The sequence below is a fragment of the Cimex lectularius genome, unplaced genomic scaffold (assembly GCF_000648675.2).
Source record: "Cimex lectularius strain Harlan isolate CLEC.00 unplaced genomic scaffold, Clec_2.1 scaffold229, whole genome shotgun sequence".
In the NCBI taxonomy this organism is placed as follows: Eukaryota; Metazoa; Arthropoda; class Insecta; order Hemiptera; family Cimicidae; genus Cimex; species Cimex lectularius.
The window spans coordinates 142309-265844 of NW_019392783.1; the positions used below are offsets into that span (position 1 = coordinate 142309).

Consider the following 123536-nt stretch of genomic DNA (forward strand, 5'->3'; position numbering starts at 1 on the left):
ATATTTTATACCGCTATAAATCTAATATAAATTTGTAAATTAATTCTTTGCATCATATTATATTAGAAATTTTGTGGAATATAACTTGACATGACGACGAGGCACGATAAAGGGTGAAAGGATTTTTGGGGATCTTTAATCTAGTAAGGGGCGTGCCACGTCGTACAGCATTCATGAAAATCCTTTGAGTTGTAAATTTTTGATATCTTAGGCATTAATCTCTACCAGTTATTCCATTAAAACATAAAATTTATGACTTTTTTTCGATTAACCAAGAAATAAGCGTGAGAGTTATAAACTGTTTGCTCCCTGATGCCCATACTTTTATAAAATTTGCATATCTACTATGTGCACGTTTAAACATCCTATCCCATTTAGAAATCGCTAACTCAACAGAATTACGAGTAAAATAGTTACAGTTAGCGGACACGGCCATGCTCCATGATATGATTTGGAGGGATTCGTGGAATCCTTTCATTAAGGACGACCTTTGTAATGCAAATTTGAAAACGTTGATCAAAATGAGCAATCAGAGCTACTGTCGGATAAAGAATTTAGCGTTTGAATGGTGGATGTTTTGTGTAAAAACAAAATTATGATATAATTTTTATTACGATTGAATATTAAATCAAAATTAATTAATTAATTGAAAGAAGTAATTTGGTCAATCAGACCACTAAATATAATGGACTTAATAAGTAAAACGACGTATAATTTCATTAACAGTTCCCCGCGGTCACTTCAGAATTCGCTAAGAATCAAATCCTGATTACACGACATTTGAAAAATGGCAAAATGGAGGGAAAATTCGAAAGGTTATAGAATGAGATGGGGAGTTGGTGTCCGAGTGGATCGAAGTCAAGTGGTTAGAGCTGCTGTGTATTGAACCGAAGGTCGTGGGTTCGAATCCCGCTCGTGACACTGACTTTTTCATTCCAACCAAGACCTTACATAAAAAGATAAATTAATTGAAGGAAGTAATTTGATCAATCAGACCACTAAATATAATGGATTAAATCAAAATTTTGCTTATTTTAACTTTCATTTTTATAGTTATTTAATTGCAAATCTTATAATCTGATTAACATTTTACATCTGCGGTAGGAGGCCGTTAACACAGAGTGGCGGATATTTTGTTTTAATTACAAATTTGAAATTGATTTATTTATTTTTTTGAGCCAACAAAAATAATAACAAAAATATCACCCACTCACAAGAAAAGTGACATAAGTCGAAAAATTCTAAAAATTGTATTATTTAGTGTTTTTTTAAAGTATTCGGGTGAGTGATTCTACACATGACACAACTCTAAATGGATTCTTAGCTGCTTGGCAGCACTATGTGTCACTTTTGAATTGGCGGTAACGTATTGTCACCATTCTCGAAAACTGGCATATCTTAGTTCGGTGTCGAGCTATAAAGCATCGGTGTGATATTTATCAGGAAAAGTGGCACATTTCGAGTTACGTCAGTTTTTTATTTTTTTATCTCAACCAATACCTTACTTAAAGATAAATTAATTGAATTATTTTTTTTTTCATTTTTTTAAGTTGTGTCACTTTTCTTGTGGGTGTGCGATATCTATACTAGCTTTTACACGCGGCTTCGCCCACGCGGGACTCTGTTATAATGTACCTTTGCAATACGATCCAGAGTGCTATATGTTATTACATTACAAAGATAATGTGTCCTTTATCAAATTTTTTCCTTTCACAGTTCACTTCGGTTTATACATGGTAAAAACTTGTCCATATGATCTCCATAGAGAATTTCAAAAAATCATTTCTTATCTACTATCCATGTCATTATAGGAATGCACTGTGGAAATTTCAGCCCATTAAATCCAGCGGTTTGGTCTGCGCGGTGTCTGTCAGTCAGTCAAGGTGTTATATATACACAGACTATATATCCTAGTAACAAACTTGAATAACATAAGCTTTTTGTAATCAAGGTTACAAAATAGATGCATGTATGTTATGTCCGGCCAGGATTTTACAGCTTTTTTTAAAGAGTGTGGGAGGGCATAATGGGGCATTATTATATACTATTTTTTGTAGTAATAAACTTGAATAAAAATATTCGCGGCTTTCCTTCCTACCCCAGGGTCATGAATAAATTCAATATGCAACACATATACTACGGTTCTAGTTGTAATATGATGTATAGTTATGTAAGCCTGAAATAAATCCAGTAATTAAAATAACAACCAGGTAAAATGAAAACAGGAGGTATACTATTTTTGTTGTATTTGTTTGTCAGGTGTTAGTACTTTAAAAATTATAGGATCATTTTTCATTCAGTTGCTGTTTTATTATGATTTCATTAACAGATTAATTTTGAATGACAAATGGCTTGTTAGTAATTTAATCTTAATGGGATATTTGAAATTACAAAATAATTTTATTATTTGCTTACAGTTTTTGTTATTTGAATTATAAGCATTCGTGTGGCACGGAACGCCAAATGTTTCTGGCAAAACACATTCCTCTATATGCGGCAAATTGATAACTCCATTTTCAAATGTAAACGTAGCATGGAACACAAAATGGTTAAATCGAGGCCAATCTTGCCCTCGCATCCGCCCCTTTCGTGAATTACCGAAAAACTCTTTTTGTTAAGGTAAAATAAGAAAGATTAATTGTAATAACTAGACACCGGGGGAAAAAAAGGGGGTTGAATAATGCCCTCGGCTCACGCTATGTCATGCCTGACCAGCGTATAAACCCAATGCCCCCGAATATTTTCACTCGGTGCCCCCTTACATTGTCACATTTATCAAAACCTACAACAGGTTTTTTTAAAATTTGATCTTCAGTCATCGGTAATTCATCTGTAACTCATTTCCGATGACATTTGATCATTAAAACCTTGATTTTCGACAGAAATGAAAAGTGTGCAAGCGGCGACACCCTCGATTTAGTGAGATGAAATTATTTTTTCGCCTAGGGCAATGGCACCAATCAAATCAGGGGAGTCACATGCGGCACTTTAATCAAATCGGAACCACTTTTTTGGACTTTTGACATTTAACAGCTTGCACTTGTTGAAAAGTATTTTGGTAACAAGCTATCTTTAGAAAATCAATTATTGGAAAATAATATTGAAGTAAAGTGATCAGGGATGAAGCCATGTAAGTGAAAAAAACCAACTTGTTTTTCTGCTGTCGAGCTTTCGGCTGTATTTGACGCCTTCCTCAGAACTCTTTTTTTTAGCCAACAAAATATGTAGATGTAGTTTATTTATTTTTTTTTTTTTGCAGAGGTTATATCAACCCTCGGCGTGCTTTGAAAAAAAAAGCCCATTTGTAAGTATGTCGGGTTCAAATGCAGGACCGCTGGATTCGAACCCGGGGCCTTTACCTTACTGTGATGAGCGCCGTGTCAACGCGACCACCGACGCCCCTAAAGTAAATTATGGTTAAATTGTGAAATGTCTAGTCCTCTGTGGTTACATTCTGGCTAGATTTACTCAATTATTGGCTCAATCAAATATTTTTACGTTTTTACAAACTAATAGCAAAGTAAACTGTTGTTAAACCGTGAGATTTCTTGGTAGATGGAAAGGTACAGACTGTGGTCCGCACGTTCACGCTTTTCTATAAAAAATAAGCTTGAGGATTTGGCTAATATAAAATTCAATCAAAGAGAGCAATTGTAGGCTAGGTAAAACAATTCTACAAAACACCATCAAACTAATTTTTGTTAAACTGTGAAATTTCTGGTCCTCTTTGGTTATGATGTGGCTACGTTTACTAAATCATCGACTAAATAAAAAATTTCTACGATTTTACGAGCTTACATCAAAGTAATTTTTTTTACGACGGTTCGCAAGAGCAGATGTATATCACCCCTTTTTTTCTTTTTTTTAAAGTCCATTTTGTAAGTATGTCGGGTTCGAATGCAGGTCCGCTGGATTAGAATCCGGGACCTTTACCTTACAGTGATGAGCGTCGTGTCAACGCCTAAACCGTTGCGGCCACCGACGCCCCTCCTCAGGACGTTGAAAAACTACTTAAAAACTTTACAATTAGTTCGGACATTTGATCCTAATAAAAGGTGCCGGCCCATAACTGATCACTGTACTTCACTATTATCATGAAGGCCAATACGATATTTGAAAATAATGACAATTAGAATTTATTTTTTTAATCTAAACTATATAAACCATTTGAAAGAGTGAAAAATGCTATACGACTTTTCCTGTGATGTGAGGTTGATTAAAATTATTATTACTCAAATTGTTTATTTAATATTCCATGTAAAAAAACTTAAATTTGTATTTATAGAAATGACTTATATGCAAATAATGTTCTTATACCAGAATACAAAATTGTTAAAGTATGATAGTATATTGGAAACTGTATTATAATTTCAGTTGAGATTGTGGTCCACAAGATCACTATTGTTGACAGTATTTGTTTGGCATACCTTCTTGAAGGTCTGAATTAATGTTTTCAATAATAACTTATACATAAATATGTTTCTAAACAAATCATTAAATTGGTAAAATAGGATAATTTATTATATATTAAGCCAACTCAGCAGATGTGGTACAGCTATTTGTGTATTAAGTTATTTTGTATTTAGCATTTAACTTTTTTTCTAAGATCTTTTGTTATATAATAATAATAAACACTTTTCTCATCTTATAAAATGATTGAACAACATACTCCACTGTTTATCATTTCTAACACTTTTCTGTTCTATTCTAGTTGAATGTGCTTACATTTTCAATTTTCCCCCATTTATTTCAACAGTTTTTAACCTTTTATGTTCTGTTATCAAGCTTTGAAGCTAGCATTAACATATAATTCATGTGCCATTTTGAAGAATATTGTTAATTTCTTTACAGTTACAATTCAAAATAATTTTTAAAAAAATTTCTCTGACATTCCATCTTTTGATATCGATGAGGGGTCTTACCTCGCCCATTTTATATCCAATTCGTCGACCTTCATTAATAACAAGGAGTTTTGTTCTATGCAGCAATTGGCACTAGTTATTTTTTAAAGTTATTTTTCTTAATTTTATTTTTATTATTATTATATTTTTACTTCAAAGATTAAAAGATAGTGTTTAATTAACGTATTTTTATAAATCGTTTAGTACTGTAGCAATAAATAAATAAATCATATACTTGAAATTGGAACAGAATGCTGAAACGGGATCACTTAAATATTTATTTGAAACCCCTACACAAAAAGGAAGACAATTAACGAAAATTAAGAAATCCCTAAAATAAAAAACAAAAAAAGAAGAATATGCAGCTTTTTAGAGAGTAATACTATGTTTTGGAAAATATTAAAAAATTATATTGAAAAAAATTCTCATAAGATTAGTAGATTAGATTAGCAAGTAGGTAGCATGGAAAAAAACACATAAAAATTAACGAGAGAATGTATCCACTATCTCCAAAATCTGAGGAGCTACAACCTGATGATATGTTGGGTACCGGGATACAAGGCAATTTTGTGTAAATAAGGCAGGCACACTGGTCAGGGAAGGATCTGCAAAGCCCTGAACCTAATAAGGTTATGCTAATACAACCCTCATCAAGCCTGGTATACTGCTATAGTTAAAGAGGGCTAAGCTCAGAGGCATGATAGGTTCCCCTGTCATTGGCATCTGAGAAAACATCTACAAAACATGAGAATCAACCGTTCAATGGGGACAAAACCTGGAACACAGGGAAAACTCAGCAAAAGTAATTGTAGCAACAGTCAATGAACTAGTTTTCCTTATGAGAAAAATTGATACTTTTTTAACTAAGGAACTAGGAATGTACAATAGCCAGAAGGTTGCTGTTTGGGAACAAAACCCCACTTCCTAGTATCCATTACCATCTAGTTAATGAAATTTAAATAAGTTTTATGTTTTTATTTAAAATACTTTTCTGAAAAATTGTTACTACTGATAGATTGGGCTACAGTAAACCTTCTTACTTTTTACTTTTTAAAACCGAATAAAAATGCTGTCTGTACGTAAGAGATAAAAATGGATAAATATATTTCAGAACATTTTAGGGATTATTTATAGCGGTAAAAGAACCTAAGTTTTGCAGTCTTAAATCGTCGTTTATCGTGTCATTTTGACTGGCGTGTCTTGACGAATAAATCTGTTATATCCATCCGAAAGATAGGTTTTAAAAGGCCGTTAGTTTTTCTTACTTTCTTTCTTTTTCAGAAATCTTCTCTAATGACAATTTTCAATATTCATAAGTCGCTCCAATCCTGATTACACGACATTTGAAAATGGCAAAAAGAGAGAAAGTTCTAACGGTTGTAGGTTGAGATGGAGAGTTGGTGTCCGAGAGGATCGAAGTCACGACTGCTCATGTGGTAGAGCAGCGGCGCATTTAGCCGAAGGTCGTGGTTCGCCCGTGACACTGACTTTTTTATCTCAACCAAAACCTTACATATAAAGAATAATTAATTTAATAAATTATGGGAAGATACAAAAAAAATTTAGCCCAATATTTACACGCAAAGAACGTACAGATCTAGATGAAAGGGAGCAACGAATCTTACGATCTTATAATTTATACATCCTAACGCCCACAGATCAAGTTGACATACAACGTAATTTTAAATTTGTCTAAGGTTGGTAAATGTGATATTTTCCACGTGAAATATACAGGGTGCTTCGAGAACTTCAATACGAAAGAAGTTTATCGGACAAGTCAATTGGACTAAAACGTCTCTATTTTAAGTTTTTTAATGATGATTAGGAGATCGTGAGATGCGGTCTGGTGTGATGTAGGTTTCAGAAAAACCTTTTCTTTATCGTTCCAACGTTTCGATCTTTATTGAGATCATCTTCAGGGCGCGGGATTTATAAGTATGAATTTTACATGCAGGATGTGGGGGAAAATTATGAATTTATAAAATGCTAGAAAATTTTAGATTAAAAATTTGATTTTTAATTTTCTTCGAGATATTTCACACTTCAGGTTGCTTCAACCATAAAGTCCGGCATATCTCATAAAATCCTAACCCTACTGACAATTTGATTAAAGCAATGAAAAAAAAAAAAAACGATATGAGGTTCATTTGATTATTATTGTAACCTTAAGCTAACAAAACACAAAATTAATATAAATTTTCACAAGTTTTCAAAATTCTTGTCAAAAGTGTAAGATTTTCTTGGTTCTGTACATACAGACAGATATGGCAGCAACAAACATATAGCCGCTACGAATGAGAATTAACGACATTCACTTAATTTCTCATGGCCTATTATCACAAAAAATTAACGTCTAAATTCTAAGCATTTGATTTCTCGGTTAAAACCCTTATAAAAAGTTCTAACAAATTAGTCAATAAAATGTTGAAACTTCTATTAAAAATAATGAAATTGGTACAAAGGGAACAAAAAATATGCTCTCTCGTACAAAATTGAACGTAAAGGGAAAAGCCTGAAAGCAGTAAAAACTCTGAGGAAACATGTCAGGATTTTTTCAAGACGGTGGATATTGACCATTTAATTTAATTTTTTTTATGTTCCATTTTGTGCCAAAAAGTTTTTATCGCTTTGTATTACCTTCATTAATTTTTATTAAAAGTTATAAAACATTAAGTACTAATATATTTGAACCGTTTGCTAATCAATTTGTTTAACAAATTAAACGCTAATTTTGCATTGGTGTCTGGTCCTTTCAGAAATTAAGTTCGTGTGTTTAAAGCTTATCAGTAGGGACAACTTTCTGTAAGTGACATATTTATTTCTCAATATTTTCACAACCAAGAAAATCTTATTTAAACTTTAAACAAGAACTGTGAAACCTTGTAAAAGTTTAATTTCCAAGAGATTTTGTGTTTTATTTGCTCAAGGTTACAACAAAACAACAAATGAACCTCATATGGTTTTTAATGCAGTTTTCACTAGTTTAATCAAATGTTCAGTGGGGTTAAGATTTCGTGAGACACGGTGAACTTTACAGAATAAAGTTGTCAAAGTTGATACTACCTGAAAAGTTAAATATCTTGAATACAGCTGAGAATCAGAATAAGGACTTTTTACTACTTACTATACTTCAAATTGACATGTAGGATAACTTTCGTTTTCCGCACTAATGAGCTTTAATCACATATGCTTAATTTTTCAAAGGTCAGTTATCATCAATGTAAACGAACGTTTTATTGCCAACAGATTTGATTTTTAAGTGTCAAATTGATTAAAAACAATAAGATTTTGCGACTTTTATTTAAAAAATAATGGAAGTCATGTACAAACAAAAACAAAAAATCATTTGTACAAAATTGAAGATAAAAAACGAACAGACTTCTAAAAATGAGTTTAGATGTTAAAAATATCTACCTTCTTCAAAATTGCAAGCTTAACGACTTTCCTGGTTTATTTTGAACATTTAAATTAATTTTTGAAATTTTGTAGCCACGATTCTTTTTGTTTGATTAATATTACCTTCATTACTTTTAACAGATCTTTCAACATCTAAATGACTTTTTTTTAAACAATTTGAAACCAAACAATCACATTTTTAGGAAATAAACGTTAATTTTGCTCTGGTGATGACCGACCATTGAGAAATTAACTACTTGATTTAAAGCAATTTTTCTGCAAGCGCCATATCTATCAATATTTACATAATCAAGAAAATGGTATTTAAACTTTAAGGAAAAGCCTGTACAGTTTTATCTTCTAAGTGATTTTTCATTTTGTTTGTTTAACGTTACAATAATCAAACAAATGAACATCGTAAGATTTTCAATGGACATTGTTGCCAATTTACAGTAGGATTGCTTAATTAACGAATAAGGTAGAGAAAGGTCGATAAAACAAAAAGTTTAATATCTCGAATGCAATTGAGAATCAGCCTTTGGACAATAAGGACTTCTTAGTTCAAATTTACATGGATTATAATGTACTGAAGTATTGATGTCTGTTCACGGAACAGCCTGCTTAATACCTGGTATGACAGTGATTATACTTGGAAAGTGTAACACAAGTATAAAAAGCTTTATATAAACGTAATGACAACTCGGTTATGTTTTAGTCATTTTGTACATTTCAGAATTATTTGACCGATAAAAGCTCTGACTGCTCTTATTGACCATTTAAAAATTTCCATTACAAAGAACTGGGCTAGATGAAAGGACGCTTCGAATCACTCTAATGGTCCACTAAATTATATTTTGCTTATTTTGTAATAGAAAATAACATTTAAAACCAAGGTTTTAAACACGTAAATATTCAATTATTTATGAAGGAGGGGGCAGCTGGGGTTTTTATGAAATGGCTGAAAGAGATAAATCTCTAAGATATCAAAAATTTACAACGCAGACTGTCAGGTCTGCTGAAAGATTTAGCACGCCCTGCGCACCAGATGTAAGATAGCCGCGAAACCTTTCACATTTTATGTAGGCGCGTAGTCTTGTCCACTATTTGTCAGGATATTTGGAGTAAAACACGATCTAAATAATTGAGTTAAAAAGCTTCTTTTTTATACTTAATAATATGGCATGAAATATATAAAAAGGAGGACAGTTTTAATATATTGAGAAATCTGATAATCACCCTTTCCAAGAAATATTTTTAAATTTGTTATAAGGACTTTGTTCAATTGTAACAAGAGAAGTCGACAATGCAATTCCAAATAATAATATATTTTTACATGTTACTCTGTTCATGTTAATGCAACCGCTGCCTTCAAATTAAAAAATAGTTATCTTTCTCTTCGACGCATCATTAAAATTGAGCATTAATACAAACAATAACATTGAAGCTACGTTAGCTCAAGTGGTTAGAGAAGATCGTGGGTTCGAATCCCGCTCGTGACACTAACTTTGTCATCTCGACCAAGTCCTTACATAAAAGGATTAATTAATTGAAAGAAGTAATTTGGTCAATCAGACCACTAAATGTAATGAATTTAAACAATGTTTATATATCCCAGGCCCTGAAGATGATCTCATTAAAGTTCGAAACGTGTCATGATAAAGAAAATGTTTTTCTAAAACCTACGTCACATCAGACCGCATCTCGCGATCTCCGAATAATCATGAAAAAATAACGTTGATTATTTGGTCCCCCTCAATGTAAATATGTATGGAAATTGCCATACTATTGACATTGACAGTTAAATTGGTGTGACTAAAGGTTTTCTTTATTACTCGAGTTTCGTACCAATAAAAAAAGGAACATTTTTATTTTTAATTCGACGTAATACATAATTAGAAAAATCACATATTTTAATACAAGGTATTGTAAGTATCATCAAATTACATGTTGTATCGGAGATTGCAGATTGTAATAAAATATTAAGGAAAGAACGATGACTCTACTCTTTTTTCAGAAATTTTTCCAAACTTTATATTGAGTGGTTATTATTGGTTATTATATTCGATTACGTGAACTCAATACAATGATAGGAAAAATTTCTTAAAAAAGAGTGGAGTCACCGTTGTATACCGTTATATATATATATATTTGATTAGGCATAATATGTCACTTTTAATGTAATCTCTGCATGTTATGGTTTTCTTGAAATAAATTAAATTATAGTGAAATTTCTGTTACAATTTTTGTTTATATATTAAAACTGGGAAGAGTGTTTATACTGCCCTTTCTAATTTTCTGTCTCTGTCCAATTAAATTATTTCTCTAGAAATGAGCCTCTGAGCCCGCTGGCATCAGTGGAAGCATTAACAAGCACAATAGAAAACACTTTTCCCAACGGCAACTTGTGCCCTTTTTATAAAAGAAGCAGGAAGGGGGAGGTGTGAGCTTTTAGAGAGCCCGGCCAAAAAAGGAGCGACCCGGGCAAATTACAGATAATTGAAAAGCCGTCCAATGGCCAATTGAGGTAAACCCTTAAATCTTTGCCTCTGTTCGTTGGACTGATGATTTTTCATTTTAACCGAACCGCGTTTATATCAACGTGCACATTGGCATTTCCGACATTATGTAAGAAAAAATGAAATTTTAAACTAGATGTAAGATGTAGCAAGTAATGTTCGGGGTGTGTAATATACCGCCCCCTTTGAGAGCTATTATACCCTCCGTTGTGTACCTACAGCACACCGGTGCGAATTAGTTCATCATGGAACTAGATTAGTTGCCCAAGTTTCAGTGGTTGAATTCGTTCTACGGTTACGTTGTACATCTGAACACACTTCCTCCGGCGGGCAAATGTCCCACGGTTTGTTAATGTGCGATGATGTGTCCTCTGTTTCTTCGCAGAGTTATGCCAATCTTTTTCAGATGCCTATTCAGTCTGCATGTCCTGTTAAAAATCTTTTCCTGCTTTCATTAATACATTCTGCGCGATTTTACTATCCCAATGTTTGTTTTAAGGTGTTTCACCAATTATTTACTGACTTAGCTCAAAATATGTCTACATTAGTAGATATTAAGTAAGCAGGAGGTTTATGGGCGGACAATTAGATGAGGTTATCACCGGCTTACTTGGCGTTTTCTTCTTTTTCTGGTCTTTCACAAGTGTTTAGTTTTAAACTGCTGTCATTTGAGCGTCTCGACCTCGTTACTGGCTCTCTGTTTTAATAAGAATAGTTAGGGATAGCTAGCCTATCGTCTATATGCACTGAAAGGCAAAAAAGTCCTTTTGATAATTGAGTCTGTGTCCAAATAAGTAAAAAATGTAAAGTGCTAAGAAAAATATAAAAAAATTAAAAAAAGACGCTCAGATAAAATTTGTTTTAGATTTTTGATTAACATTTCAATTTCGTGTATTTCCTCCTCTTCCGTGAATTATATCTCGAAGAAGACTCAGCATACTTTTTACCAGCCTGGGAAATGTCTGTTTGCTGGAGGTTAGCCCATTCTTCACTATGTTGGAGTGTATCAGGAAGTGCCCAAAGTAGTTTTTTGATGTTATCCCATAAATATTCGATGGGGTTCAAGCTTGGAGAACGGGCTGGCCAAGCTAAGACCATGATGTTCTGCTGTTGAAGGTACGTTTGTACTATGCGATCGGCTGACGGGCATTATCGTGCATTAGAATAGGATTGTCGCGGATTTCATCGAGGATAGGCAACGCATGATGATCCAAAATTTCATCCACATGGCGAGTGGCAGTCAAAGACCCTCCACGAACAATAACAACTCTGTGCGACTCTACATTGAAATTCCCGCCCACACCACCACTGAGCTACGTTGAAAACGTTGGCTCTGGGAAAAATTAAAGGCTTCAGTGTTATCATTTCTCCTTCTCCACACTCTTCCACGCTCATCTGGCGATCGTAGAGCACATCTGTAAAACGTACAACAGACCAATCGTCCAACGACAAATAGTTGTGTTCTTGCGCAAATGCAACCAGTGCAACTCCGTGTATTCTGGTCAATTCTGGTCCTCTTACGGGGTGAAAAGCCATCAGTCTATACTGATTTAATCTTCTTCGAGCAGTGCATTCAGAAATTTAGACACCTCGAACTTCCTGAAGCTGATGAATCGACTGAACAACAGTTCTCGAAAACATCTAAAGGCGTCTCGCGATGTTTCGGAGGGAATTCCAATGTCTATGGACGCATACCTGATGGAAAGTCCATCATCAATAAGTGCTTCACCACACGCAACATCTTCAGCACTAAGTGGCATTTTTAAGTTCAAAGATTGAAATTAAGAAAACGACGACGAAAAGTAAACAGTTTATTGCTTCAAAATTTAAATGAGACTGAATAAGCATTTTAAATTCCGTAAAAATTAAACATTGAAAAATGATTTATCCTTGTTTTCGATTAAGGATTAAGTGTGTTTACGTCTAATTAATATTCCCAATTTAAAACATAGGATAAACAAATATTTATTAATAAAAACAATAGACGATAGGCCATACTCACTCCCCCAGAGAACTCGATATTCCTCGGTACGGGATTGAACAAACTCCATTCTCGCTAATAAGTTACTTTTACTCTCCAGGCGCCACCCAATGATTCTAGAATACTCGGTCTCCCTCGGGGCGAAATTAAACAATCCATTCCTTTCACGCTAGTGATTACATTCATTCCATTAGATTACATAAACACAATGAATAGAAAAAATGATAATATTTCATTGGACGAACTAGAGCGAGAATCTTGTGTAATCAGGCAAGAAGAATGCTGCTATAAATTGAAATTCATGAGTTAGACAATACAATAAAAGAAAGCAAAACGTAGTTAGGAAAGTGGAAAACTAATTACCAAGGTTGGACGGGAAATAAAAAAGAAATATATATAAAAATGTGAAAAACAAAAGCCCCCATTAAGTAATTATTATTTCATTTTATATATTGCTAAATAGAACGACTTCATCATCTAACTCATCTTTCGAAAGTATTTTGATGAAAATATTAAGTTTTAATGAAATAAACTTGTATAAAACTTATATAAAAAAGCCTTATATAAAAAACAGAAAACAATGATTCAAAGATTTTATGAATACTCAAAAATTATACATCACTACTCATTGTGTATAATAAAATGTTTAAATTCAATTCAAAAATAGGCAAAAAAGCAACGGCAGTTTAGAGTTTGAGAATATCCGTTCGAAGCACAGGTTTGAGATAATCGTCCAACCGGCAGCCATCTACCACCCTATAAATAAGTTATTCCGGCTCAAGTGCGGATACGAGGAAAGGACATTCATCATTTATGTTGAATCACAAACATGTTTGTTGAGCTCTCGCGGCCCGAGGATCACCCCCGCGGGAAACACATGCCCCACGTTTTTCCTATCATTTGTCCTCAACCCCGGGCCGCAGATAGCACCGTTATCTTCCAGAGCGCACATCCATCTAAAGGATCCTACTTACAGGGTCCCTCTCACAACCCCTCACGTATTTCTCAAGTCCGTTTGTGCTTGTGGGGTCGGTTGTCTGTCGTCATATTAACTCTTTCTGTCTTATTTTATAAGATGAATTTTTTACTTGAAAGCCTTTTTCTTTATATACATCGTTCAGTACAGTCATTCACTATAACATCCTGCCACCTACTCACACACGAAATTCATCTCACCTACATTCATTCTTTCATTTACCGATACAACGTTGACATTCGCTTAATGAATGATCTAGTCAATAAAAAATTCTTTACTTAGCTACTACTCTTGGCTTTGCTGACTTATTCATTAAGTAATCAGTATCTCCTTCATTCGCTCACTCATTTGATCACTGACTCATTAAAAAACCATGAAATTAAAAAAAGATAATTTATTCAATTCGTCAATCGTTCAGACACTCTCGCCAAAGTAATTATTTCATTCACATCTCCAATGTTTTCATTCAATTTTAAAATCATCACACTAAGGTAAACGTTCAGTCGTTCACTAGTCAAGTCAATAGCGTTCACACCCAGTGGTTTTTTTTTAAATCTTAATAGCTCATTCACTTAATCACTCATTTTCTACTCTCCAATTTAAAAAAAACTCATTTAACCAAGCAAAACCTTCAATAACCCCGCTGATTAAATAAGCTCTACTTGTACGTTAGTTCAGCAACAAATTCACGTTTTACTCATTCATTCATAAAATCAATAATGAAAGAAAAACATTTAGTCATTCAGGCAGTCGATAGTGTAAACCCTCAATCGTTAGTTTTCTCACTAACTCATTCATTCTCAACTTCAATTGTTTTATTCATTCATCCCAAATATTATTAAAGAAAACAAAAATTCTCGTTCATTCAGTCAATTCTTTACTACACACTCACTCGTTAATTATCTCAATAACTCATTCACCCTAATTGCTAATGTTTTTACTCATTCATTCCAAGTATTATTTTTAAAAAAACGAACTTACTCATTCATTCAGTCAATTCTTTGCTAAACACTCACTCGTTACTTATCTAAATAACTCATTCACCCTACTTGTTAATTTTTTTTACTCACTCATTCAAAAGATGATTACAAGAAATAAAAGTCTTGTCGTTCACTCAGACAATTGTTTTTACACTCACTCTTTAATTACATCAGTAGCTCGTCATTCAATAATTCATTTTATATTCTCGTATTCAAAAAATCATTTTTCATGAGAATCATTTTTAGAGCATTCAGTTATTCATTCAGTCAATATTTTACACAGTAACTTGTCAGTTAATGCAGTAACTCATTTACTTAACTTATCTATTTTTAAGAAGAAAAAAACATCCAGTCGCCCACTCATTAAAAAGTTAAACTACTCACTTTCTTGATACACATTCATTATTTTTTCTCAATATTTCAAAAAATCATTAACACAAAGAAAACATTCTATTGATCTCTCAGACAAAAGTTTACATACTCAATAGTTAGTTAACAATCATTCATACAAGTAAGTAATTGTATTTTTATTTGAGTTAATAGTTTACACCCACACTCATTGATTATCTTTTTAATTCATTCATTGAAAACTTCAAGTCCCTCATTTATTCAAAAAATCATTAAAACATTACATACTCACTTGTTAGATATATCAATCTCATTTATTAACTAATGTATTTTTACACTCACTCATTAAAAAATTTATTAAACTTAGTAAAATTTTCAGTCGTTCACTTAGGCAATAGTTTACATACACTCTCGTTAGTACATTCGTTAATTTGTCTATTTTAGCATTCACTCTTTCAAAAAATATCAAATTGATGGAAAACATTCAGTCATTCAGTCGGTCAATATATTACACACTCACTCGTTATTTGCCTCATTAGCTCAATCATTCACTTATATATTTTTGCTGCTACTCATTCAAAAAATCATTAAACCAAGAAACACATGCATCTGATTTTTCAGTAACTTAGTGCTGCTTACTAAAGTAACCCTGACCCAATAAAATATTTCATACTGTAAAAAAAAACAGCACACAGATGGAAGTGCCAGGGTATATTTAATGAAATTCGTTCATTTGAGGAATTTTTATTTTTCCACCAGAATATATTTACCATCAAAGATTCACTATTCGCTTGTTTTCCCCTTAGGTATGCCTGTTAAGCTTTTGCATCGGGCTCAGCCGGTTGTGCTCATTAATAAATCGCATGTCGGCCACAGTAGGGATTTTTCTTCCTCTTCCACCCCCCCCCGTTCTCTGAGGGGTTGTTTTGTGTTCCAACTTTAGAAATGGGACATATGTCCTTCAACGGCAGAACACGTTTTATTCGTGGGTCACCCTGTCATAAACTCATTTATTTCCCATTTCGCATGTTTCTGTTAATCAATTTTAATACATAGTATAATTTTCTAAGACGTACATTTAAAAAAATAATTTTGTTGATTGATCGTTTCTCATGACTTTGGTTTGACTTGAGTTGGTAGGACGGATTTCGTTATTTTGCTATTTGATATCTATACCCGAAAGATCAAACTCGACCAAATTAGGTTCTTTTTACAGAACCGAAGAGAAAATTCCTCTATATAAAAAAATATCGTTGAATATATTGAGATTGACATAATTTTTAAGTTAATTATTTTTATCATGTACTCTTGGGTTGTTGTCTACCGTTAAAACCTATGACTTAAAGGTTTCCCCTTTATCAAAAATTGTTGAATAAAACGAAATTAAGATTAAAAGGAAAATTGTCGTTCCTGAGGTCCGGAAGACGGATACATTACAAAGTAGAAACAGGTGTTCCCTTGAGAAAGCCTTGTGAAAAGTTCGGTCGGAAGGTGAAAGGTCGTAATAAGAGATAGAAGCTCCCTTTTCTCGCGTGGCTCTTGGTTCTTACAAATGATAAAATATTGGCAAAGTGATCAAAGCTATCGTGTGCCGGAGGTGAGTTACAACTGGACGGCGCGCACCGCCTCCACTTCTTCCAGGCATGCTTATTCAAACCCCGGCCAGACACGATAAAACTTATTTACATCCTTATCCTTTCTCATTGCGATTTACCGTTTCCGCCTTTTTCCACCTTTACAGAATTTCGGTGTAAACCGCTAACACGCCGCCTTAACTTTATTGAACACTTAACAAAGAAAACAAAAACGCAAATCTATCCTTATTCATACTGTCATTTATGTAGTAAAACAGCATCGCTATATTGAGGATTTTTTAAAGAAAATAAACATTAGATTCCAAAAGATGATTTGCTAGGCTATAAATCGGTCAACCTCCCTGAGATTTAAAAAAACACCCGTTCATGTTTAGCATGTAAAAATCTCAGTGTCAGTCATCATCTTCCATGTAGGCCTCACCTATCATCATTTATTCACGACCGTTTTTAATATGTAGCACGTAATAAATTTTTTTACGTTTTGTCGAATTAAATTATTTAACAATAGTCAATTAATTTTGTATATGCTTCTACTTGCTGGCAAATATACATTTAACCCACTAACAACATTTATATCCTTTACACACGAATATTCATTTGCCCAACATTCACTAACTTATGTTCTCGTTGAATCATTCATTCAATTTTCTCAATAGTTCTTCACATGTTAGTCATTAAAAAATCCGGTGGATCATTTTCTGCTATTCTGACTATTAATTAGTGTTAAATATTTATGGTTCAGGAGTCAATATCTCGTTCACCAACGTTCCCCTAAAATCAAGAACTTATCACTCATTAATTCATTACTGATCAATTATTCAAACTTATTTTATACTTACTCAATTATACTCAGTCAACTTTATACTCTCTCTCTCTCTCTCTCTCTCTCTCTATCTCTNAGTATCTATAATCTATGTATCTATCTATCTATCTCTGTCTCTAGCTATCTATCTATCTATCTCTCTCTCTCTATCTATCTATCTATCTATCTATCTATCTCTATATATCTCTACCTAACTCTATCTCCATCTCTCTATCTATCTCTCACTCACTCTCTCTCTCTCTCTCTCTCTCTCACTCATTCCCTTTCTCTCTTTTCATCTCTCCTCTCTCTCTCCCTGCTGTCCTTTCACCAATCATTACACAGTTTTTTTAATTTCTTCCTTCCCGTATTCAACTATTAATTCACACACTTGTTTGATATTTCACTCAATCATTCGGTTGTCTGTTTATTTACACATTCTCTCACATTCTTGTTCTTTCAAGCATTCGTTTATCCTTTTACTAACTCGTTTGATTTTTCAAGCACTAATTTACTCCTTTATTCACTTCTTAGTTTTTTCATGCATTCCTTTACTTATTCACTCACATTGATTTTTCACGCACTAATTTATTCATTCATTCATTCACTTGTTTGTTTCTAAATGCAATCATTAATTAATTAATTTTCATATTTGTTCTTTCAAGTATTCATTTATTCATTCTCTCACTTGTTTGATTTTTCAAGCACTAATTTAGTCCTTTATTCAATTGTTAATTTTTTCATGCATTCCTTTACTTATTTACTCACATTGATTTTTCACGCACTAATTTATTCATCCATTCACTTGTTTGTTTCTATATGCAATCATTAATTCATTCATTTTCATATTTGTTCTTTCAAGTATTCATTTATTCATTCTCTCACTTGTTTGATTTTTCAAGCACTAATTTACTCATTCATTCACTTGTTTATTATTTTCGACATACGTTTACTCTTTATCTAATTGTTTATTCATTTACGCATTCGTTTTGATTTACTAATTCACTCACTTGTTTGTTTCTTCATGAATTCATTTGCTCATTCACAAACTCGTGTAGTTCGTAACGTGTTCATTGGCTCATTCATTCATTTGCTTGTTTCATAGTCACATTTCTTCACCTTATACTTTCACGCTTTCATTTATTCATTCACAAAATAATTTGTTTCTTCAAGCATTAATTTGCCCATTCGGTAATTTGTTTTTAATTTCACCCATTCATTATAGTTACTCGTTTGCGTATTCAATAGTTCTTTTCTTTATTAAACGGTAAGCGTTAACTTTCATTCATTCAACCGATTCTGCGAATTCTGTTTTTTATTTTTATTTCACAAATCATTCTCACCGGCTCTCGTATATTTTCGCATTTGTTTTCTTAACTTACCAACCTCACATTTTTTCCTCAAATTGTCAAATTACCAATAAAATAACAAGCATAATGCAATAACAACATAATAAAATAACTTTTCATTTTAACCTCAATTTTCATAAAAATAATTAATCAATTCTCTGAAAATAAGGATACTTTGGTTGAGATAACTTACAAAAATATATATAAATATATGCATATTACTAATTCAAATATTTTCTTTCTTAAAAACTCAAATTTCATTAAATTATTATTTATTCTTTGAGAAATTGTTCGGTTTCTTGAATTAATTTTAATTTATATAAAAGAGGGAGAATTGAAAATAAAAAAATTAATGATATAAAGCAATATATCACATTTGCTTCAAGGTAATAAAAGTTGTTTATGTTTGGATTTGAATGAAGATATGTCAGGGAAATAAAATTTTCTTTGGCCGTTTAATTTTTTGTTAATGTGTAAGTTATATAACTTTTAGAATAATTTAAAACCAAACCATATAAATTTTAGAATCCCCATACGGGTCAATTAGTGAACTTTCGCCCTAACGGCTTTAAAAAGGTCACTTTGTAAATTGAGACGCGTCCTGGATGGAACTTTTATTATAAATTTGAAAATTGTTTCTGAACCAGGTAATTTAATTTAAAAAATAAATTTAAACCAAAGGTTATTTCGTAAAAGCGTGTAATTTATTTTATATTTTCCACCGAAATGAGGCGAGATGTAAATATAATCAAAGCCATTCCCTCTCTGGTTATTTATTTATTATTTTTAAAATATTAAATTCTTCCATCTCTGACCTAATCTGAATGCAAACGAATTTTGTTTGGAAATATGCTTGATTTAAAAAGAAAAAATCATACAGTCTGGTCAACCCTGGTTGACCAATTTCCGTCTGATTTCCCTGATTTATTTTTTGTTTTCTGTTTTATCTACTTGGGTCGTAACAACAGAATCACTACCAACTTGTAAGAAAAAACAATGATACAGGCATTTAAAAAATATATAAAACTTTAGTGAGTATAAAATGAGATAAGAGTAATAGATGGATAAAATGTACATAAATTATTTATTATTATTTGTAAATGAAACTAGTAAAACGCACCCACGTGCGCGCACATACACACACATACACACACACACACACACACACACACACGCACGCACGTAGGTTCGTTTTCACCCGCATCCTTTCCCAGTCGGTAAACGTTCAACTTTGATTTTGACCCGCATTATACCGGTTTTTCTTTTTCCCCCTTTTTTCTTTTTTATTTATCGGATGGGAAAAACAAATTCCAGGGCTCCCGATGCAAATAGAGAAGGGACGTCCGTAAGAGGTGGCGGACCGGGTAAATTTTCTTTTCTGAGACAAATACTCCCTCGTTTTATCTTCCTGATATCTCTCCGTTTCGCACGTCCTCACGCTTTTCGCACAAACCGCAAATGACAAATCTTTCCTACGTGACTATATAAACAACTGCCCTTCGAAGCCGAAACACTTTTCAAAACAAAGAGACATCGAGACGGCTAGAGGAAAATTTTCTTTTTTGCAAAATAATAATAAATAAATAAACACTTGTGTAATTTGGCTAAGTCAATTTTTTATCATTAGAGTCCGCTTGTTCTCTCTGTATGTTTAAGCCCCAGACACCCTCTTTCACCTTCACGGATAATGACCGCAGATTTCTCGCAAAGTAACACGCGAGGCTATGGGCTATTGAGATCAACATGTGTAATAAAAACATTACCGGGTGTTACAAAGAAAATACCATGTTTTAACATGCCTATTAGCCCGATGAGCCAGGAAAATGAATTGTAATTTACATAATTTTTAAAATCGAAGGTTTTCTACCTTTGTTGAATGTTTGTTTCAAACTTCAATATAAAATCTGTGTATATTATCTGGGTAGTTTTAAAATCACACTAAATATATAAAGAGCTACAAAAACCGTAAGACACTACCGCTGTATTAGACAAAAAATCTGGTTCATTTTAAGTTCTCTTTAAAGTTTTTAAAACAAATTTTTATAGCAATTAAAAGTATAGAGATTTGGGTCGGATTTACCAGGAGATTTTATCAACAATAAATCTTATTACAGCTGTTGGAAACCTGAATTCTTTTTCATTTAAAGTGTATAATTTGCGACTATGTAAGTGAAAAAAAACAAAAAAACACTTCAGTTCTAATTTATGTACAGAAGCAAGGTAAACGTGTAATTTGAAGTGTTCGAAAAAGAGAGAGAAAGAGAGAGAGAGAGAGAGAGAAAGAGAGAGAGAGAGAGTTGTAGGCATACCGACAAAGACATAATGTGATAGTGAGATTGAGTGTCAGAGATTGGGATAAAGATAAGGCGCGCGAGAGAGAGAAAGAGAGAGACAGATCAAGATAGATAGATTGAGAGATAGAGAAAAAAGAACAAGAGAGAGAGAGATGGAGAAGAAGAGAGAGAGAGAGAGAGAGAGAGAATGAGAAAGGGAAAGATAGTGAGAGGGAAATAAATTCATATATACCGACACAGATTGTGATAGTGAGATTGGGTGTCCCGGAGTGGGAGGAAGATAAGGCAAAGAGCGAGAAGCAAGAGCGAAAAAGAGAAAGAGATGGACAGAGAGAACGAGAAGCAAGAGAGAATGAAAGAGGTAGAAAGGGAAGTGAGAGTGAGAGAGGGGGAAGAGAAATGAATTCATACAAATTGGCACACACATAATGAAATAGTGAGAAAAAGAGAACGATATAAATTCTGACATACTGAAAAAAAAATGTGATAGTGAGATCGAGTGTCAAAAAGTAAGACAATGATAAGATCAATCGGGGATAATAATAGATAAATAGAGAGAGGGAGTGGGAGGGAGGGAGGGAGGGAGGGAGAGAGAGAGAGCGAGCAAGNGAGAGAGAGAGAGAGAGAGAGAGAGAGAGAGAGAGAGAGAGAGGTAGAAGGGTGATGAGGACAATGAGTAGAAAGAAGAATGAGAAAGAAAAAGAGAGTGAGAGAAGAAGAGTGACAGATAGAGCTACATTGTTCTCATTACAAATTTGTGTTTCTTAGTGACATGTTGTTGCATAATTTGTTGAAGTCGTGAAGAGTGACCAAGAAAGAGGTATTTTATAAAAACTCCTTTTCATTTTTTTGCCGACGTTTCGTCCTTTAATCGGGTCATCTTCAGAGCATAAAGTGTAGTGTTATTCTTACGGTGTCATATTGGTTTTGTGTGGACAACGATTTCACATAAACCCAATATGACGACTTCAACAAATTACAAATCCCAATGCTGTACATATTATTCTATGATTTTAACATGAATCTTTGGAAAAAAAATGCCAATACTATTTGAAGACAATTTGGTTTCTTTAGTTGTTGGATAATTTTTTTTACGTTCTCAAAATCCTTGTGTGAGAGATTCTTAGTCAGGAAATTGTTGTTATTTAAAACTTTTTTGTCGTTCGAATGCCTTGCTTCAAGTTAGAATTAATCTGGAAAATGAATAAACTAAGCAGTTGGTGTTGAAGTAACAGTACAATTTATTGTAAGATGTAAATTTTTAAAATCAATGAAACTTAAAAAGGGGCTTTGCCGTTTTGTTCTTAACATTTCAGTCTGTTTATAAAAGCGACAGCCACTCGTTAAACGTTATTACGAGGGAAACTAAGTTGAAAGACGGTGAAAAAGAAAATCTACAAGGGGCCAGCAACAATATTCAGGGGCAGTGGGACGTCTGATATAAGTTCCCTAATGAACTCCCGGCCTTTTTCCCCCCAAAACAAGTTGTCGAAAAAACGAAACTTACGTTAGTTCTTGTTCGAGAAAAGACTGTAACAAGGTCTAACTCTGTGAAAAGGCTTCTTTCCTTTCATCTTGACACTTTTCCTTAATTAATTCTCAAACGGATTTAATGAAACGGGCGACCGGTGTGCGTGTTTCAGACGAGCTCAAGTTGAACACAGAACATCCCTCAGTCTCAGATGAAGTTCAACCCGTGAGGATAATCGATCAAGTAAAATATTCGTTTCATCGGACTGAAAAGTCCCGAAGGAACAAAGTCGAACCTAAGGGTGGGGCTTGGAGGTTTAACCCAGTTTGGTGTTCTCCCTCCAAGGTTTGATAGCGTACATGTTTACACTGAACAAACCTGATACAAGATACAAGTCTTTAACAAGAGGGAAAATTTTAATCTTAATAATTCTTTTTGTTTAAATATTGATATAAAAAGTTATCCTAGAACAGGGTTAACATCCTGTGCCACAGCTCTTGAGTATTCGACAGTCGAGTCGGCATATCTTCTTTGCTGAATAACATATTTTTTTATCTTCACCAATCTTAAATTTGCTCAAAACCGTATTCTTCTTATAAAATGAAAGGAAATTTCTAACTAAATTAACAAAATGTTAAAAATAAATATAATTTAAAAAATAATTCAAACTTGGTTTGATTAAAATTAATCATTTTAAGAATAAATCCCAAATGCAAAAATCGTACAGTAACAACACACACTTAATCAAAAATTAAAGCATAGCATATATAAATACAGAATTTTTCAATATAACTACTGCCACAAGTTTTGACAAAAGAAAAATACCAACTGGGACTAGCGAGGTTTTTACTTGTTTTTACATAAAGTTTGAACGAAAAAACAAGTTTTATGAACTTTTGGCAGTCGGTAATTTAATTAACTTGCTAAAAATATATCCATAGCGAAATTCTAATAAATTCTTGATTTAACTGCGAAAGATGGAACGTATCAAAACAGACAAAACTTTAACAAAATAGATTTAATAGCACCTACAATAAAAGTAGATTTTAAGATAAATATCTGTAGATTTGTATGGCATAATTTAGAAATAGATAAAAGAAAAATACCAACAAGGATGGTCAGTTTTTTACTTCTTTTACATAAAGTTTGAAAGAAAAAAACAACAGGTTTTTATGAACTTTTAGCTGACGGTAATTTAATTAACTTGCGAAAAATACATCCATAGCGGAATTCTAGTAAATTTTTGATTTAACTGCGAAAAAATGGAACGGATGAAAACAAACAAAACTTTAATAAAATAGATTTAATAGCACCTACAATAAAAGTAAATTTTAAGATAAATATCAGTAGATTTCTATTCCTTAATTTAGGAATAGAAGAAAAATACGAACTGGAATGTCGAGTTTTTTACTTGTTTTACAAAAGGGTTTGAAAAAAAAAGTGTTTATGAACTTTTGGCTGACGGTAATTTAATTAACTTGCTAAAAATATATCTATAGAGGAATTCTAATAAATTCATGATTTAACTGCGAAAGATGGAACGTATCAAAACAGACAAAACGTTAACAAAATAGATTTAATAGCACCTACAATAAAAGTAGATTTTAAGATAAATATAAGTAGATTTATATTGCATAATTTAGTAATAGTCAATAAAATGAAACATCTTTTTGTAGATTGAGCGCTTAACTTACTTTTCGGTTGGCAGAGGTTTTTTTGTACTAATAATCAATTGAATTAAAGGTATGTCTATGCTGGTGGTTAGATGATTGTATTTTTTTTAATATAAGTTATGTCTTTGTTGGTGGTTAAATGATTGTAAAAAAACAGACATTCAAGTAGTACTAGTAAAAGTTTTTTTAAGTTAGTTGAGGTGTTTTTATAGTAATAATACATTAAATTAATGTGATGCCTGTGTTGGTAGTTAGATGATGGTAAAAGACACGTAATTAAGTAGTAGTTAATTTTCTTGTTGATAGATATGTTTTTTAGTCACAGACAATTATAAAAAAGACTATGTTGGCGGTTAGATATTTGTAAAAATCAGTTAATTAAGTAGTAGAGTTTAAGTAAATGAAGTATTAGTTATTTTTTTAGTTGGTGGGTAATTAATAAAGTTAATTATTCTTTGTTGGCGTTATATGGTGGTGAAAAAGAATCAATTAAGTAGTAGTTTATCTATTTGTTCCTAAAGGTGTTTTGTACTAATGTTCAGTTAAATGAAAGTTATGTCTAAATTGCAGATTTATCCATTTTTCTTAAAGTTGTTGTTCGTGCAGTCAGTCGTCAGATTTGTTAAAAACATGGAACAATAACAAGGAAGGATGTTCCAGGCTGGCGAAAGTTATCGCTGAAGAGGGGACCTGTGAGTCACCAAATTCGATATGCAAGAAGGTTGTTATTGTTCCATGTTTTTAACAAACCGACCATTGAAAGTTATGAATTTGTTCGTGTGCTTGTGTGTGTGTGTGTGTGTGTGTGTGTTGATTTTTCTTTTTTTGATATTGTGTTTATGTAAATTTCGGTGCCTCGGTTTCTTCCGTATGTATAAAATATGTTTTTGTAGTAATAGTTACGGAAAAGAAAGTCTATTGATTAATATTTCAATAACAAACCCCTATGAAAATGTAATGGCTTTATAGAAATAGTCAATTATATGAATTAGTTTCCATTAATTAATCTTTAATTGAGGTTTTTGGTTGAGATATAAAAGTCAGTGTCACAAGCAGGATTCGAACCCACGACCTTCGGCTAAATACGCCGCCGCTCAACCACTTGAGCTATCGTGACTTCCATCTCAACCGCATCTTTTGAATTTTCACTCCTTTTGGTCATTTGTCAATGTGGTCGTGGGTTCGAATCCCGCTTGTGACACTGACGTTTTTATCTCAACCAAAAACGTTAATTAAATATTAATTAATTGAAAAGAATTGATTTGGTAAAGCGGACCACGAAACCTAATAAATGTATGAATTAGGTTAAATAGGCTTCCGATATTCGCCCCGTGATTGGCACAGACCATGATATTTTGGTTAAATATAAAAAATAAGGTAAAATTTGTTAGTTAATGTTACAAAACATTTGTATGTGGGGTTTAAACAAAAAAGGAAATACATTACTTATTTACATGGATATTACATGTATGTTTATGTAAATAATGTATTATCTCTTTTATATGAAAACACCATATGGAAACGTTTCTCACATTAACCAACAAATTTAAATAAAACGGATTATTCTTAAAAATTCTAAGCTTTAAATAAAATAACTTTAAACGAAAAACATTCCTAAAAAAATAAAATTGTCGTAAAACGAGCAGAAATGCACATGCATTTTTTACATGTAGAGTACGAAAAATAATTAACTGGTTTTCATATGGCACGGAAAAAATTGGACAGAATGTAATAAACGAAGTAAACCGTTGAGTTTTTAAGCAGTTGTTAAAAACGAACTTATCATCGAGATCAGTGACTATTTAATTAGGATTATTGCTAAGAAGTTACAGCGAATGAATTCTAATAAATCCTCGTTTTCAAGTTAACAACTTAATTAAACTTAGACTAACGAGCTTCAACCTTCCATCTGCTTTTGAATCTTTCCAATTTCATGCTTGGAATCTACCTCTGCCCGGAGCGATAATCGAGTCCAATAAATTAAGAAATTCTCGTGGTCGATCTGTGATTTTTTTTTAAATTTTATTTCAAATAAACTAAAATATTTCTTCTATTAGGAGGCATATTATTATGAACACCTTGTTCTACTTTTCTTTTTTTTTTCTAGTTTTATAAAGTAAATGTACTAAGTATAAAACTTAGTCAAAAAAAAGAAACGGGCAAACAAAACCGGAATGAAAAAGAACAAACTTCAAGTCACAAAGTTCATAGGAAAGAAAAATTGTGAAAAAAATTCAAATACTTAATCTCCTCACATTTCATTTTTGCATAATTAAATTATTTAAAAAAATGAAAGACAAATTCAAAATTTGATCGTCGACCAAACATTTGTTTTTAAATATGTTTGTATTTTTTATAATTTTAATAATTGTATTCATTTATATTTTTATAGTATTAATTTATTAAATAGTCCAAATCTTTTAATTTATATTAATAAAAAAATAAATGAAAATTTTGTCAACTCATAAAATTTACAAACAATAAAAATAACATATTTTCTAATTGAAAATTATTTTGTTTGAAACTGGTTCGATTAGTTTCGCAAGCTTACCACTTTAATTCGACAATTCACTTGAAAAAGCTAACTGCACCGAACAATTTCATAAACATTTTAAGAAAAAAAATGAATGGAGCTTGGAAAATATGAACCGGAAAAAAACGTATTCAGCCAAAATTCAAATGTATTTGACAGCTATCTCGTATAAAAATAAAATTTAGATTTAATTGACTGTTCCACGTTAAAGTTTAATGATACGACGTATAAACGTTTGAGGCAGGGTTAAAAAAAATGAATTTATAACTTGAATTAAAATGATGCTGAATAATGTATTGCAATTTCGTTTGTACGTTCAATTAAACACTGTTTAATATACAGATCTACTTTGAAGCTGAGCTCTATAAAATTTAACGGAATTCACTGTCGTGGCATTAAAAACAGAAGCCTTTAAATAATTCATTTAACAAGTTATTTATATATACATTTAATTTAAATTTGTTAAAACTTATCTTTCACAACCCCAGAATAAACCAAATTCTCGGAATAATAAATATTTTATATCATCCAAATATAGATTGAACTTTCACTATATTTATTTGTTTTTTAAACAATCATTCCAAACGAAATGAGAATAAATTATATACAAATTCGGGCTTTTTTTCATGTCATTATTTCAAAGCAATATTGAGCAGACCCCTATACAAAGACACAACCCACAAAAACCCACAACTGCTACTTCTGAATTGACTATTACAGCAGAGTCACCGCAAAGGCTGGTTTCTCCTGAATGGGCTATCGCTGAAAAATCATAAGTTCAAAAAAACTGCTTCCCCCTTAGTTGACTACGACAGCAAAGAAAAGGCAAAAAAAGAAAAACTATCTACTCCTTATTGAAAACTACTGTCAAGAAACAACCCAAAGAACCACCTGCTCCTAAATTTGCTTTACTTATGCCATATACTTTCAAGACATAACTTACATAAACCGATCACTGTTGAATTTACCACTAATACATAGACAAGCAAGCAAGCAAAAAAACAACTACAAAATACCTACTCCTCAATTTATCATTAATGCAAAGACAACCTACATGATAACTGCCCATACCTAAATTTATCAGTACGGCAAAGGCCACAAAAAAAGTCCCACTAGTGGAAAACAAACCACAAAAAATTGCTCACTTTTGAAATGGCATTACTGTCAAGGCTCAAACTAGAATAAACTACCTATCCTTGACATCATTGGCTTTCTTTGCAAATTGTGCTTTTAAATTGATTACTACTGCAAGGGCACATTTTACACACACCAAAAAATCTTGATTTAAATAACACTGCAAAAACACAACCTACAAAACATTTTCATTAAATACTACTGAATACTACTTACAACTGCCTAATGTTGAATTGAGTATTACTGCAAGTCCACTACCACTAAAAAAAACGTCAGCTCTATTAATTTACTATATCAATATTTGTTTTATTAGTAATTATTTTAAAACATTTGTCGCCGAGAATCAAATAGATTAGCAGCGGCGTAATTAGCCGAAGGTCATTGGTTCGAATCCCGGTTGTGACACTGACTTTTTTATCTTAATCAATACCTTAGATAAAAATTATTTAATTGAAAGATGTTATTGGTACATCGGACCACGAAATCTAATGGATTTACTAAGTTAAATTAAGTATATCTTCAATAATGCTCTCCGTGACCATTGCTTTTGTCGCCGAGAATCAAATGGATTACACGACATTTGACAAATGGCAAAAAGGAGGGAAAATTGGAAACGTTGGGTTGAGATGGGAGGTTGGTGTCCGAGTGGATCGAAGTTACGATAGCTCAAGTGGTAGACTAGCGGCGTATTTAGCCGAAGGTCGTGGGTTCGAATCCCGCTGATTGACTTACTGACTTGTTTATTTCAAGCAATACCTTAGATAAAGATTATTTAATTGAAAGATGTTATTTGGTCCATCGAACCATGAAATCTAATTAATTTAATTTCTTTTAAAGTTGAATAATTTTTCAAAGGTTTTCATACATTGAACTTCATTCATTCGCAATTACAATAAAATGTATTTTTGTTTAAACATTTCTTTCCCTGATGTAAAAATGACGATTAATGAAATAATGGTTGCGGAGGTGTTAATTATAATATCTCCACCTTCGAATGGCAATCTACCTGGTGAGGGAGAACAATGTTTCTATTGTCCCTACTTTCCTACTAACTTAGTATCTTTCCTGGAGATAGCTCGGCCTTACGTCGCCGGCCTCTTTATACACGTAGATCATTGTGACAGTCTGAAAGTCCCAGAGATATAAATCGTCACCTGGGGGGCTGCAAACTGGAGAAACATTTTCAAAAATCGATTGTTGCACTAGTGATTTTTCTTTGACATTTTTATATTTTCAAGATAAAGGCTCATCAGGTTTGACGGTGGATATTTATTGAAAAAACTTATGAAATTATAAGAGAAATCAATTCCATATAAACAACATTTTAATCATAATTTTCATTTTTGTTTTCAAATTGTCCCTCTAGCAAACGTTACAAACTTAATTTTCGCTTTTAATAAATTTTTCTATTAAACTAATTGAAATAGTCAGCGAGTGAGGTCGGAATTGTTCCTCATTATTAATTGCGCTCCAGGAAGCTCTGAAATTCCACGTCCTTTCACCAGCGCCCCTAATGGAAGCCAGGATACGCTTCTGCATCCTTTAGTTATTCCCACTTTAAAATATCTCCTGGTTGAAGTCGCTGTTTGGAAATTTAATATAATATCCGACTCAATTCAGTAACAACGCTTGAAAACCCATTATAAAATTAAGGCAAGCGAATTATTTAAAATTAAATTTATATAAAGTGGAAGGTTTATGGGCCGACAAACAGCTGAGGTCATCGCCGGCCCTCCGCATGTATTCCTTCTCTTTCCTGTCTTTCTCGCGTATTTTGTATTGAACTGCAGCCATTTGAGCATCTCGATCTGGTTACTGACTCTCTGCTTTTACTTGTATATTACGTCGTTATTTTAAAAAGCTAGCCTCTTGTTAGTACCTCAGGTTGTCAATTTAAGAATTGATACACAACATACAATACATAACATATATATCGCCACAAACATAGAAGTCTGGTCACATTCACTCCCCCAGAGTACTNGTGTTTAGTCTCCATGACCATTTTGGCCTGCAGAGAGTCAGTAACCTCTATACTCAGGATTCCTGATGACAATTTCTTTAGATTTTTAACTTTTCCCATTTGTTGGTTGACTACACGGCAGATCTGGATGGGGGAGTCATCTTTAAAATCCCCCTCTTTTTTTTCCATGATCCAGTATCTTGTGAAATTCTTTGTCATCTGGTCTTCACTATCACTTCCGCTCTTTTCTTTTCTAATTCTTTTCCTTTTTTTGGACTCCGGCTCAAATGGCTGCAGTGTCCTCACTAATTCGGTGTTACCTTTTCCGTTCCTAGCAGTATCCATACGTTGGGTGGCGCTGCTCTCTCCACCAACTCCAACGGGGCCCGAGTGAATAACGCCGAGGGTGGCCTGTGCCCCCGACGTCACCGGCATTTCGCCTTCCGGATATACGGCGTTTTTTTTTGTATTTTTCGGAGCTTGTTTGTTTTAGGCCAGGGGGAAGCTACCCACCCTGGCCCTAGCCGATTAGTGGGGCTGCCACTATAGGTGAACCGGCACACCTCCCCCTCCTTAAAGCCTGGGACGCCGGGAGAAGGAACAGGGAGGAGGTTAGTGTTGGGGAAGGGGTTATTATAGGAGTGGAAGGTTAGGTAATGAGGTTAGTAAGGGGATAAAGTGTTACGGAAGGCCACCAGGTACAGGAGGGGTATTGGACGCAGTTTAACCTCTTGCCCGGGAGGAAATTAAATTTATAATTTAAATGACAGCAGCTCCACAGGCAATATAAATGAAAACATTCAATTGAAAAATATAAACAATTCTTACAGTAAAGGAAAATTGTAAACATAACTAGAAATCTGTCTCTTAATACACACTGCATCCAACCGTGGTAGTAATTAGTAAGTTAGTATTATGTAGTATTAATACATTTTTCTTCAACTTATCATGTATTTTTCTAAACAACGTACCAATAATAAAAGAGGCTTTAAATTTTAGTCGTATAATTGACACATTATACTATATTCCGACCAGGTAATCGTTTTTATTTTTTAAAAATTCCAGTTTACCTTCTTTTAATTTGAAATTAACCATTTCTTTAAAAAAATTAAAGAACATGAGAGACGATATGAAAGTAAAGCATGGGAAGTAATACTCCTTGCTGTTTAAAATTTTTGTTTATATTTAAAATAATTTTAAAATACCATATGAACTAGAATAAAATTTATAGAAATGAATTTAAAATTACATAGCTTTCATCAGGCGATTTAACCCTTTTTACTTTAAACTAACTTTTTAATTTGAAATTAACTTTTCTGAATTTAAAATTAACCTTTTGGACCTTCTATAACGCTTTAAATTTTAAATTAACCCATTCTTAACTTCAAATTAATTTTATTTAATTTTGCCAATAACTATTTGGAAATCGTGATATGCGATGTAGGTTTAGAAAAATATTTTCTTTATCGTACCAACGTTTCGATCTTTATTGAGATCATCTTCAGGGCCAGCAATTTATGGGATTTATAAAGATGGTTTAAATTATACGAATACATGTAAGATGTAAACAAATGTATTTATATAATGATAGAAATTTTTGACTCGATCAAACTATTTGTGCTCCTCAAAGTGTTAGTTTTCTGTATAGATGTGTCATTACTGTGTGTCGTGTTGAGAGTGAGAGTAAAATAGATATTCATGTTTTTCGGTTATATATGTTTGATTTTGAAGGAGTTGGGAAGGAAGTAGAGATATTCATTTTTCAATGAGAAGCCGGCTTTTTTGTGAGAAAAGGAACCGCAATTGGAAAAATGGGCAATGGTTTGTCGCTCGGGCTTAATTATCTTTTCAGGAAAATTATAGACGGGATTATTAGGGGAAAGGAAGGATAAATTGTGGGGGATTTAGACTATAGAAATTGTTTGATGTGTGGAGTGCAATGATTGTTTTGTAAGTTGTACTATATATTCTGTGTGTTATTGATATCAAATTTGATTTATGATATTAGCGTAGAGTATGTTAAATTTTAATCTTTATAGGCTTATTCATATTTTTCATACCAAAAATAGGTTTGGTTATAAAAATAAGTCATTTTAAAAGAAAATTTTTCTTGCCTAATTAAAAAAAAGCATTACCGAGTAAAAAAACAACAACAGTAAATTCAAAAACAAAAAAAAAATGTAAAAAAAAACTTTTTTGTTCCTATTAAACCTAGGATTTTTACCGCTGGCGCGATAATTCAATTCTTCTCGTATCAGAGAAAATTGAATTGAGAAAACTGAAATTACGTGCAATGACATGAGGGAAAGAAGAAGGGAAATGGATCTGTTACCAAATAATAAATGTTTTTATTAAAAATATGACATGTACGAAGTTCTTGGGTTGCTTCTTTCCTTGGGTTCGATATCACATTTTTCAACCATGCAAAGAAAATATCACTAAGAAAATTTCTAAAAATCGATAAAAATGAGTACGCTCTTGGAATTCTTATAACATAAGGCGATTTTGACGAAATACCAAACAATTTTGACGGAAAAGTCATCGCATGAGCCACAATTGAATATTTAAAACAAAAATGGGTTTTGCTATTTATTATCATTAAGCGGGTGATATGTATTCGGAAGAGCGAATTTTTCAGCGGAAATGTTATGTTATGAAAACATTAATGTAGTTTGCGAAATACAGGTCAGATTTGTATTGGAAAGCCGCTAAAGTTAAGAAAATATGATTTTATCTGAAAAAATCTGATTTTTAGACTAAAATCACAAAAATATTAATATCTCAAGAAAGATTCAAGAGAAAAAGCTCGTTCTGGTGCCACTGAACTACATTTTATTTAGTGACTCCACCATGGCAGTATTGACATTTATCCCTGTAATACCCTGTATAAACATAAACAATCAATCACTATTGTACGTTATTTGTTCATAAATAAAAATCGTCTAGCCAAATCGAAATAGTTGTAAATGTTATAACCAAAATTTTATTACAACAACCAAGAGACTAACAAAAATCATATTACTTAATCTTTATGTAAGGTATTGGTTTAAATAAAAAAGCCAGTGTCACAAGCGGGATTCGAACCTACGACCTTCGGCTAAATACGCCGCTTCTCTACCACTTGAGCTATCGTCACTTCAATCCACTCTGACAAACTTCCCATCTCAACCCACCTCGAATTCTCCCTCCTTTTTGCCAGTTTTCTTATCATTGTGTAATCTATTCGATTCTCGGCGACAAATGGAATAGACACGAAATATAATGGATTTAATAAGTAAAACGAAGATTATTCGGAGATCGTGAGATGCGGTCTGGAGTGACGTAGGTTTTAGAAAAACATTTTCTTTATCGTGCCAACGTTTCGATGTTTATTGAGATCATCTTCAGTAAAGATCGAAACGTTGGCACGATAAAGAAAATGTTTTTGTAAACCTACGTCACACCAGACCGCATCTCACGACCTCCGAATAATCATTGGCTAAAGGTTAAAAAACATCACGCAGTAAAACGAAGTGTATCTTCAATAAAGCTCTCCGTGGCCACTTCATAAGTCGCCGAGAATCGAACCCTGATTACACGATATTTGAAAAAGAGTGAAAATTCGAAAGATTGAAGGTTGAGATGGGGAGTTGGTGTCCAAGTAAATCGAAGTTACGATAGCTCAAGTGGTAGACTAGCGGCGTATTTAGCCGTTAAGGTTCGAATCCCGCTCGTGACCCTGGCTTTTTTATTTCAACCAATACCTTCCATAAAGATTATTTAATCGAAAGACGTTTCTGGTCAATGGGACCACGAAATATAATGGAATTAAAAATCATATTATTGCCACCAACAAAAGGCAAAAAATTCTTGTGTTATAATTTCTATATTTGCTGTTTTAACTTGTTTTTATTACAGCCATACAGTGTAAGCCGTTGATTCTTAATAGGGCCAAACGTAATTGTTATTACTTGCAATATAAACAAAAACTGACAAAGAGTGATGAATATACGTCACATGACAACAAAAAATACAGCACACTTCACATAATGTACCGTGTATAAAACAAGCATGAAACATCTCGGCGGGGGTCATACATGCCTGTGGAAACGCGACCCCACTGAATTAACTGTCACCAAAACCGCTACTAAACATGCGTTTCAACTGGCTTGTCAACTTCTTTACCATTCTTGCCATTCTGCTCTGACAATGACTCGGTGTTGTTGCACTTTTACATTCCCGGTGGTAGAAAATACGAAACTGTGTTATTTTTGTACGTCGAGATCAACAAATAAGCTTTGTATTGTTTGTATTGACGTTTTAGATCAAAAAACATCCTGAAGCATAAACACCATAATGCATTCTTATAACAATAAAATAATATCATTCATTTTGAAAAAAACCTACACAGCAACAAATCTACCAATTATTATAAAATTGTAGTGTTATTATACTTTCAACAAAATCGAATATATTCCGTTCGAGAAGCAAGTTTCTCGTTTGCCTCAGAGTGAAACTTCACACGTTTTCCCCTCGCTATTCCTAATTAGAATCCATGTCGTCGCACCTTATTCCCATTATTAATCTTAGTCAATGAACTTCGTTAACGTGCCGGATGACTATGGATGGGGATTGTTGCAAAATTTTACGATAAAATTACAAAAAGTTGAAATTTTTTTAAATTTAAAATTATGGGCTAGGTAACAAATCACGCATAGATAATAATGAATCGCTCTATATATCTCGCATTGGGTTAGAAACTCACAAAAGAAAATCACAAACAGAAAACTAAGTGTAATCCAATGTTCTAAATCTAATATATATATCCCTGATTCTTTTCACGATACTACATTATCATAGTTTCATACTAACAGCAAGAATTACTACCATTGATCCACGAACATACAAACTAAGTTTTTCTACTTCGAAAAATATTATGACATATTTTTTATAATTACATTTCAATTAAATCACGATAGTTTATACACTGCATTGACCAAAAATGATTTAATTTGCAATATAAAAAAAGGAGGCAGTAGGGCACTACTTATCAGTTGAGTTCGAGATGAAGCCAGTTAGTGTTGCTTTATTTTTAGTGTTAGTGTTGAAGGCTTCGGCGGAGGAGCATAACAGCTGCCATGAAATCAAGCAGCATATGTGACCAAGGAGAAAAACGTTCCGTACCCGGTTAAGGTCGAAAAGGAAGAGAAGTATCCAGTTCACATTCATGTAGATCGTGCTCTACAAGGTCGTACAACCTATTCCGTACACCGTGGAGAAGAAGGTACCCGTGGTAGTCAAGTACGTCCCACGCCCGTATCCGGTAGAGAGCCCGTATCGTCCATGTGCCCGTCAACCCTTGTTACCCTATCATGTGTCTTACAAAGTTGAGAAACTAGAGCCGTACGAAGTAATCAAGGAGGTTAAAGTCCTAGAGTACAAAACAAATCAAGCAGCATAGGACGTTAGTCTGAACCAAGGAGGAAAAAGTTTCGCACCGGGTTAAGGTCAAGGGTTAAGCCTACACCGTTAAGAGGAATGTCCCAGTCGAAGTCAAACTGTACGTCCCAGAACCTTACCCTGTCGGTTAAAGTCGAAGTACCTCACCCAGTGCCTTCCAAAGTCGAGAAACCACTTCCCTATGAAGTAGTCAAAGAGATCAAAGTCCCCGAGTACAAAGAAGTCCCCTTCCCAGTGAAAGTCTACTACGACATCCCCAAACCTTATGACATGTCGGTCACCGTCGAGAAAAAAGGCCATATTTCGTAGAGAAGAAGGTACCCGTGGAAGTCAAAGTCCCAGTCGAGCCATACATCGAAGTGTCCAAACCTTACGAAGTGATCGTCCAAAAACCTTATCCAGTCACCGTAGAGAAAAAAGTCCAAGTTTACGTCAAAGCTCAAGATACTACGAAGTCTACAAGCCCTCCCAAGTGGGACTTCGTAAAGAAGAAAAAGACGGCTACGTAAAATTAAAGTACAATGAAAAATCCCACCAATTTGACTGAAATGTACATAATTTTGCCGATATAAAAAAAAAATATATATATATATATAATTACANAGTATAATTTTCTTATTTTATTGCCACCCAACAATATTACTACTTACATAATAAGTTACTTAATAATACAACCGATTTATATCAAAAAATATTATTTAGGAATTTTTATTTTTTCGACACAACTGGAATAGTTAGTTTTCTTTACTTTTCCGTTCAAAATTGGTCTATATAAGAATCGTATCTTAAAGTATTTAATTTTTTATATCCTATTCGTTCAAGGACCGTACTTTGCGGAGAAAATCATCCGAGTATCCGTCAAAGTCGAAGTGCATCACCCAGTGCCTTACAAAGTCGAGAAACCAGTGCCGTTTGAAGTAATCAAGTTGGTCAAAGTCCTCAAGTATAAAGAAGTCCCCGTCCCAGTGAAAGTCTACTACGACGTCCCCAAACCTTATGACGTGCGGTCACAGTCGAGAAAAAAAGTGCCGTATTACGTCGAGAAGACAGTACGAATTTGCTGTACTACTCAAATAATCGTTTAAATATGAATGTATAATACTAAAATACATGTTTTATCCAAATTACCATTGTTTAATAGATTGCAGATAAGCCGTAAATAAAAAGTCCATAATTACGATATCTAAGGTAATTTGTATTTATTGTAATATTAGATGTTAGATGTGGTCTTGTGCTTTAGTATAGTCCTGATACGATCATAGTTACACCGAATGAACCTTCATTATCCGCTTTTAATGATCGACTTCGTCCAATTAATGTGTTTAACATGGCTAAAATTAGGAAAACCGTTCCTGTGGAATCTCTTTTGATGAATTATCCTATTTATTACGTACTGAACCAAAAATTAGCAAGGTATAACTTTCGTGAATCTGCAAATTGAAGTTAAAAACACGTCTGAACTACAGATTGTTATCATTTAAAATCTCATCTGACGTTGAAATAAAAGTAAAATTATGACTTAGAAAGGTTTTTTAATTAGTGGAAAGCTTGCTGAGAGTATTGAATTTCTCTGAAAAAGATTTTAAGGAAAAGTAAAAATACCATTTTAATAAAATTTTACCTCGTTTATACTCGTTCAATTTGATACTGTTCGATTTGATTGAGAAGTTTTTTTACGTATTAAACGAAATAGGCTGGTTTTGTATTTTTATGCCAAATATCTAACATGCTTAAAAAATGTAACTATCGTAATATGTATAGTACAATTTTTGTCAAGAAATAACATAAAAATGTTGTTGTTTGCTTTAAACTTGTAGGTGCTATTTTCTTAGTGATTTGTAAGGTGGATCATCCTGAGGCGGTACGGGTCTACCTACCCTTCGAGAGTATAAAGTTGGGCTTGGATGTAGGCTCAGGTTGTATATTGTTTCCCTGGAGAGATTTATAAGGGCGGTTTCGAACAGCACCGACCTGTTTCCCTTTTCGAGGTTCAGACTACATCCCATCACTACTTCATCAACGGGGGCCAGCAACAACCTCTCATATAAATAGCATTTATTTTTTCGTACGAAAGTAAAAGAATCAAACTGTGAAGAAGAACAAGAATGAAACACCCAGAAATCAGAAAAGGAAGCGGGTAATTGTCATATACTTCAGTAAAGTACCTAACTAAATCAGACAAAAATGATTACGACCATTGGAATAATAATCATTTACTTGTATAGAAGATGAACTATCTATTTCAAAATACATCAATTAATTATTTTGTCGAAAGCTCTGGCCAATATTTAGGTTGAATAGCACGTCTCATCCTACGTTCAAAACTTTTGCAGTTCCACCTATAAAATATATTTAAAAAAACTTAATCCGTTCGGTTTGGTATGTGTTTCATTGAATTTTCTCTTTCTCGAAAGTTTTTTCCTTAATAAGACATTAAAATGGAACATTTTAATTCAAACAAACTTTAGCACCTAATTCATTAAGTCTGCCTTTAGGTGGCAGTGGTTAATGACGGTTTGGTTTTCAAGAAGAAATGGATCATCTTCTCGGTTATTTTAAAGCATCTCTAAAGAAACTTTTAGATTAATTTCTAAAGGAAAAATATGTCGCAATTTTTATTCGACTGTTTTTCTTTTATTACCAGCGAAAACTAATAAGTTATCAGGGATGATTTAATGAAATTGTATACTTATAATTGTATAATTGTGTTCTTATGCAAGTCGAGTAAAAGGATACGAAAATATTTATTGTAACATTTTGTATCATGATTATTCGGAGATCGTGAGATGCGGTCTGGTGAGACGTAGCTTTTAGAAAAACATTTTCTTTATCGTGCCAAAGTTTCGATCTTTATTGAGATCATCTTTAGAGCCTGGGATTTATAAACATTGTTTACATTTTCCAAATACATGTAGGATGTGAAAAAATAAATTTATACAATGCTAGAAATTTTAGATTAAAAAATAAATAAATAAAATGAATACAATGCAAGAAATGTTTAGATTTTAAAAAATTTCACAATGCTAGAAAATTTTAGATTAAAAAAAGATATACACTGCTAGAAAATTTTAGATTAAAAACAGAATTAATTTATACAATGTTAGAAAATTAATTAATCTAAAATTTTCTAGCATTGTACAAATTTGTTTTAATGTAAAATTTTCTAGGATTGGACAATTTTTTTAATCTAATATGTTCTAGCATTGTATTCATTTTATTTATTTATTTATTTTTTTATGCTAGAAAATTTTAGATTAAAAACAAAATTAAATTATGCAATGCTAGAAAATTAATTAATCTAAAATTTTATTGTATAATTTTTTTAAATCAAAAATTTTCTACCATTGTACAATTTTTTTTAATGTTAAATTTTCTAGCATTGTATTTATTTATTTTTTTATCTAAAATTTCTAGCATTGTACAAATTCATTTTTTTTACATCCTACATGTATTTGTAAAATATAAACAATGTTTATAAATCCCAGGACCTGAAGATAACCTCAACAAAATTCGAAACTTTGGCATGGTAAAGAAAATTAATGTTTTTCTAAAACCTACGTCCCACAAGACCGCATTTCACGCTCTCCAAATAATCATTGACTAACTCACTAAACACAACACATTTTGGATTATTTGGTGTTTTTTGTTCGTTTGAAGCTTAACTTTCAAAGTTCAATTCTTCCCCTTTGAGTTAGCGTGGGCGAATGTGATGAAGGAAAACTAGTGAATGCCGAAATGTTCATCTGTGATTATAAGTTGACGCTCTTTGGGCACTCCTTGGCATGTTGCAACCCAGTTTGTAAAGTAATTAGCCGCAAAGTTTCAATAACGAAATCACCTCTCCCTTGTTCCTTGATTCACTTTCCGAAACCGTGCATCCTCGGGGCCCTACAAGTTTTACCACCGAAACTCTGCCGAGGCTAATTTCTGTTTACTGCCGTAATGTCACGTAGGAGGAATTAGCCAATTTGTATGGGGGGAAAAAAGGGGGGAAATACCCGAAAGGAAAAAATTAAAAAAATGTTGCCAAACAACAGTGAAAATGTTTCACTAAGTTCACACGCATTGTAAATTCCATTTGCACAAGAGTTTGCAGTTTTTAGGATTTCAATACCTGTTCATTATAATTAAATTATTTTTTTCTTTGCTAACTTTCTAAATTTATCAGCATGTTAAGCTAAAAAATTTAATTTCACGTATATTATCTATGCTTGTGTCGTAAAAAAGCTAATATTAATGAATGAACAGCAATTAAGCTCCGTATTTAGCCAGGAGTTTTAAGGACTAAGTCTAACCTAAGCATCAGCAAAAAGCAGAAAGACAAAAAGTTCCCTCCTCCTTAAAAATAATAATATATCAAAAATATTAAATCATTGATTATTTTGATACTTTTAAAACGCAAAAAATTGTAAAGAATTTTTGTTTGTTAGCAACATGCCCTATGTTGTGTAAATAAGAATATGTACTATCATTTTCCTTATTACCATTTGTCTTCGAAGTGATATTAAATTCGGAAGTAGTTATGTAATCATTATTGCAGAAAATATGTCTATTAGTCTAGCCTATTCTGAGGTAGTTAAATATTGTCTTTGTAGCAAAAGACAATTCGATGCTAGTTGGTCCTTACTTATCGGTCTTGTCTTTGTATAATAGAAATTGTAGTGGTTATAATAATAATAGTAATAATGTAGAGGCGGAGGATATTTAGGGGCGGTTTCTGGTCTTTCACGCACATTTATTATCGTCAATTTGTTACTGACTCGCGGCTTTTCTGTGAAAACTTAAAGAAAACAAAAAATACAGCACCGCATAAACATCACCACAAACATGGAAGTTTGGTCACATTCACTTCCCCAAAGTACTCGATATTCCTTGGGGTGGGATTCAACCACTCGATTGTTGCTAATACCTTATACTCTCTAGACTCCACACACTCCCCAGAACACTCAACATTCCTTGAGGCGGGATTAAACAGCCCCTTCCATTCACGCTAATAAATTCATTCGAATAAATTAACATAAACACAACACAGATACAGAACACAAACGCAACATAATCACTACATCCATTTAACAATCCCGATGGCCTAAGATACCGGAACGCGATCTGTGCCCATTGCTGAGCCCCAAGACCACAACAGGTAGGTGGTTTTTTGGGTTACTGGAGCACAGCCCTAGTGGAGTGTCTCGTTTTTCTTTAGTTTGGCCATATCCCAAGGTTTGAACGATGGGAGAAACCAGGAGTGCGTTTCCAGTAACTTTTCTGCCTCCATCTGGTTCAGTTCTACTCCCTGTGCTGGAAAATCTAGGTAGTTATTACGTTATAACTCTATTATTTTTGTAGTAAAAGTCAATTTTAAGTATGTATATATTTTATTACGCAGAATCTAAAATAATAAATACGTTTTATTTTCTAGCCGATTGGACAAAATATAAGAGCAATACGGCTAAAAGTCAATGTACATTTTTTTCGTGTTATAAAATAATGTTATACATGATATTTTAAAGGATTTAAACCATGAAATCACATATATTATATTTTCCCATTATCCATTTTCAACTATTCCATCACTGAAAAAAAATTAAGTGGTCATTTTACAATGTCTAAGTAAGATCAATCTCTTATGAAACACTAAAATGAACATGTGTGGTGTTTGGTGACCTTTAGCCAATGATGAATCTTCGTAGGTTTTAGGTAAAGATTTTCTTTATCGTGCCAACGTTTCGATCTTTATTGAGATCATCTTCAAAGCCTGGGTTATATAAACATTTAAATTTTACAAATACATGTAGGAAAAAAATATGAATTTATACAACGCAATAAATTTTAGATTAAAAGAAAAAATTGGCTTTATACAATGCTAGAAAATTTTAGATTAAAAGAAAAAAATTGAGTTAATACAATGCTAGAAAATTTTAGATTAAAGAAAAAAATTGAGTTCATACAATGCTAGAAAATTTTAGATAAAAAAATGAATTTATAAAATGCTAGAATATTTTAGCATTTTAATCATTTTTTTAAATCTAAAATTTTCTTGCATTGTATAAATTTATTTTTTAAATCTAAAATTTTTTAGCATTGTATAAATTCATTTTTTTTAATCTGAAATTTTATGGCATTGTATAAACTCTTTTTTTTTCTTTTAATCTAAAATTTTCTATTCTAGCATTGTATAAGTTCATTTTTTTTCTCACCTCCTAAATGTATTTGTAAAATTTGCACAATGTTTATGTATCCCAGGCCCTGAAGATGATCTCAATAAAGATCGAACCGTTGGCATGATAAAGAAAATGTTTTTCTAAAACCTACGTCACACCAGACTGCATCTCACGATCTCCGAATAATCTAAAATGAACGAACGATTCAAAAACCAATTTTTTTTCAATCCTAATATTTCTAAAGCAATAAAATTTTATTTAAGAACGAAATATCTCACGAAACAATAAGGAAAGAGCAAGAAAGTTTAACAGAAAGTAACTCACCAATAAATGAAAAGTTGAATATCACAAGCAAAAATATAAGTCCGAGAACTTTACAATGTTTACGACAATGCAGAAAAGGACCGCACAAAAAGTATATTTCGTAAATGTATATTGAAGAGATTTTGCCGTGCAATGAACCAGACTAAGAGGAAAAATTGTATAATGGATTTTCCTTGTTCATTTACTTATTTTTTACGAAACGACTTTCAATTTACAATAAATACTACATAACGAATTCTCTTGATTGGTTTTATTGTTAAGAGGAGATGTTTTCTATATTAACATTTTTCATGTTCAACTTTTATGAATTGTCTTGTCGTACAACTTAATTTTTAAAGTGTGATTCTTTTAATAAATCATTGTTCCAAGATGCTTATCAAAAAAACTAATAAATATGAACAATATAACAAATCAGAAAATAAGACAGAAGACTAATATAACATTGTTCATAAACATTTTATTTCAATTTTCTGCTACGTTGCCATTCGATTTGATAGTTATCTATGTCTATAGATTCAATACCTTCTAGGCTTAAAATTTTAGACTAATCATATTTAGGTATAATTTTAGATTTCTGAAGACTTTCCTTTTTATTTATAGTCATTGTTACATATATATATATATATAAAGATTTTTCCGTCCAATCAACACAGACTATGAGGAAAAATTGTATAATGGATTTTCCTTGTCGATTTACCTATTTTTTACGAAAGGACTTTCAATTTACGATACATATTACATAACGAATTCTCTTGTTTGGTTTTATTTTTAACAAGAGATATTTTCTATATTAACATTTTTCATGTTCAACTTTTATGAAGTGTTTTGTTTCTAGTTTGCTTTAGTTGCGGTAGTGCAACCTCATTACATGGTAAAGTTATGTAAAAATTGTTAAAAGTGTTAAGCTTACTGATACTAGATAGTAAGGAAAATTAGATTATGGTAAAACAAGCTCTGAAATCCCGTTTATTGGCCTTTAACCTACCTCATTCTTTGAACTTCGCTAAGGATATAATTAAAGGCCGGAAGTAAAAAGGCTCAGGATAGGAATTTACCGTCTTCCCGGCAATTCGAAGGCAGTATTAAATGCGAAAAAGAAACATGTGAAAAATCGGTTCTGGGCGACGGCCGTTTTGTTCTGGGCGTTAGACAAAAGAAGATAATACACTGAGCTTTTCACCAGATTGCGAGTAACGTCGTTGACGTGGGCACGGTGAAAGTCGTAAAATGTCAATTCTGAAAGAACTGTCATGAACTATTTCAACGAGATTTGTTGGACATTAGTACAAATTTTCGTCGGCGAAGTTGGTATTAAATAAAATCAATGTAAAGTAATCAGCATGTTATCATTTTTGATAGCCAATGTCATGTTTATGTATTGGGTTCTTTTAGATAACTGAAGAAAAAAAATCGTAATTTGTTTGGTTTGACAGTATTTACTAAATTAAGCTTTGTTAGCAAGTGTGTCTTTGTAGTAATATTCAATTATGTATTGGTTTGATTGCATCAGATTGTTTGACTGTATTTGATTATCATCAGTATTGTACCATAATCAGTATGTAATCATTTTTGATGGCCATGGTCATGTTTATGTATTGGGTTCTTTTAGATAACTGAAACAATTATTCCCTGATATTAAATATGTGTACATAAACAAAGCAAAAACAAAAAACGATTTTTTTAGTTTGACGGTATTTACTAAATTAAGCTTTGTTAGCAAGTGTGTCTTTGTAGTAATAGTCAATTATGTATTGGTTAGATTGCATCAGATTGTTTGATTGTATTTGATTATCATCCGTATTGTATCATAATCAGCATGTAATCATTTTTGATCGCCAAGGTCATGTTTATGTATTGGGTTCTTTTAGATAACTGAAACAATTATTCACTGATGTGTACATAAACAAAGCAAAAAAAAACGATTTTTTTAGTTTGACGGTATTTACTAAATTAAGCTTTGTTAGCAAGTGTGTCTTTGTAGTAATAGTCAATTATGTATTGGTTAGATTGCATCAGATTGTTTGATTGTATTTGATTATCATCCGTATTATATCATAATCAGCATGTAATCATTTTTGATCGCCAAGGTCATGTTTATGTATTGGGTTCTTTTAGATAACTGAAATAATTATTCACTGATATTAAATATTTGTACGTAAACAAAGCAAACAAATCGTAATTTTTTGGTTTAACAGTATTTACTAAATTAAGCTTTGTTAGCAAGCGTATCTTTGTAGTAATAGTCAAATATGTATTCTGAGGCGTCGGTGGCCGCAACGGTTTAGGCGATGACACTGTAACGTAAAGGTCCCGGGTTCGAATCCAGCGGTCCTGCATTCGAAACCAACATACTTACAAATGGGTTATTTTTCAAAAACGCCGGCACCCTGACGGTTTATACGACATAAAAAAATGTAATGGTTTGATTGTATCACAAATATAATAATACTTTGTAGTCCATGATGTAGTTAAAACCTGTTAATGGAGGGTACTTCGATCAGATTTATTATTAGCTTTTTTTCTGTTGAAGAAGTTATGACGAATGATGAGACAAATTTTGTACTAAAAACATTCATCTAGAATGTGGATTTTTGTAGAATTTGATCTTTGTTAAATAGTCTGTTTTATGGCAGGTTAATTTTTTTCCGCCGAGTCTTTTGATTAATCTCATTCTTGTTTAGATATAAATTTCTTAAACTTTTTAAATATTTTGTTTTGTAATAATAGTCGGCTCAGAAGTAGTTAAAACTTTGTTTATGCATTGTCTTTGTAGTTATAGTCAATTGGGGGCGTAAGGTAAAGGTCCCGGGTTCGAATCTAGCATTCCAGTATTCGAACCCGACATATTTACAAATGGGCTTTTTCTCAAAAACACCGGCACCCTAAAGGTTTATACGACCTCTGCTGTAGCGAACCATCGTTAAAAAAAATTCAATTCTCGTGAAGTTACAGCTTTACTGAACATGCGACTTAGAAGTAGAAGCCAATTTTATAGCAATTAATGAGAGAGTATGGCATATAAAATGCATTAGAGAGTGGGTTTCGTTTCTGAACCTGGTTTTTTTTTTGGTTCCTTGTAAAACTTAAATAATTAATCGACAAATGACACTACTAGTACTATGTTAAATTTTATGTTTTAACTGATCACCAAGTCATTTGAGTATTTTTATGTTTGAATATTTCATGGAACGGTTGCCCGAAATCATTTAATATTAGTACAACAGAAGAACAAAATCATGTAGAGTAGGGGCATATAATGAAACGACCAAATCGTCGTGAGAAACGGAAAACCTACGAATTGATAAATTTCCAGAAAAGATTCGGCATATTGCGGATTAATCAGGATCCCGACTGTGGATACTGATTCTATTGGAAACTGTTGCACATGTAGACTTCTAGCCTTCGGCCTAAGGAAAAGTGGTAGCGTTCTGGGAAAGTTAGGCCCTCTGTTATTGATTATACAATCTGTTGCTGTCTACGGGCGGGGAGCTCTCCGGCTTCAGTCTGGCACCTGTTGGCCAATTTTCCTCGTATTTCTCCCTCAAGACATTTGTCAAAAAGATTCCCACCGGATGGGACCGACTCCTCGTAAAGAAATTTAACCCCGTTCCAAATTTATTGGGTAAATAGTAAATTAGACTTTCAATCGACTCGTCGCCTCAGGGGGTTGGAAAAATTTCTAATTTCTGAAGGGGCAGAATAACCGAGAAACAATTTATAAACTTTCCTCCGTTATCAACACTGCAGATAGAAGTTGATATTTTGTGATTTAAAAAAAATCCACTCATTTCGTTCATTCATAAAAAATCATCTGTTGATAGTCGATTTTATCATAAATTCTATATTATTGTAAAATATTTCATACTAGTCTTGAAGTATGACAATATAATAGATTTCCAATCAGAAAGTAACTGCAATACATGAGATACCAAAAATTATAACATAACTTTACAGTCTCAGATAATTTCACTCCATTATCGTTACTGATATCAATACTGTCCAGCCCTACAATCAAATAATATCCAGGATTAGATATTGGAGATGAAAATAGTTTGGAACTTTAAAAATGTTGTCATTTAACACCAAATTACATTAAAATGTGCAATTTCTGACAAAATAAAAATTATTCTGATTGGAATTCATTGAAATATTTTTGCCATTTTCAGATTAAATTTCATGCATTTTGATCATGCATCGTGATTAAATTGGCTATAAACTGTCGAATCGTTTTTATTCATTTACAAATAGACTTCACTCATCAAAAATTACAATAGAATAATTTATTTTTGGCGGAGTAAGACAATTTGTCCTGATTTGGCCGATATTGCTTTAGTTGATTATCTTCAACTGATGCCCAATGTTAATGGGGGTCGATGGTCAATTAAGTCAATAAGAAAAAATAAGAATCGAAATGTACATTCTACATATTAGAGGTGACTTTTTGATTCAATAATACAGTAATTATCAATTAAGAAATCAACACAACCCAAAAATGGAAGAATATAAAACCATATACCACGGATTAAGTTTCTAGTAAAATCTCTCTGTGTCTCTCTTTTTTCTCTCTCACTCTTTCTCGCTCTTTCCTCTCTCGCTCATTTACGCTCTCAGAGAAAAAGTCGCGATTTAATCAAGCAGGGACTCTAAAAAGCGGAAATAACCAGTCCCAGAGGTGATAGATCCGCTCTTGGTGATTTACAATTTTTTCCCCTTGAGACGCTTAATGATCCCTGGGTTCTCGACATGGGGTCAATTTTCCACCCAGGGTTAAATGAGAGGTTTACTTGATGGCCTATCATTTTTCAATTTGCATAATATTGTGAAATTCTGTTGTGTTATACTATTTCTTAGACGTATAGTATTTTTCTCGGTCGTCATTCATTTGTATTCTATAAACAATTTACTGCGTCTACTTATTTAAATAGCATTTTATAATTATTTTAATTGATATAAAATAATATTATTTTTCATCTCTATTGGCCTGTTCACAGTCTTTATGATACAATTTTTAAATTTTACATGATAATTCTCAGGAATTCGTTTGTGATCACCAACTTCCCATCTCAGCCCCAGCTTTTGAATTTTCCCTCCTTTTTTTGGTGGGGGGAAGTTGGTGTCCCAGTGGATCGAAGTCACGATAGCTCAAGTGGTAGAATAGCGCCGCGTTTAGCCGAAGGTCGTGGGTTCGAATCCCGCTCGTGACACTGTCTTTTTTATCTCAATCAAAACCTTAATTAAAGATTAATTAATTGAAAAGAATTTATTTGGTCAATCGGACCATGAAACCTAATACCTGACATCAATGTTAAAATAATTACATTGGAAATTGTATTTTCTTTTAATTTTGATTTATGAAGGAAAATTATTAAACAGTAAAGAGCCGATTAGTTGGACAATAAGAAAAGGGACTTTTCAAGCCCCCATCAAGATGGCAATTAACCCGACTAAAAGGGCGTGGGCGTTCAACAAAACCAAGTCGGAAGACAACAAAAGAAGAAAAATTTGGTGTTTTTCGAGTGGTGTTGAAGCTGTTGTGAAGTGGCTGTGAAAAGCCGTGGGCGGAGGTGGTCGAGGAGGAACGAACCTCTTTTCATCAAAGGAGGCCACTAATCCCGGTGGAGAGGAGCACCAAAGATAACACTGTCCTGCGCCGGGCTGATAGAGCAGACTGCACATTCGACGGTCATCTCTTTTCATGGCGAATTATCCCAAGGTGATATCCACCGGCCACATTTATTCCACAAAGGAAAATTAACTTCTACGAACTGTTATTAATATAAATAATATCCTATCTTTTTATTGCTGCCACCTAATTTACAAAAAATATTTTGTTGAAAAACAACAAACAACACAAATTTCTAATGATAACAATTCCAAACAACATATACATATGTACTTTGACAATTGCTATTTTGTAAAATTGCATTTCTTACTGACCATTTTAATGGACAGGTTTCAGATTCTAATTGAAAATTAAATATTCAACTATTCACTCCGTTAATTGTTAAGAGATCTGATAACACTGTTTCTTTTATGCATTGATGGCCTCCTAGATGTATTACGAACGGGCGAAAATACATTTCCTAATTTTGTGTGAAAAGCGTCCAATTGTTTATACCAAAAAATGGATAAGCGATTGATTAGATATTCGTACATCGAATAATCAATCGATTTTTTTTTAACCTCACATTATAGTAACATTTTTAGACATTTTAGCCCAAGACTAATTACTGAGTGGACTATTGAAACTTGATAAGTTAGCCTAATTTTTCCTCTGTGAACTATCCCTGCTGCTAAATTGGACAGAAAGGTCAAGGAAGTCCATTCCCCCAAAAATAAGGGAAATTTTAAGGCGGTAAAAATCTCTACAATTAAATAAACCTTTTAAGTATTTCCTTTTATTTAAAACAATAAACTGACCTGGGATTATAAGAAATAACTACATAGAAACTGTATGTGTATATAAATAATTAATAGCTTAAACAAAACAACATAAACTTCTTTCATTTAATAAATAATAAACAGGATAAATATAACCACGTAGCAAATAAAAAAATCTTTCTTCAAAATAAAACGTTTTTTATTATTTTCAAAAATGAATATATGAAACGCCTTCCAATACCGTTAAATAAAAATTCTCCCTTGATACAAAAAATCTAAACACGTTTGATAATCAATAATACTTAAGCTAATTAATTCTGCCTGACCGGTAAATGACCTCAATTGACAGAAAGGTCACGGATGTTCCGGTGGTTCCTTCCCCCAAAATGAGGAAAATTTTAAGGCCGTAAAAATCTCAACAACTAAATAAACTTTTGAAGCATTTCCTTTCATTTAAAACAATAAATTTATCTGGGATCATAAAAACTACCTATTTATAAAATGTATGTACACATAAATAATTAATAGCTTAAAAAACAATATAACCTTCTTTCATTTAAAAAATAATAAACAAACTAAATATAACCACGTAGCAAATAAAAATAATCTTTCTTCAAAATAAAACGCATTTTATTATTTGCAAAAATTAATATGTGAAACTCCTTCCAATACCGTTGCATAAAAATTTTCCCTTGATAAAAAAGTTAAACTTGTTTGGTAATCAATAATACTTAAGCTAATTAATTCTACTGACCGCTAAATGACTTCAATTGACAGAAAGGTCACGTAAGTTCCTCTGGTTCCACCCCCCAATAAAATAAGGGACATTTTAAGGTGATAAAAATCTCAACAATTAAATAAACCTTTAAAGTATTTTCTTTCATTTAAAACAATAAATTTACCTGAGATCATAAAAACTAACTATTTATCAAATGTATGCGCATATAAATAATTAATAGCTTACACAAAACAATATAACCTTCTTTCATTTAAAAAATAATAAACAAACTAAATATAACCACGTAGCAAACAAAAATAATCCATCTTCAAAATAAAACGCATTTTATTATTTGCAAAAATTAATATGTGAAACTCCTTCCAATACCGTTGCATAAAAATTTTCCATTGATAAAAAAAGTTAAACTCGTTGGGTAATCAATAATACTTAAGCTAATTAATTCTACTGACCGCTAAATGACTTCAATTGACAGAAAGGTCACGTAAGTTCCTCTGGTTCCGTCCCCCAATAAAATAAGGGACATTTTAAGGTGACAAAAATCTCAACAATTAAATAAACCTTTAAAGTATTTCCTTTCATTTAAAAAAATAAATTTACCTGGGATCATCAAAACTGACTATTTATAAAATGTATGCGCATATAAATAATTCATTACACAAATGAATTAAATAAAACAACGTAATTTTTTTACATAAAAAATAATAACGAAATAAATTTAACGACGTCAGCTTAAAAAAAACTTTCTTAACAAAAAGTTTTCTGTTATTTACAAATAGCCACTGTATAAGTCGCTGAGAATGATAACATTTGAAAATGGGAAAAAGAGGGAAAATTCGAACGGTTGTAGGTTGAGATGGAAAGTTGGTGTCCGGAGGATGGAAGTCACGATAGCTCAAGTGGTAGAGCAGCGGCGTATTTAGCCGAAGGTCTTGGGTTGGAATCCCGCACGTGACATTGACCTTACAATTTTTTATCTCAACCAAGACCTTACATAGAAAGAATAATTAATTGAAAAAAGTAACTTGGACCACTAAAACGTAAATGGGTTAATTATTTAAAAAGATGAATATATGCAACGCCTTGCCCAACATAAAAAGTTTCCGGTCAATAGAAGAAACCGAACTCGTTTGATAATCAATAATACTTAAGCTAATTAATTCTGCCTGGCCGCTAAATGACCTCAATTGACAGAAAGGTCACGGAAGATCCAGTGGTTCCTTCTCTCAAAAATAAGACAGATTTTAAGGTGGTCAAAATCTCCACAGTTACATAAACCTTTAAAGTATTTCCTTTTATTTACAACAATGAATTGCACTGGGATATAATAAGCAATAACTATAAATAATTAACTATATAAATGAATTAATAAAACAACAAATTTATTTTTATAAAAAACAATAATGAAACGAAATATAACCACGACAGCTTAAAAAAAGTTCGGTGACGAAAAAGTTTTCTATTATTTAATTAATAAACTTCTTTTCATATAAAAAATAATAACACATATAACAAATAAAAAATAATTTAATTCTGCCTGACCGGCCAGTACCGATCTAATTAAGTCCCACGCACACCTGAGGAACCGAGCTAATCGTCAAAAGAGGAAATGGCGGAGCTTGACTCCAATTAAAAAGTCAATAATTTTGAATAAAGCTACAAACATTTAACTACAAACCAATAGAAATTTACTACTATGGAATTGGCTATTAAAGTTTCATGGGAACAACAAGTGACTACTAATAAATTATACGTAAATAGAGCTCCCTATCAACCCAGATTGATCCACGTCCTGAATTGAGGGTTGTTGGAATTGAGCGCTAGATGGATGTCCCATGACCAAAGATGGTTACGATACTTGGACACAGATGATTTGAATGCCGGCTTTTCAAAGTTCAAATTTATCTGTTCGACAATCGCAGACATAATCTGGTTGAGGAATAATGCCCAACTGTAGAGGATGGAATGATTATGTCCTATAGCGATCAATCTTTGTTGAAAAGATCCTGTCGGTAGACAGAAAAAATAATAACCTGCTATCACTGATTTGGCCATTACTACAAAACCAAGGCTAATAACTGAAACGTAATTGACTAAACTAAGAGCTTTATCTGTGTGATCTATAGAGTTATGACAAGCCTCCTGGGTTGATCTGGGCGTAGGTAGGCGGCACTTCTTTTATTATAGATCTATGCCCTGTTTTGGAAGTCAAGTCTCGTTTGAGGGGAGGGATCTGTGTCAGTGTTACTTTCTTTGTCTGTGATCGCCATAATACAGTGGCATAAAAAAATATACTCGCTAGCTTGTCTATGTAATGTTTATACCTGTTCTACCATTTCATCCCAATATCGCCGTTATTCAACCAGGTGCACGTGTTATTTATATCGCTTTTCAATCCAGTCTATTCAAAAAGAGGGGGAAACAGACTGAAATAGCAGACGCTTATTTTTAGGTGTCTCCTGTTATAGAAAATCGCCGGATCGATCAGCTTCTTGTAAACATGAATATTATGAGCACGTAGACCGGCGTGACTGACGAAGTCTTTTTCGACGAGGGGCCACAACGGTCACGCCCCTTCAAACAACAACTTCCGGAATTTTTCCATTAAAGTCGACGGCCTAGAAAGGAAGCCCTAACATTGACGCTTAGCCGGGCAGAATGATTCACAGAATTTTTTTATATTTGGGTGGGGTAGATATTGTGTAAATTCGATTCAAATTGGATTTTTCTCATGCATATATTGAGGTTAATAACCTAAGCATGAAGCGTTATATGTGTAGTGTATTTATGTTTTTTTTCCTTGTCGTCTCTCTCTTTGTATACCTAATTCAACAATTTTTGACTTTTCATTCACTTTACATTATGAATGAATGAATGAAGAATGGACTTCATTTACAAATAGAAAATACAACATAATAATAAATAAAAATAATAATACAGAATTCATTTCACTTTTCATTATGTCTATAGATAAAAAGGCGAGAAGAAAGTTCGTATACCTCAATTTGAAAGCATCTATATGTAGTTCTTATCAATTTTAATTTTATATAAGTACCTCTTTATTAATGCCTTCTCACTAAACTATTTTTCTTCCCTCCTTTTCTTCTCTCTCACTCTCTCTCTCTCTCTTTTCTCGCTCTCTCCCTCTATTTCGCAGTTCTCTCTCTATTTTTGGCCCCATTGCTCTCTCACTCGCTCGCAGTCTATCTCGTTCTCCTCTCTCACTTTCATTCACTCTCTCTCTCTCTCTCTCTCTCTCTCTCTCTCTCTCTCTCTTTCAGTCAATCAATCTATCTATCTATCTTTTTTAATCCATCCGTGGAATTTGTGACTGACAAATATTTTTTCAACATTGCTACTAAGTAACAATTCACTTATAAGTAGTTACGTTATGGTTTGGAGTAATTATTTGGAAATAAATCTGTATTATTTGCACAGTGCGTTGTGAGAAAAATTATGTTATCTGTACCATTAATCCTAAACAAAACCCTAACCGTGAAACAAGCACTAAGTTCCAGCACCCCTTTAAAAAATTAGCCTAGGAAGAGCCTTACATTTTTGATGGTGTGGACTACACCCCTCCTCACCTGATGAGGCACTAACGTTGACTAAACTGAAATTTTCAGGTTTTTCTCTTCACTTCCTACATAAAACATACATTTTTACCGAATTTCACATTTCTAGCTATTCGGATTATACTTTTCCAATGTCCTAACCGATCTTAGCTTAATTTGTTCTAAATACCACAAGCACATCTTAACAGGAAGCAATGATATGAGGGTGAGAAATACCGGGTGAATTGGTTCGAGTAAAGATACACATGGCCGCTTGCTGGAACTTCGTCAGCGTACTACCATGCACTCAGAATAAAGATGATACGTTAATAACAAAACAAATCCATATATAATGCAATTATTGAAATATATCGTTATTGCGTGTTCACATAAAGTTATGTAATGTTTAGTATAAAAGATAAGGTGATTGAGTATTATTCATCAGTTCAGTTCGGGATGAAAACAGTTACAGTTGCTCTCTGTTTAGTTTTAGTCTTGTTGGCTTCTGCGGAAGATCACAAAAGTTATCATGAAATCAAGCAGCATAGGACGATATACGTGACCAAGGAAGAAAAAGTTCCGTACCCGGTTAAGGTCGAAAAGGAAGAGAAGTACCCGATCCACGTCCACGTCGATCATCCAGTGCCTTACGAAGTAGAAAAGCCTGTTCCTTACACCGTTGAGAAGAAAGTCCCCGTGGAAGTCAAAGTGTACGTCCCAGAACCGTACCCCGTCGAGAAAATCGTCCGTGTTCCGGTCAAAGTCGAAGTACCTCACCCAGTGCCATACAAAGTCGAGAAACCTGTGCCCTATGAAGTTGTCAAGGAAGTCAAAGTCCCCGAATACAAAGAAGTCCCCGTCCCAGTGAATGTCTACTACGACGTCCCCAAACCTTATGACGTGCTGGTCACCTTGGAGAAAAAAGTGCCCTATTACGTCGAGAAGAAAGTACCCGTTGAAGTCAATGTCACGGTCGAGAAGCCATACAAAGTCGAAGTGCCCAAGCCTTATGAAGTGATCGTCGAGAAACCTTATCCAGTCACCGTAGAGAAAAAAGTCCCAGTTTACGTCAAAGTTCCAGAATACTACAGAGTCCACAAGCCTGTCCACGTTGAATCTCACAAAGAAGAAAAACACGGTCAAGAAGAATTTAAGAACAGTGAAAAATCACACAAAACTGACTGAAATGTATTAAATGTTTTTCGTATAAGAAATAAATATTTTTTAAAGAAATAATTTATCCTACATTTTATCGCCACCCATTTATAATAATAACGAGTTTTTGGAATTTACAATTTCTTTGAGTCTTCCGTTGACCGTACTTTTATGTGAGAGTCAGAGCAAACCAACTAACTACAAAGTCTACAAGCCCGACCACGTCGATCTCACAAATAAGAAGAAGAAGGTCAAATAGAATTTAATGAAATGTAAAAAATGTTTCCCAACTTAAAAACATAATTTTATTAAAAATATTTTCTTTAGCTATTCATTTTTTTATAAATGGGTGCCCGTGTGTGTGGGTGTAAAAAACTTTCAAAAGTCTTTTCACAAGAGCGAGCTAATTAACAAAGGTGAATCACCTTCGATATGTTTCTTAGTTACTTCGTTGAGCAATGTTTACCAAACTGCTTACCATTTTATATACATCGTTATGTAAATACTAATTCAATTTATTGTACAATTTCATACGCTGGAAACTGTAACGTTATCAAAAGCTCTGTCTGTATATTTAAAAAGTCGATAGTTCGTTGAGCAAAGCAAATAAACTGATCGAGATGCACGAAATACAATTGACCCAAGGCGCCTTTTTCTTCATCACCGTCACGCCATCACAGCACGATCTCTGTGTTGGTTTAATCTTATACCTTGGGTTTAAGAGAAAATTAATTCTGGAAATTCCTTAAAAATTTCTTTTGTATTTTTATACATTAAAACAAACATTATGTTTAGATTAATTTTATGATTGGAAAATTATGAAAATTGTAAATTTTTGTTTAATCTAAGAATGCGCAAATGTGAATTTTACTAGCACGTCAGATTTGATCTCGATTTGAAATTTGACTTGAATCCCGTTAATCAAAGGCCGTCCAATTTTGTCCTCATTTGCGGCTGGCCTGCCCCGGGTTTGACTTCAAGTACAAAGACCCCGTGAGCAGTCATGATTAAACCGCATTTAAGTTCAGAAGGGCACATCACACACATGATTAAGGGTTAATCCGGCTAAGCCCGTAGGGTGGCGTGTCCTTTGATTGTCTCAGAGGATTATCCCTCAATTTTAATATAGATTCACGCCGGGGTGGTTGCCAATTTGGGCTGAATGATGCAAATATCAATACTTACATGTCAACTTAATTATGACGGAATAAAATGACGGAAAAGTCGTAAAATTATTCTATTTCATTGATTATTGATTTGGTATGTGAAAACGAAACATATACAAAAATATAACAATTTAGACTACATTAAAATCCGATTTGTGATGTGATTTCTCCGTTTTAAACTCTTAGACACATTTCAATAAATTATTTTTTTCTCTTTTTCGCTCTGAACGTTTCAAATATGCAAAACAACATTACAGACGAGCCTCTATCAGGTCATACTTTAATAATCGAAGATGCTGAATTACTCAAGAGTGTAAACCTAAATATGCCAACGATCGCGGTTTATAGGCCACATTCAAACACCGCCGGAAGCCACTGGCCTTAGAAAACTTTGACGCTTGGGATAACCGGCCAGCATCGTAATTTATAAGAGGCTCGAGACGTTGGCACAATATTTGCTCCATAAATCAAAATTTACAATAATAATCAATACAAACGGGGATAAAGTGTATATGTTCCAAACGAATACTATCAATTATAAATAATGAGAACGACGAGACAGTGGCTCAAATAGAGGTTTTTGAAAATAAAAAGTATAAACAGGTGTTTTGCAATTGGCGGTTATTGCAGATGACATCATTACTGATTAGTAGTTTTAAAACGAACTCCACCATAAAATTTTCAACTTGCATACTTTGCTTGCATTAAAATTAATAAAAAATGCGATAAATCATATTCTCGTCTGTCCCTGCTTACAAACCTTAAGCTCTTCCGCTAATGCTTTATATTTTGATGGAACCAATTGCGACTTAACTAAATACAATCACAAATATGTAATTTTTCAAAGAAATTAGAATTCATCTTATACTGAACGTTTTACTTCCTCTTGCTATTAAGTCCCAGCTAATTAACTTAAAAACTATTAAATCAATTCCTATTGAGTATTGTATTTATGATAAAGATACCGATGTAAAAACAAAAAATACGCACTTTTCCGAAATGTTATCTCTTGCTAAAAAAAAAGGAGGGCAAATATCTGGAGCGATAGTGATGGACCCTTGGTATTCCAGCCTGGATAATCTGAAATCTATTCGTTTTCATGACTCTCCCTGCTTAAAAAACTCTGACAAGACTATCATATCAAGTGTCTCTTTGACACTGATAAATACCCTCACAAATTTTATCCAAGTACAATTTTCAAATCCATAAAAATGGGACAAATCAACATCAACTTATCCCTGACGGCATGGCTTCTGTCCCACTAAAAGCTTTATTTTTTTATCAAACCAATTATTAGATAAAAAGCAGAAAATGTGTTGTTTCCGAATTAATTAAGAAATCACAACTTCTGCTCTTTTTGGTATTCATCTTCAAGACAACACCTCGCCTCTCCCTGCTTACACCCAGACGACATGACTTCTGCCCTTGTAAACGCTTTAATTTTTTTATCAAGCCCATTTTTAGATAAAACACACAATGTGTAATTTAAAAACGAAATAAAATTTAGCGTAGAACTCCTAACCCTCTCTTGTTTGTATCCATCATCCAGTCAACATCTCGCCTCTCCATGCTGTTTTCCCTGACGGGGCAAAATTCGATCGTGGTACGGTGTAATTTTACGTTATAGTATGGGTCATTTGACAACAACAAAACAAATGTCGAAAATATTTTCGGGTCGCAAGCTTTCGCAATTTAGGACAAAATAAGAAAAGTATCTAAAAATTGGCAGAAAAAATACAGATATTCAAGTTCTCCGTGGATTACATGTTAACAACACAAATAATTTCTTAAAGTATTATGTTAAAAAAAACACTTACCCATGTTGATGAAAATATCATATTCCGAATGCGAGGGAAAAAAATCAAAATTTTGGTTGGGTGAAGGTTTACAATTCATGAAAGGAGAGAATAGTTTCGTATCTTCATTCTAGGAGAAAAGTAGGATGATCATGAAACAACTCACCTGAAACATAACGAACAGATTTTGAATTGCATGATTTACATTCAACAACAAAATTTAACAAAAATCAATTTACAATTAAGTATATTTTATCATTCAGCCTGGGAATTTCGACTAATCCTGCCAATGTAGATCATCACAGGTGAAGTGAGAGAAATTGAAATAACAGACTCAAATTGTTAAAGATTTTTCCAATCTAAAAAATTCAATTTCCCACTGATTCATTGGGTTTTTCAGTCTTTTTGAATTTAACCCCAGTTAAAATGTGTTTATCGCCTCGAGGCACAGGACCGGATGGGCCACTAATTATCACGGGGGTTTTATCTTCCGCCGGCTCCGTGCTTGGGAAAAGGGAGGCTATAATGCCCGAGATATAACTTGTCAAGTAATGTCTTTCCGGTTAGCTTTCCCTGCCCTAATACCTCGACTTCCACCTATATCTTTATTGATTATCCTCAGCTTTTAAAGCCCGGCTTCCTGGCTGCAAGCAGAGCGACGAGCATGTCCTATCGTCCGATCCGATGTGATCTCCATGATTTAAAACCAAACGAGTGAACCACCGCTGTGAACCATTAATATTCAAGGGTTTATCACCACAGATGAGATCTGCTATTTCCTTAATTTTCGAACCGCTTATCGTTTGCTCAATTCTCTTGAAAAATGGGTTAGCTTATAATATAACACTTTACGTTCCACCATAAGAAACACCAACCAATTTTTGTTCTTTTGTCCATTTGTCCCCACTTTGATACTAGAATCAATATTACATAGTTTTTATAATAAGGTAGCTTACCCAATTAATTTACTGTTTATTTTGACTCACATAAAAATGCGGTCAACGGAAAACTCAAGGAAAATATAAATTCCAAAAACTCCCTTTAGGACAAAATAATCTTATTATTATTATAAATGGGTAGCAATAAAATGCAATAAACTATTTCTTTAAAAATATTTATTTTTTATTCGAAATACAATTAAAACATTTCAGTCAGTTTTGTGTGATTTTTCATTGTATTTAAGTTCTACGTGATCGTCTTTTTCTTCTTTGTGAGATTCAACGTGGACGGGCTTGTAGACTCTGTAGTATTCTGGAACTTTGACGTAGACTGGGACTTTTTTCTCTACGGTGACTGGATAAGGTTTTTCGACGATCACTTCATAAGGCTTGGGCACTTCGACTTTGTATGGCTTCTCGACCGGGACTTTGACTTCAACGGGTACTTTCTTCTCGACGTAATAGGGCACTTTTTTCTCGACGGTGACCGGCACGTCATAAGGTTTGGGGACGTCGTAGTAGACTTTCACTGGTACGGGGACTTCTTTGTACTCGGGAACTTTGACCTCCTTGACTACTTCATAGGGCACTGGTTTCTCGACTTTGTAAGGCACTGGGTGAGGTACTTCGACTTTGACCGGAACACGGACGATTTTCTCGACGGGGTACGGTTCTGGGACGTACACTTTGACTTCCACGGGGACTTTCTTCTCAACGGTGTAAGGAACAGGCTTTTCTACTTCGTAAGGCACTGGATGATCGACGTGGACGTGGACCGGGTACTTCTCTTCCTTTTCGACCTTGACCGGGTACGGAACTTTTTCTTCCTTGGTCACGTATATCGTCCTATGCTGCTTGATTTCATGATAGCTTTTGTGATCTTCCGCAGAAGCCAACAAGACTAAAGCTAAAGAGAAAGCAACTGTAACCGACTTCATCTCGATCTGGACTGATACACCGTACAAAATCCCCTTAGCTTTTATATTACAGATTACATCATTTTTGCTCATTCCACTGTGCAAACATAACATTTATTTCAGGTATTTGTGATATATAAGATTTTTTACAACTGTTGTAATAGTTTTTTATCAAATTTAAGTAACTATTTATTTTGAATTGTTGAATTTTTGTCGAAATACAATAATAAATAAAATAAAGTCGAAAAAGAACGTTTCCTTAAATTTTTATGTGCAATGATTTCATTATAGTTCATATTTTTATATCATATCATCTACATGTATTAGTCTATTATTTTACCTATTTTTTAATTGAAATTAATATAAAAGAAGTTAGAAAGTTAATTATTTCAGTTAATTTTTCACGTCTGAAATTTGAGCAAATTCAAGAGGTGTAACTTAACAAGATTATAAGCAAAAATACTTTATAGGTTTATATCATTTTTCGGATTTTGTGTGTGAGAGAGTCTCAGAATATAATGAGAAGGCGAGATCAATATGGCACAAGTGCGTTTGAGCACCTCCTTTTCCATATCGGGCATTGGCAACTTCTCACATGAATAACCGAAAGGCCGGTGTCGGTGGTTCACTTCCGGCCACTAAGATCAGCCTTTTACTATGTCCCTTCGCCTGTGGAAAAGCTGTTCGACACAAGCCGGTTTTTATTGGGTCATTACGAACAGGCATTACAGGGTTGGAACAACCCCGACCGCCTCTAAACAAACATCCACCCCCCGGCCCAATCATATAACCCGAGAACGGCATGGGGCGAATCCCTTCGAATTATTAATTTCTCCACGTGTTTTCCGAAACGAGACCAAATAACAGATATAACAACGGTTTGGGGTCTTAATTACTACAACTGAACAGCGGAGGATTTTATCCAATACGGATATACAAACCGACCAATTCAATCACCTACCCAATGTGCACATATAACGGAATTCGTAAGACTTTTTCGATAAAGAACCTTTAGTTTTTTCGCTATTATTAAAGTTTTGTTCCATTAGTTCAGAAAAAATCGTAAAAACAGAATGATTGTGATATTTTTTCTTAACACAATATTTTGCAAGTTTAATTTCATGACACTTCTATATATCAAGGTTCTCAATGTATTTTTTTCAAACAATGAAAAAAAAACGATTGCATATTTCACTTAAAACATTGTTAATTCAATAGTATGTGCAGTGGAACAGAGTTGAGAAAATTGAATGCAAATAAGTGTGACGTAACATTGCTCGTTTCCTCAGATGTAGAGATTAAGTGTTGAAATGAATTAGGTAATTTGATAATATAAAGGAACGCTGGTAAGCATGGTGTACCAGTTGAGTCCGAGATGAAGACGGTTACAGTTGCTTTCTCTTTAGCTTTAGTCTTGTTGGCTTCGGCAGAGGATCACAAGAGTTACCATGAAATCAAGCAGCATAGGACGATATACGTGACCAAGGAGGAAAAAGTTCCGTACCCGGTCAAGGTCGAAAAGGAAGAGAAGTACCCGGTCCACGTCCACGTCGATCATCCAGTGCCTTACGAAGTAGAAAAGCCTGTTCCTTACACCGTTGAGAAGAAAGTCCCCGTGGAAGTCAAAGTGTACGTCCCAGANATCACTTCATAAGGCTTGGGCACTTCGACTTTGTATGGCTTCTCGACCGGGACTTTGACTTCAACGGGTACTTTCTTCTCGACGTAATAGGGCACTTTTTTCTCGACGGTGACCGGCACGTCATAAGGTTTGGGGACGTCGTAGTAGACTTTCACTGGTACGGGGACTTCTTTGTACTCGGGAACTTTGACCTCCTTGACTACTTCATAGGGCACTGGTTTCTCGACTTTGTAAGGCACTGGGTGAGGTACTTCGACTTTGACCGGAACACGGACGATTTTCTCGACGGGGTACGGTTCTGGGACGTACACTTTGACTTCCACGGGGACTTTCTTCTCAACGGTGTAAGGAACAGGCTTTTCTACTTCGTAAGGCACTGGATGATCGACGTGGACGTGGACCGGGTACTTCTCTTCCTTTTCGACCTTGACCGGGTACGGAACTTTTTCTTCCTTGGTCACGTATATCGTCCTATGCTGCTTGATTTCATGATAGCTTTTGTGATCTTCCGCAGAAGCCAACAAGACTAAGGCTAAAGAGAGAGCAACTGTAACGGTTTTCATCTCGAACTGAACTGATGAATAAGGCTCAACGACTATATCTTTTATACTAAATATTACATAACTTTTTTGCTAATCCATTGTGTGAAAAGAACGATTTATTAAAAAAACTTATGTCATATGTAGGGTTTTCATTATTAGTGCAATTATCCAAACCAGTCAAACAGAAAAACAACAGTATCTCCCGCTGACAACGGCAAACACAAAAAGGATTTAAAAAATAAAATTAAACACAGTAGTAGCACAGGACAAACGTCTAAGACAAAAGAAATGCAAACAAAAAACCTAAACAAAGACTTTAAACGCTTCAAATTCAAAACAGCCAGAAATTATCGTTAGAGATAGAGATAGATAGAGAGAGAGAGAGAGAGAGAGAGAGAGAAAGAGAGAGAGAGACAGAGAGGAGCTAGAGTGAGTGGGTGAAACAGAAATTAGAAAGAGAGAAGAGAGAGAGAGAGAGAGAGAGAGAGAGAGAGAGAGAGAGAGAGAGAAGAGTGCACAAAGTAGCTTATTCCTGTATAAAAAAATACATACGTAAAACACCTAAATGTTTTTAAAACCCAAAAAATGATTATCAAGAAACAAAAAACCGGGATTAGCATAGCTTGCTTTTGTACCTGGCCATAAATTTGACTTTATCGAAATGTCAATAAAGAACAAACAAAAAATTAATAATTTATATTAAATTAATAAATATTGACACAATAGCCCATTTACTCGCAAATGATGGCCTATCCTTAGTGATTAGAAAGGTAAGTGGTCCACATTTGCATTAAGGTTAATATTAGTTTAAGCACAAAATATATAATTTTAAAAATAGCACTTTTTTAAATTTCAATAGAAACAATTGTAGCAATTTTATTTTTTAAGACAAATAGCATACATACAGTATTAATTAATTTTGTATGATGGAGAGGAAGCAAAACTGCCAAGTATATACAATTTATATTTTTTTTAAACTGGATGTAGTTGTTATCATACAAAACCAACAATATCTTTAATTATTTAAATTTTATCGAACCTAGACACGTAATTCATAGAAATATAGCAGTAGTGTGAGAGAGTGGTAATAGGAGTTGATGATGGGTATTGGTCTCCGAGTCGGTAAACTCATGTTGAACCGACAGTTCCTCACTGAGGATGGCGCAATGTCGACACGCGTTTGAATAACTCAAAAAACACGCGAATGGAGACAGACCCATTATGTAACCGTTTACCGGTTCAACATGATGTAGACGATTAAAGAGCTAAAGTAATAAAACGTGCATTTATTAAATTGTACATAAAACTGCATTTACGACCACAGACGACAAAAAGCATCCGTGAAAACCTAGCCACATATACAAAAATGGAAACATAGCAATAACTCTCTTATATAAAGAAATAATCAAAGCTATGCTAACATCAATTGAATGATTTAAATGGCAATACAAATAAAGAGTCAAAAACAACAAAATATTACAGTGACCAACTTCATAAGCCAAAAACTCATAAATCCAACAAAAATAAAAATAAAAATTCCAACTAACATAAAAGTTTATTTCTCACGCACAACATGAATGACCTAAGTAAACAACCCAAACATTTAAGTGGATGTGGGACAAATGTAATATGAGTCTGACAGATCAAAATTACGTGGATATGCGAACCAAATTGGCCGAAAATTACCGCTTAATCACCTCGTAGAGCTCGAGAATAAATTTATTTACCAAATAAATCAAAATTATGAGTATAATTTTATCCAACAGTGGTAAACAAAGTAAATTTTACCTGGATAATAAATTATAACGTATCAATTAATCACATTATTTATATTTTCACAAATATTGTAAAATGAGTAATTTAAAAAAAACAGCAATTATGCCTACAGTATATTTTAAGAAAGGCTTATAGCATTATTATGTCCATAATATAAGTCAATGAATATATTCAGGGATAAGCTAAGCTGGAGTTTCAAAGTTAATAAATATCGATTTGAGGTGGCGTGAAATGAACTAGGTCGACTCAATTAATGTTTCTTGCACTGGGGAAATTGTAAGCCTAATCGAAAAATAATTATAAAATTAGAAGAAAATTTGTTAGTTATGAGAGAAGAACGCAGTTTTACATAATTCAAATAATTGAGTAATTTAAATTAGGGTAGATAAGAAAAATATGTATATCTGAAAGTGTTTTTAACTTTTCCACTTCTTTTTCTTCTGCTCGGTTTTAAAATGGATTTATTGCATTTTCTGAGCTAATATCTTTTAACAACCTATTATTACGTCATATTGTGTTAATTTTTTCGGCCTGATTCTCTTATGTTGCAGGAAGATGTTCGTATTGCTCTAATATTCTCCAAGTTGAATGCATGGCTGCCTCTCGTTAATTAGATAAAATTGTGTTGAATGGATTTTTCAGTAAAAAATAAAATAAAATCGTTAAAATATTAAACAACAACAAAGGCTAGTCATAGTCATTGAAAAATTGCAAAAAAGGGAAAATTCGAACGGTTGTAGGTTGAGATTGAGAGTTGGTGTTCGAGTGAATCGAAGTCACGATAGCTCAAGTGGTAGAGCAGCGGCGTATTTAACCGAAGGTCATGGGTTCGAATCCCGCTCGTGACATTTTATCTGACTTTTTTATCTCAACCAATACCTTACATAAAGATTAATTAATTGCTAGTCATAGATTTGAACATTCAACTTAGTCGTAATTTAACGAAACAGAACAATTCGTATCGTTTTTATCCTAATATTATATAAAATAATATTTTAGCCATAAATTATTAAAAAGTAATAAAAACTAAGATTTGTAAATATTTTTTTCCCGTGAGAATATTTTTTATTTAAATTAAAATTACCAAAACTAATCAATGTTGGTTATTATAGCAATAATTTATATATTTACCAAGTTAACTTGTAATAAATTAAAATGAATTGTTGCAATGGAATAGGAATACGGTAATTTTAAAATAATAAAACTTTAAATTTATTTAAATTAGCTTATTCAACGCGTATCAAGTGCACTGTAGATACGCGGCTCTAGGGGAACATGACTCGTTGAAGATCCTAAACCGGTTAAGGATAGGCCATGCCAGGCTGACACACTTTTGGCCCAAGCCCGCGTATGGGTCCGCCATGCAGAGCAAGGTTGTTCGATGTTCCCGGCTAATTAAGGAGTGCAATTCCTTGGTTCCATACAGAAAGCGCGAAGGAATGCCACCCGATATGAGAATTGGACTTGAGCAAGGAGGTGAGTATTTAAGCCGCCTATACCGATTGTTCGAGTAAACAGGGTTGTTTTATTGAATATAATAATGATAGTTTTGTGTTCAGAGTGTTAAAAATGAATGTATTCATTAGCGAGAATGGGTAGGGTTAGAGTGCCAATGGCTGAATATTGAATACCCCATCGATCTTCAAATGGCAATATGGGAGTGATCGAGGAATATCAAATATACCACCACCCAAGATGAGTGAATGGTATGTAAATAAGAACAAATGAATGTAAGAACGAGAGAGAGAGAGAGAGAGAGAGAGAGAGAGAGAGAGAGAGGAGAGAGAGAGTGAATTGGTTTGGATTTAGGTACTGATTGAGTTGGGTTCTGAATTGACTTAGCTTTTGACAGCACTCGGAGCCCAACCGCAGTGGCCGGACGGATATGTCCGAGTTTGACGTGGACTACCAACACGCGAGGTTGTTGATTTTCAACCCAAGCCGGTAATTTATGGTAAATTAAAAAAGCTGAAATCGCCCTTGGACTGTGAGCTTTCAGCTTGAATAAATCCAAATCCAAAATCTTTCAACTGACTTATGAAAAGGTAGAATAATGAGAATAATGTATTGTGTTAGAAAGAAATGCAGGATAAATTATAAATACGATAAGTAAAAATAACAATGTATGGTAATTACTGACCGTTAGTCGATGATTATTCAGAAATCGTGAGATGCGGTCTGGCGTGATATAGGTTTCAGAAAAACATTTTCTTTATCGTGCCAACGTTTCGATCTTTATTGAGATTATCTTCAGGGCCTGGGATTTACAAACGTTTACATTGAAGAAAATGTTTTCTGAAATCTACATCACACCAATCCGCATCCTACGTTTTCTGAATAATCAAAAATAACAACATTGTTTAACACGTTAGATGTATCAACCTCTTTTCAGTCACTGGAGGAAAAAATTCAGTTGTTATCTGCTATCCTTTCGACCTCGATTACGTAATCAAGAAGGCAAATAATCTTAAAGATGCCTACAAATAAGCATATATGTTTTTAATAACAATAAAGTGTTTAATAAAAACCAATTAGGGGGCGTCGGTGGCAAATCAACTAATTACAATCTAAATAATAATTCATAAGGGGGACGTCGGTGGCCGCAACGGTTTAGGCGTTGACACGGCGCTCATCACTATAAGGTAAAGGTCCCGGGTTCGAATCCAGCGGCCCTGCATTCGAACTCGACATAGATACAAACGGGCTTGTTTCAAAAACACCGTCACCCCGAGGGATGATATACCTCTACTGTTGCGAACCCTCGTAAAAAAAATAAATAAATAAATAAAAAACAATGTTGTTTTTAATAAAAATAACAAAAGGCTTCAAATTTCTTTTGAACATAGGATCACCCAACTTTGCTTAGGTTTGTAACCATAATAATATTAAAAAAGAAACTCTTCCAGTATTGATTTCTTCTTTTGGTTATTGGTTGAAATAGCCAGTGATGGGAATTTGCATAAACCGCACAACCATCTTTTTTCATTTTTTATTAATTATTCATTTCGAGATCAATAGTAGTTACTCCCCGGTAAAGTTCTAAAAAGCTCGGTACACACTCCAATAAAATTATTATTGCGAAGAAGCAAAAACACATGGTCAATTATTTTAGCAAAAAATGCATATCGTTTCGTTAATAAAAATCGGTCAGGTTTTGAACTTCGAAAAGCTTAATACTTTTCGAATTATAGACCAATTTTGAGCGGAAAACTATCTATTCCAAAGATATTTTGACACGAAAAAATAATAGTCCCTAAATATTCTTAAGATAAGCGTGTTGAATTATTGTACTAAAACAAGTTTTATTTATCATTTAAATATTGGGTATATTATTGGGTAGCAATAAAATAATAAAATTATGTTTTTAATATATATATTTTATATCGACAAAAGTATGTACATTTCAGTCAAATTTGTGAGATTTTTCACTGTGCTTAAGTTCTACGTGACCCTCTTTCTCTTCTTTGTGAGATTCGACGTGGACGGGTTTGTAGACTTTGTAGTACTCTGGAACTTTGACGTAGACTGGGACTTTTTTCTCTACAATTTGAGAAGAACCTTTCCTGTTCACGGATATGATTAATCTAAATCTATCTTTACAAGTGTAAAAGGAATAGTGAACAGGGAAGGGTTTATTGCTTACAAACATTCTCCGAATCTGTACAGACGCAACATCATATGTCGCTGAACTAAGGGTTTTGTGCAGGCGTAACTTATATATATATATTTTTTTTTTTTTTTTATTCAAAATAATACAACGTATTTCTGATTTCAAGTCATCTGTAAGGAATCCATCAAATAGAAAAGGAGTATTCTCGAAATAGGTTCACCTTTCTTATGCAAAATTGGCTGAAAGCCTATAATTCTAAGCAAGAAGAAACATGTAGATTAAAAGATTTCTGTTTTCACCTTTTTTTTTCAAACACTGAAGTTTCAAGTTTAATTCCATTCAACCAAAATGGTTCATTACGAAAAGATTAAGCCTGTTTTACTTTATAGTTAAAATATAATCCAAAGGCAACGTATAAAATCATGAACAAAAAATTCCAAAAAATGTACGATGTGTACGACGATATTCCAAAAAAATTAATTCGCATTGTAATAACAAATGTTATTAATTTAAGGAAAAACAGAATCTGTTTAGTACAAACGGTTTTAACATTTGTGATTCAGTTTTCCAGTAACATTAACTTGGCAAAAATGATTGCTTAACGAATTAGATTGCTTGAATGTACCCTCTCGACATTTTATCGACGTCAAAAATGAAATAGAACAATCGAATTTATAGAAGAAATGTTTTCTTGATTGTATCACATATTATAATATATATTTAAGCCCCGACTTATTGAAACTTTGTCCATCAATGGCTTGTTGTACGGATAATAAACGGAAGTCGTTAGCCGAGGGAAAGCGTCATTTCCCCAGTTTCTCGTCAGGTCAAACATAAACGCTCCCTTTTCGCTGATGGCGGCTCGTTTATTCCTATCTCGGCCCCGGGGGCGGATCGATTTTTTTCATAAACGGGCGGGTGGCCGATTGAACATCGCCTTTACACATAATACGAACTTGACACGGGAGAAACTGAAAAAATTAATATCCAACAGCACATCAAAGTAGAAAAACTTAACATTTATTTAAAAGAAAATAATATTAATAAAAAAAGGTTCAAGCACACATCAGCATTATAATAAACGAATCAGCAGATACTGAACCTAAAGTAGCAGTTGTGTTTGTAGCATGTCTGCCAAGAAGAGTCAACATCTTTGGGAAGAACAATGACAAGGAACGACGAAAGGATCTCATACAAAAAAATTCTCAACAATAACCTAGTAGAGGAGAAACTACATTTAAGGTAAGCCACAAAACAACGATGGTTCTTAGTGGACAGGGACGAAATCACGATTACCTCTACAGATTTAAAATAAATGAAGACCCTTTACGCTCGAGCGCTCAGGAGCAACTGAAGTCGTGGGAAAATATCTTATTTTATTGTATCAACCACTCAGAGAGGTGTCACCGAGGGGAGACGAGTGGTCGGTTGAGCCTCTCACGCTGCTGATTATTTACACCAATTTTTATGTTTTGCGACATACTTTAGTTTGAATTTATTAAACTAGCACCACAAAGCGCATTTATCATTTATCTAATAAATTCAGTTAAAAATAACTTAATATTAATAATTATTTATACAAATAATCAATTTATTACTGTTATCATTACCTACCATGAACATTAAGAAAAGGAAGTTGTATTTAAATGTCAATGTATCTAATACAATATAAGATGAATACAACGAAACCTAAAATTATTTGTCATAACAAGCAAATAGCCAGTAGAAAAGTGGCAATATTTTTGTGTTTTTGTAAGTTATTCAAAACGATTTTTTTTCCCAATATGCATGTGAGGGGTGGTTGTAGCTCACCCACACACACTCTTACTTTGTTTTCCTTCACTCACTCTGTTCTCACTCTTACTCTCTCTTTCTCTCTCTCACTCACTCTCTCTCTCAGTCTTCCCTCCATTTTTTCCCTCTGCTTCTGTCTTCCCATTTTCTTTCTCTCTCTATCTTTCTTTCTCTGTCTCTCTGTTTGTTGCTTCCCTCTCTCTTTCTCTCTCCGTCTCTGTCTCTTCTCTCTCTCTCACTCTCTCTCTCTCTCTCACTCTCTCTCTCTCTCACTCTCTCTCTCTCTCTCTCTCTGTTTCTGTCTTCCCTCTCTTTTTTTCACGCTGTTTCTGTCTTGTCTCTCTCTATCTATCTCTGTTACTGTCTTCTCACTTTCTCTCTCTATCTCCTTGTTTTTGTCTCTTCTCTGTATCTCTCTCCTTGTTTTTCTCTCTTATATCTCTCTCGCTCTCTGTCTTTCTCTATCTCTCTGTTTGTTGCTGTTTTTTCTTTCTCTATCCGTCTCTGTTTCTTTCTCTTCTCTTTGTTTTTATCTCTTATACTCTCCCTCAATCTCACTCTTTTCCTCTGTCTCTCTGTTTGTTTCTGTGTCTTCTCCCTCTTTCTCTCTGTTTGTTTCTGTCTCTTCTCTCTCTTTCTCTCTCTCGCTCTTTCTGTTTCTGAGTTTTCACCCTCTATCTCACTCTTAGAGACTTTTTCACACTTTCTTTCTCTCTGCTTCTGTCTTCTAACTCACTCTCTCTCCTCCTCTTTCTTTCTCTGTCACTATATTTTTTTCTTGCACAAGATGTAATTTGTTTTCAGTGATAGTCGTAACGACCACTTTTCTACTCACAAATATTCTTTACCACGGAGGGTCGTGATGAAAAAGCAAATTTTTATGTTGCAACACTGTTCCTTGACAATCATGAGGATGACTGTAAGCGGGCCCTCATAGAAATTTGAAATCGTCTGTGAAAAACTTAACTATGTCGACATTTAGACATGTTAAAAACAGTTTTCCCTATTAATTCGAAAACTACTTTCAAGACTGGCGTCCTGTGAAGCTTCATTTCATGAGAGCTCTTCTGATATTCTCCTGAAGCCAAAAGAGCTAAAGCTAAAGAGAAACTACTTTAACTGTATTCACCTCTATCTAAACTGACGAATGTTCAACCACATTATGTTTTATACAAAACATTACATGAATTAGTGTCATCTAACAATAACGGTTTATATTGATTTTTTAACAGCCAGCGTAATTTCCTTTAGCTACTCAGGTACAACTAAACTCCAATTAGCAGTAATGACTGTCAATAAGAAAACGGCGTGCCATTTAACTAGATTCAAGTTTACATGATTGAAAAAAATATGCTACAATATAAAAATATAAAATTGATTTGAACAAGCCGAAATTTTCCTGGTATAAAAAAAATTGTTTAAACAAATCCTCTTCCAATCCGAAATCCGAGATCTTGGTTTTTGTTTTCATAGAAAATTTCTTGAAGCTTATTGTTTTAATAACCTTGTAATTATTATCATACTTTAAATTGATTAAAAAGATGATTGATACGATTGATGGTTTTTCACTGTGTTCATTAAAACATTACACGAAATGGTATTTAAATTAGCATCACCAATCGGCTAATGCTCACCTCATCCTCGCAAAAAAGGCGTTATTTGGATGTAAAAACTGGAAAGATAATCCTGAAATAGGATTTTAAAAATAACCAACATGTTATCCCCCAAGTATGTTTATGAGGAAAAGCAGATTTATGGCAGTCCGTTGATTTTCGGGCGTTAAACCTAAGCGGGTGAAGTGTAGAAGGGCAAAATTAATTAAAAAACTTTAATTATGGTTGCTCAGAGCATAAGAGGTTTGATAAGGCGTGTTTCCATCATGGTATATTATGGTAATTTACGGGGTAATACGTGTTGATAACAACCCTTTTTTCCCACCTCATTAAACAATAGCATTTGTCGTATCAGAATAAAATTTGGTGGTTAATGGTCCATGCAATCGTGTCATCCGTCATTGCCTCAATACACTTACTTTGTCCAAATACTCTCAATTTCATACTAAATCAAAGTAATCATCTCAATCAAGTAATCAGCTCCCACCCACAGTCCGTCACTTTTTCTCTCTCACTCTCAATCTCTCTCTTTCTATCGCTTTACCTCTCACTCTCTGTCTTTCTTACTCACTCTGCATTTCTGCCTCTTACTTTCACTCTCACTCGCTCTCTTCCACTTACACTCACTCTCTCACCCCTTCTCTCCCTTTTTCTCACTCTCTCGCTCTCACTCACTCACTCACTCGTTCTATCTCTCTCACTCTCTCTCTCTCGCTCTCTCTCTCTCTCTCTCTCTCTTCTATCGATTCTCACTCGCAGTATATCAATTTCTCACTATCTCACTCTCAATCTCCCTCGCTTTATATGTCACTCTCTGTCTCTCTCACTCTCTATATCAATCTCCTGCTTTCACTCTCTCCCACTTACTCACTCTCTCTCTCTCTCCCCCATTTTCTCACATTCTCCCTCCCTCTCTCGCTCCCTTTCTTCCTCTTCCTCTATCCTCTCCTTGTCTTCTATATGACTTATTTTATATTTTTCTTGCTTTGTAATTGACAGATTTTTCTGTATATAGTTTTTAGTATTTGTTTTTTTACTAGAATTCGTCGAATTTGATTACATAATTTAATATAAAAAGGAAATTATGCATTCTTGTTGATTTACATGACGTTGTAAATTTGTTAACAATTCAGTTTTATCGTCTTCATCATGGATGGTCTGGAATATTTCAACACCAACACTGCGATTTTTGTTGAAGATTGTTCTCCCGTTTTTGCTCCGCCACTGAACCGACCAATGTATCTTTAACACATCAGATTGATGAGACTTATGACACATCTAGGAGCGTAAGGTATAGAAACGTTGCGATGCAACGGTTTTTGCCACAATGACAAAATCGATGAGAGATAATGATGTATGGGGAGCGTTACGGAGCGGACCCAATTAGCTACGGCCAAGTGACACCCTTTAAATAAAGTAACAACCCATATATAAACATGAAATTGGACAAAGGCAAAAATTCCCGGCCGCTAATTATTTTTCTTTTTTCATAAAGCAATGTATTCGCTCAACTATTTATTTATTTGTTTCTAGTTCAAAGAAAACAGGAAAACAACGACAAAGAGTTTTTCCAAAAGTAAAATACGGTGGTAATCATAATTATTTGTAAATTTAATTATTGTTTTATTATTTACTGTTAACTAAGTGTGATAGTACGCAAGTATTTAAAGGTACAATTAGTTGAAACAAACTTTGGCAAATCTAGTAAATTGGGCTTTAAAAATAAGTTCTGTTCTGGAAAAATCCTGTATTGAATTTACTTAATATTACTTTATTAAATGGAATGTAAAAGAAGAAAAACTCTCCCTCACACTTTCACTCTCCTTCTCTCTCTCTCTCTCTCCCTCACACTCTCACTCTCTCTCTCTCTCTCTCTCTCTCTCTCTCTCTCTCGGAAACTGACTTTTTTATCTCAACTAAAAACCTTAATTAATTTAATGATATTAATTGACCAAGCGGATCACGAAAACTAGTGAATTTAATAAGTATATCTTCCATTAAACTTGTAATGAGCAGGAGGGGAGGTCCCGGGAAAATCGACAACCCTGGATAATGGAATGTATTTTTTTAATGTATAATTAAGAAGACACGGGGGACATATATTATTTTGATATGTATCGGACTTAACGAACGTGTTTAATGTAAACTAACCGGTGTGATTTTCATTGAAACGAGAGAAAAGTTGGTGTTCTCATATACACCTGCATACATAGTATTCTTATACGGAAATCCGGGCCCAGATAATTGCATTTCCGGATAATGGACGTTTTACTGTATTATGAGATTGGTATTTGAATTAGATTACCACTCTGTGTATTGACAAAAAATTATGTAATTTTTATTATAAAAGCCAGGCGGTAGAGTATTGTTCATCAGTTCAGTTCGAGATGAAAACAGTTGCAGTTTTTCTCTCATTAGCTTTGGTCCTGTTGGCTTCGGCGGAAAGTCACAAGAGCTACCATGAAATCAATCAGCATAGGACGATATACGTGACCAAGGAGGAAAAAGTTCCGTACCCGGTTAAGGTCGAAAAGGAAGAGAAGTACCCGGTCCACGTCCACGTCGATCATCCAGTGCCTTATGAAGTAGAAAAGCCTGTTCCTTACACCATTGAGAAGAAAGTCCCAGTCGAAGTCAAAGTGTACGTCCCAGAACCGTGCCCTGTCGAGAAAATCGTCCGTGTCCGGTCAAAGTCGAAGTACCTCACCCAGTGCCGTCGAGAAACCAGTGCCCTATGAAGTTGTCAAGGAGGTCAAAGTCCCCGAGTACAAAGAAGTCCCTGTACCAGTGAAAGTCTACTATGACGTCCCCAAACCTTATGACGTGCCGGTCACCGTCGAGAAAAAAGTGCCCTATTACGTCGAGAAGAAAGTACCCGTTGAAGTCAAAGTCCCGGTCGAGAAGCCATACAAAGTCTAAGTGCCCAAACCTTATGAAGTGATCGTCGAAAAACCTTATCCGGTCACCATAGAGAAGAAAGTCCCAGTCTACGTCAAAGTACCAGAATACTACAAAGTCTACAAGCCCGTCCACGTCGAATCTCACAAAGAAGAGAATGACGGCCACGTAGAACTTAAGAACAGTGAAAAATCCCACAAATTTGACTGAAAGGTACATACTTTTGTCGATATAAAATATATATATTAAAAACATACTTTTCTTATTTTATTGCTACCCAATATTTAAATGATAAATTAACTTATTTTAATACTTTTTTTAATTTATACTTTTAATCTAAATCCTTGGTCGAGATGAAAAACAAGCGTCGGGAGAGTTACGTCAAAGTCTACAAGCCTATTCCTGCTGAATATCACAAAAAAAAAAAAAAAAAAAAAAAAAAAAAGACGCCACGTAGAATTTAAGCACAGTCAAAAATGACAGAAATCTGATTGAAATGTATAAAATTAGGTTAAATTTTTATGCTTCATTTTCTTGCAACGTATTATTAATGTGTTGTTTTTTGTTTTTTAATAAAAAGTAGATTAAATACATTTCATCTAATTAGTAAATGTCAGTCATGTATGAATCTCGGAGAAAAGTATGCGATGCAAACATCTTGCATCATAAGAGAATCACGCCGATGAAATTGAATAATCTGACGTAATATGAACGTGTAGAAAGATATTTGCTCAGAAAATGTAATGAGGAGATAGAAAAAAAAAACTAGAAATATAACAGAAACTAGCTAATTTTAGTAGTTTTTCTCAAATGGAAAATATTTTTTTAATTTTTTTATAGGTTTCACTTTGTCCTATTAACCAATGTAATTTCTTTAATTTTTTATGCAAAATATAGTTGTAAAATTAGTTCCTCGAGCAATATTCGAGCCCACCCTATCCGGCTGAAGTCGACTCGAGTCCTTCTCCTGGCCCTAATTTTTCAACAATACTATACATGAAAAATACAATATATAATCGATTAAATTGTTATTAATAATATTATTCATTTTTGAGATATGGTTAGAATTTCATCTGTGTAAACAATATTAATTGCGTCTGTTTAGTTCATTGTAGCGTGAAATGAAATCGATATTTGCTTACTTTGAAACACCAGCATAACTTATACCTGGATATTTTCTTTGACAATACAAACGCATATATGTAAAAACATTCATAAAAATTTCGCATAGATTTTTTTATTTCACTCATTCGGCCATTTTTTTTTTTTTTTATAAAATCAATGTGGGGGATGTTTAGTTTTTTATTTCCATTATTATTTGTAAAAATCCTTTGTGTGCTATTTAGGAGTGTCTAATAAATTATTCTTGTAGCAATTTAATTTTTCTGGGAACGAAATTTCCTACTGACAGCTTGGTTCTACCGAACCTCCTATAATCGAAGATTCAATGAGTTCGGGAAAATTTCGCTTTTGAAGATGACGAAATGCTGAGATAGTTCCACTATACTATAAAAAATCTGGACACTAGGAAATAAAACTACATTTGACACTAGGGTGCGAAGAATCACACCTGTGACCCATCTATGAGGGTCTACGTGCTACGCTTCGCTGCCCAATTGGGTGTAATATAAGAGATTTGTGGAATTTAGTGTATCGGGATTTCATGATATCATTCACAAATGGAATTTTAGGGTCATTGTGAATTGTATGATTAGATACATATAAGGAAGAGTTTACCATTTTTTGGAGGATTTTGGATTGGGATTCTCGATGCGATAATGGTTGGAATGTTTGGTTGAATCCCGCGGATATGCCGTATGACCAAATGGGTTTAACGATAGTCTCGAACATGTGTGGTTTGTTGTGAAGCGTCATTCCTGATCGTTTGTCAACAAGTCGTGAGAGCTATCGTATAGAAATTCCTGATTTTTTAGGCTGTATGTCGATTCCAAGTCAGTCTTAAGTAGATATTCAGCACGATGTAACCTACGGTAGTGAGCTATAGGAATAGATATATGATTTAGTTATAGTGATGAAATTCTTTCACATCGGAGGGTAAAAGTTATGTTTTGGCTTTTGTCTACATTTATTTTTATTCGCAAAGATTCTATGTTCAATAAGTGAGCCTTTAGGGAGCGATGTGAGTGGAGGGACCTTTATTGAAGAATAGGACAGCAGTATTATCAGGAAATGTGTGAATGAATGAGTAGGGATAAGTAGGGAGGTCAACAGTATAAGGCGAAAAAATGATGGAAGGGTATGTGGGACTTCCGCTGTAACAAGATAGAAGACAAAGTAGCAGTCAATATACTAAATCAGATCATAAGGAAATAGGAGAAGGAACGTCCTCAGCAAAGCCATATAACAGACCATGTCAAAGGGTTGTGCCACATCAATTAAAACACCCCTCCCCCGTAACATTGTTGGATTGGTGTGGTGTGTGTGGTGGAAAATTGGTGAGATTGGATAATGTTTTGTTCTTCAAAGGTGGATTCTTTTTATAAGAAGCTTCTTGAGGATTTTTGTATGACAGGTAAGACGCGTATCAGGTGTTAGGAATGATTGCTGATTGCTGATTTATATAAGTTCAAATCTGCACACGCACATACATATGTATATACGTGTACAGAGTTGAGCTTCTTCGTGCAGTCCATCCAGCTTTGTACTATACAATGAAGATCTCGAGAATTAACAACCATGGGTATTGGCAGTCCAGGGGACAGACTTTGGCTTTATCCGTTCAGCAACCGAAATTGGGTTCAGGGTGCTATCAACAGATACGTCATTTCACCACCCAATCAATCAGTTCCTAAAAACCAAACCCTCCCAAAGGGGGGTTACTTTATATTCTTCCATCACCCTTATGCCTACTTAACTAATCGAAGTTAGGGTCTGTAGTGGCCGCTTCTAGCTACCACACGTTACCGCTAGATGCCACTACGACTTATGGATGCAGCCAATCAGAGTAGGGCTCTTCCCTATATAAGTAGGGGCACTGCCTCGCTGGAGGAGACTCCTCAGCTCGACGAGATCTCAACCATCACTAATGTAACAGCAGATTCGTCAACCCGACGGATCTCACCAATCACTAATGTAACCGACATCGGCAACAACGACAGCAGACTCGTCGACACGACGAAGTCTCACGGCCTCAGGACCTCAGCCAACGGTTAACTCATGGACACAGACCACCACCAACGGCGCCACGCACACGGTCTCGGCCTCGATTCATCGTCACGCCTTCACTACACAACACCAGCCCTTTTCAGGGCCACAAAACTCCCAGTCACTAAAGTGGTGACCCTGACGTGATTATGACCCCGATCTGGAAAACAAATTAGGGGCTGGGAGTAACTTACTGAAAGGACACGCCACAAGATACCATCGGTCTTAAGCTTTGAGTGGCTCGCCCATTAGGAGAGCTATGTAGTGGCCCTTGTAGCTATAACACGTTACCGCTAGATGCCACTACGACTTATGGAATGTTCTCGCCCTCCACTCTGCAGTCAATCAAAGTAGGGCTCTTCTCTATATAGCTCTACGGCACAAGACCCCTTTCAGGCAGACGAGAAGGGCCTCCCGGTAGGGCAGAACAGTTGGGACCTTCCTGGGTACAATACCGGCCCTTGTGAGGGCCCGTAAGGTTTTACAGCGCTCGGAAGGACCCCAACAGGGTCGATGAAGTATAGATAACTGAGGTAAATATAGAATTATATTTATTAATTTGAAATTCAAAAATATTATACTTAATGACTAAAATTCGGTAAAAAAACAGCTGTACTTTGTGAAAGATTTTTATTCGAAAAACTGTTATATTAGTTGCCATACTTTATCAAAAGAAACCATTATAAAATAACTTGTTTTTACCTTGTTCTTTAGTACATAAAGATACTAATATTTTATTTTGTCAATTTTACTTTTATACCTACCAGGAAAACAATCGGCGATTGTTATAAACATTTGTTTTTGTTTTTAGGTTTGTAATTATCATTAATTGTTAAACATTTTCTTTAATAAAATATACCTATTTGTATTCATTTTTGCGTATATCTGACTAAAATTGAATATATTTATTATCACACAACTACAAGGGTTTGTGGTTCAAGCGCATAAATAAATAATTAAAATTAGGTCCGATATCCTTTAAGTTGTAAGCTGTGGTCCAATCGTAAGCTTTAAACTATATTCTCCTGCGAAGCTAAGCCGAGAGATGAATCAAGTATTTGATTTTGATTTTTCCCCCTTTTTTCATTCTCGAAATGGAACTCGGACAATTGGTAAAGAAATAACAAAAAATATAAAATATCAAACTGTTTTAATTTCAAGCAATCATGTAACACCAACAAGTTTTATTCGGACTTCAAGTGCAGGGGGAAAATTCTCATGAAAGACATTCCAAACATTTCATTCCAATTTCCGATCTCTCACTAATATCGTTCTCAAACTTTGAATAAGGTAAGCATTACCTGTATATATTTAGTAATAGTAAGACGGTCGTTAAGTCGGAGAATCGGTGAACACTTGACCGAAACACTTCATCGTCATTAATGTAAAGTTTGCCAGAGGACGGAATAAAACGGGAAACACGTTAAATAGAACGTAAATAATCTCTTGTAGCTCTTCTCCATTTTTGAGAACATGTGATGCAATATTTTCTTTTTTCGAACAGTTATTAAACTTTTTATCAGGTTATAAACTAGAAGATAATTTTGACTTTTAGATTCAAAAAATCAAAGTAAAAACAGTGATCATTATCTACGTTCTTGCAGTCATTTGTTTACGATTCTTTTAGTCAACATTTCCAGAGACAAAGCAAAACTGCCATCACAAAACCTTATTATTATGATTATGTTCCGTCATAATCCAAGCCAATCTTATCTTTTATTCAGTCACATCTGAACAGACTCCGGGGATGTTTGTGGAGTATAATGAAAGAAAATGTGACCAAGATAACCAGCCAATGAGGCAACATTTACACTCCACGTGGGTAAAACTGCGAAACTAATGTACTGGTGCAAAAATTAGTGCAAAAATCTAGGCATAATCAACAATGAGACGAATTTACACTACAACAATAAGAGATAAATTTAATTCAATAAACAAGCGTCCATTTCACAATATCATAAAGTAATGATTTATTGAAATGATACTAAGGAATTGACTATTCTTGATTACTATCAAGAAACTGACTGCAACAAATGTCCAACAAATTTATCGACCATTTTCTTACTACAAAAGATAAGCCAGCTACCAAAACCTAAAAACCTCTAATTGACTAATACTACATAGAAACTACAACTGAGTATTTGAGTAAGCATTATCTCTACAAAAATAATCTGAGAAAAACTAGACTTTTTAAAAATACTACCTTCATTGTGATTCCAAACTGACTCTCACATCACCAAGTCACCAACAATGATTGACTTTATTTCATTACAAACGTTTTTATGGCTCAAAATTGCCGACAATAAAGTACTCTTAGCTCAGGGGAAAAATTAACAGATTCATTAATAAAAAAACAGTCGAGCAAAATTATCATACTCTCTCAACATCTAATTAAACTAATTAAAAAGGAATAGTCAAACGCATTTTAAAACTACATCAAACTTGTGTTTCCATGAAAAAAACGTGGTTAACTTTTAACGAGTTATTTTGAGTATTTTTGAATAGAAATATCTTACATACTTTAATGGTGCATACGTTGTTAAAAAGTACCTTGTTAAGTACATTCCACTTCTTTCAAAAAGTCTGTTTGACGTTGAAATCATTTTAGTCGTTTTTGAATTATCGCCATTTCAAACAGATAATCCGATAATGACTTCTCAAAAATATGAAAAATTGAAGGGGTCAAAAATTAGATAAATATAAATTCAAAGAACAATTTACATTTTGGGATCTTTAGGGCTGCTTCATTCATGAAAAAATTATGACCTAATTTACTTGATAAATATTTGGTTTCTAGGAACTTTTTTGTTATTGATAAACTTTGATATATTTTTATTGCAATCTAATAAAACATGCTATAAAATGACATATTCACCAAGTTGATTTCAGATAGTAGAAAGACAAAAATATTTTTAAAAAAATGAAAATCTCAACTTTCAATTTTTTGTGAAACTATCACAAGAAGTGGCGGATACCATCCGATATTTTGGAGTATCAGATCACTAATAAAAGTTTGGTCCAAATCCGTGCCCCACAAATCTGGTCTTCCCCTTGTTACTAGTAATAGTTAGTGAGAAAGCTGCTCGTTCTAATAGATGGGTAAAAATAGTGAACTTTTCCCAAAAATTATATAGAAACGATTATTTCGTTAATTTGAGGAACAATAGACACAAACAAATTTAATAAAACAATGAAATAATTTGGAAAAATAGATGTGAAAATAGATAGTAACTAGTAGTAGGTTGTTGCCAAAAATCAATCATATTTCTAAAATCCTTTTAGCACAGCAAAAATGGTTGTAATAAAACAAATGGATATTGTGAAAATTATACCCCAAAAAATTTCAAATTTTCGGTCTCTCTTTGAAGAAGTAAAAGTTCCTAGTAAATTTGCTTGATATGAAAAATTTTAATTACTAATTTTAATATGTTAGACAGAAAGTGCGAACTATTTCATGGTAAATTTTTCTAAAAATCTTGATCATATGGGGATGATATTTTTTTACATTAAATTTTGTAGATTAATAATAAACAAAAAATCGTAGAGAGCATTTTGATTTAAACAAACAACAGGAGCAAAGAATTAAATTTCTTTATTTAATAGAATAAGGTTAAAGTAAAGTAAGTACGTAAAGTAAAGTTAAAGTACGTCACGACTTAAGGTTCTGTCAAAAAATTAAAGCGTAATCTGTATCTCAATATGGTCTGCATGAAAAAATAAATTCAATTGTTACCTGCCTGGTTTTCAACTATTTTCTAGTCATTAAATAAATTAAAGTTTCACCAGTGTTGTAACAGACTAATCGGATTTGAGAAAATTGTACCGAAAAAATATCAACTTGAAAAAAAAGTCCATAGAAAATTGCTGAAATCTTGTAACAATTCGATCCCTAAAAAGGAAGTAAAAACAAATTATACTAGTCTTTTAAAAATATTTTAAAAAATGTGTGGTGTTTAGTGACCGATAATCAATGATTATTTGGAGATCGTGAGATGCTGTCTGGTTTTAGAAAAATATTTTCTTTATCATGTCAACGTTTCCATCTTTACTGAGATCATCTTCAGGGCTCAAATTGTTTGTTTTCCGTGCAGATGTGTCATTCTTGTGTTTCTGGCACTCTCAACACGACACACAAGAATGATACATCTACACGAAAAACAAACAATTTGAGCCCTGAAGGTGATGCGTTCACCGACTCGCAGACCAAAATCCAACCAATATCTGCATAGGTAATATAAATTAATTTTTACTTAAAATGAAAGGGTTTATTAGTTTTAATTACTGAAAATGACCATGTAGGTCAATTTGATTCAAGGAGTGCTGTGATTATGAAATTGGCATTGTTCTCCTTTTTTTTCTTGAAAGTATTTACCAATTTTCCATTTCCTCTAGAAAGTAATAATTAAAATGATAATTGTAAACAATTCTGATTGCAATATTCCACATAAGCAGAGTTCAAATTGTTCATGCGTAAACCCGCATTTTTTTCAGATAACAATGGATGACTGGAGGAAAGTAAATCTTTCATGGGATGAAAAAATGCAATATGTTTTCGACAATAACTATTTGACAGATCTGACTGTCAAAGTGTCCGACGGCAAGGCGACGAGGGTATCCAATTAAAAACAACCTTTTATAAGCCAAATGACAATAGCTATTGTAATTTTCAGAGTTTTAACGCTCACAAGCTTATATTGAGCATGTCGAGCGATGTTTTGGAAGAAGAACTACGAGCAGAGTGTCTACGAGTCCCGGGTGAAGCTGTCCTAAACATAACAGCAGCAAATCCCATAGCTTTCGAACAATTCCTGAGGTATAAATAATTTATATATGAAACGGTTCAAATTTTATCGTGTCATACGTTCTAGGTTTATTTACTGTAAAGACATCCATCTCAAGTCTATTCGTGAGGCGAGCGATGTGATCAAAGTTTCGATCAAATTCAACGTAGCGGAGCTGACGAAAATATGCTTAGAGTACGTCGAGAGAAATCTAAACTACCATACTTACATGGAATGTGCTGAATTTGCCAGAATGTACAACTTAAAATATTTAAAGTCTAGATGCAGTGAAGTAAGTTTTTACGTCGAATTTTAATTTTCATCAAAACTATTTTTTAAATTCACTAGTTTTCGTGGTCCACTTGACCAATTAATATCTTTCAATTAATTCAAGTTTTTAGTTGAGATAAAAAAAAGCCAGTGTTACGAGCGGGATTCGAACCCACGACCTTCGGGTAGATACGCCGCTACTCTATCACTTGACCTATCGTGACTTCGATCCACTCGGGCACTAACTTCCCCACCTTTTGAATTTTCCCTCCTTTTTGCAATTTTCAAATGTCGTGTAATCTATTTGATTCTCGGGGACAAATGAAATGCCCACGTAGAGCTTTTTTTTTGCACTAATTTTTAATTTTGTAGTTGGTTCGGAAAAACACCAAGTTGATCATGAACGAAGATAACATAGCAAACTGGAATATGGAAGCGATTATAGACGTACTGGAACAACCCCATTTACAATTAAGAGAAATAGAACTGTTCTATCTGGTTGAAAAGTGGATCAAATCAAAAAATCTCAACGACCTAAGCAAGTGTTTTTATCCTAATTTTTGGTTTCTAAATTTTTTTTTCTAATGAATGTGTTCCAGGTTTTAGAAACAAAGTGAGAGAGTACATAATGCCCAAGTTTTGCTTTATGAGTATGACAGCTGAGGAGTTCACGACCGGTCCGTTATCATCGGGTTTATTGGAAAAAAACGAGTCCCTGGCTGTTTTGGGCCATATTGTCGCGGATCGATGCGACGTCCCTTACCCAGAAGGATTCAACCAGAACATTCGAGAAATTTACTCTGAACCCAAGAAATCGCTTTCGGAGAACAAGGGCAGGAGTTCGATCTCCGAATTAGAAGAGGATTTTATAAAACCTATCAGAACTCTATCGTCGATCACAACAAAATCCGCATTGGGTATGGCAAAAAAGGAACCGCAAGTGCAATTTGTAACCGGTTGTAAAGCTGTAAAGAAAGAGAAAGAAGAAGACAAAGTTAAAAATGTAGCTAAAACGAACATATCGCCTAAATCTAGCAATCAGACTCAAAAAAGAACTTCAGTTACAAAATCTATAATAAAGTCCGTTTCGAAACACTCTTCTTTGCCCACTGATGACAAACTCATTGCATCACCTCCAAGAACAACCACTTCCAGGACCGAGAAAGTAGGAGCGCAAAAGACATCAAAAGGTTCGACTAACTCTAACCCTTCCGCGGATCTGGCAACACTAGAGAAACTATTGCAGCCAGTTTTAGCCAAAGGTGCAAAAGGAAAGCAAGCCCTCACGGTGACAAAGAAATAGCGACTTCCAAAAGGGAGTTTCAGATAAAGTACCTAAGAAATACGCTCTCGCTGAAAAATATATCGTACAAAACAATAATTGGAAATTGGAAAAGTCAATACATATATAAACTAGGAATGTAAATGTAACACAATACAATCACTTACCAAAAAATTTATATAATTAATTAACCTTACGATATTTTATATTTGATTTAATGTAGCACATAAAATATTATCAATACCAGATGTGTCCTACCGAATCATCTTCATCAGATTTATCTCGTTATTTCTGCCGAGCGGTATTTTCGTTGTCAGTATTGTTTTACATTTTGAAGTCGAAGCGTCGTTGGGCCGACTCAACTGACGCGCTGGTGTCCGTCAAGTCAAGCCGACGGTCAACCGGTGGAACCCGGAGGGGATATCCGAAGGGAAAGGGTTGTCCTGGCCCGACTGCGGATCGGTCACACACGTGCGACTCATGGGTACCTGTTCGTCGGCGCTAGTCTACCTAGGTGCCTAGCATGCCAAGATAACAGACTCACGGTATCGCACTTATTGATCCCCCCGTATCGAGACCGAAATGGAATACCGCGGGACTATAGGAGAATTCTCGAGCATGGCAGCGAGTTTAAAGAAAATTTTTTAGGTTTTTGAGAGATATTTCGATAATGGGTTGTATATACTGGGGTATTTATTTCATAGGTTAAAGTTTAGGTGAAGTTATGTTAGAGTAGGGGTACGCTGGGCGGCTGTGCAGCATATCATCTCAAGGCTCCACCGCTGCTCCGTCAAGCCGGGTCGGGGCGGAATATCGAGTACCCCCCGACCCGGATTCTAGACAGAGGATATGCATGTGTGATTGGGTTTGTATTTAGGAGTATTTATTATTGCGTATCGGAGTGAGTGTGAGAATGCCTAGTTTTAGGGAACGTAAGGGCACCGAAATGACCAAAGGAGTCGATGGCGCCCGATCAGAGCCTCGGAGTCGCTCAGGCACCAATGAGGGTGACTCTCTCTGGTCCTTCGAGAGGGGCCAGACGCCTCCTAGGAGGTCTCGTAATTCTAATAGTATTCTTTTAAAAATATATTTGGTAGGATCGGGGATGTGTCCAATGAATCCTCGGGGCTAGCAACTGTATTGATAGAAAAAGCGGATTTGCAAAAAGCAGACAAACAATCGCTGGTACTGGCATTAACCCGATGCGCCAAAGATGGACTGATGCCTGACGAAAAAGAAGCAGTTTTGGTTGTTCGCAGTACCAAAATCAACAATCAGTGAAAAAAGCCGTCTACATGCCCTGGATGGCCATCAAACGTGCTCGCCATCCAGTCAGGTGGCGAATATCATTAGCAAAGTCGTTTATTCACAAGACTAATTTGAATATGTGATAAACGAAAACGGCGAGCACATAACTCACCGTCCGGCTTTTGTCGGTGGCGTGAGGTTGTGAAAGTCTATGCTTTGCCAGACTGAATATCGGTGAAATCCTGATTGAAATGATGTAAAAAACCGAAGCCGAACGAGTTCAGACATAATGCTTTTACTAGTACTTTATAGATGTCTCGTCTTATAGATATAATGTATTTATTAGCGTAAATGTGTAGAGTGAGATGATCGATTGCGCAATATTGAGTATCCCACCGACCCTTAATTATATAATATGTTGAGGGAGATGGAGAAATAGTTATGAAATGAGAGGAGAGCCTAGGTAAATTAAAGTGGTTATAAGTGGTAACATTTTTATTTATTGGATTCTTCATATTATTAGTTTTTGTTAAAGAATTTTTTAAAGTTCACATCAGAAATCTACCAGGAGCTCTAGTGATATATAACATTCATATTTCATGGACAGTCCTTTTTTCCATCCCCTTTGTGCCATGGATCTCGATTCTACATTGAAAGAAGTCTGCCCTTTTCCGTTAAACAGACAGGCGTTGATAGCGGGTGAAGGAGCTGTGATTAGAATTTTAACAAAAAAAGGTTTGCAGACTGTTACGCTGTGAACAGATGAGAGGGGCATGGGCCCTTTAACGCATCGCCTTGTCTCCTATTCAATCTTTCCAAAACCAGAATTCCTAACAAAAACACGCACTTTTATCGGCCCCGAGGAATGTTTATACGAAATTTCCTACAGCTGATGGATCCGTTGTAGAAACTAATAAACTAACAACAAAGTGAAATTTTAAAAAATATAACTACAAATAAAAAGTTTCTTTATTGTTCTTTTGATAAACCTTCAATTTATTTCTAAAGAGTATTAATTTTCCAAACTTAAGGCCACTGAACTAACACTGTTTTCTTGTATTGTTTTCCGTTGGCAAAGCACAAATGTTTTGTCAATACGATCAATTGTTAAAAACACTATGTTCAAGTTCAACACAAACACCAAGTACTCTAGCCGTAACACAGCACGAAATTAAAATTTTACAGTTTATGGATTCACTATACAAAATTTCTTTTGGGACCGTTTAAGATGTCTGCTGCCAAAGTAAGGTAAGATGAAATAAGTTCAATATCGTAAAACAAATATTTCCCACGGATTGTTCCCGGGATGAAAAATCATATGGTAAAAATAAATCACGCAGCATTTACACAACAAATCATTATTGAAAGGCGCATTTAAACATTTATTGTTCAGATTTAAAAAATATTTTTAATACAAAAATTTATCAACGAACGATAAACTTAAAACAATGTATGTGACGGCGAAAATGCTTTCTCATACGAAAAACCATTAAATCTTAATGTAAACTAACAAAAGTCTAATTACATCCGATTTGTCTATTACTACAAAAACATTGACAATAGGGATAACTACATCTGAATTGATAATGACGACAAACACATAGTAACATACCAACAAAGATAAAACTACTTCTGAGTTAAGAGTTTCGCAGACACTGCAACACGTTTTACTACACCGAATTGTCTATTACTACAACGATATCAATTAATAGACCTAACTCTACCTGAATTGTTAATAGCGATATAGCACAGAATTATCTGGTACTCAGCCTTACGACAACAACGTCTACTACAAACACTCTAAAATGGACTATTACAGCAAGAATAAGGAGACCAATAACTATTGTTGACAAAGATTGTTTGAAGATCGTGAGATGCAGTCTGGTGTGACGTAGGTTTTAGAAAAACATTTTCTTTATCGTGCCAACGTTTCGATCTCTATTGAAATCATCTTGAGTGCTCAAAGTGTTTGTTTTTTGCGAAATTACGTCATTCTTATGTGTCGTGTTGAGAGTGCCTCTCACGATCTTCAAATAACCATTAACTAACGGTCACTAAACACCACACATTGTTGACAAAGTTGCAGCAAAGAAAGACAAAAATATCAGTAAAACAAATATGTCTGCAGACACAGCACCAAAAACGATTGTACCGCAGTATTTCAATTTCATTTACCTGGACGTCACTATTATGATAAAAACATTTTTTTAACCCTCGTGTGAATGGATTTTTACTAGGAAGATATCGAATGAAATTGATCTAACTATTCGGAATTGAAAATAATGACATTATGCGATCAATAAAAAGAGGAATCCTTCTAAATTACATACTTTTGCAAACACAGCAGCTCCACAAAACTGATATTCCGCAGAATTGCAGTCACTATTACGACAGAACGAATTTTGCATCGTCCTGTCAATTGGCCATTTCATTGAAGATATCGAATTAGACTGGATTAACTATTTTGAACCGAAATTTTCAACAAAATTGCAGTCGACTAAAAAACAATTAAAAAAAGTAAATACGGCACCTAAAACCCAAAAAACCGCATACCTGATACCTGTTAGTGACAGTTATGACAAACACAACTTTTTTATATATCCGGATTGCATGTATAAAACATATACATTACTTCGTAACAATTGAGTATTACTACAAAGACATTGACAGAATCGAATAATTACGACGAAGTTACAGCGAACAAGGACATAAATACATCAAAATCAAACATTTTTGTAAACAGAGCAGCACCAAAAAGACTGAAATATCGCTGAATTACCTGACGAGAAAACAAAGTAGTTACTGTTTCTAAATCGATTATAATTGAAGGTAAATTGCCGCCAAAGCAAATCGAAGTTCAATTGACTATTACTAAAAGGATATTGGATTAAATCATCCTTAACCGAAATTTAGAACGAAGTTGCAGTCAACAAAGAGAGAAGTACTTCTAAATTATATATTTTTGTATTTTTACAGAAATCTATTTTAAGAAGATTGAAATACCGTTGAATTACTTGGCTATCACTCTTACAACAAAGCTTTAACTTCATTTGAATTGACTGAATTACAATAACGACTAACCCTAATTGCAGTTAAATTGACTCTTACTACAAACTAACAAGACCAAACTCTATCTGACGACAAAAGTATGACGAAAGAAGTACAATGAGCAAGTACATTTTAATATACTACTGTAATATACAAAATATCTCAATTTTGAACATCTAAAAAATACTACAAAAAAAAATAATTCTAAATTTTGTATTAATATAAAGACAAGTTGTGGTGATCAGTGACCGTTAGTAAATGATTATTCAGAAATCGTGAGATGCGGTCTGGTGTGATGTAGTTTTCACAAAAACATTTTCTTTATCGTTCTAACGTTTCGATCTTTATTGAGATCATCTTCAGGGCCTGGAATTTACAAACATTATTTATATTTAGCAAATAGATGTAGGATGTGGGAAAAAGTGACACAATGCACGCAATGCAAAAAAATATTTTTTGTAAGAGAGTTCTGGATAAGAGAGTTAAGCAACATATCTATGATTGCAAAAACCCAAGCAAAATCCTGCAGCACTCCTACCCACCAATCTGAACATAAACACAATTTCGACTTCAACAATCAAAAAATATTACACACAGAACAAAACAAATATAAACGCAATTTTTTAGAAATGGTTTATATCAACAGAGATAAACACAGCATAAATTACAGAACAGATACATATAAACTCAGTCGCAGCTACGCCAATATCATTAATCAAATTCAATATCGATAACATACATATATCATCACATCACACAAAATATATAATACAACATATAAAACATTCATCATATACCAACATTTTTACATAGTCTAATTTTTCTACAATTTAGCTTTCCTTTTCCTAATTACCCCCGTCTATATAATCCTGAAAGGATAATCTTGCCTAACCATTACCAAGGTTTATTTCCCATCGTCGGCTCTTTTCACCTCAAAGAAGCCGACTCCTTATGCAAAAATGTCTTTCTATACCGACTTCCTTCCCCACCCCTTCAAAATCCAACGTATATAAACATAAAACATAATCTCAACACGACAGCAAGAATGGCACCAATACGCAGATAACAAACACTTTGAGTGAGTAGAAATACTTTGATTGAATATAAAAAATATTTTTTTGCATTGTATAAATTCAATTTTTTCCACATCCTACATGTATTTGTTAAATTTAAACAATGTTTGTGAATTCCAAGCCCTGAAGATGATCTCAATAAAGATCGAAACGTTGGCACGATAAACAAAATGTTTTTCTAAAACCTACTTCACACCAGACCGCATCTCACGGTTTTTGAATAATAAAGACAATAAGAATTGTATATACAGGTGTCACGTGAACAAAAGTCAATTCTCCAGGAGGTTATCCTACATGTAAATTGAACTAAGAAATCCCCATTGTACGATGTCTGAATCTGAATTGCATCCCAGACAGTTCGCTTTTCAGGTTACTTCAACTTTTCGAAACTTTTTCCATAAAGCCCCTCGTATCTCATTATTTGTTAATCCTACAGTAAATTTTGTTACACCAAAGAAAAGAATATTGAAAAATCGATTAGATTCATCTGTTTTTTGAAAATATGAAATCACTAAGAAAATAAAATTTTAAGAGTTTCCACAGTTTTTGTCCAACGGTTAACTACAGTTTCTCAAACTAATGAGCATGAAACACTTCGACATCATTTTTGTAATATCATCATCAATCTATAAATTATGATTAATTGCTAAAAATGTGATTTTTCTGTTTCAAACTGTAAAAACATTATCATTAACATTTTGAAACTTCTATTAGGGGAATAAAAAAGTAGTAAATAGTTAAAGTATAGTAGGGTATAATAAAAGTAATAAAAAAATACTTTTTACTGTAAACTTGAACATAAGAACAACTGACTAAAAATAAATTAAATGTGGGAAATGATCAACTTCTTGAAGGATGAACCTGACATCGTTTCTTGACAGAATTGGAACTTTAATGTTTTAAATCTTTGCATCCTATTTTCCTTTTTTAGTTCAAAAATTAATCATCACAATATGGCTAATTTTTTAAGCCGTTTGTAACCGAAAATCAATTTTTTAAATTGACAGACAAATCGTCAAAGCTCTTTACTAAGTCCCTAACCTTTATTCCGCGGTTAGGGTTCGCCGGTAGGTAAATGTTCCGGGTTCGAATCCAGCGGCCCTGCATTCGAACCCGACATACTTACAAATGGGCTTTTTTTAAAAACACCGGCACCCCGAGGATTTATATGACTTTGTTGTTGTGAACCCTCGTAAATTAAATTAAAAAAATAACCTTTATGCCAGTCGCGTACTATGGGACATAAGAGATTTCAGGACGAACAAAAAATGAAGAGTAAAAGGATAAGCAAATCTGTTAACGTCTCAATATAGCGATGTAATGAGATCTGAAGCCAGAACTGAGAAAAACTATTGCACTCTTTCTGTCGTTTCAAATCTGTTGAAGCTTCCCACACCTGACAGTCACAATATAATCATGAGCAATTATTGCTTCACATACCGTAAAGCCCAATTTTCTACAACCTAAGTGGTTTCCACGTTTTATGTAGCGCAAGTTTTGCAAGCTGGAGATGGCCAGGACGTTGGTTATCCGGCTGGCGGCTATCCGCTGTACTACCATAAACTTATTATTTATTGAATATTTACATTGACTTTGCAGCTCATCTCCCGGCGATTGGAGGGAGGTCCATACTAACTGGGAGGACAAAATGCAGTTCATAATTTCAAATCAGTTTGGATGCGACGTCGCCCTCAGGATCCGAGAAGGGGATAAATACGCTGTATGCACTCACCAAAAAAATTGGTTATTTGTATTTTCTTTTTTCAACAAATTATCATTACGCAGGATTTTAAAGCTCATCAGTTTGTTTTGAACATGTCAAGCGTGTTGTTCGAAAAACTTCTTCAAGACTCGAGAAACCGTGTTTTCGACCCCGCAATTAAAATGACTGTCTTGAACTTGCCAAACACGAATTCCCAGTTTTTTAAGCTATTTTTGAGGTATTTGTTGATTTTTGTTTCTTTTAAATTTAAAAAACCATTCATTTTTGAGGAGTTTTGTTTAAAGATTTTTATACACGAGGAAAATCCAACTTGAATCTTTCACGGACGCGTACGAGCTGTACAAACTCTCGAAACAATACGGCATAACGGATTTAAACAGCATGTGTCTTCACTTCATTTCGAATACTGTCGCCATCTCTAATGCTCTAGAGGTGAAAGAATTTGCCACTAATTACAACATCGACAGTCTGCGAGAGGAGTGTAGCAACGTAAGTAAAAATTTACTAAATTTTTTTTTGTCAAAAAAATATTTTTTTCAGATAATTCGAATAAACACGGCTGAAGTTTTGAAAATGTCGAAATGGAAATTGGAATGGATCAAATCTCTCCTCGACGAGCCGGAGCTCAGCATAACTGAAATCGAGCTGTTCAAATTGGTAGAAACTTGGATTAACACTTATTTCGGAGATCTGGACAGTGGGTTGCAATTTTCAGCTCAATTTAATTTGGTAAAATAATATGCATATTTGATTGTTCTTTTTTTTTCAGATACCGTACATCGCAACTATTTATGGAAGACTTTAATACACAAATTTTGTTTTTTGAACATGACGGCTGACGAATTTCTCGAAGGCCCTGTGAAAACCGGCATGATTTCAAAAGACGAATCCCTCGCAATAATCGGTCATATTGTTTCAGAAAAGAAGTTTCACCTTCCTTTTCCGTCCAGTTTTAAAAAAACGAAAAGGAGGATCACCGGCCAGCAGGAAAGCGCGATGATTTTACCCAAACTCTCTCCCAACCCAGTGAAGGGAAGCGATAAACAGTCCAAAGCCGATATACAAGCGAGTACTTGCCAAGGTTCTACAGGCAACGGAACAGAACTTGTCGACAAAACGGAAACGCTGAGGTTGAAGATACAATCGATTTCGCACAAAAGCAAGGAAAAAGTCGATGAAGCTCAACAGACGTCTCAGACGACCAAAAGTTCCGAGACTAATCAGCAAGAAAAACCCCTGGATAGGAAGCATTTGACGAGCCCGGCCGGCGCGGAAAGCAAACCGTTGCAAACTTTTCACCAGATGACTGATCCTCTCCCGAAGAAACTCCCTAGCCAAAGCACCATTGAAGACGATCTCGAAAGAGCTCACAACTTTATTAAAAAAACTTCATTCGGCGAGTTGAACAAAAAAAGAATGTCTGTCTTAGAGTGCAACAAATCTGAGTTAAAATCCAAAAATTATTTTGACGAAGTCGTCCACGCTCCTACATTATCGAGTATCGTAGAAAGTCAACTATCTAGTTCTAACACGATCAACAGCCAAGAAGATAAACCTGAACTATCAAAGTCGATAGACCTAAATTCTGATAACAAGCCGGCGAAAGCGAGGGGGAAAATAGTAATTAAAGAAGTGAAGAAAGGTTATGACCAGATGAACCTTCAAACTCTCAAAAAGCCGACTGGCCCACAAAGTGACAACACGAAAAATAAAGCATCGGCAGGCAGATCTTCTGCAAAACCGGCTACCCATCTGCAAGTTAGGAAAAAAAGTCCAAATCGCAACTATCCAGAAAAATAACCATAAAGCTTGTGATTAAAACAAAAGAAATAACACATACAATAAAACCACATTATTTTACACGATAAAAACAAGTTTATTAGCATAGAATTCCCTTTCTTTAATTCTGCTTTAAGCAGACTGGTATTTTAAAAAATAATGATTTAGACATTTTAACTTATAAATGTGTGGTGGTTAGTGACCGTTAATCGATAATTATTCGGAAATCGTGAGATGCGGTCTGGTGTGATGTAGGTTTCAGAAAAACATTTTCTTTATCGTGCCGACGTATCGATCTTTATTGAGATCATCTTGATCGAAACGTTGGCATGATAAAGAAAATGTTTTTCTGAAACCTACATCACACCAGACTGCATCTCACGATTTCTGAATAATTATATTATAAAGATAATTCTTCTTTCATAATATAAGACATATCATAAAAATTAAACCAATTTAAAAATAATAACATCCGAACACCTTCCGATCTGAGATGACTCTGATTACTCCCATATTCATCCTCCCTCCGTCTTCCCGACCTACATTTAGCCCCCCTAATTCAGAAAGATCTTGAATTCCATAAACGAACGGGCACACAAGAACAACCTACGAAGTCCAAAGCCATGGTTATAGGTTCCGGTCACCTCCTCAAAACACTGTCCCCTTATGCCCATCAACAAGCAACCCGTACAGGTTTTCGGATTTTGCTTCGGAGGTTCTTTAAGCTGGGAATAGACCCGATGCAACGCTATCCGACGCTATGCGACGATACCTGATGCTACCCGAAGCCTTGTCACGTTTTGGTAGGGTGTGCACATCACACAGCGTGTATCACAATAATCAGTAACACAATCGCAACGCCTCTTTTGTTCCTAATGCACGATTTTGAGCAAAACCTTGTAAAAAACTACTGGCTAGACTTAAAGTTATTCCGGTGTTTTGATAAATTTTCTTCCTAACCATCATAATTAAACAATTTTTATAAAAACTTATGCATTTTTTATTTCGTTTAATTTGGTTTACATTAAAATAGGAATGTTTTACATATACTTAGTTTGAAATAAACTACAAAAAATATGAGCGTCCTGTTCTGACGCTACCCTACGAAAATGGTGTAATTTTATGAGCAAAACCATGAAATAAATTGTTAGTTAAATTCATTATATCAAAAAATGGTATTCCGGTGTTTTGATCATTTTCTACCAAACCATTAAAATTACTTTTTAAAAATAAAAACTAATGACTTTTTGATCTCGGTTAATTTGGTTTATATTAAAATAAGTATGTTGTAATTGATATAACGACAATAATACACGTAGTTTGAATAAAAATACGAGTGTCGGTTCTTTTCTCTTCGACTGTACTCGAAGCTACCCGACGAAAATCTGGACAGTGATCGCAGGGCGTTGATTAGGGTAGCGTTGCATACCATCGGGCAGATGTGCACGGGGGTAATACAATCTTACGGAAAATTGGACTTTGGATTTGCGTCAGGTAGCGTCGCATCGGGTGTGTTCCCTGCTTTATTGACGCTCGCGGAGGTGGCCGGGTAGAGCAAACAACCTACTTCTACATGAACGTAGTAGGGGTTTTGGTCTGCGTGTCGGAATGGGTAACAAACTAATAGGAAGATAAAATGATGGGGAGCTTAAATATTTATGAGGCTTTGGGATCATTTTAATGTAAGAAAGTTTCCATTTATGAGGAAGTGTGTTGTTCTCAAAATTGCGGTAAATAAATAAGTCAGAAAGACGTCGGCTTTTTGGTAAGTTCTTGAAAAACTTCAGCTGTATCAAATCATGAACAGATGATATTGAATTGAGTTACTGGTTTAGGTGGTAGATCAAGAGGTATAGGTGTCATATACAATCTGATAAAAATTGATTGTGTTCGATTAATAGGTTTGAATACCTCGGAGGGATGTTTCGCAAATTCTTTGGGCTTTTCTTTATAGGAAACGATCCAAGTTCCATCCAATTCCTGACAGGAGCTGAGAAATGTTATGACGCCAGGATTTGTCCAGCACTACGCCTAAGGCTCCTATCCTCTGTTTTTTTTTTTTTTTTTGCTTTTTTTACGAGCGTTCGCAACAGCAGAGGTTATATCAATCCTCGAGGTGCCGGTGTTTTTGAAAAAAAGCCCATTTGTAAGTATGTCGGGTTCGAATGCAGGGCCGCTGGATTCGAACCCGGGACCTTTACCTTACAGTGATGAGCGCGTGTCAACGCCTTAACCGTTGCGGCCACCGACGCCCCTTATCCTCTGTTGACAAGCTTTTTAAATGCGTTTCATATGAGTTAGTTTAAATAGTTTTATTTCTTTTTTTCAACGTATTTAAAATTTAATTCTGTTAATTCTAAAGACTTTTTATTAACAAGTAGTTTAATATTTTGTTTAAAGTCATATGCATTGTTATTTAAGATAAACATGATAAATGCAAGATAAACATTTCTTTGTGAAACTACAGGAAAGCCTTTTGTTATTTTTTGTTGAAAACTTCGTTATGTCCATCTAACATTTTTTTTAGAGTTTTTTCTGTTTTACTCCTTCAACATCAAGAAAATGTCTAAAGTAGCAACTGGTAAATCCAACTTGGATGTGTAGAAACTAAACCTCCGAATAGTTTAAAAATAAGTTCCTTGGCCCAAAATCCGTACAAATCGATGATTAGAAGACTTAAAACAACGATTCAACTAGATGTCTAGTGTTTAAAAAAAGCTGATTAATTTTATCGGTTAAAAACCACGTTTCTTTGAAATCATCAACAAACCGTTTTAGCAGTTTCGGCAAAAAATTTAACTAGTTTGTAAAAATATAATGTAAAAATTTCGCATAGGAAGATTGTTAAAAAAAAATTCGAAAAAACAAATGGCAAAACCGCGAGCAGGGTAAGCAAAAAGTTAACGTACTTCACCTGTTTGTAGATTATTTATGTTATACAATTCCTGATTTGTAGTCTTATAGTAGTCTTACAGTATAGTTATAAAAGAACGTTCATATTTTCATACTTCAGTTTTTAAAAAATGTTGCTAATGATAACAATGTCAAAGGAAAACCTGAGATAACTACATGTGTTTTTATAAACTTCTTTTAATTTTAAACTTCGGTAAAAATTATTTAACAAGCAATACAATTTGAAGACACGAAGGGACGGATATCTAGGATAACCTGATAAAATTATTTCGTCGAGGAACCGTACAAAGAAATATTTCGTTTAGGTTTAGGATGAGCCACAACGCAATTCCTACCGTGCTCGGTACATTGTATCTGCAAAAATAACTCTAAAATCATGGAACTTTTTTTAAAGAATTATATATCAATTTGATCTTATGTAGCCGATAAGATAGTGCTTGCGTTCTACCTGGGTCTGTGCTTTTTATGGAACCTGGTCACTATCATATAAATTTTATTTTTATATTTTTGGTGGGCGTGCCAAAGTTGGTGATTTTTTTATATTTACAAGAACCTTATAAGTTAAAAGAGACCAAAAAGGGTAAAATAATTATGTAAAAATTTTTGTATTATTCAAATAAGACGAGGTGAATTCACATCCAGCAGCAACAAGTTCTACTTTCCCTCTATTTATTATCGTTTATTTCCTTAAAACCAGTTGAGTCAGGGTTCCGAAGGGGCCGTTCCGTTTTTGTTTCGATGTCATCTTGTCCTGCAACGAACTGACAATCTACAAGACAATGCAAAAACCATTCTGGACGTACGGACTAGAACTGTGGGGGCACCGTTCTAGTCTGGAAGGCACTAAACCTTCCGACGTCCAATGAATCCGTCCTTCCAATCCAAAGTCAACAGAACCATAGTTAGTGCCCTTACTACTTTTCCAACATCAACCTTCACAATGATTTCAAAATCCCTCTCGTGCAAAAATAATCCCGAAAACATTTTCCACTTTCCACAATAAACTCTCCTTTTACCCCGATCTAATTGTCTAATCCTTTCCCAGTAACAACTAACTGTTATCAGACGAATGAACAGATAGCCTCGCGACCTACCGTACGGAGATTATTCCTCGCATATAGTTGGGCGAACAATAGTGGTTAACTCCCCCAAGACATCAAGATAGATGTCCATTTGTAAATCCAGCTTTTTAAATAATGTATATAAGTCCATTATTTCCATTACGAAAAATGGCAAAAAAGAGGGAAAATTCGAGGGGTGGGATTGAGATGGGAAATTGGTGACCGAGTGGATCGAAGTCACGATATTTCGTGGTAGAGCAGCATTTAGCCGAAGGTCGTGGGTTCGAATCCCGCTCGTGGCACTAACTTTTTTATCTCAACCAGTACCTTACGTAAATATTAATTAATTGAAAAAATGTATGTAAGGTTACAGTTTGCAATAAATATATCAAAGAATAAAAAAGGTTCCAACGTATATAAACCATAATATGGCACTTCAATTAGTTTCAGGTATGTTATAGAACAAAACAAACATAAACGTAACTTTTTAGAAATGGTTTAAATCAACCGAGATAAACACAGCATCAAATTATAGAACAGACACATGTAAACTCAGTCGCAGCTACGCCAATATCATTAATAAAATTAAATTAAAATTATTCGGAAATCGTGAGATGCGGTCTGGTGTGGCGTACGTTTCAGAAAAACATTTTCTTTATCGTGCCAACGTTTCGATCTTCATTGAGATCATCTTCAGGGCCTGGGATTTACAAACATTGTTTAAATTTAACAAATGCTGTGTTAACAAATACTGATGTGAAAAAAAGTGAATTTATGCAATTTTTTTAAATATTCCATCAAAATATTTTTACTCACATATACTTTCATTGAATACCAAAAAAACTTTTGCCTTGTATAAATTCACTCTTTTCAACATCCTATATGTATTTGTTAAATTTAAACAACGTTTACAAATCCCTGGCCCTGAAGATGATCTCATTAAAGATCGAAACGTTGGTATTATAAAGAAAATGTTTATAGAAATGATGATTGATGGAGTGAGTGTGGTGTTCGATCCTTTTTTTAAAAAGATAGTACTTACGGTGAGTAGGAACTATCTTTTTAAAAAAAGGAAGAAAACGTTTTTCTAAAACCTACGTCTCCAAATAATCATTAACTAACGGTCACTAAATACCACAATAAGGAAAATGGCGATTTCCTTCAGATAGAAAACTAAATCGACCCAAATATAAAATATACACACAAGCAATCAACGATTTGAAAGAATATCACCTGTAATGTAGGTTGTTAAACAATATACTGCAACATGGAATTTTCTACGTGTCCACATTGTTGGGAAGTCCACTGGATATACAAATGTAATTAACACTGAAGAGGACTGATGTCATGATCGCAAACTGCTAATCTAGAAAATTCCTTGCTGCAGTATATTGTTCAACAACCTGCAATACAAGTGATAGAATTGTAAATACAAAAAAGATTTATTATTTTTAAAAGATAACTGAAAGAATAACCCTCTTTGTTTTGATTTATAAACGTTTTCTGGGACACGAATTGCAGATCCGTCACGGAAGATTGGAGAAACATCAATAAAACATGGGAGGAAAAACTAACCCACATTTACAGGTGTGGATATGGCACTGACATCACCATTAAAATATGTGAAGACAAAAACGAAAAGGTTTTACACTAAAATATTTCAATATTTCGATTTTGTTGTTTTAAAATTTTTTTAAAGAGCTTCAAGGCGCATCGATTCGTTTTGAGCATGTCGAGTGAAGTGTTCGACACGATGTTGAAGGCACCGGTTTTCCGGAATCCAGGCGATGCCATATTAATGCTGGTCAACGTGAACGCCGAAGCTTTCGCGCAATTTTTGGAGTACTTATATTATTAATTTGTCACGCGAAAAAATCTAACAAGCGGTTTCCTTCTGCAGATACGTCTACTGTAAAAAGTTCCAGTTGTCTTCAACTAAAAATGCTATCGCTTTGCATAAAATAGCCGACAAATTTAACGTTTTGGATTTGAAATTGGAATGTGCCAAATATGTCGATGAAAATTTGACAGTTGACAACGTCATGGAGTGTTGTGAGTATGCGGACATGTACAAATTAGATGATTTGAAGCAGCGATGTAACGAGGTTTGTTTTGGGTAACAATTAGCCAAGTATCTAAGAAATTTATATTTTTTATTTTTTTCAGTTGATTCAGAACAATACGGCCAGCGTGCTGAACGAGAACAACATGCATACTTGGAAGATGGAATGGATCGTACTTGTACTCGAACAGCCAAAATTAAGCATAAAAGAGCCAGAATTGTTTCGGTTGATTCATAAATGGGTTAATACATGCAGCGATAACGACTGTAAATTTTACTTTCTTTAATTTTCTCCAAATAAGAATAAATTTTGTTTATTTGTCTTTTGAATTACTTCACAGGCCTAAAAGGGAAAATGTACGATTGTCTCGTTACGAAGTTCTGCTTCCTCAACTTCTCCGGTGACGAGTTTGTCGCTGGCCCTGTCAAATCGGGCATGCTGACGAAAAACCAGTCGTTGGCCGTTCTCGGTCATATCGTCGCGGACGAAAACTGCCATCTGGATTATCCCGACAATTTCAACAAGACGATACGACAATATGTCGAAGGAGGGGCGGAGAAAACGGGTTCGAAAATGCAGACGCCAAAAATATCCAAAGAGTCGGCGGTTCTTTCGGCCAGAGGAAGCAACACCAGCAAGAAATAAAACGTGTTCACCGACAGTTAATACTCTGATAGTTTAAAATAAGATTGAATGTGATAGGAACGGGCGAAATATGGTTGTTTACTTAATGAACTGAGTGCGTGAACGTTGTGTGCCTGCGCGAGCGCGATTGTATTTGTGTCTGTTCTTGTTTGTGTGTTTATGTATTTCTGCGTGCGTGAATGCGAGTGTGACTCTCCCTCTCACTCTCTCTCTCTCTTTCTCTCTCTCTCTCTCTCTCTCTCTCTCTCTCTCTCTCTCTCTCTCTCTGTGCGAGCGCGGGTGTGTATGGCTCGCCTGAATACTCAAGTGTGTTCCTGTGTGTTTGAACGTTTTAAAGTTGCTACTGTAAGAAAACAATGCCAATATGTTGCAAGTCATATTGATCTTAATGATTCGAAAATCATCATTTAATTGTCGTACTGTGTAAGTACCAGCTTGTAACTAACGTGAAAGAGTGACTGAACCAAAATCTGTGTATGTGTGTTTGTGTATGTGATCTGTGTTCTTGAGTTTTGTGTTCGTCTGTTATGTGTTCATGGGTTATGTGTGTTAATTCAATTGTAATTACTTCTTGATTGGTGGCTATCCATTTGTATTAATAGTCGATTATTACTAGCTATAGACAATTCAAGAGTACTTACTTCTTGGTTGGTGGTCATAAATTTTACTTACTAGTCAAATTGTTGTTTTCTAGTTTGTGGTAATATTTTGGTAGTAATAACAATTCAATGGAAGTTACTTAATGTTTGGTTAATAGTTCGCAGTATTGGTTAATTTATTAGTAGCTAATTCAGGTTTGTGCTGTTGTATTTGTAATAAAAGTCAATTTAATCCTGTTACTTTTTGGCAGGACTTACAGAATTACTTCCAATAATTTATTGGTAGGTTAAGTTATAGTTGCTGATCATGAAGTTGTAACAATAGTAAATTTGATAGTAGTTCAGGTTTATGGTAATGTATTGTGTAGTAATGGAAATTATATCGTAGTTAGTTTTTGGTTGTTGGTATTGTGTTATGTCATTTTATTAGTGGTTTTAAATATTAGTCAATTCAGTGATAATTTCTTCTTTATTTGAGGGAATGTATTTGTTGTCATAGTCGATTCAACGGTAGTTGTAACAGTCAATGCTGGGCTTCAAGATTTGCCAATAATATTCAAAGGTGTGAGCGTATGTGTTGTTTCAATGTGTTTGTGTACCTCATTTTTTCTTACCAACTGTTCTGCGTTTTGTCAAAACCAACAGTTTTACTTACATTAGCAGGTTTTCAAGGTACACAAACACATTCTTACGACACAACGCACGGACGCGCTCAATATATTACTTTGTAGTAAGGTGCGGCAATGTGTTCTCTGAGACAAGGCCGATCCAGGCGTCTCACATCGAAGTAATCTTGGTCCCATCGTATATACTATTTATGCCTATATATTCCAATCCTTGCACTTTCGCAGGCGATACCAAAATATTATCTTCTAACTACAATCCTATCCAACACACCTCCAATATCTGACGATCATCTGGAGCTATTGAAGAATGGTGCAAAACTAGAAAGGACCGAAATCAGACATGACGGTAAAGAACAACCTAACGATGTACAAAACATTACTTTCACCTATTTGGTCATACTGAGCAAAACTGTGGATGACATGACCATCTAATATCTAACTAATCCAACCATTCCAATCAAACGCCCTCAGAAGAATTCTCCTACCTCCTTGCTATGTTTCAAACCTCACATCCAAAATGATTTTAACATTCCCTTCGTAAAAGAATGGAAAAGAATCCAGCTTCCTCAAGTTTCACTCCAATCATTTAACTTATTCTAACCCTACTGCCCTATTGGAAGAACACATGGCCCCCGAGATCGCGTTGGATAGCTTCTCGGTCACGTGACCTCTGGGTGAAGTTCTGGCAGTGTGTTAGCGTTGTGTCCGGGATTATATAGCATAAAGAACAATTTGTAATGTGTACAATACATGTACAAGGTACAAATAAACATTAATAAATAAAAACAAGATCATCAAGGACTGGCATTTAGGGACAATAGAGCGAAAATGTAAAGACATAAAAAATAGTAAGAGTGAAAATTTGGCAAAATGCAAGTATAATTAAAAATTAATGATCTTGGTCAAGCTATTAAATTTGGAGATACTACACACAATTTTGAATTTATTTTAAAAATATTTAGTACTAAAGTGGAAAAAGCGACTTTGCATTTGTCATCTAAACTAGTTTTTAATATAATGTAATGTAGGTTGTGATGAAAATTAGTGGGACTCGAACCCAAGAAAAAATAATTGCCGTAAAAAACGAAAATTTTAAATAGAAGTCGGTTGAGATGAGTCGGTGCTTCGAGGACCGAAGTCACGATAGCTCAAGTGGTAGAGCACCAGGGTACTGATCCGGATGCTGTGACAACAATTTTTAATCTCAACCTTCTTTACACTATAATATGAACCAATCAAGGTCTTGGAGCCAGATCTCAAAGTATAAATTTGAACAGAAATCTATTAAGAACTGTTACTGCCAAAACTCCAGAATGAACAGACAAGCAAGCCTAAAACCAGGGCATATATGGGCCAAATAGATGAAGCATATTCATTCAATAACGGTCTTGATGTTGAGCTAAAAAATCGTGAAAGACATACCGAAATGATACGCTGTGCATTGATAATAAAAATTCTCTTAAACATCGGAAAAGGCTATTAAACAACTCACTCCCAAGGACTGTTTTTGTCTACCTGCTCACTTTAACCGGCCAAGGCGTGTCACTTGTCGACCAAGTGACACTCTGGCCAAATTTTCCCTCTACAAGCGGGACACCTGGGTTTGCCCAAAATCACATGGACCATGTGTCAATTAGAAATAGCCTACCCTCAAATGGGTGAGCAAGTGCTTTTCAGGCTCTCGGGAGGGTATCGTTCCGTCGTGCTGTTTGGCGCAAGAGCTTCCCGGACGAACTTACCCACTAACACTGCCGGAGTTTTTTTATTAGATTATTTACACTCGTACAGCGTCAGTAGGTCGGATCGCTATTGTTTGGTGTGGAGGGCGAGATGTCCCAGCTTTCGCCGTCTCGTTACCCTCACATCCGATGTATAGTGTCCAGACTAGGCGACCCAGCTCAGCACATCTCTCTAGCCAAAAAACGACAACAGAGTTGACCGAAAATTTGTCACACTTAGCCAAAACTGCGCACAGGAAGTCCGTACGGACGCCTCGTCTCGAATCACCCCAGACCGTGTCAGATCGCGTACAACTCCGTGTACACGCTTACAGCGCTACTGGAGCGCCACGAAGTGAACGAGCCAACACTGTATACCACCGATCCTAGACCCGTCCGTAAAGACGAGGCCAAACCGATGAACGTCGATCATTGTTCTAGGGACGCAGCTAAGTAGAGGTGCGACCATGCACACAACCTGCCGATGACCGTAAGATGTCCAGGACGAGTGCGAGGTAGGTGTAGGCGCAAGTACAGTCTTCAGTGTCAAACCGACCCTTTCTAATGATTAGCCGAAGGACTACAATTTAAGTGTAGAAACTGTATTTTTACAATGTACTAGGTAAATCAAGGATAGTAGGTAATAAAAATCAATACTTTCCTTGGCTGACATAGTAAATTGTTATTTTTGTTATTTTCTAGGAATATTGTTACAGTATTTTGTTAAGTGTAATTTATGAACTAAAATTGATAAAGTAGAATAAAACACATATGACATCGTAATAATTTTTAATGGCGAACTCGTCTGACTTGAAAATTCTTCTAACGCTCTTCTTTTGCTTTTCTCACGAGCGTTTTGGCTATTTCTTCTTAGGGAAATGTCCACTCAAGCGCATCTTAACATTTACCAATAAAAAGTCGATATCACCAGATCGGTTTTCAAGTCACAAATGTTTTCCGCTCTCACAAATGTTTCATTAGCACATACACTTAAAGGAGCTCTGGGTGTGTTCTCTTAGTTCACGGGGCAATTTCGCGGTCATGAAGACACGTAATCACTGCTACGAATACGGTCAAAACGAGGTGGAGCCGCATTTCATTTGACAAAAAAAAATTTAAAACCAAAGACTCTTCAACATGTAAAACCGAATTGTCGCAATTTATCCCGCCTTCACGACTAAGACGTGAGTTGCAATGAGCCTTTTCCTAATTTTTTGTCAATTTTGTTAATATTTATGAACAGAACGTAAGAGAAGCGTGAAATTTTGGCGAACATAACGAAAGCTATAACGGCCGAAAGCAGTTCTTTTAAACATATGTTCTATTAGTTTAAAAAGTCCAAAATCATTTTTTAATACTGTTAAAAAACAGCTTGGACAAAACCACTCATTTTTAGATAAACCGTATACAATAATACATTAAATATATTATATTATTAATTTATAAATGTTTAACCGTCATAATTAACCATATTATTTATTTCAATTAACTATTCTTTTTATCCAAGGTCTTAGTTGAGATGAAAAAGATAGTGGTAGCGGGATTCAAACTCACGAACTTTTCCATCTACTTACTACTCCTAGACACTCATAAAATCATTCTTCCTCACCAATTCTGCTTTCTCCTTATCATATCAACTCCTTATTACCTTAACCTGAAATGCTATATAGCCAACCACTGTTTCAGAGTGGGGGGGCAACGAGTTCATGCAAGTCAGTCAGATACAACCGGCGACCCACAAGGACACATACTTTGTCCCATCGTTTATATTAGGTACATTGCTTACCTACCGTGGATATACCGTACATTTTCCCTCAATTCGAATACTATCAAAGCTACCATCAACATCCAAGGACACAATAGACTGATATAAAAAGTGGAGAACGAGACTGAATGAAGAAAATGTACCAAATGAAAAAACAGTTTTTCCATCTACTTTTCATCAACAGCAAAAAGATACCGATTTCTATTCAGGTCATATATTTATGACTGTACCTGAACAGCAGACCATATATTTCATATTGCAATTCATTCATTAGTTGTACATAAGCTGCCACTCATTGTGGTTTAGCAAAATGATTGCACCGTGAAAATCATTTTTGCTCTTATTTAACATGAATTGTGTCAGTTTGTAGCTTAAAATTAGTAACTTAGCTGACCAACGACATTACTACTATTGGGTTGTCCGGAAAATAATGCAGGATTTTGGTATTAAACAAAAAAAAAGAAACTAGTTACTTTAAAGCAATGTTCTTTAATCAAAATAATTTCCCANATCCTGTAAACGTAAACAGAATATTTTATATAGATTTTTTTTAATGAAAACTTAAAATCCTGCATTATTTTCCGGACAACCCAATACTTTCACTACTGCATCTACAACAACAACAATGAAGAAGTAAATAATAATAAATTTTATTCCTCAACAAATTTATGGCCTTTAATCAAAAGGGAACTACTAAGAAATTGATTCTTACTACAAAAATATGGCCAAATACGAAACAGCGACCACCATTGAAATGACTACTGTTGCCACAAAATAAAAACTACTGAAAAATTGCCTATACATAAAATAAATCAGCACCAAGCAAGAAGGGACTACTTACAAATTGGCGGTCAACAAATCCATGGCCACTAGCCAAAAACGAACTCCAATTTAATAAACTTAAAATAAGTCAGTACTAACCAAGAAGTAAGTAACAAATTTATTATTACAACCGTAACTTGGCTACCAAGAAAGAAATCACCATCAGACAAGAAGTGAAACTCATGGCCACCCAACATGTAACTATGATTATATTGAAGATTACTACAAATACATCGCCACATACCAGGAAGTAGCTACAAAAAATTCGCTATCATTACAAATAAATCACCACCAAGCAACAGGTAGCTACTCTTAAATTTACTATTATGCAAATCCATGGCTACGACCCAAAACCTGACCAACTGACTGTTACTGCAAATATGTTACTGACAAAGAATACATTCATAATGAATTGACTACTACATCTATTGCATGGTCGCCCATAAACAACTAAATCACCACCAAGCAAGTAGTGGATACTAATAAATTGGCAATTATAACAAATTCGTGACTACTAGCCAATAAGTAATTACGTTGGAATTGACAATTACTACTAATTCATGGCCACCAACCAAACATTAAGAACGATTAAATTGACTATTACTAAAAATACATTTCCAGGAAACAAGCAATGGCTTACTGAATTATCTATTACTACAAATACATTGTCATAAACTAGGAAGAACTACTAAAAGATTCACTCTTACTAAAAATAAATCACCACTGCGCAAAAAATACCTACTACTACTAAATTGGCGATTACATCACATTCGGGGGCACCAACCACATAACTGCCATTGAATTGACCATTACTACCATTCGTGGCCACCAATCAAAAACTAATTTTAATTGAATTGACTATTACTATTAATACTTCAGTTCTAACCAAGAAGTAATTGATAATACATTGACTATTACAAAAAGTGCATGGTCACACAATAAAGAAATAACCAAGAAATGACTACCAATAAATGTACCATTATATCAAACTCATGGCCTCCATCGAATAAGTAATTAATCATTACTACAAATACTTCGCCGCAACGAGTATGAAAATTAAGATAAGAAATTAAGTACGAAAACTACTAAAAATTTGACTAGTACTTAAAAGAAATCACCATCAATCAATAAGTAGCTACTACTAAAATGACTCTTACTACAAATCCAAAGAGTAACCACAATTGAATGGATTATTACTACAAACATGTTACCACAAACAGAAATTTACTACAAATGTGGTAACATACATTACAACAACTGGAAATTTAGACATATTATTTATAAGCCATTCCGTTCAACTAAAGTGAGAATGACTGAAATAAAAAACTGTTTAATCCAAACAAGTGTATACCTTTCGATTACGAACATACATACCTTTTTACATTTTTATTGTTAATAAATATTATTTAGCATATTTATTTCATCTACTTGTTAACCTTGCTGGAATTGGTTTTGGTTGTTTAATAATCGGATACTAATTGATTGTTTGTCTTGTTTTTAGGCGATGTTGTATAAATCCACGGTTCCTCTTAGAGGAAGGTCAGAATCTAATTTTTTTTTAATTTCATGGCCTGTTATAAGTAATAAAATAAATAACAATAATGTTTTAATTTTTAATTTTCAGCTCGGAAAATCTATCCGACTGGCGAACAAATAAAAAGACGTGGGCTGAGAAAATTGAGTATATGTACAAATCTAACCATGGATGCGATATCAGCGTAAAAATTGTAAATGGAAAATCCGAAACGGTTTGTCCACTTCTTAATTGGAGTTAATTAAGTAGTACATTTTCAAATAACAATTGAGGTAAATGAAATATTCAAAAATAGGGTTCATCCTTGAGGACCAATAAGGTACTATCTGTTAATTTGTAGTCAGCAATTTTTTTCAGCATTGAAAGTCATTGATTGTCCTGCTTGACATATATTTCTATACATTAGCGTATTCCACATACAAAAACTTAAAAATTAATAAATAAGAAATAAGCAAAATAGGCTAGAGCAGAAGGATCATAAAATCGTAAAATGAGGATCATAAAGAGTTTTTTTATATATATTTAGGGTAGGCATTCAGTAGTCATCAGAAAAAAAAGTGGTAATATCTATTGGGTTTTTCAATGATATATTATTGAATTACATCAGAATGATTAAATGTTTACCATTTTTATATACGTTTAAGGTTATTACTTAATGTAGTTATTTGTTTTCTAGTGGTTCAAAGCCCACCGGTTTATTTTGGGTGCGTCCAGCGAGGTTTTGGAGAGTGTAATGAAGACCGAGGTCTTCAAGATTCCAGGTGAAGCTACGATCGTCTTCACAAACATAAATCCAGATTCTTTCAAGATCTTTTTAGAGTGAGAGTATCGAAAATGAAATAGAAGCAAAAGACACAAAGTAAACGTAGAATTTGTATTGCAGCTTCATCTACACAGGAGAAGGTGCACCGTCAACGAGTCAACAAGCTATCGAGTTGCACAGAATTGCCGATAAGCTGTGGGTTCCCGAATTGAAAGAAGTAAGCAGCGCTTACATCGAAGACAAGGTGAACGCGTCGAACGTCATGGAAACTTACGTCTTTGCGGACGTATACAAGAAAGATGAGTTAAAACGTCGTTGCATTGAGGTATAAAATCGTTCACGTTATTGCAATTGAAATATTTATTAACACTGACTATAACTGTGTAAACATATTTTTAGAGCTCTGGCTGGTAGATAAGAATCCTGGGCCACCCTCAGCCTCAGCCTCACCAACACCTCCTCCGCCTCACAACCCCTCACTCAACCTCACCACACCGCCGCTATACTCCACCACACACACACACACACACACACACACACACACACACACACACACACACACACACACACACACACACACACATACCTACTCCTGCCATAAGTTCTGTCAGAAGAAAAAGGGCCATTAGGGAATAGAGAAACTTGATAATTTGAAAAAGAAATTTATTTTAAAAAATCCAATATTTTTTAAGATTGAAGTAAAATAATATTACTCGAAATGACCACCTTTTGCCTTCACATAAGCTTTTAGTCTTCGGGGCCAATCATCTATGGCAGTACGCAACACGTCTTGAGGAAATTTCTCAACTAATTTTAGCAGAGCGGACTTAAGGCTCTCTAAATTGGCGTGTTTCCTGTGGCAAGCCATAAGCTCAAGGTGGGACCTCACCTTGTAGTCCAGAGGATTCAAATCTGGGCTTCCCGAGGGCCAATCTGAAGCCTTAATGAATTCCGGAACATTCTCCTCCAGCCACTGCTGAGTTGTCGGGCCTTGTGCGCAGGAGCTGAATCCTGTTGGAAGACCCAATGAGTTCCGGAAAAAAGAGTAGTACTTAAGGGCTTTACTACTTTCTCAAGGATGTCTTCTTGGTAATTTTTCGCCCTTGTTTTGACTCCTTGCTCACAAAAATGAGTTTTGTGGTGCCATCGTAGCAAACTCCCCACCACACCATTACGGAAGCAGGATGATGGCCTCTTTCTACCCTTCCGATTTTTTGCTGAGCTTCTAGAGAACGTCTAGCATAAACCTTGTCATTTTGACGGTTAAATTTTTCCTCGATGGTAAAAATTTTTTCATCGGTAAACAAGATGTGTCAATGAACTCCATCGGCGTACCGTCTCAACGGTCAACAATGCCTTGGCTCTTTCGACTCTATTTTTTTAAAGATACTGTAAGCCTTTGTCCTGTCATTCTAGGGTAAGCACTCATCGAAAGATCGTCTTTCATGATGCGCGACATTGATCGGGAAGAAATCCCCATTTCTTTGGACAATATTTTTTGTTTTCGTAGCGGATTTCTTCGAATTCGGGTTTCAACCGCTTTGATGACATTTTTCGTCCTCACAGAGCGAGGACGGCCGGACCTTGGTTTGTCTTTAATAGATAGAATATGTTTGAAGCGATTTATAGTGCGCCACACAAACATTCGATTTATTCCTAACGATTTCAGCGTCTTGAAAATCTCTGATTTTGATTTACCTGGGTTGTGCAGTGCGATGATGGCATGACGGTTTTATTCAAGGGTGCGTTCCATCTTGACGTTATTAATTCTCAATAACAACTGAGTAAAAGAATTTAGCATTATATCAAAGGTAAACAATAGGCAAGAGAGCAAGGTTCGCCAGGCGTTTGTTTGGGATTATTTTCAAGGTGAATGATTGTAACAGAACTTATGGCAGGACTAGGTATATATATATATATACGCACACATCACCTCCACACACACTTTCGTTTTTTAGTCTTATGAAATTTGATAATGATGTGATTTCAGATAATTCAAAACGAGACGAAGGAGGTAATCAACGATGTAAATGTAACCAATTTCAGCCCCCAATTTCTCGTCGTAATTTTAGACCAACCTGCACTATCTATAAAAGAATGTGAACTCTTCAGATTGGTGGTCAAATGGTTCAGCTCTTATCGAGAAACGGACGTATGTGCCAAAGCTTGTGTACACAATCCGACTGACGGTATTTTTTTTAATGTATACATAAAGTATTTCATTTTGGGTTGTTGAGTTGTAACGAGAATTGTTGAATTGTTTAATCTCAGATATGAATAAAAGACTGGAGCACTGTCTAATGTCGAGATTCCGTTTCATGAGTATGTCGGCCGATGAGTTTTTGGAAGGTCCTATGAGGGCTGGCATGTTGTCTAAGAAGGACGAGCTTGCCATTCTGGGCCACATCGCTTCGAAAACTTGCAAGTTACCCTACCCGGTCTGCTTCAATCGCAACCCTCGAACGAATTTAGAGGACAATAAGAAGAAGAAAGAGAACAACCAAAATATAGAAGTGAGAGAAGTAACTCCGGACACAACTTCACCGGTAGATCCTTCCGACAAAGGAGAGACCGATGGGAAGAGACTGCGAAAGTCAAAATCGTCCGTGGTGATCCGTGAACCGGAACAGCAAAAACAGGATAAATCACAGAACAGCGATTCGGATAAAGACGACAATTCAGAGGAATCCTTCCACGCCAAATCTCAAAAGACCGACAGCGTTTACCGCGTTGATAAAGATGGAAGTACGCCGCCTCCGACGATAGGAGTTCAACAGGTATCCTCAGTCGTCCCGGGATATCTGAACCAAATAGTTTCAGAACGAACAAAACCAACTAAACCCAGAAGGTCTAAACGTACATCCGCTACTTCTAACAAAAATGCCTCTAACAAATAAAACATATAACAACAGAAAATTTTACTTATATATTACAAACATCACTAGTTTAAAATGGTAGGTGTTTATCTGTTGTCGACAAAGACTATTTTTCTTTACAGATTTTTTTCAAATTAAGCTAAAATCTTTCCAATTAAACTGACGATTTTCTGAACAACTGCCATTTTTTCCACTGATTGTGAGTCCAGTTATATTTTTATATTTTATTTTAATGTAAATTAAATTATTACAAATTATATTTAAATTTTCTCCAAATAAAATTAACATTCTCAAAATAAAATAGGAACGCATCCAAACAAACAGAACTTTTCTCATTATCAGATCAAACTTTTTCTAGTTCAAACTCCAAATTTAATTAAATCTTTTTAGATTATATAAATTTGTACACAAATCTAATTGATGGTTTTCAATCAAACACGTTCAATACTTTTCCAAATGTAATTGAACTTTTCCCGATTCGAATTGAACTTTTCTCAAGAATAAAAATACACTAAAATCTATTTTTAATATTTATTTTTTATTATTAGTTATCTTACATACATTTTTTTAATTCTAAACTAAATTTATCTTTTTCGACGTCATGAACTTTTCTCAAAATCTCATCAAACATTTTCTAGTTCAAACTCCTAATTTAACTGAACTTTCTATAGATTATATAAATTTTCACCCCAATATAAATGATTTTTTTAAATCAAACAAATTGAACTTTTCCAAATGTAAGTGAACTTTTTCCGATTCAAATAGGACTTTTCTTCAAATATAATTAAACTTTTTCTACAGCAAATAAAAATTCTACCCCAACGTAATTGACTGCTTTTAAACTAATAACTTTTTCCCAACAAATTTAACTTTTATCCGAATGAAATTGAACTTTTTCTAAATCACAAAAAAATTTCAGCCAAATACGATTGATTTTTTTAAACGAAATAATTTTTTCTAAACAAATGGAACTTTTCTTCAAATCTAATCGGGATTTTTTCTGTTTTAAACTCCTAAATTAATTCAAATTTTTCTGTATACTAAGTACAAAATTTTACACTAATCTAATGGATTTGTTTAAATTTAACTTTTTTCAAATACAATTGGAAATGTTTTACAAACAAATACAACTTTTCTCTACATATAATCCAACTTTTTCTACATCATACAAAAGATTCAGCCAAATCCGACTGACTTTTTTGAAACCAATATTTTTTTCCAAACAAATTGAAATTTTCTCCATACACAATTGAACTTTTTACAAACTACTTTTTATTTTTTCAGATCTTTCAGATTTTAAAAAAATCAATTTTTTTTCCAGTTCAAACTCCAAATTTAATTGAACTTCTTCTAGATCATAAAAAAATTAAACAAATCTGACTTTTTTCATCAACAAATTAAACCTTTCAGCAACTTTAACTAAACTTTTTTCACATCAAATAAAAATTTCATCAACACCTGATACACTTTTCCTTAATCAAGAATAATTCTTTTCAACCAACTTTTCTCCGAATTGACTTGAACATCATCAAGTGCAAAAATGTATGCAAATCTAATTGATTTTTCTAAACCAAATAGTGGCCGCGAAAACGGGTACTCTCGTTCCTCACAGTGACGATGTTGAGACCACCCCGATTCGGCCTGACGACGTTAAGAGAATAGTGAAAAATATGATGTTAGACAAGTGGAAGCGTCGTTGGGCCGACTCGACTGACGCGTTGGTGTCCGTTAAGCCGACGGTCGACCGGTGGAACCCGGAGGGGATATCTCGAAGGGAAAGCGTTGTCCTGACCCGCCTGCGGATAGGCCACACACGTGCGACTCATGGGTACCTGTTGGTTGGCGCGAGTCGACCTAGGTGCTCAGCATGTCAAGTAGACAGACTCACGGGGTTGCATGTGTTGGAGGGGTGTCGCAGCTTGGCCCTGTATAGGGACCGAATTGGAATACCGCCGGGTTATAGAAGAATGCTCGAGCATGGCACTGAATTCAAGGACAAACTTTTTAGGTTTCTAACAGATATTGGGATTATGGGTTGTATATAGAGGGGTATTTATTTTATATGTTTAAGTTTAGATTTAGTTTCTGGTAGAACAGAAGTATGTTGGGCGGCGGTGCAGCATATTATTTCAAGGCTCCACCGCTGCTCCGGTAAACAGGGTCGGGGCGGAATATCGACTACCCTCCGACCCGGATTCTAGACAGAGGATATGCATGTGTGATTGGGTTTGTATATAGTAGTATGTATGTATTTATTGTATGAGTGAGTGTGAGAATGACTAGTTTTAGGGAACGTACGAAATGACCAAATAATTCGATGGCGCCCCCCAACCTCGGAGTCGCTTATGCACCAAGGTGGGTGACTCCCCCTGATCTAGCAGGGAGAGGCCAGAGGCCTCCTAGGAGGTCTCGCAATTCTAATTCTAGTTCCAAACCAAATAGAATTTTTCCAAACAAATGGAACTTTTCTCCAAATATAATTGGACATTTTTCCAATTTGAACACACCTTTTCTTAGAAGCTTTGCTTGTATTTGTTAAGCCTACCCGCCCTCATTTGACTTTTTCACAGAAAGTGGCTGAGAAAACAGAATCCGATCTTAAGATATCATAATAATGACTTCTGAAATATTATTACTGCGGTTTTATTACATTAATTGGATCTTTTATTTATTGCATTGCAAAATGCTTGAAATAGTATCAAACTGCAAAAATGTTTAAATGTCAAAACTATCTATTTAACCATATACATATCTATAGATATTGGAGGTCCGAAGTCGTCGAATGTAATGTACAATATGCTGCAAGTGCCTTTAATCAGTTCTCTAGGAATATAAGTGACGATAGTTTGTAGAAATCATGTTTTCTTTCATCATCTATAGATATTTTGCTATGGAGTTTTATTGGCAAATACTGCCAAAATATACAAATTAAATTTTTTCCCGATCCACTGAAGTTTCGCAGGGATTATAAAGACAAGAAAGCCTTTGTTACTTGGTAAACGTAAAATTAAATTACAAGATCAAGGAAAACTCATTTTATTACAATATTCAAACGTATTTATACTTCAAAAGAAAATTACCGTAAAATTATAATGTTGAAAATTAAAACTAAGAATAAAGTCACAATTTGGAACCGAGTCTGTAGTACCGAAGTTGCGAAGGGTAAACAAAAAATTACAAAAACATCTGCTACTAACAAATGATATGGATTTTTGATATAGAAAATCATTAACGCATTACCATTTATGTTCACAATGTAGTTCACGGAGGTTTAATTTTCTTAAGGATCATTCCGATATGGTCGAAAAAAACGTTGATCCACTACAAAAATGCAATATGAGAACGGGATTCAAATGTTTTAAAGCAAGTACCACTGAGCGGAATTTGATCTGACCGAATAGCCCGAAAGTCGACAAAATGGCTAAACCGAAACCGGCAGTGGGGTAAGGAAGATTTTGAAAACTAACTACTTGACCGAGGTTTAATATTTTCAGCACCCTACGTCTGCCAATTTTTGCTGGATATAGTCTCATCTGCACATTATAAGTAGCGTCTTAATGAATGAAAGTTTGTTCTGTGCTTTTGTAGCTATCGTAAATTATTAGATAGGAGTGACATTTTTTTTTGCAAGTGTGTTTGTAGGAATCCTTAGATAATCTTGATTATATTAATGTCTTAGAGACTTTCATAGATAATTTAGTTTCGATTTTATTAGTTCGAGATTTAATAATAGTCTATTTAATCTATATGTTTTGTCTGTGTGCATGTATTTATTTGCGCGAATGGCGAGAGGTGAGGGTGAATATAACGTCATCATCGCCCCTCGAACGATAAAAGCGAGTGAGTGTGTGTTCGGGGTCGATGGCGGAATATTTATAAAAGTACCCCATCGACCACAATCTAGTTTAGTTTAAGTGTAGGTCGGTGGAGGAATATCAAGTACTCCGCCGACCAAACGGAATGAGTGTACTGTATGGATGTATTTAAGGGTATGAATGTATTTATTTGTATGAATGTTGAGTTTGAACGGGTATAGAATATAGAATATAGACTTAGCGGGGGGCTGAAATGACCTAGATGTCGGAAGCCCCCCCCCCCAAAAAAAAAGTAGCATCTTAACAAATGAAAGTTTTTGTAGTTATCGTAAATTCTTAAGATAGGAGTGACTTTTGTTTTTGCAGGTGACTTTGTAGGAATTATTAGATAATGGTTATTTTGTATATTTCAGTGACTTTGTACGAATAGACAATTCTCAGATAATTTAGTTTAGTTTATATCAGTGCAAAAATTTAAAAATAGTGAATTCAAGCTTTGTCTTAGAAAGTTTTAGCGTTTAAAGTTTACTTATCGTCGTGTTTTAAATTGTTAACCCATTCATTTTGGATCTTTTTAATAGTAGCCACTGTGACAGGCAAGGACAATGTTTCTTTTTAGGAACGTTCCTTTAATAAATCTGCCACTTAATTAGTGTAATTATAAAAATGTATTGTGGTGGGCTTTTATTCTGTATATTTTTTTTACATCTGTATTTGTACGAATAGTCATTTCTTATGTAATTCTAATTTTGATTAGTAATTGTGTGGAATACCCAATGTTAGATAATTTAGTTTTGTTTGTAGATGAAAGTTTCAGAGCTGTCATTGTAGGGTTGTGAAGTTTAACTAGTTAACCTGTTCGTTTTGGAACTTTGCAATAATAGTCAACGTTTTGGTAGTTACAACCTTGTAAAAAGCAGTGTTTGTTTGATAAATTTGTCAATTAATTGGTGCAGTTACGAAAAAGTTTGTGGGCGGTTTTTTTTATAAACTATATTACTTCTATATGTGTGTTTGCAGGAAAAGTCAATTCTTAGGTAATTCTAACAATGTTTACAGTAGTGTCTAGGTGAATAGTCAATTCATAGATAATTCTAACCTTGTTTACATTAGTCACTTTGTAGGAATAATAATGTGACTAGTAGAAATAGTCAATTCTTGAAATATTCTCATCTTGTTTATACTAGCGACTTTGGGGAAGAGACTATTTATGGATAATTTACTTTTCTTTTTAGTAGTGCAAGATTTAATAATACTACATCCATTAAAGTTTTAGCGCTGTCTTAGGAGCGGGTATTTTTTCCATTGGTATGTCTGTCGAAAAAGTCAGTTCTTAGTTAATTCCCACTTCGTTTATATTAGTTAATTATACTGTTTTCTTTAAGGTCTCTGTTTACATAAGTGAATTTGTAGGAATAGTCAATTCAAGCAGTGTTTTTAAAAGCCGTAGTATTGTCTATTTCTAGATAGTCTAACTTTTCGTTTTGGAGATTCATAATAATAGTCAACTCTTTGGCAGTTAGAAACATATAAACACCACCGCGAGGTATACGAGCCAACAGTCTGACACATTAATTATAATTTTAAATTGTGTAATTTAAAATTGAGTCACTATTTTCCTTCCTTATTTTTACCTATGATGTACGCAAACCTGTTTAATAATAGTCATACTTTTTCTTAAAGTTCTCTCTAAGGTTCTCGAAGAACTTTTGCAGTCATAATTTTGTAGTTTACTAGTGATATAATCATTGTCACATATATTTTTTCCAAATCCAAGAAGTGATGATTGGAGGAATACCAACCAAACCTGGGAAGAAAAGATGATGCATATCTTTAGATGCAATTATGGTTCCGACATAACCATAAAAATATGCGAAGATAAAAATGAAACAGTTAGTCACTAATATATATGAGGTATTATTTTTGACCTAAAATATTCTTTTATTTTCAGTCTTTCAAGGCTCATCGATTCGTACTGAGCATGTCCAGCGAAGTGTTTGACGCGATGCTGAAAGCTCCGGTTTTCAAAAACCCAGGTGATGCAGTTTTGATGTTGATGAACGTAAACGCGGCAGCTTTTGGACTTTTCTTAGAGTAAGTTATAAACACTAATGTTTATTTGGAAAAAAATAATTCATTTGTATCATTAGGTACATTTATTGCAAGACGTTGCAGTTTAAGAGCATAAAAGAGGCAATAGGCGTATACAAGATTGCGGATAAGTTCAATATTACCGAGCTGAAAAATACGTGCGTGAATTACCTCGATGAACACTTCAGCATAGAGAACGTTATGGAGTGTGTGGAGTTCGCGGATGCTTACAGACTTGAAGGATTGAAACAGCGATGCGTTGAAGTAAATGGAACTTTTTATCAAGTTGTTTCGTTATAAACATCTTTGATTTTTTAGATAATACAACACAACACAGGCACGATTTTGAACGAATCCAACAGCCATACGTGGAAAATAGAGTGGCTGATGCTTGTATTGGACCAACCAGCTTTAAGTATACCTGAACCAGAATTGTTCAGAATGATCACTGTCTGGTTGAACAATTGCAACGCCGAAAACGAGTGTTAGTATACCTTGACATTTTTTTTTTTTTTTTTTTTAACTTTTGGTTTTAGGTGCGAAGAGCAAAGCGCAGGCGTGCCTCCTCCCGAAGTTCTGTTTCATGAATTTTAAAGGCGAAGAGTTTGTGGCAGGTCCTGTCAAATCCGGTCTTCTGACGAAGAATCAGTCGTTGGCGATTTTGGGGCACATCGTCGCCGACGAAAACTGCCATTTGGACTACCCGGAGGGTTTCAGCAAAAACGTCAGAAATCTTCTGAAGGAGGTGGGCGACCGGAAAAGTCGTTCGAAAAGCAAAGAAAAGAAGGAATCAATTCACCGAGAAAAGTCAGAGGAAAGGAAAAGCGTCGAAGCAACGTGATCGTATGAGGAAAGGATAACCCTAAGAAATAAACTGAAAATTTTACAAATGAAAAAATAAAAATAAGAAAAAAATTGCATAAGCATTTTTATCTTTTTCTGTAATTTAATCATATGGCTTTCCAATTTTTGTTCATAAAATGGTTGATAATATAAATAATCGTATCACCGTTTTTAACATACACCCATCAGCATACCAAAATATCACATTAAAGAGAAACTACTTGAAAAATATAATGAATTCAGAAAACATAATTATAGATATTTGATAGGAATTTAAAAACTGATGACCTAGAAAATACATTATTTTCTACACAAAAAACCTGTCTTTTTCATTAACTCTCGTACATATCTCAAATTACATTACCAATCAAAAATAAAACACTTATAGCTTTCTTATACAAGTCTCGCACGACCTGATAAAAAACTGATCAATCAATCCCCAGGTTGAAAAAGAAATGTGATTATTTCTACAAATGTTTCAGTAGCAAGTAAACCTACTGTGGGCATCCTTTTTTAGTTCTCGGACATCAAAATCGACCCCAGGATGTCAGAGTGTTCCTGCGTCATCCAGCACAGCGTAGAAGGGAAGAACTGACAATGAAGTGTCTTTGAAAATGTAAACAAGCCTCCACTAAATTTCCCCCTCTTGATTTAAGCGGTTCGAAGCTAACACGACAACGTGAGTCCTTTCCACTAATGATTTAAGCAACAATACACAAAACACTATCAATCTAACGTATACAAAAACAATAATGATTTAAGAATAATTGTGTTCTCTTCAAAAGTTTGATTCTAACATATGTTTTAATGAAGGTTTAATGAAGCAAGTCCATGAAATGGCACAATCCGCATTAATCCTTATCTGTTTTGCGGTCATAATTCAACTATTTAATTATTTCAATTAATTATACTTTTTATCTCAACCAAGACTTAGATAAAAAGTTACAATTAATAAAAATAGTTTATTTTTACTTATTTAAGTAAATTCTTATGTACATGGCGTAATAGCAAATATAAAAATAATCTTTTTATTCATAACCAAAAAATTATCGGCTATACATAAATCAACGCGGACTTATTTACTATTATTTAATCTCAAAATGTTTATGCAAATTTCCCTTTCTTTCTCTCGCCGTCTCACCCTGTCTCGTTGTCTTTGAACCACACACGCTCTCTCTCCTCTCTCTCTCTCTCTCTCTCTCTCTCTCTCTCTCTCTCTCTCTCTCTCTCTCTCTCCCGCACATCTTTTTGTCATTGTAAATTCACTTAATTTATTTATTAATATTGTAAATAGATACTCATTTTTGTGCACCTTGGAAATTATTAGTTTTTAATTCTTGATAAAATGGCTATAATCAGTGAAAGCTCAACGAAAGAACTGACATTTTCTTTCAAACTAGATTCATCCCTGGTTTTCAATATAGAAATAGAAAACATCTCCCCCTGAGTTATTATAGATTAAATGCATCAAAAATGAGTTATTTTTTCTTTTTCCGTCAAGTTAACTCTCCATTTATTTCCAGATGTACAAACCGGCGAGATTCTCTCTTAAAGGAAGGTTCGTACACGATTTGTTACTGCAATTAGCTTTTATTTTCCCAATTTTAATCGGAAAACATCCTCACCAGCTTTTCTGCGTCAGAATGGCGACGGGGTTGCAAAACGTGGAACGAGAGGATGTCCATTCTCTACAAGACCAAGTACGGATCTGATGTAGTCCTCAAAGTTAAAAACGACGACAAAGAAACGGTTTGTTTGTCAAATCAATTTTGTGTTTATTTAAACTGTAATATAATCGAAACAAAAAATAATCAAAAACTTTTGATTGACTATTACAACAAACAAAAAGCGAGCAAAAACACAAATTTAATTGATAGTACCAAGACGATTTAGGAAGATTGACTAAATAATAATATGACTCCAAAAATAAATAAAACATGATTTAATTATTCAAAGATACATCTATTACCAAAGATTTTACAACCGAAAAATTAAAGACAGAGACTGTTAAGTTTTATTATTTGAAGATGTTAGAAAAAATATATAATTCTGGATTTAACATCGTTTCGGCGATCCTGTACCATTTACAAGTCATATATTTTATTTAGATCATATGAGATAGGAAAAACATAAAACAAAAATGGAAGACGTATTAAAGCATCTACGTAGTAAATAAAATGTATGACATGAAAATAAAATAACTTATGGAACAACTCGAATTAGAAAGGCAAATAATGTCTACATAAAAAAATTGTAATAACGAACAACTAAGAATAATGTTTTATCTATTAAAACAAATTATTTGTAGCCAATTTTGTTAGCTTTTAATTTTTTATTCATTTTATCTATGAAGTTGCAGAACCCTATGTCCTATTTGTCAAAATCTTTAAACGACTCCCTTCTTCAAAGGCTAATTCACCTTATTATTACTATTAATTTGTAGTTCGACCACTCCATTGTACTTTTCAACAGGGCTTCAGAGTATTCGATACGATATCCTCGGCTCTTAAAACCAAACTATATTGCTCTGCCGTTTTTGTTGACGTTACAGAAGCATTCGACGTTTGCTAGTAAAAATGTATCTTTCCTTACACTACATCCTGAAGTGCTTCCTCTCGGATCCATGGTTTAAAGTGATAATCAGCATCAATTTTCACCCATCACGCCAATCAAAGCTGGAGTTACACAAGAAAGCTTCCTGGGTACAATCCTCTACACTACATATACTACTGACTTATGTACACATCCAAACACATAATTCACAACCTATACAGTGCCTATATCCTAACGACCGGAGGATCAGAACTGATGTTTACGTCAAACGTCAGTTCTGACCATCACTACATAAAAAAACATACCTTCATCCAACCAACTCCGCTAACTTGGGTTTAACTTAGATCGCGGACTGGAAAACCATACAATATTAAAATGACAAAGACATAATAAAAGATATGGACAACTCAGAGATCTACTAGCACTAAAATCAATAAACACTAAAATACATAAAAAACTAACTGCTTACAAACCACTCATCAGACGTACTTTGACTTATTTAGTGGAATTGTAGGACTCGACATCCTCCAGCATCCAACTAATTCATTCCTTTCAATCCAAAGTTTTCCGCCTTAGCCAAACTTGCTTCATCAATTTCCACTCTAAACTATCCCTCCACCCTAAGCCCAAAATCGTTCCCTTTAAAAATACGAATGGATTGTGACCTCCTACCTTAACAATCCTAACTAAATAAACCAGAGTTCCATCGGTGGTTGGCTTCTCTCCCCTCTGCCCTCCTGGTCTGTCAGATTGGTATATAATTATCTAATACTATTAGCCCAATGTATATTTATATTCTACAGATAGCAATAAATTGTTTTTTTAAATCTTTGAAGTAGTCCGTGAATGACTCTTTTAAATAAGTATACGAGTATTGTATGGTAAAAATTGGTTTTCCAGCATTTTTCAGCACATAAGTTTGTCCTGAAAATGTCAAGTCAAGTTTTAGAAACGATAATGAACACGGAGGTTTGCCTGAAAAATAAAGACCCGGCAATCATATTCACAAACGTGGATGAAGAAGCGTTTGGCCATTATATCAAGTATGGGCAGTCATAAAAAAAATCTTAATGAACACATTTAAAAGACAACTGGAATATTTATTTTTTTAAATCTAGGTATTTGTACACTTCAACAGTGGCACTCAGTTCAACAGCCCAGGCGATCGAAATTTTCAGAATCGCCGACAAATTCAACGCACCTGACCTAGCAGAACTCTGCTATGCTTACATCGTGGGACATCTCGACCCGTCGAACGTCATGCCCTGTTACATGTTTGCTGATGTACATGGGATGGAAGAATTAAAACTGCGTTGTTTGACGGTAGTTGGTTTTAAGAAAAAAAGAACTTCAACACAATTAACTTTTGATTTTGATTTCAGTTGATTCAGAACGACACGAAACAAGTTGTGAATAGTGAAAACATAACGAGATTCGATGTCCAATCGCTGATCATCCTGCTGAACCAGCCGGCCCTTAGCATACGAGACTTTGAACTATTCAAGCTAATAGAAAGGTGGATAAAGGTTTGCGAAGGGTCAGAATTATGCAACTTATGTGTCGCTCACAACCCTGCAATAGGTATAAACCATATAGATTTCATTTTAAAACCATGATTTAAAAAATTTCTGTTTTACAGACTTGAAGAAAAAATTCCATCACTTACTAATGACACGTTTTCGCCATATGAGCATACCTCCTGAAGAACTAGCTCACTCGAACGAACTATGTAAGTAGGAAAAAACTGAAATGAGAACAGGTTTGTGTTTTTTATTAGACTTTTTTATAGCCCAACCTTTCAATACGCAGAGCGATCAGAAAAGAACGCCCGGTGAGAGCAACACAACTCTTCAACAGGGAAATCAAGGCAGACGTGGGTCGAGACAGCTGGAGCCGTCTAGAAACGAACAGAGAAGCGCGAGCCTGTACAGACTGAACAAAGATGAAAACGCTCCTCCTCCGAACATTGGCATACAGCAGGTGTCGTCTGTAGTTCCGAAATATTTGTCAAACAAACTCAACGAAAACGCCGGACGAAGGACCTCACGGAATTAAAAGTTCGTTGAATTCGCTTAATAAACATACGCCATTATGTCGTTGGTTCATACCCGTCCTGAGCGTTCAACATAAAAAAGATTATAGTAAAAAGGAAATGATATGTCACCCGAAAACTTAAGCTGCTGGGGCACTATGAAAAGATATAAGGGGGACAACACATTTAGGACGTAAACTGAAGCATATTAGTCTGCCTAATTTCTTGACACAATACTTGTTTTTTATTTGTACAATCGCAAATTTTTATAAAAATACCAATGAAATACTCTTAAAAAATATACAAAACGTTAAAAGTATACTTTATTAATTTTACTTCTTAAATCAGGTAATTTTCAATAATTAAAAAGTAAGAAAGGATCGCATAAACTCCTTTGTGCATAGGCCACAAATGGTCGACCCATAGACACCTGAAGATAAACATATGTGGTCGCCGATCATGCCTAGGTTAACAAATTCATACTCTGGGCGAATGTATCTATTAACGGGAACGTTGGTGTAGGATGTGATGGTATATCCAGAACTCATACATACAGATTCCAAAAGTGTGTGTACACAGTGATTTCCATATAAAAGATTTGACTAGGAAAACGACAAAAAAAAATTTATTTCGAAATACACAGGCACAGGCATTGTGAGATACAAGTTCCTGCTGAAACTTACGTGTTTATAAACGAGATGACTGTTAAGGCGAAAAATAAAAAAATAAATAAAATATTGGTTTTTTTTAATACAAAGACAGCCAAATATTTTACAAAAAACTGAGGACGATTATTACAAGCGAGAAAGCCGAAATGAATTGGAATTGATTTCCTGATTCTTTAACGAATGTATAATTAATTACAAAACTAACCAATAGAAAGTTGAAATAAATAAAATAGACGAATAAAATTATATTGGCAACAGCAGGGGTCATATTAACCCTCAAGGTGCGGCGTTTTTGAAAAAAAGCCCATTTGTAACTATGTCGGGTTCGAATGCAGGGCCGCTGGATTCGAACCCGGGACCTTCACCTTACAGTGATGAGAGCCGTGTCAACACCTAAACCGTTGCGGCCACCGTAAATTATCATTACGTTTTTTTTCTTAAAAAAAAAATATATATATATATATCCCCACTCTCACACTCTCTCTTTCCCTCTATGTATATATATTACGATTTTTCTCAATATATTTATATATTGGGTTGTCCGGAAAATAATGCAGGATTTTGGTATTAAACAAAAAAAAAGAAACTAGTTACTTTAAAGCAATGTTCTTTAATCAAAATAATTTCCCATNAAACGTAAACAGAATATTTTATATAGATTTTTTTTAATGAAAACTTAAAATCCTGCATTATTTTCCGGACAACCCGATATATATATATATGTGTGTGTGTATGTATATGTATATATATAAAGATTTACAAATAAAAATAATAATATTACTAAAAAAAAATATACCTTTCTTCTTAAAAGTTCAACAAAAATATTTATAAATTATTTCTATTTCCTTTTAATCTGATAACTTCTGAAATTAATTGATAATAATTTACGGTGGCGTTGTTAACGAAGAAAGGGGTTAAAGTTTATATTATTATTATTTGCAACGATTATGTATCACGTAATCTGATCTCATACTCCAAGAAGGAGTTTAGTCATCAGTAGTTCAAGGACTTCGGTAGTGGATTAAAGCTCAAGAAGTCCCAACAGCAAGTGATAACAATTAGTCTAATGGTTGTTATCGTTCTACGGTTGTAACTGGTAAGATGCCGTTGTACATCAGCGAATCAGCAAAGATAGAAGGGGGGTTGTTACATATTTATAACAATTGTTCTGAGGCGGTACGACCGCAAAGATGTTCCAATTTAATTTTTCAGGGCCCGTTCCCCGTGCCTGCCCCGGCAGCACTCAGTATTCCGACAGCGCCTACACGGAATCCGTCAACATCTCGATAAAAGACGCACTCGTGAAAATCGATTCGCCCTAGAATAATTTTTCTTGTGTGTTTGTTTCTTTAAAATTTAAAAATTTAAATCTTTACAACGTTAATAAACAAATAGGCAAAATTCCTACGAATTTATAGCATGTGGTTGTTTTATATTTTAAGCTCTTTTTGTCTGGGTTCACTTTAAAGTAAATATTATTTAGTTTATGTTGCAATGTAAAACAAATTTCAACTGTTATACATGACGTTTAATTCTCAACCGCGTGAAATTGATAATATCCTTTCCTTTTTTTATATGAAAAAGAGTCATTAATTGTCTTCCATCCCATCCAGTGGAAAAAGTTAGACAGTAATTTGCGAGCCAGAAGCTTTTGTTGCTGATTGAGGTCGGCCATTTTGCAGGAATAAAGCATAAAACCCTCAGCTCTAAGAAATTATCTCTCGGGAAAAGGAGGGATGGATATTAAATTTGTAGTGTAAATAATTAGGTGTGGCCTGGCGCTAATGCCCGTCCATTGCGTAATCTCGTTTTCATAGCTGGTAAGTGTCTGCTCGAGAGGGACTTTACAAGCCAAAAAACATACTCTCTCCGGATTACTCAGGATATACTGGGTTAATAAAGGAACTTTACCCCGTCTAATTAATTCTCCAGCCTTTTCTTTATAGAATAGGCCACAAGGCATCTGCTAATTAAAACAATTTTGTTATTCTGAAAACACGCTCTCTGACAATCTCCACCTTTCAAGTTCTAACCAACAATATAATTTTTATCTTTTGCAAAAACTGTTTAATTTACTATTCAGTGATCACACTTGCTGGCTTTGAAACTTGAAACTTTCTTTCTTAATAATAAATACACAGACAATATGGGTGCCATTATATTTGCAACAGACATTTAAATTTAAGATATATGATATACATTCACTTTGTAATTCGCTATATAATCTACCATAATTTGTTAATCGTTACCATCAAATTAGTCAGAAATATACAATAAATTGTAAGCAAGCCAATAAAGATCCTAAAAGTTTTTGTTTATATATAGAGCAAATTTTGAGGATAACAACTTTTCTGAAAATTATTGCACTGCTGTTTGCTTGATTTGAATTGCAAGTGGAAACGAGCTAGAGATTCAAAGTTTAGTAACAAGTCAAGGGGAATTTTTCGTTTTAAATCATGTCAGGATTTACTGTGGAAACTCAAGAAGATTCGTCCCAGAATGTTTTACCTAATCCTCTGATGCAACGTGACACCGGTATTGCCGGGTCTATAAGAGGTAATTTTATATAGAAGGCTGTGGGCTGTCTAATTATATACATATTTCGACATAACCCGTAAATTAAATGATAGATGCAACAAAATATCATGTTGACAGACCCTATATCATTATCAGAATTCATTGTTTCATTTTTAATCTGTATGAGATAGTTTTTTTGTTTTTTTCACCTTGTATAATATGCTGATTTACGCAATACCCAAGCATTGTTTAGAAAGTGATAAAAACTTCCAAGTATTGAAAATTACACGATGAAAAATTAAAATAATAGCTAACTGAAGAAATGATGTTTGTAGATGGACCTGCAGATAATCAATGTACAGTCGGCCGTGTTAGAACGGCGTTGGGTTCAACATTTGTGAAAGATTAATTCACTACTTTCGTGGTCCGCTTCACCATTAATACATGACAATTAATTAAGGTTTTTAGTTAAGATGAAAAACCTTAATTAATTGTCATTTGTGAAAGAATTTCCTGTCCTGAAGGTTTAGCATAGTCGTAGCGCCGTGAAAGTTAGCTATTTTAATGTAGAGTTTCTTTAAGATCTTTACTAGGTGAAAGAAAGACAAAAGTGTTGGAATCGCCAAGCTTTCGGCAACATTATGTTGCCATCATCAGGGCCTATTTATTAAGGAAAAATATACATAATTAATATAAACAATCACAATTAAAACAATAATGCATACTTTCCCAAGAGAGAAGAGCAAAACATTCTCATCGAAAAAAAAAAAACATGTAAAAGTGCTTTGGTTTAGGTTATGAAGCACATGGCCAGCATTCAGTTATACATGGTGAACAAGACATCTATGTAAATAATGAGTAATTATTCGCATATAACATTAACAATTGACAACAATAATAATTCATATATATATA

At 34.3% G+C, this 123536-nt stretch overlaps 9 protein-coding genes and 1 pseudogene across 14 annotated transcripts; 9 read left to right on the plus strand and 1 right to left on the minus strand.

Moving 5' to 3' along the window:
- Positions 1-35426: 35426 nt before the first annotated feature.
- Positions 35427-36507, plus strand: LOC106669514. Its single transcript, XM_014399042.1, has 3 exons — positions 35427-35643; positions 36171-36397; positions 36490-36507. The coding sequence occupies exons 1-3, from the start codon at positions 35427-35429 to the stop codon at positions 36505-36507; spliced, it is 462 nt and encodes a 153-aa protein (XP_014254528.1).
- Positions 36508-52956: 16449 nt separating this feature from the next.
- LOC106669516 (MAGE-like protein 2) lies at positions 52957-53686 on the plus strand. The gene has a single exon (XM_014399044.2). The coding sequence runs from the start codon at positions 52958-52960 to the stop codon at positions 53684-53686; it is 729 nt and encodes a 242-aa protein (XP_014254530.1). The 5' UTR covers position 52957.
- A 3537-nt stretch (positions 53687-57223) lies between these two features.
- On the minus strand, positions 57224-60678 carry LOC112127221 (titin-like). The gene is made up of 3 exons (XM_024227803.1): positions 60068-60678; positions 57778-58570; positions 57224-57433 (listed from the first exon to the last, which is right to left on the minus strand). The coding sequence occupies exons 1-3, from the start codon at positions 60676-60678 to the stop codon at positions 57224-57226; spliced, it is 1614 nt and encodes a 537-aa protein (XP_024083571.1).
- An 11135-nt stretch (positions 60679-71813) lies between these two features.
- Positions 71814-72558, plus strand: LOC106669517 (annotated as a pseudogene).
- Positions 72559-76596: 4038 nt separating this feature from the next.
- On the plus strand, positions 76597-82000 carry LOC106669553 (BTB/POZ domain-containing protein 2-like). Its single transcript, XM_014399089.2, has 6 exons — positions 76597-76803; positions 80005-80124; positions 80184-80326; positions 80382-80586; positions 80937-81102; positions 81164-82000. Exons 2-6 carry the CDS (start codon positions 80011-80013, stop codon positions 81865-81867), a joined length of 1332 nt encoding a protein of 443 aa, XP_014254575.1. The 5' UTR covers positions 76597-76803; positions 80005-80010; the 3' UTR covers positions 81868-82000.
- A 2054-nt stretch (positions 82001-84054) lies between these two features.
- On the plus strand, positions 84055-90798 carry LOC106669552. The gene is made up of 6 exons (XM_014399088.2): positions 84055-84342; positions 88815-88935; positions 89001-89155; positions 89223-89427; positions 89479-89635; positions 89708-90798. The coding sequence occupies exons 1-6, from the start codon at positions 84323-84325 to the stop codon at positions 90736-90738; spliced, it is 1689 nt and encodes a 562-aa protein (XP_014254574.1). The 5' UTR covers positions 84055-84322; the 3' UTR covers positions 90739-90798.
- A 2422-nt stretch (positions 90799-93220) lies between these two features.
- LOC106669558 (kelch-like protein 35) lies at positions 93221-97420 on the plus strand. The gene is made up of 6 exons (XM_014399099.2): positions 93221-93605; positions 96213-96333; positions 96391-96533; positions 96592-96796; positions 96858-97020; positions 97095-97420. The coding sequence occupies exons 1-6, from the start codon at positions 93586-93588 to the stop codon at positions 97397-97399; spliced, it is 957 nt and encodes a 318-aa protein (XP_014254585.1). The 5' UTR covers positions 93221-93585; the 3' UTR covers positions 97400-97420.
- A 2830-nt stretch (positions 97421-100250) lies between these two features.
- On the plus strand, positions 100251-108133 carry LOC106669554. Of its 3 annotated transcripts, none has more exons than XM_014399093.2 (7): positions 100251-100857; positions 104431-104468; positions 104554-104677; positions 105140-105282; positions 105347-105551; positions 107217-107415; positions 107498-108133. In XM_014399093.2, exons 2-7 carry the CDS (start codon positions 104434-104436, stop codon positions 108121-108123), a joined length of 1332 nt encoding a protein of 443 aa, XP_014254579.1. In that variant the 5' UTR covers positions 100251-100857; positions 104431-104433; the 3' UTR covers positions 108124-108133. The 3 variants fall into 3 exon arrangements, with proteins under 3 accessions (XP_014254579.1, XP_014254576.1, XP_014254580.1); XM_014399090.2 differs by lacking the exon at positions 100251-100857 and adding an exon at positions 101121-101526; XM_014399094.2 differs by lacking the exon at positions 100251-100857 and adding an exon at positions 101121-101526 and having other exon boundaries at positions 104554-104656.
- Positions 108134-111271: 3138 nt separating this feature from the next.
- LOC106669557 (BTB/POZ domain-containing protein 2-like) lies at positions 111272-114923 on the plus strand. Of its 2 annotated transcripts, none has more exons than XM_014399098.2 (6): positions 111272-111545; positions 113695-113809; positions 113869-114011; positions 114068-114272; positions 114327-114492; positions 114545-114921. In XM_014399098.2, the coding sequence occupies exons 1-6, from the start codon at positions 111520-111522 to the stop codon at positions 114847-114849; spliced, it is 960 nt and encodes a 319-aa protein (XP_014254584.1). In that variant the 5' UTR covers positions 111272-111519; the 3' UTR covers positions 114850-114921. The 2 variants fall into 2 exon arrangements, with proteins under 2 accessions (XP_014254584.1, XP_024083557.1); XM_024227789.1 differs by having other exon boundaries at positions 111287-111545; positions 113698-113809; positions 114545-114923.
- A 31-nt stretch (positions 114924-114954) lies between these two features.
- Positions 114955-119741, plus strand: LOC106669556 (kelch repeat and BTB domain-containing protein 8-like). Of its 3 annotated transcripts, none has more exons than XM_014399095.2 (9): positions 114955-115308; positions 115369-115530; positions 116375-116409; positions 116480-116600; positions 118305-118447; positions 118523-118727; positions 118787-118985; positions 119044-119133; positions 119194-119612. In XM_014399095.2, exons 3-9 carry the CDS (start codon positions 116375-116377, stop codon positions 119457-119459), a joined length of 1059 nt encoding a protein of 352 aa, XP_014254581.1. In that variant the 5' UTR covers positions 114955-115308; positions 115369-115530; the 3' UTR covers positions 119460-119612. The 3 variants fall into 3 exon arrangements, with proteins under 3 accessions (XP_014254581.1, XP_014254582.1, XP_014254583.1); XM_014399096.2 differs by having other exon boundaries at positions 114955-115294; XM_014399097.2 differs by lacking the exon at positions 114955-115308 and having other exon boundaries at positions 115315-115530; positions 119194-119741.
- Positions 119742-123536: the final 3795 nt, after the last annotated feature.

Bases quoted from the DNA above. Each gene is read 5' to 3' on its own strand.
- LOC106669514 (XM_014399042.1), top strand. From the start codon at position 35,427: ATGTCCCAGTCGAAGTCAAACTGTACGTCCCAGAACCTTACCCTGTCG. The intron at 35,644-36,170 runs GCCATATTTCGT...TATTCGTTCAAG, and splicing joins GGTCACCGTCGAGAAAAAAG to GACCGTACTTTGCGGAGAAA.
- LOC106669516 (XM_014399044.2), top strand. From the start codon at position 52,958: ATGAAAACAGTTACAGTTGCTCTCTGTTTAGTTTTAGTCTTGTTGGCT.
- LOC106669553 (XM_014399089.2), top strand. From the start codon at position 80,011: ATGGATGACTGGAGGAAAGTAAATCTTTCATGGGATGAAAAAATGCAA. The intron at 80,327-80,381 runs GTATAAATAATT...CATACGTTCTAG, and splicing joins GCTTTCGAACAATTCCTGAG to GTTTATTTACTGTAAAGACA. The intron at 81,103-81,163 runs GCAAGTGTTTTT...AATGTGTTCCAG, and splicing joins AAAAAATCTCAACGACCTAA to GTTTTAGAAACAAAGTGAGA.
- LOC106669552 (XM_014399088.2), top strand. From the start codon at position 84,323: ATGTCTGCTGCCAAAGTAAG. The intron at 84,343-88,814 runs GTAAGATGAAAT...TTGACTTTGCAG, and splicing joins ATGTCTGCTGCCAAAGTAAG to CTCATCTCCCGGCGATTGGA. The intron at 88,936-89,000 runs GTATGCACTCAC...ATCATTACGCAG, and splicing joins GAGAAGGGGATAAATACGCT to GATTTTAAAGCTCATCAGTT.
- LOC106669558 (XM_014399099.2), top strand. From the start codon at position 93,586: ATGGCAAAACCGCGAGCAGG. The intron at 93,606-96,212 runs GTAAGCAAAAAG...CACGAATTGCAG, and splicing joins ATGGCAAAACCGCGAGCAGG to ATCCGTCACGGAAGATTGGA. The intron at 96,334-96,390 runs GTTTTACACTAA...ATTTTTTTAAAG, and splicing joins GTGAAGACAAAAACGAAAAG to AGCTTCAAGGCGCATCGATT.
- LOC106669554 (XM_014399093.2), top strand. From the start codon at position 104,434: ATGTTGTATAAATCCACGGTTCCTCTTAGAGGAAG. The intron at 104,678-105,139 runs GTTTGTCCACTT...TTTGTTTTCTAG, and splicing joins TAAATGGAAAATCCGAAACG to TGGTTCAAAGCCCACCGGTT. The intron at 105,283-105,346 runs GTGAGAGTATCG...TTTGTATTGCAG, and splicing joins TCTTTCAAGATCTTTTTAGA to CTTCATCTACACAGGAGAAG.
- LOC106669557 (XM_014399098.2), top strand. From the start codon at position 111,520: ATGGCTAAACCGAAACCGGCAGTGGG. The intron at 113,810-113,868 runs GTTAGTCACTAA...TTTTATTTTCAG, and splicing joins GCGAAGATAAAAATGAAACA to TCTTTCAAGGCTCATCGATT. The intron at 114,273-114,326 runs GTAAATGGAACT...TTGATTTTTTAG, and splicing joins TGAAACAGCGATGCGTTGAA to ATAATACAACACAACACAGG.
- LOC106669556 (XM_014399095.2), top strand. From the start codon at position 116,375: ATGTACAAACCGGCGAGATTCTCTCTTAAAGGAAG. The intron at 116,410-116,479 runs GTTCGTACACGA...CATCCTCACCAG, and splicing joins AGATTCTCTCTTAAAGGAAG to CTTTTCTGCGTCAGAATGGC. The intron at 116,601-118,304 runs GTTTGTTTGTCA...TTGGTTTTCCAG, and splicing joins AAAACGACGACAAAGAAACG to CATTTTTCAGCACATAAGTT.